This window comes from Haemaphysalis longicornis, unplaced genomic scaffold (assembly GCF_048455015.1).
Source record: "Haemaphysalis longicornis isolate Haplotype H1 unplaced genomic scaffold, Haemaphysalis longicornis Haplotype H1 scaffold_1, whole genome shotgun sequence".
Taxonomy (NCBI): Eukaryota; Metazoa; Arthropoda; class Arachnida; order Ixodida; family Ixodidae; genus Haemaphysalis; species Haemaphysalis longicornis.
The window spans coordinates 356008851-356110477 of record NW_027526203.1 but is presented as its reverse complement, the minus strand read 5'-3'; the positions used below and the strand labels follow the sequence as shown (position 1 = coordinate 356110477).

The 101627-nt window shown below is 46.3% G+C and overlaps 1 protein-coding gene across 6 annotated transcripts; it reads right to left on the bottom strand.

Annotated features, from left to right (window-relative positions):
• Positions 1-12706: 12706 nt before the first annotated feature.
• Positions 12707-82655, bottom strand: LOC144154952 (uncharacterized). 6 transcript variants are annotated; one of them, XM_077686097.1, is made up of 14 exons: positions 82460-82655; positions 75244-76210; positions 71563-71821; positions 67782-68036; positions 61481-61699; positions 51827-52043; positions 46029-46174; positions 34935-35120; positions 34416-34630; positions 32827-32895; positions 32411-32556; positions 28106-28200; positions 20745-20938; positions 12707-15712 (listed from the first exon to the last, which is right to left on the bottom strand). In XM_077686097.1, exons 1-14 carry the CDS (start codon positions 82476-82478, stop codon positions 15385-15387), a joined length of 3315 nt encoding a protein of 1104 aa, XP_077542223.1. In that variant the 5' UTR covers positions 82479-82655; the 3' UTR covers positions 12707-15384. The 6 variants fall into 6 exon arrangements, with proteins under 6 accessions (XP_077542223.1, XP_077542224.1, XP_077542226.1 ...); XM_077686098.1 differs by having other exon boundaries at positions 82398-82547; XM_077686100.1 differs by lacking the exon at positions 82460-82655 and adding an exon at positions 82013-82280.
• Positions 82656-101627: the final 18972 nt, after the last annotated feature.

Genomic DNA, 101627 nt, shown 5'->3' with positions numbered 1-101627 from the left:
AGGCCGGTGTGAGGAGTTGGCCTACGACGAGTTCTCCGGTGACAAGCGGGCTTGTAACGAGTGGGCTCGTTCCCGGCTCCATAAAGGTTAAATAATGACAAGTCTAGATGTGCAATGATCACACCTCGTAATTGATCAAATAATACCACTACATATTTTCCTCCACGAACTGAATGTCAGATTTTTGCACACAGCTTCAGGTTTTTGTTGTGGACATTTCATTCTTGTCTGACTGTACATTCTTAAACTATGTATTAATAGTGCAGAACACTTTGTGTATGTACATGAAGTGGGTATAGTGCTTGATGGCATAAAAAATTCGGTTGACGCCTTCTGTTACGTGGAAACTTGTGCACAGGTGCATAAAACAAGTTACTGTAATGCAATGTTGACAGCATCTCTTATTGATAGGAGCTTCAGGGCAGCCTTCACTGCATTCAAGTAGACCCAGGCGGCCTGTAACGTGAAGCAGGTAGTGTCCTGCTGTGAAAGAATGTAGCTCTCTTTGTGCTAAGTGGGGAATAGCGTGGTGTGTGGTAGAGAAACAAGGCTATGATGAGAGACAATGAAATGCTGCAAGAACCTTCCTCACTGCTACAGGGCTCATCTGCTTTGAAACAAATGCACTCGGAACATTAGCAGTAGTAATGCGTGCTACCAAACGTTTTGAAATACTGTGGCATGCATTAGTCACTTTTATTTGTTTATTTACAGTACCTTACAGGCTCCTGAGAGCATTGAGTAAGGGTGGTAACACTGGAACAAAAAGAAAGTTGGAAAGCAGGAACTTGTGAAGTCAATTTTGTGAACAGTAGCTACTGACAATTGTTGCTTCATAAAATGACAACACGAAAGCACAAGAGCCAGCGGAAAAAAACAACCTCAGAGCACGAAAGCTACACATCACATAAGCTGGACACACTGTTTTCAGCATTAATGTGTTTATGGAACATGACGCTATATATTTGGCAGGCAACACCATAAAAAGGCCTTTAAAAACAAGAACCACCTTTGCACAAAAACTGACAAACTGAAATAAGATTTGAACAAAATAAGGGGAGCATATAAACTATGGTTGCACTCTACAGGGGGAACACAGTTTAAATGATTAGGAGGAACAGTGCAGCAAGACATTGGAACCAGCTAGATTTTACCTCGGTGGCACCCTAATGTTTGAAATATCAGTAATCACTCCTTTTCCCTCCCCACTGTGTACAAGTGTGCAGCAAAAATACCTCGATAAGGTTGAAAAACAGTGCACTTTTCTAAAATGACTCCGCACCAGTGCAGTATGGCATGTTAATGCATTACACACACATGTCCACCCAATAAATGTGGAAGTAGATACATCATTTTCTCCATTTCAAAGCGTGCATAGTTAATTACCTTTTTCATTGGCTGTCTTTTTTAGTCTTTCTCGCTAGTGGTGGTTAAAGCATGTCGATCAGGTCTTCTAGTGCTAACTTAGTGGGCAGAAACTTGAGCTCCTACTCGGCACCTTACAAGAAAACGCAAGTCAACTGAATGATCCCTAGAAGGAAAGATGATAAGAAGTAATGCTTTCAAGCATAGGAAGCGAGCACCATGGATTAGGGAACAAACAAGTGTAAAAGACATTCTAGCTCCCGTTGAAAGAAGTGGAGTTGGTCTGGGCATGTAATTAGGAGGACTGACAGCAGAGGATGTGGTGCAAAGTGGGAGAAGGCGGAATATTCTGTGGAGAAAGATAAGCCGAGGGCAAAGAAGGGACCTGGTTGGCCTAGGGTAGAAGCATCCAGCAGTGTGCATAGGTGAGTTGCTGATAGTGACTAAATGCCTGTTGCGGAAAAGGAAAGGACCGCTTGCCAATGTACAGATCATCATCATGAGCCAGTAGAGCAGGAAGATAAAACGGGTGTTCTCAGCAGAGCCATGGCGTAGGTCTAGTTCCTCAACATATTTGTTGCCGTGAAACCTGGGAGAAACGGCCTGGTAGACACCAGGGGCGGTATTCTCGTAACAGCCCCTTTTGAAAACGTCCCTTTTGAGTCCCTTTCAACGTGACGTACTTCCGGTTAAGCAATGTGTGTTGGCAGTAGGTTTGTTTCGCTCGCGTTACGTCACTTCCGGTTGTTTGCTTTTAGCCAATCAGGGCTCGCCAAAAGGGACATTTTTGAAAGGGACGCAAAAGGGACAAAAATCGAGAATACCGCCCCAGATGACAGCGCACAGCGACTTCGAGGCACGTGAATCCCGGGAAACCGTTTGATGTCCTGATCCCGTGGGCCTTGCCCTCGAACGGCGCCCCCCGAGGCTGGCTGCTCGACGCACCGCACTGACCACTGGGAACCCGGAAGCGTCCAGGAGCAGCACCGTATCCAGGACACCCTCCCCGTGTACGCTCGGCCTGCTGAGGACAGGGAGGGAGGCTGTGGTGTGAGTCAACTGAAGCGGCTGAGGGATACTCGCTGGGCAAAGATATCAGAACTCGTCAGAACAACAGGCCGCCTTGTGGAATCACCAACTTCGACATTAAGTATGCTTAAAATCCTCCTCGAATCTCTTACCGAAGTGCTGGACGACATAAATAATCTTGACATACAGATATGAGATCTCCTAGATATCGAAGATTACGAAGAATCTGACAAATACTTATATATGATTTTCAGCACGAAGTGGCTGCTTACTGATAAGATAGGTATCAAAGATGAGCTTGATGCGGAAAAAGATAATCATGCAGCACGTCACGAATTTGGAAACCACTCAAGTCGCACCAGACCAAACATCATGGAGCACGTTGGTTACCTCTACAGCTGCCCGTAATGACGTATCAGAGTGCACAGACCCATTACTCAATGGCGGAAACAACCCCACTGCCAGTAGGCGACTTGAGAACTTTCACAAATGCTAGTTCCTCAACAGTGCCTTTACCCCTCCGCACAGTTTGCGTGATGGTAACGTGAAAACATGCTGGCTCCATCTCCATATTTCACTGTGTACGCTCTTGGAACAGGCTAGTGTGCTGGAAATGTTTGACCATCCTATACAGGGTGTTCCACATAACGTAGCTCTAGGATTAAAATGCAAAATGTTTAATTCTCGAGCAAAAAAGTAAATATTACTCATTCTTGATGGCATAGGCCATCTCACAGTATTTTTCAATTGTCATTAATTATGAAATGAGCTTATATAAAATAATTAGCTTTTCATGAAGTGGGTCTATTCAAAATATTTCAATTACAAAGTTGCAGGGCTTTGAAAAAAACAGTGAATGCCGAAATTGCTGATGGAGCGGAATTAGCGTACATTTATTAGAGCTGTAAAAAAAAAGTGCCAAACTCAAATGAGTGACAGGTGGGGCAGTGGGGTGTGCCATTCAAATGTTGCATGGCTTAGACCAGTTTGAACTGAAGCAATACCGCAAGTTGGGCTAGTTGGTGCATGACATCGAAAAAAGTTCAAAGTGCACAAATAGACGGGGACAAAGAGGAGGGGCACACACAGGCGCTTTGTGTGAAGCACGTGTGCGTGTCCCTCCTCTTTGTCCCCGTCTATTTGTGCGCTTTGAACTTTCTTCGATATTAGACCAGTTTCTCACTGGACATGGCCGTGCTGTGTCGCGCATGTGTGGATGCCGTTCTTATTTTCAAAAGCAGCACCTACATTTTTCTACATATCTCTGAAGTGTCATAGCTTACCCGCACTTGTGGTGCTTCCCAACTTAACTGAGCATTTTTGGCTAGGTTCACACATTAAGAAATTATTTTATCTAATTTCTCAATAAGGAAAGTGTAAGATCCAGTGATGCAATAAACTCTTCAGAAACGACAACAAATGTCTAACACAATGAATCAAAGTGCTCGAGCAACATGGTAGGCGTAATGATATGAGATAAAAGGTGTGAAATCTCATGATGTTGGCACTGTAATTGGAAAAACCATCGACGAGCCATTTTCAGACATTGACACACGCCCCAAAATACTGATGAAGAAGCCGGACAACATGAACATTAAATGCACTTTGTACACCATGATAAATGACAGGCGTTCCTTGCAAGGAAAGAAATTGATGCTAAGCTACACAGAAGAAGCACCAATCTACTTGAATGAGCATCCCATTCAGGCATACAAACATATGCTGGGTGCTGCAATTGTGGGAAAAAGATGGTAGCTTGGAAATTTGTTTGGACTGGTAGAGGTGGATTTTTCGCATGCAAAGGTGAGGACACAGATGTTATCAAAATCCTTGAACATGCCAATGTCACCAAAATTATGTAAAGGAAGTCATTATGCGTATGCCCATTTTTAATAGGTTCCATCAACATGTGATCTCGAACAACAGACTGTCTTTAAGACCCTAATTCCTTTTATGTTGAGTTTTGTACAGCAAAGGAAATGAAATTATTAATTTCATTTCCTTAATAATGTTCAGTTATGAAATGAAGTGCACTGAACATTTGTTCAGTGCAATTTATTTAAATGTATGCCACATAAAAAAAGAGTGAAAACCTTGACACATTACTTGCATTACTTTTTGTTCTTGTCCTTTCTTATTAAACAATTTATTTTTGTTTTTTGTTGTCTAATTTTTTTTTGGGGGGGGGGGGGGGGGGGGGGGGGCTCGGCAATGGTGACCAGAGGCCACCTGCTACAAAGAGAAAAACCCAGTTCCATCTATTCATTAGGAGGAATTCAATGTTACTTTGTTTTCAAAGGCCCAGTTGAACGCACCGGCAGATCACATCCAGATCATTATGAATAAAATGCTCTTATTAGTTCAAATGGCAGGAGTTGGTGGCCTTGCTGTGTATGTCAAAAATCGCTATGGACGTACTGTTCAGGATGAGTTCACTGTTATCGACCAGAATTTTTAGGGGCTTGCTGCATCGTTTCCTAACAAGGTTGTAGTGGTATACATTTGCAGGCGTCCCACTGGTGAAAAAGTGACACTTTTTTAAATTTAAAGAAATGTTCTTGGGTACTTGGTCTTTTGTAAACTACCTGCAACAGTATTATTGTTCCAATACTGCTGCTCCAGATATCAACAGGGTAACCTTAAACACTGCCACCCTGCTAGACATTTGCATAATGAACACCTTGTCTGATAACGTTGAATCTGGTCGACTTTGCTCAGGTTTAAGTGACCACTTCCCAATTTCTTGTTTTCTTTGTTATGAAGACAAATCCACACAGCACAAGGATACATATATGTACTGAAATATTTATGAACTCAGTGAATCAGTTCAAAGCTTTGATTTACAAAATAATGTTGAATAGTATATATAATTTATCATTAGTAAACAAGGCCCAGTGCCAGTTCTTTACAGGTTTTAATGCATGTTATATTACTGTTTTCCCTATAGAAAAAAATCCAAACGAAAATTCCAGAAGTCGTGGATGACTAATGAGATTTGCACAAAAAACCGAGGTGTGTCCCGACTCCTAAATTCCCCAAGACCCTCAATGTTAACTTATTTTCAGAGTTTTAGGAATACAGAATTCATCTGCGTAAAAACCTAAAGGCAATTATAATTAGTAGTAACCACACGGAGCGATTATCAAATATTAAAGGCAGCCCAAGAAGAATCTGGAATGAATTAAGTAATCTAACTGGAAAGAACAACTCGCTGACACAAAGAATTTCCATAACCCAATAGAAATAGCACATAGTGGTACACTTACTGGTTCTGTGAAATAACGTAGAAAGCACGATACCCATTTCAGGAGTTCACCCATGTAACTTCATTGACTCCTCAGTTAGCTCCATAATTTTTGCCCCAACTACCTACTCCCCCAGAAGTTGCTCTAATGATAAATAATGTGAAAAATAATATGCCATTGGGACATAATGAAGTATGATCAATACCACCAAAATGTTTCCACATCCACAAGTGAAGTAGTGTGTTTTATGAACCTAATGTTTGAAACTGGCAAATAAATGACTTCGTTTGGGTTGTTTAAGTAGTTCTGGTGTGCACCGCTTATAAGCGGAAATTAGCCAACTATAGCCCATCTTTGCACTGCATATGCCACGTGTCAGAATTGCTGAAATGTGCAATAAAGCGCAGGCTAGAAAATTTAAAAAATAAATTCAATGTTGTATCTAATTCACACTATAAATATATGTGCAGGACAGGAACATGCAAAGTATACTTTAGGGCTCAATTCAAGGTATCGCTTTGAATTGATTGTCTAGTTATCTGTTACTGAACACAGCATGTATCTAGAGTCAATAATGCTTTTTCAGAGAATTCAGTTATCCCTCAGTGTTCTTCAAGGTTCCCGTTTGGGGTCACTTCAATTCAGTATGTATATTTCAAACGTATCTGAGTCACAAAACCTCATCATGTATGTAGGTAATACGAATGCTTTCCTCACTGCCATGTTTGCTACGGAGCTTGAATGAGTTATATTGTTATTCAGAAAAGCTCGCTGTGTGGCTAAGAAATACGAAATGGCGTCAAACCTTGTCAAAAACTTAATTTATTACTTTTAGGCCTATTAAGGGGACGTGCTCCTCCAAACAACTTTTTTTTTAATAATGAAGTTAGGAGGCTGAAATTTCCACAGCTTATAGAGATTGAGCTCCTCTGGTCATATATGTAATCAGATTTTGAATAGCTGCTCCGGATAAAATGTTACGCAGCATGACTTTCAGAAAAATGGCTTTTTTGTGCACACTTTTTTTTATAGTAAAAATTTTTTCTGAAACTTTTAAAATAGCCTAGGTGGTTCCTTATGAACTGCAGAGTGCACAAATCTACCTGAAAAAGCCTCATCATCATTTTCCTCACCACGAAAAAAAAATTACTGGTAGTGTGCCTTTTTTTGTTCTGTATATTTTTGTTTTACGACCGTCAAGAATATCTAAGGACACAAATTGCATAATGAACAAGATTTGTGCACTCTACGTGTTATAATGAACATCTGTGCAAAATTTCATCCTGATACGACAACTTTAAGTGGGAAAATAAGTGTGCACAAACTCAGAAAACGGACAAAAACAACAAGCTGAGAAAAACGCAATTGAAAGTTTATTTCTTTGGCAGACTCAGAAATTCTTGCTCGAAAAACATGAAATTTGGTGGGGATACAGTCTGAAATGTCCACATTGAGGTACTAAAACTAGAATGCTCCTGCTGCATAAGTTGCACCCTCACGGTTTTTGCTGGGGTAGTCGTTGGTATGGGATTGTTTCACCAGGCTGCGGCAATGGGGCTAGCCTTAGCAGTCACATTTGCACACATCTGCCTGATCCTCCGCTGATCACTTGCATTGCTTAGTCTGACCAGTTCTTCTGAAGGGAAGATCTGACCAGTTCTTCTGAAGGGAAGATTCCCAGTTCTTGGAGAACTTGCTCAAAACTAGTGTGGCCTCTGTTGAACCACAACCCTGCGAGGGCAGTGGCAGTCTCCACTACAGTGAACTGCAGGTTGTACGATAGCGTCCTGTGCCAGATGCGCAGTGCTGCTTCCGTCTCCATGGCATGGGATGAGCAGTCAACATTTTTTTCACACACAAGAGGCACGAAAGGCTTGCCACGCTTCCTCCTCTTGCTCATCAAGCTTTTGGTGGCGGCTACAAGTACAAGTTGTTTGACAGCACCTCAAAATCCAGGCAGAGACCAGTGTCAAGAGAAATGTCAGTGCCAACACTGTTGTGGCTCGTGTCTTTGCTTCTGCCAAGTACCATCAAAAATCACACTGAGGTCAGTCTGACCAGCTTGCAACGCAGTTACTTGCCTTGCTTCAGCAAGGTTGTCTGAGACGCCTTTTGTGGCCGCAACATGAACGCTTGGCAGTGTTGTAGAACGTCTTTTGATGCAGTGGTTTTGGTAGACCAAGAATGGCACAAAACCTGCACAGCTGATCGTGTCCGATGCCAACCGCACGTGCAGCGAGTACCGCTTTCACATTGACGGCGAAACTGCAGAGTTCCGGTTTGCGGCCTCCGCGACCGACGGCGGCAGCGCGCTGCGACGAGTAAACAGAAGAAATCACTCCCGCAGCCACTCCCGCAGGGCACTTCTCGTTTTTGCACTTCAGTTCCAGTACCGATGCGAGGCCCTTCCGCTTGTTCGCAACCTCAACTACGACGAGTTAGCACTTCCCGCACGTCGCGCACACGGCGGCACTCAAGGTCAGTCAGAGCGCCGACTCCACAGATAACTGCACCGCTCCCGTGGCTGGCTGTCTCCTCACCTTGGAAGGCTGCCGACTTCTCCTCCGATGCGCTTATAAAGCCGATATCTTCGCTGATAAAATCAGCCCCGCCTGGTAGAGCCGCGCTTGCAACGCTTGAAGGCCCGGCGCCGTTAGGCCTCACGGTGCCGGTCGTGCCGGCATTGGCCGTGGTCGTCACAATGCTGCGCCGCTTGCGCTTTCCTTTGTACCGGCATGAAGTACGCTGCTTCCGGCGACAAAGGTCACGCTTCTCCTCACCGTTCACGATTAAAAACACACGATAAGGAAATAGAAAAGATAGCGCGAAGTAGCGAACGGAACGATGCGGGCAATGGCGGCTCACAAGCGGCAAGAGCCAATGGCGGTCCCGCTTTCGCGTCACGTGATTTAAATGCCCAGTGGGAGCTCGCAAAACAAGCGGGAAGAAACATTTTTTTTATTTTTTTTACGCGGAGATACGAAGCTGGCGAGCGGCTCAATCGAGAGAAGGCTTGATCTACCTCTCTCAAGTGACCAAAATGGCGGCGAGCCACGCTGCCGTGCGGAATAAATTCTCAAACCTGGCCGAAATTTGGCTTGATTGCGCGATTTCTTGGGTCACCGCGAGTCATTCAGACACATTTTTCACTAAGTTCTCGTTCGTATTTCGTTTTCATTTTTTTACCCATGAAAGAAGGATAGTCAAAGATGCTAATGCAAGGGAAAACAAAAAATCGGTATATTTCGAAAAAATCGCGTTTTTTCGACCCGCGTGTCCCCTTAATGTTGTCACTTTCAGCAAGCTGTCAATGCTCAGTTCCGAAACACAAAATTACAAAAGATTGCAGAAATCCACTTTATTGGCACCTGGTGAAATAGAAACCTCTCATGGAATGTTCACATTTTGAAGTTCATTACTGAATTAAGTAGGACTTACAGAATTGCAACGTTAGTACAACTCACGTTAAAGCTAACCATGTTTGCACACTTTTTCTTCTAAACTCTCGTATTGTTTATTCGTGCGGGGTGAAAAACTAAACGCAAACTGTTTATGCAATCACTCTAGAAATAAAAAGCTTTACATGTAGTATAAGGCACAAATATGGTAGACCTAACTATTTGCAAACACATCCTTTATTTGAGAAATACATTCTGCCAAAACTGAAATAAATCTAAAATTATTCACCTCTGTTGCAGTATCTACACAACAAATTAAACGACTCCCTTCCTGAAAAACTGGAGACAAAACAGTACTGCATACACTGAAAAAGAATAGTAGCTAGATCTTGAACAAATTATGGGCAATAGTATTCAGTTCCAAGTGTCAACAGCTTTCAGCTGTTTTTCTTTCAGGAATGAACATGGTAAGCCTAAAAAATTTCTTCACAAAACGTTAGGAAACACCTGACTGAATGTGATTGAGAACTCCCCCGAGGTTTCTCTGTACCTGTGGTTTTAGTTTTTCTGATCCGACTAGTCGTGCTCGCGTTTATTTAACTCCCTCATGTAGGCATGCCGCTACACTAATGCTCACCAGTCTACAATGTGTATCGCAGAACTTGTTGTCTGGTGTTCACTTGTGTATGGGTTGTATGTAAAAAGCACTTCCGTTGTGTCTGTCAGCTAAGTAAGTTTTTTTTTCTTTGTATGCATCTATGCCTCCAGACTGCACAGGGTACTGAGGACGTTTTTTTTTTTTTGTTTTGTTTTTTGTTTCCACCCCGCTGTTATTCTGACTCTGTGAAGGATGTAGGGCTTGTCAAGTTGCCGAGTGCAACTTTTTACCCTATTTTCCGCCATAACGTGTGTACGTTTATGGAAACAAATAAACAAACAAACAAACATGTCAGGAATCCTGGCCCTTCTGTCATGGCTTCTTGTAGTTCAGAAAATTCACTTCACTTCACAAAATAGATTGTTCATTGTAAAGTTTTATAATTTTAATTTTTGGTCGAAGTTACATGAAACATTCTGTATTAACATGCAAGTGCCTAAGCGGGCTCAGTGTCGAAGGCCACTTCATTGAAATTTGTGTCAAGAGGCAAGCAGCTGCCCATCCTTACAAGCATGAGAGTTCACTGCAGGTCTGGGCTTCCACACAGGGCACAGGGCTTTACACAGTGATCCGATTTTACTGCCCCAAACGAGCTGAAGCGAGGTTACTCCGAGCGATGTTCAGTTCAGAGTCGTATCTCACCGATGCTGTCCGTTGCCCACGGCGTTCATTTTGCTCTGACCATCGTTTGCTTGCCCAAGCATTGCTGAAAAAGACCAGGCCATGTGGGATGGGCACGCCCGAACTGCTGCAGTTTCACTTCATATCTGCAAACAAGGTTCCAGGTTGTAGGTTCGTATTGCCCGACACACACCGGAGGCTTGCAAAACTGTAGCGTACGAGAGCTGGTGCTGACATCTGTCTTGTTTTTCAAGTAGAAGAGCTCATTACGGAGACAGTAGCGTTACCTGTTGTCATTGAATTATAATGTGAAGAGCATAAAGTCAGTAGTTGGCAAAGGCACGATACCATTTGCTACAGCGACAACCAAGCCGTAAAGTTGTCAAGTTCACAGCTACATGCACACCTGCCTCCAGCATAATGTTACGACAAATAACTGGGATTTGTGCCGGTACGCTGCACCAGAACGGTGTACTGGGACGTCTAAGACAGTGAGCTGAAAAAACTTGGCTCCTCCAGCATCTCTACAAGGCAGCAGCCGGTAAAACACACCTGCGGGCACTTTTGCATTCACTGTGTTTGATCTCGGGATCTCCGTACGCTCAAAGGCATACTGGGCAGTAATCTAGGACCGGTTTGACTTAGCGCCCAGCAGGTTTTCCTTGTTTACCTACCGGGACAGGCGTAGGGAGTGAAGCTAAAGCAGCACAAAACACCGCAGGCACACGTCATTCATGCAGCAGAGATGTGCCATAAAGACAATCATTTATTTACACTTTACTTTTATTTTGGCGTTGTACACAGAATACCATAACAAATGTGTCTCGACATTCTTGAGAAACAAAGAGAATGCCGCTTAGAGAAGCTACACATTGTAAAAGTGCATGTACTATTCACCACTAAAGCTCTTTTCAAAGAGGCCACGAAGACAAAATAAAATATAGATAAAAACAAAACAAGACAAAAAAGCTTGGCTCATTGAAAAGACTGCTCCCTCTTGATAACAACGATACCAGTTTTATCGCTAACTACAAACAAATAATCGTGATATTAAGGAATACATATGAGTGCACCCTCAGCTCCATTCCAGCGATTTCTTTACGTCGTCACAGAATCCTGCTTGTGCGATTGGTGGCTGCCGACCTGAGTCACCGCCAAGAAACATGACTGGGCAATAGTAGAAGGGCCTCTAGTTCCGTTGCATCGCATCAATGCGCAGTTAACACCCTGTGCTCGTAGTCCTGGCCCATATTATGTCACTGTAGCGCGAAATTTTGAAGGTTTTTCAATATTTCCAGCTGCTTCTCGATTAAAAACATCTTTTCTGGCTGAAATGGAGCTGAGTGAGTTACCAAAGGCCACTTCTTATAAATAAAAAAAAAGCTGTATTTAGTCTTCATGGCCCCTTTAAGGGACGTAGGGAAGCAGCTAGGAAAACCAACGCACCTCTTGACGCCCTAATGCATGCATTGTACACAAAGGCGATTCTTAACACCCAACACCTGTGCCTGAGTGAGCCAAATGCCTAGTAACCAGACAGCGAGGCAATTTACCCTGGAGGCTGTTCTTGGTGTCGTCTGATTTTCTCTGACACACGGCAAGTTTGAGTTGTAGGCTGACAAGTCCCTTCTAAGCCAATGCACATGGTTGCCAGTTGATGTAGAAGAAAAAAGAAGACATGAAAACGCATGAATAAAGACAGGTCACTCTTCAGTCTCATCCCCCATGTAAAATTTTCCTAAAACAGTCCATTTGCTATTCAGGGTTCCCACCTGCTATGTGTGCATAGTATAGTGCAATAATCATTGACAAATTTCTCTTGAGGTGTGAAGCTTCTCAATTATGGGCTGTATAGGTAGTTTTCATTTGTCGCCAAGTATTTGCAGTGGAGTGGATGACAATTTTTTATTTGAAAAGAAACTCACTCATCTAGGGGTTGTGCTGAGAAACATTTCACTAACACCTAGTGCACTAAAGGCCGCATCCATAACTAGAAAGTTTGCACAAAACACAATACCACTACAACCACTTATTTATTTTTCGTTTGTACTGAAAATGCAGACAGCTAGCGTGCATTAACGCAGTACTTTTGTGCCAACATGCGAGTGACATCTGCAGTTCCTGCTGTTAAGGTCCACTTTGAGGCTGAACGAATGTCCTGGTCGGCACTTTTTGGCGCAGCTAAAAAAACAAATCTCTTTGCACTAGTGGGCTTGGTCAATGCTCGCTAAAGAGCACAATACTTGAAGTGAGCACAAACTGGCCCCAAACAAGAGACTGTTTTTGTGGAAGGACTTATGCATTCTAGTTAGCTGGCCACGAGACATGCACAAAAAGCAAAAATTACTGGCACGAGGACCCCCCAAAAAAATCAAGGTTTAGGCAAATGGTAAATCCACACAAAATGTCTTTAATTGATCAAACTATGCAAGCTTTGTGAACATGCACTGTACTGTTCACAATAATGGAAGCATGGAAAAAGACGCAGCCATTTCACCCATCTTAACAGTGCACAGGTTGAGCACACGTGCGCACTTTACCAAGACAGACTGTGGCCACTTACAAAGAATGCACTTCATAAAAACGCGGTGTCTAGAGTGCCGTCCAACGGCGCTCGTGCTCAGCACTAAAGGCGCAGTAGCTAGAGTGCCATCCGATGACACTCGAATTTATAAGACTAGGTTGGCATATGGCACAGCGTCTGCTGTCATGGCGTCTTAGCTTAGTGATAACAAAGGAACTGCTTCATCAAGTCTGGCTGCTGCCTCTTTCACAGACGACAGTTTTCTTGGGCTAAACGCAAAAATTTTGGTCTGCCTATATATCTACCTGTCCGTCGATTCAGCCACCCGGCCAAAAGTTAAACGGAATTCCTGAGTGAAATGTTTACACAGGCTAAACTTTCCAATCCCCTAAGTCTGGAAACACACTTCCTGCTTGCCAACATGGTTCAGCAAAAAGAAAACATTAGGCATATTTGTGGCATAACATCGATACGTAAATGATGCTTGTGCGTTCTTTTAAAGAAACAAGCTGCTTGATTTTTGAGATAGCAATTAGAAAAATACGTGCTGAAAACAATGTTTTGACCCAAAAATACAGAGAGCACTCGTGCGTGACCTTAGCCCCCGTAACGACATTCCAAGAAGGCCAACAGTGACGAAAGCCTCCGGCAGATTGCATGCGAGCAGTGCAACGCGGTAAAATTGATTCGATTTGCACAAACCTCCTCCGTGTTCACCGTGGGAGGAGGAAGACGGCCGGGGCAAAGCACAAGAAGTGAGTGGAAAGACAAGAGAAGATTTGCATGGCACGAGCGGCAGACGACTATCGTCTTTTGACGACATTTGCAGCAAAAAGAGCAGATATGCGGCCAATTTTTTTTCTGGCATCTTCAGTTTCAATTATATAAATTTGATGGCTTGGGTTAGTTCTTCGTGTTTAAAATGATCACCTTCTGTAAGTCAGGTTATGTTAGGTTACGTCTGGTTGTGTTACGTCGCATTACGTCAGGGAGCGCAAAATAGCGCAAATCAAAGTGGACGTCGCTTTAGTGGAGCTCTTATCGTGCTGTCGGATGGCACTCTAGACACAGCCTTATAAAAACAAGCTATGTGCGAGACAGTTTTTGATCTACAGGTAAAAAAAATTCATCTGTCTCAATATTAATATAAGCAATGACAACTTTGAGATATACCAGCAAAATTAATGCATTGATGTCCTGCCCACTGCACGCACTTTATATTGAAATTCCATTTTTTTAACAATAGAAATCTGCGCGAAAAGCATGCAAACGAATGGACTTTTTACAAGGGAAACTGCTTTGAGCAGTTGCCCGCAAAGTCTCAGGAGCACATTCTGGACACACATTACAGTTTGCCCATGAAAGCCTTGTGCATCACTGATGCCCCTAACCACATCAGAAGCTTCAGGCACTCTCAAAGCAGTGCATGTATTTACATCGCATATTTACAGAATCACGCGTGTCGAAATGCAGGCAAGAACTTGATGATATTTACAAGCTGTACAACCCCACCCCACTTTATTTCTACAGAACAGCTGGCCACTACAACCACTGTTGGGCAAAAACAGTCAAAGGCAGGGGAACGACAGAGGACGCAGACATTCAGCAGCACCACCCAGAGTACACAGGTTACCCATGCTCTGCAGCAAACACCCTAATTTAACAGTAAAAGCATGAAAACACGAAGAGAAACGACATTGAATGAATCATAATGGACACAGCCTACTAAAACTTCCCAAGGAATAAAAGTGAAAAAGTAAAATGAACCCACGTGAGAATGCGTAAAATGCTGACTAGTACATGGCATAACTTAGTTGATGATGTGTGGTTCGTATTTACAAACAGCACTGACGGAATTGACAATGGGGGTGGAATAAACACCTGCAGCTTAAGCTGCCAGCCACAGTAACCTTCAAATTGAAAGAGGCCCATGCAAACCAACACACACACATTTGTCAATTACGAGGACACACCTAGTTGTTTGCAGTAGCCCAAAGAGTTGAGATCAAATGAAAAAAAAAAAAAAAAAAACGATGCCATTGCAAGCCAAGCTGTTACTGTTTTGCTTATTTATTTATCAGTTATGCTCCACTATAAAATCATCAAGGGAAGGTAAACAATCAAATCAAATATAGTCCATCCAGGTATGAAACAAAATAAACCAATCAGTTACGCCCCACTATAAAATCGTCAAAGGAAGGCAAACAATGCATCAAATATAGTTCACCTAGGTATGAAACAAAATAAGAAACTAACAACACAAGGAAAACAGTGCCCGGGAAATGAATCGCTCTTGCTCAATGTCAGAAAATGACTCTCGCACTGTGTCACACAGGGCACCACCCTCTCCCAAGACAGCCAATAACCAGCACCTGCACACCCACCTACCCAGCAACACAGGAGCAACAAAAGCAAGGCGCCACTTGTAAAGGGGTGGCCAAAGTAGTGGATGTCTGGGGGGCAAAACAGGCTCGGACAGCATTCCATTCCCGAGCCCGACTGAGGCGTAACCGGGTGAGCCCCCCCGCCTCTCGGCCCGGGAGGCTAGAGGTTGAGCATGCGGCGGGCAGTCTTGGTCCTGCGCGAGGCAGTGCGTTCCGGCGGCGGTGGCGGCGGTGGCGGTGGCGGGGCACACACCACAGGCGTGGCCTTCTTCTCCACGGTGTCGGCGGCGGCAGCGGTGGCGGTGGGCTTTCCCCGGGTCCGGTGGGCACTGTCGATGATCGCCTCGAGGCAGCGGCCAAACTCTTCCAGCACAGAGCGCTCCACATCGCCATAGGGCTTCTTCAGGCGGTCAGACTCGTCGGCACGGGCCAGGAGGCACTGGCAGGTGGCCTCCACCACCTCCTGGGTGATGAAGGCGAACGGCAGCCTGCACCAGCGAAAGGACAGCCGTTGGCACACTCTGCTAACCTCCTCCTTCGGCTACGACGGAGCCCCATGAAATCACCAGTGTGCTCTGTTGTCGTGTGTATTACTGCCACTTAGACACACAGTGAAGTGACATGCTTTCAGGAAAAGAAAGCAGCTGCACTTTTCAGTGACAGTTGACTATATATGCAATGAAACTGATTATTGCATTTATGGGTAAAAATAGGTAAGAACCATTTTTTGAGGAAAGGTTCTCCCAGCCTTCTGAAGCCTTGTTCTATGCTGCTTCCCAATAGTTTACATTAAAAGTAACTGTAGAGAACCCTTGACAGCGCAGAAGGCAAAGAAATAAGCTGTTTGCAAAAGTTAACGCGTCTATTTTTTTTGTCTATTTTTTTTTTTCAGAGCATGCCTTCAGCTAACAGCCCAACATGCACAGCCCAGACACTAACATGCACAGCCCAGATACAAATACACAAATAAATTATCCTGTTTGCTTTTATTGCAACCTTCCAGAATGTACTTGCACAGTGAGACAGCCTTAAAGGAGCCATGAAGACAAAACACAAGTTTGGTTGATTCAAAAGATTGCCTCGTTAGAATCATACTGACACCACTTTTAACGTAAACTTCACTCAAATAATCTGTATAATTTGGAAAAAATGGAAAGGCCATGCGACCCACACGCTCATTTCCCGCAACAGAACCTATGATGTCATACCAGCCAGCTCTGAGATTGGCAGAGGCCGGCAAAAGCAAACACAAATTAATTAGGCAGAGCTTATAAGCTTGACAAGCGAGCTATTTGCGCTTAAATTTAGGCCACATTCTTTTTAAAGCAGTTAGAACGGTGGGACCGACAGTGAAAGTTACAAAAGCACACGTAAACATAGAAGTACCGATGCGTACTGCTGTTGGTACTGTGCGAACTATGCTTGGTTTAGCTGCACAGGACTGCGGGGCTTTGGGGTTGTCTCAGACGACACTGGCCGATTGACAAAGGCAACGGTGTCTTACGTGACCATATTTGTCGAGTGAGCACTCTGTTTTCTCGAAACGATTATTTTCCCCCTGAACAAAAACCAACCCAGGTTCAAATACGGTCAAAAACAAACCAAAGGCAGAGAACGGCTTGCCACGGTATGGTGGTGCCATCTAAGTTCAACAACGGTAAACAAGGCGTCCCCATTCGGCTGCAGAGCGGTCGCTTCCTGTGATGTCATTGCAGACCACGAAAACACACGATTCAGCAGGAAAATCAAAATTTTAATGTAAATTGATTAATTTCTCAGTGAACAAAACATTGTTTGCATCCGGACAAGCGCTGGGGACACTATTAAACACGAAATCTTTCGAATGAAACAAACTTGTATTTTGTCTTCATGGCTCCTTTAAATGTTGTGACTTAGCCACATATACTTATTACATGAACAGTACACCACAAGCTTTGGCACATAAAGTGCACCCAATGTTTCATATAAAATACCAAATCAATTCACAAAAAATTAGTAGTCTTTATATGCACTAAGGCCACGAGTACTATAAATAATAAACACATCGCAAGTCAATAGTCCATTTCATTGCCGTGCTAAGCACGAAATGTGCACAAATGTAGGCCTCGAATCACAGTGGAATTTTTTATTTCCTTTTTTTTTATGCATTTATCCTTGCCATTAGGTTGCATCTAGAAATAAAAATGAAGGAAGCTCACACTAATACGTAAGACTGGAAGGTAGCGAAGCTGTACGCAACAGTAGCGGTTTTCCTCTTTTTTGCATCACGGCGTTGTTTAAGCCTCGCCGCTGTACGAGGGACAACAGCTGGATGTTCGTCTTCCCCTATCGCACACAGTTCTGCGCCGCACGTGGCCTCGTGGCCTTCCTCCGTGGAGTGCGCTTATCGTTTCGGCGGCGGCCTCCTCGCCCACCTCCGCCACGTCCCGCGCACTGGTCCCGCACACGTCTCCTTTCCCTCCTCTCCTATCTCTCCCCTGCCGCCTATCTCTCCCCGCCATCGGGCCCGTGGTCCGTGCTGGGCGCTTGTGGAAAAGGGTGTGGTTTGACCTCTAGCGGTCACCTCGCGAAGACTGCTCGAGGGAGCGCAGTGCAGCTTGCGCTACAAAAAAACATTAACCGACGGTTTGGCTGTGCCAACCGTGGAGTACCGTGCGAAAGCAGAACAAACAAATTACGCCTTCTCAAGCATCGCACAATACCCCCCAGAGAGCATAAGCTACGCTTATGTACATAACACTTGGTAGGCTTCAGAGTGAACATACAGTGTTCACAGCACGGGCATCCATTCCTTGTGGTTGACTCTCTTACCACTCGCACTCCAAGTTCCCCAAGCTCGCACTGAGCGATGAATTGATTGCTTGGTGCGTGCCTCAGCATGCACCGAGCTTATAATACATTTGCCAATCACATGCTGTGGGTGTGTGCTACTCTGTGGGTATGTATCCCTTTGCTAGGGCAGCAGCAGCTGTCAGGTATAGGCCGGCCTAGGCATAGCATTTGGGTTTGAGGTCTTCTACAATGTCAATCGGTATCCACAGCTTGGCGTATAATGAGTACATTTTCCTAGGTGTACCGGATCATGGCATCTAACCTCAAGGTGTGACGTCACGGCTAATGTCTTATGTTTAGGCCTAAGACTGGGTAACCTTCCAAATTGAGCCTGGTGATACGCCAAGCAACATGCACCTCAGGATGTGATGCTAGGCCAAATGTTAAGCCATTCCATTCCGGCATCACCCCCTCCTTCAGCTATGCATAAACCTTAGTGCAAGCGAGTTATAAGCTGAAAATATGGGGGGCTTCACAAAAGGGGCTTCGCAAATTTCACAGTAAAATTGGCAGAGATAGGGTAATAATGCTTTCACACTAAAAAAATCTGCTAGATCCCTGCTACCCCCTTAAAACCCAGTGTCAATGGTGGGCAAAACTTCAGCGAGACCACTGATCTGAAAATTTTTTCTGAAAATCTCTTGAAGTTGAGAAACTTCCAACTGCTAAACTGCAACAAGCTGCATGTTTGTTACACACACATGCATTCCCACACCAATAGGGAACAGAGATTTAGTAAAAGTATAATATTAAGCCGTGACAGTAGACATGACGGGCTTCCTCGACTATTACTCCCCGACCGTACCCGTAGTGCCCAGGACGAACAGTGGTGCTTGATTAGTCCATTCATTTTTATGGGGCGCCCAGTCCAAGGTCAGCTCTCAGACTGCCCGCATGCTGTCCAGCATGAGTGAATCAAGATGCCCAATGTGTCGATCTGCTTCTTGCCAAAAGCAAGCACTCTTAACCCTTTGAGGGTACGGCCGTACATGTACGGCATCGCTTGTATCTTTAAAAAGCGCGCCTTTTTCGCCAACTTCTCTTGCATGGCAGTGCTGCCACACTTCGGAAATACGTTAAATTTTTTTCTTGCGCCCATGGCTCTTCTTTTTATTTTTTTTTTTATGATTTACGTCAGCAGCGCGCCGGCAATCGCTTGCGCATCCACTAACGAGGGGGTGTGCTGGGTATCGCCTACCGGGTACCCGGGCGCCTCTCGCTTCTTGCGCCTGCCACAGACCAAGGTCGCCTGTGAAACTGATGAGGCTCTTTTCTCGTTTTCTTTTTGTATTTTATGAGCGGTGCGCTGTCTACCGCTCCCGCATCCGGCCGCGCGCGCCCGCATGTGCCGGCGGGCGCGCAGCGGCTGGTTTCGTTATCGTCCTTCGGGCGCTTCCCGCTTTTTGCACCCGCGAAACTAATGTCTATCTGATTTTGATTCGCTCAAAAGGTGCCGGCTTGTTACTCTCTCGTTTTTATTTAGAATTTTTCTTGAGTAACGCCACAATAAACCACATGTATGTAACAACACAAATGATTTTTTTGTCCCTTTACAGTCACCCAAAAAAAATTTTTATTATTTTTTCTCGATATAGATTCGTCTGTAGAATTTAAATCAGCAAAAAAAAAAAAAAAAAAAAAAAAAAACGTCCCTGGGGCGACGCATTTCGCGAAAAAATTCGACCCTTAAAGGGTTAATGCAAAACAGACATTTCCCCAGCTTGGTATTTTGGCCATAACTCGAAACTCAACCTCAATTCCCAATTCCTCAATTGTAATCTCTTTTGCAACAGAATATTGTTTGACTCAATCCAGCACATATTCTCACTCTAAAGTGTTTCTGAAGGACCTCTTGTAAAACTAGTGCATGCTCTCAGCCCATGCTACAAGTTGTGTTGATGTTATCTCACCTAAAAGAATATTTATCAAACCAGAGATTCATTCACACTCAAATTACAGGATCCACAGTTAAGTTTTGGGCCCGAATGACACCCCATTAAACATCAGTACTTGTGTTGTTTATCAGCTGAAGGTGCCGCATCTACATAAGAATCACTACTAATGTTTAAACTCTGTGGCTACTTGTGACAGCTCTTTGCTGACAACAGCACCCTTCGCATAATGTAAGCACTGTTGCCAAACATTGAAGCCTTGCGCTGAAAATTGCAATTTTATAATTTGTGAATTAATTGGCCAGCAGCACGAACAAAGTTGTTCTTCACAAGGTGCACTCAAAACTAAACCCATAAAAAAAAAAACGGTAAAAAGCGCTTCAGCAGCGCCAAAAAGATGCTGCCTCCCTGCCTCAACATCAACCATATTGAGCATCAACTGCTCATGAAGACTTTACCAAGGATTGTTCGATTGGTTGGTTATTTCTTTGTGCATCCATTTCCCTCACTCTGCTCCACAAATGTGCCCTGGCTCGTAACATCGAGCCCTCCCAACCCAGAGAGACCCCTACAGAAAAGCCATATATCGGCTCCTCTTTTGCCCCACAGCTCCTTTGGCCAAGGGCATAAAGAGCACCTTGTTTTGGACATCACCCCGAAGTGATCTTCACACTGAACATCACCCTCTTCTGTTCCAGCCGCACGCTATGGCGAAGCTTCCAAAGGTTGCCGCCTGCACGCTTATCCAGTCCAGCGTTCAAGCGGAAAACAAGGGACGAGGCAGAAACGCACTCACCTTTCTCCCGTCTCCGATATTGGTGGCGGCCGCAAGGGCAGGTCACAGGCGGACATCTTGGTGCGCGCAGCAGCTTGCTGTTGTACACGCACTTCTGCAGCATCTGCCAACTGCATCAGTGTCTTGCGTTCGGAGCTGTCTTCGAAGTTCTTGCAGCCCACACATTTGCACATGCTGCTGCACAGGATCTTGGCCTGAAATGAGGTGAAGCAGGCGCTTGACTGTAACAACTGTGCCTGGACTGGTGCACCGGCGATGGCTGAAGAACATACAGCGGAACCCCTATACTGATTCAAAATATGTTTTTCTGCAATTGTGGATAACTTTCACGGACCGACAATTTACTTTGTGGCAGTGTTTTTCAAGATAATTTGAAAAATCGCTGGTTACAAATACATTTTTCAGGGTCTGGCAGATTTCTATCAACGTGGTTCAGCTGTAATGCAGAGATGGCAAGTTACTCCCGAAGGCCATCATAAAAGAGAACGTAAATTCCTGCGGCATTATAAAGCTACAAAAATATTGAAAGCATTATACAGCTAAAAAAATATTGAAGCTGTAGCTTCATAAGCAATGTACTGCTTGCCACAAATAATGCCTCTTCGAAAAACTTAGCTGACAACCTTCTGTGCTGTCAAGAGTTTGCTGAAGCAATTTAACGTTGAACATTACTGCATGGACTCTGTGTCAGCAATAAACAGTGTGAGGCAACTTTAAATCAGGAACGGCACTATGCATGCTAGGATTTATAAGAAACTGCAGTATCTGGCAGGAGCCAGGCCATAAGAACAGTAAACTTAATTACTTAAAAATTCCTTCGACCTCCCCACCACTCAAACTGCGAAACTCTTACTTTCCCCAATACCAAGTGATAAGGTTCAATTAAAAAAAAAAAAAAATCCTAATCTCACAGTTATTTTACGAGCTCCGTTACCCCACGATGTTATGCATTGCAGCATAACACCACAGCGGCGTATCTCCCGCCACCACCACCAGGTGCCAAATATTTAAATCTATGCACCAGTTATTTGAATCGCATGCGATTCCCTTCTATTTTAATCAAGGCTCATTGCTGAGTAGTTCTTTTTTTACCTACAAAATACCTTCACTTCAGTAAAACCTCATAAAAAAAGACACTGTTACAAGAGACAATTGGTTATAAGAGACATTTGAATGAAAACGGTTTGGTTGGCTTTCAAATGATCATCGTGTTAGCAACTTCGCATACAAGAGACCTTGGTTACAAGGGACATGTTTCCTGGGTCCCTTGAGTGTCTCGTGTAACGAGGTTTCACTGCATCACAACCCCTGCAGGAGAGACATTTCAATAAATTATAGGAAAGAATGGAGATAAAACTATGAGAGCAGGATTGACCACTTGAAAAAGTAATTTTGTAAAATAGGTGTGTAACTATTTTCACCTGTTTAACTATGTGTAACTAATTAAACAACCTTAAATTGATATAAGCTAGATGCAACGAAAATCTTAAGCTCCACTCTGTATAGTTTTAAATTTCAAAGGGGGCCAGCCCTGAAACCTGACCATCAAAAAAGCAACAGCTTGCAACACTAGCACTCGAAATTGGCAACCTAACAAACCTGGCCTGGTAATGTAAATATAGGCATTCATGCTTGGCACTCTCCCTAAAACACGCTAGGCCACCCGAAGGCGGCTGGTGCAATCGCGGCAACGGAAAGTCTTGTCGTGCAACGTCTCTTAATGCTACACAATTGTACCAGGGCCTAGGCTTGCATGTCATTGTGCTCATCCTCTTAACCCTTTAACTGTCACTACCGAGATAACTCATGAAACCACACATGCTCACCCCCTGCTACTCCCGAGTATACTCGTGTTGCTTTTTAAACTCGCTCCCTGCCACCCTTGAGACAACTCGCGCGGAAAAAAAAAAATTGCATTCATGTCCCGCCACCTATGGAGAGGTCACCCGAACACATAGAACTTGTAAATTAAATTTTAGACAACAGATGGAGCTCACGTTTTTACACCCGCGAACCAACTTCCACTGAACCAACGTGAAAAAAATACCCAGCAGGGAATGAGGAGCAGTCAGGAAAAAAAAAAACCGGCAGTGAAAGGGTTAATTAGATCCCAATGTTTCACACAACCTTGAACATATGCAAATATTGTGTATTGGGGTTCATACTTTCATGCTGGTGCTTCACTGGTTTTTGACTCTATATAACTGCATAGACTATATGATGTACTCAACCAGTGGCACGCTTAATTACCTCAGCCATTTTAGTGCAATTCTGAATCCCCTGAGCACACATGTGCCTGCAAAAAAAAATGGTGCCCCCGCTAACACAATATACTTATTGTAGTGGCTCCCAACCCAACACACTGCGCCACTGAGCATGACGTTTCACTCCCGGACACAAAGGCCATCTTAATGATGGAGGTGAGATTTCTGCACACGTTAAAGATCCTCAGCAGCCTAGATTAGTAACCTGTAGCCCTCCACTACACCACACCTGGTAGCCTAGGTGTTGCTAATTGCAAGCAAGTCCCAGCTTGAACCTTTGAACCTAGTAAGAATAAGCCAGATGCTGTGGGCAAGGCAAGAATCCCTGCGTGCAAAACTGACACAGAAGCACACTTAGTGTACTCCAAGATGGGCCCGTTTCCGCAAATTTTTTCTTGCTGTTGCGGCCAATTCTGTTTTACAACGGCACATTGTCAAGCAACAATTGAATGAAAAGTAAGATTTGATCCCCACAGGTAGTTATGCTGACAAACATTAATTGAATGAAAAACAATTTCTTCCCGGCTGGTAGGAAAGAACACTTGCCTGTCTGAGCAAGACAATCTGTACAGAAAGTAGATATTTCCTGTGTATGCATTGGTGTTTTTAACTTTTAATGTGCTTTTAAACAATAAGCAAAGAGGCTAACAGGGTTGCCCAATTGAAGTTCCTTTGTATGAAGGTATGCATGCTTGACTTGCATCCTGTAGACTGCAGGTTTGAATCCCAGACCCAAATTCACTCACTTTTATTGCCTTTATTTTATTCTCTTTGCGCTGTCAGCCATTTCTGAAACCTTCACTTTGTCACACTGACACCATATTTTTGCATAATCATGCATTTAATGCTAGCACATTAAAACTCTGACAATATACACGGTCGAATTGTCTCCAGTTTTCAACCTCTCATGTGCGTCTTATACCCCTGCCACACGGCAGATCTAATAACATTCACAGAAAATGTCATTCGCTCTAAATGGCATTAGTTCGGCGCTACACGAGAATACCGAATGACGTTTGAGGCAAATGACATTTAGCGGCTAATTGAGGTCCCGGACCTCAGTTAGTGGCCAAATGAGTAGCCTCGACAGCGATAGCGCGTGCCTAGACAGGAAAATTCAGTAACAAACCCAAGAATACTATTTCTAAAAACTCTCAGTAAACTTATGCTTTCTTTTTTGTATTTTTGTTCTAATAAAGAAAGACCAGCAAGTACTAACAAAAAAGAAAATATCGTCCCCAGTGCGCGCGCTACCCTAATCCGGATTTTTTGCAGACTTGTCTCAGCTTGTGATGTCTACTAATGTCACCAAAATCGGTGGTTTTCTTGTTTTTATTTTAAAAAATATTCCTTTGTTACTTAAAAAAAGATATTGTGTGAAAACATTTTAGATGCGCTTGAAATGTAATTTTGCGGTTTTGCGAGCTCGCTAATCGTCACCGCTATCACAATCAAATGACATTTGTTCCGCCGTGTAGACCCGCACGGCCGAGCCGAATGACATTTACAGCTAATGTCATTCAGTTTGAATGACATTAGATTTGTTGTGTGACAGGGGTATTAGCAGCTCTAATTTTTTTTTTTTTAACAGAAAGAACTTTTCCAATTTATATTAGATCAACAATAGTGATTTCACTACTTCATAACTGCACCATGCAAAAAAAAAGGGGGGGTGAGGGGAACAATAAATGTACCATCATAATTACAAATACCGTTTCACCGCATATCAAATAAATTTAAAAATTTTAAAGCTACCACGCAAAAGCACTGACTATTTTCAAACCATGAACAGTGCGGCCCTCTGTCAAAGGGAACAAAGAAGTGCGTGGTCTGGATTCAGCAAAATGCCTGTTAGCCCCAATGTGTAGGAGCACAGAGAGCTAGAGGCCATGCCTTGAAAACTGGCTCTTCGTCAGGACTGGAGGCACTGAACGGCCTGGGGCCCATTTGCTCCAGTGTACCATTAAAGGAGCCATGAAGAGAAAACACAAGTTTGGTTCATTCAAAAGATTGTCTCGTTAGAATCATACTGACACCACTTTTAACGTAAACTTCGCTCAAATAAGCTACATAATTAGGAAAAACGGGAATGGTCATGCGACCCACCAGCTCATTTCCCGCAACAGAACCTATGTCGTCACATGAGCTAAGCTCTGCGATTGGCGGAGGCTGGCAGAAGCAGACGCAAATTAGGTAGAGCTTACAAACTAGACGAACGAGCGATTTGCGGTTAAATTTAGGGCACATTCTTTACAAAGCAATAAGAATGATGGGACAAACAGTGGAAGTTACGAAAGCACATGTAAACATAGAAGTACTGATGCGTTCTGCTGTTCGTACTGCGCACAGCATGCTTGGTTTCGCTGCACAGCACTACGGGGCTTGGGGTTGTCTCAGACGACACTGGCCGATTGACGCAAGCAACGGTGTCTTACGTGACCCCATTTGTCGAGCGAGCACTGTTTCAGGGAACGAATATTTTCTCCCAGAACAAAAACAAGCCAGGTTTAAATGCGGGCAAAAACAAACCAAACGCTTGCCACGGTATGGTGGCGCCATCTAGGTTACGGAACGTAAAGAAACGCGGGAACAAACCAACACCGCTATACAGGATGGAGACAACCTTTGAACGGTCCCGTGCCGCCGCAATTGGGCCAACGGGCTCAACGTGTTATTCTTTTCGTTTCCCACGAGACCTAGCAACGCGAAACAGACAATATGATTCAAACTTCTTCAGTAAACCGCGTTGCGGCGATAATTTTAGCGCGGTTTTGACACAATGACTTGCTTCGGCGGCGAGCGAGCAACCGAAAATGGCGGCGCCAGCGTATACGTGTCTCTACCCTGTACGGCGGATGCGTGAATGAAGGTACTCTAGGCTGCAGAGCGGTCGGTTTCAGTGATGTCACTTGGGACCACGAAAACGCACGATTGAGCGGGAAAATCAAAATTTTAACCTAAATTGTTTAATTTCTCAGTGAATAAAGCACCGTTTGTATCCGGGCAAGCGCTGGGGGCACTATAAAACACGAAATGTTTCGAATAAAACCAACTTGCATTTTCTCTTCATGGCTCCTTTAAAGGGACACTAAAGGCTGAATGAAATGTTTTAATTGAAAGACCATACGTTTTGTAGCACTCTCAGCTTTTGTACGACGAGCAATGATGCGTTATTTCCTGAGAAATCCGCAAAGAAAGCTGGCATTTCTCTTTCTCGCTTCCCTTTCATTTTTTCGTGATAGAGACATTGCATCACAAAATCAGTATCAGTATCTTTTACGTCACCAAGCCATGGCCGACCATTGAGAACGTTTCTTTGACTGAGGAGGCTGGCTTTCACTTTTATGATTTGTCACCGACTGAACGAAAAATGTTTGTCACCGCTCCAGCGGCCGCATACCCAGACTTCACACCGGCCGTGAAAAAAGTGTGACAAGCCATTTCAAATATCACGCAAGAGCGCCTGCTGCAATAGGCATAGCTTAAGCGGCACCCTTCATCTAAGCTCGCCCGGTGATCATGTCTACCTCATATTCTCTCCTCTCCCGCGCACCCCAACCCAGCGTAAAATACCATATTTTTGTGCGTATAACCCGCACCAAAAGTGTGAAAATTTCAGTGGCAAAGTAGGGGTGCAGGTAATACGCGGGGTATTCCTTTTAGTGCAGCTTCACGGCTCTTATGCAGTAACACTGGCAACGATTGCGGAGAGCATACAAGGACAAGGAAGGAAAAACAAGGACGAGTGCACTCTAACAACTGAATTTTATTTGTGAATTGTGACTTTCGCCCTGTAGTCGGTGTATTCAACTTGCTAAATATACACTTTTTCTGTCTACATAGTATGTCATGTGTTGCTTGATCAGTAGCGTTGGTGCAGCCCTTCCTGTATCAGATGTGCCGGTAATACACGAGGATTCTTTTTTTTCTTTTCCGGCGGTCTGAAAGTGGGGGTGCGGATTATTAGCAGGCGTGAGCTATATGCGCAAAAATACGGTACACACTCGCTTCCTGCAGTTGTCTCGAGTAGTCTTCGCCGCCGAATGGCCGAACTTCGGAGTGGCTCTGCCCGACTTAAACATAACGAGGATAGAGCTATGTGCGCATGATGAACGGATTATTTATGAACGCCAGCTCGCAGCGAGTGCAGAGCACAAGTTCGGATCAGTCAGATAACCCCCTAAAGTAAGTAGCCTAACCTTTCATTGGCGATAAGGTTCGGACCGGGCGCGGGCACGCCTCACCGATAGCAACATCCGCGCACAGAGAACAGTTTAGATCAGGCAGGTCGGGTCGCTTAAACCCCTGCAGTGCATCTTGTCCCTGTGCCGCTTCCTGCCGGAGATATTGCTTGCAGAAGCTCGGGCGTTCACCGTTGGTTCGCTAATTGCGAACCAATGCTTTTTTAAAACGAAACTGAAAGCATGATGAAACTGTACTGTGACCGACTGTGTGATATGATTGTTGATTTATTTTTATTTTTGCATATTTCCTGCACACAGATTCCAGCTAGAATTCATCCTAGGGACCCACAGTGTTTTACAACCCTCATGGTACCCCATTTGATTGTAAAGTCATGTTTAATAGACCTTTTTCCGGTACTGGTCCTCTTGACGGCCACCAAGAAGAACTAAGCAAACAGGGCAAGTAAGACCTTCCTGTCAAAAAACTCGTGCATAAAACCTCCTCGTTGCTCAATTCCTCTTGCACCCACCCGTCACCCACACCTTTCACATGAAAGCCATGGAAGCAAGTGCACGGAAGCAGGTGCCCAAGACTAGTCTGCAGTGGGCGAGTGCCGTTTTGCGACTCCCTCACTGCAGCCATGTGCGCACCTTTCTTTTCTAAGCTTTGTCCCTTTCCTTCGTAAGCTGTGTTGTGTGCCCGTATGACCTCAGTGTGAGCTGTCGAAAAAGAGGGGATAAAAAAGTGCAGCACTAAAGAGGAGTAGCTGCTCTCCAGGTAGCAAGGTGAGAATGCGCCCAGTTGTTCATATTTCCCAGGGAACCCTGACAGAATGGCAAAATGGCAGCATGTGCGTGCACATATTGCTACTGCAAAAACATCCACCCACTTCAATCCAGTTTGCAAACTCACCTCGTAGCATTCACAGTAGTTCTTGAGACAGCCTGACCGCTTGCAGTTGCAGCCTTTTGTATGACGCCGCTCAAGGTCCCCTTCCTTGCCCTTACCTGCAATTGACATGCCCAAAAAGGAACACAAAGATTACACAGCAGGATTACATCTGGCCCCTGCCAAGCACGAAGGTGAGAAGCACCAACAATGCAGGCAGGCACTTTGAGCGCAATTTAAAGTTAGAATGTTAAAGCTAAGCACCCTAAGGCAACAACCAATGCTGCACTATTTTTCTCTAATGGCACAGTCACAAGCCGCCAAGAAGGAAACCACAGCCCAACATTCAAGTGACGATACTAAACATTTGTCCCCGTGTAAGTGCACCCCCCCCCCCCTTTGGCAAAGCTTTATATAGCTAGGCAAAAGGGAAATCTGGCTGTCACGTTTATGCAGAAAACTCCTTCGGCGCAATTCCATGCGCATATGCGGAAAAACCAGGTTAGAGGAAAGTCAGTTAGTAAGAAGAAAGGGACTGGTTTGGTTTATAGGTTGTATTCACTGGCGTGGTGCACATGCCAGCAACCATGTGTGTCACCTCGGCAACGAGGACACACAAGCTCTGGCATGACGGCGCATGCATGAGGCCGTAACACCGAGCTCAAAAGCATTACCTCAATGTTAACTACTGATTCGTGCAGAGTCCTACAGCCTACTATTGCAAGACACGAGTGAAGTTGTCGGCACAGATCAGCTGATTGCCAGCTGCCGTGTTTTCGTATCAGCCACTGATTGCTCATCTGTCGACAAATGCCTTGCCTTTCGGCCGCTTGCCGATAGATGTCGTCACAAGTCTCGCAGCTAACAATTCGCACAATGTTACACATGGGTAAACATTCAAGTCAGGGGCGAAAACTACAAAAAGAAAGTGGCCGCCAGCACTGCCAACCAAAACTGAGGAGATATCAAGAAAAAATACGAGATGGGCGCACTTTCGGGTAGTGCGGAAAGGACAAATTAGTAACCGCATCAGCACACGAATAGATGATTTGTGTTTATTTTGTTCACTCGTTGGCACTAAAGTCATCGATTTTAAGGGGTGGGCGATCTTTGCGGTCTTTTAGTAAATTGAGTACATATTTCCCCTTAGCCTAATGGGGGTGGGCGATGTTCCGGGGGAGGACGTTCTCTCGAAACTTTACAGTACTTGATTTCGAATGAACCAAGTAATGTTGGTTGCCTATTTTAGTGTTAGAAAAAAAGTAGGCCCCAAAAAGCGAGCTTGACGCAAATTTTCAGTATGAATGAGCAAGTGGTCTGGACAGAATCATTTTTCAAAGCATGCACAAGACAGCACTGCAACACCCTGCACATGTCGGATGCAGATGACGGCTTGTGACTCAATTTTACTGCACCCGCATATGACAACCCTGCCCACACACACAAGCCACAGATGTTAAAGTGGGCAACAGTATGAGCATATTTATCAATAACATCGCTTGCCCCTGTTCCCTGTGCCCTTCAAAGACTGCCTGCACACCTCGCAGCTCGGTAAGTGATCACCAAGCGCAGGAATGTGCAGAAGGCAACCACTGCATCCACACCCCACTTTCTTCTTGCTCATGAGCAATCCGTGAAATGGCCCATTATCTACTTAGACCTGCGAGAGCTCTTATGACTTTTGCTCTGGGCAAAGGTGCACGTGTGTGAGTGGACCTTCACACCAATTTTAACATAGAGCTTCGAAAACCTGGCAGGCACAATCCCACCTGCCTTCTAGACTTAAGTGGGCGCACAGCTTGGGCAGCAATGCTGTGCGGTGGCTTCCCTCCATGTGGCTCGAAATGCGGTGGCGCCTTTGCCTGGAGGCAAACGGTTCCTGGCTCACACTGGCCGATGCAACCATCAAGTGTTACATGGGCCCGCTAAGAGGCAAGCATGGCTCAGACATGGCAGTTTTTACAGAGGCAGTTGGTACAATCCAGTTTGACTTGAATAGAGCACATTAGGCCCACAGGCCTGCACCAGAGTGGGTGAGATACGGATATTCTAGATTTCGAATTATTTGCTAATCCGAACCCTACAAATCTTAACTTAAATCAAGTTATTCAATCACTATTTGATACAGATTAAAACTCATATATTTGCGCATCCTACAGATTACAGAACCACAAAAATATCTTCAGGCACAGAAACTCCTGTTATAAAGCTGCCTTGACAACACGAATGCAAAAGTTGGTTTTTAGGGATCGATATTATCCACCAGTCCACTTCCTTTAGCCGCATGAGTACCCTGGCTCAAGCATGCATGGCCTGCATCACCTCCAGCATAGTTTGATTCCGTTTATCGGAGGTAGAAACTGTGCTGAGGCAGAAGGGGTGGGGCTGCCAAAACAACATGTGCACAGTGTATTACCATCCGTGCCAAAACGGAGACAATAGACAATGATGTGCCTCTTATTGTTTACTGCTGTCACTAACTTGCGCCGAGTGCCCTTTAGGCTCAATGAAAACCAAAGCTTACAATTATCATTACGTTACGTTTAATTATTTATTGTGCGCTGTGGAAACCCGCGATCCCGACCCTGTATGTGGTCAGCAGACAAGGCCCCTCAGGCACTTCTGGACAGCAACGTGAGCTACTTCGACAGCAGCGACGGTGACGGCGGGGTCCGCTTGTACCCTGAGAGATGGCGCCACTGCTTCGGTACGAGGACAGAACTCGAGGGATGCGCTGGCAGTCAGCCACGCCGAGCGGGGAGATCACGGCATGCAACGGGTGGGGGCCGTGTATGCGCACCACGTATTCGCTTGCACGAACCACTTCACCCTTACTTTTTAACCGCAAATTTCAATGTAGCGAAATTTCAATGTAACGAAGTAAATTACGAATTCTACAGGCTTAATTGCATCGAAGTTTGACTGTACGCGGTGACATTTTCCAGGTGCAAAAATTCAAATGATTAACGTAATTACTTGATTGTAACACACACCCGTTTTTCGGGGTAAATGCATCCCAAAATCGCAAGCGTGTTAGAATGAGTACCAGCCGAAACAGCACTCGCAATTGCTTATCAATATCGGTAAGGCAAGGCAACTATAATTGCACGTTTGCATGAGGGTAGCATCAAAAATTGCGCAGCCTGCAATAATGCCAAAATGACATAAAAAATGCCACTGAGGTTTATCTTGTCATGCACACTACAGCAACGCGGCACAAGCGTGCGCGCCCCTTTACCGCTCGATTCTCGGCCGTAGCATCAACAGACATGAACAATAGCAGTGACATTGTGTCACTGCTATTATAATTGTGTGGTGATGTTCTGCTTGCCCTTGAGAACTCCGCATCAACACTGGAGAATGGAGCCGCGGCTGCAAAAGCAAGCGGCTCCATTCGGGATGGTTTTGGCTGGTGCCAGCTGCGCACCCCCCTGTATTCAAGTGACCATGCAATCTGCTTTCTTGTACAGATAAAAGGATTCCTGCTCCATGACAGGCTCTCAATAAACATTTTTTAAATTTTTTCTAAGTTTTTGTGACTTGAGTTTGGAGGTGTGGCTGTACATGGTTTGCCATGCAGTATGCTGCAACTTGAAGGTGACGAGAGCCATCCTAGCAGGATAACATATGTTCTTACACCCATCAACCGCTTGTCCTACAATGAACACTTTTGACCTTTTTTTTTTTCCTTTTTCCAGTCGCGAAAATCAGGTGCAGGTCAGAGTCAAGGGCTTGTTAGATTCGAGTAAATGTGGTAGCAAGATAATGCAGAACACGACAAATACACGCTAATTTATTTTTTAAGTTTACTTTGACCCTAAAATATACTGTTCTGCATTGATTTCAACTGCGCAAGTTTCACGTGAGATTTTTCCCTGGTCTCCAAGAGTTCATTCAACTGAATGGCTACACTTGGTCAAGTTTGTGTGTGTGCGCTGGGGGTGTGTCCATGTGCATGAGTGAGCCAGCATGCAAGAGAGAGAGATGCACGAAAATGGGTATCGCTGCCTCACACATTTTTCGGCAAGACATATTGGATCCCAAAATGTGAAGGCTGAAAGAGGACTGGCGGGGCACATAAAGTGTTCTTTATTTTTTAATGCCAATAAGAAAGGCACCAGAGAATTCTAAATAAACATACCAGCCATTTTTGTTGTCTGTGCATTTTCAAAAAGACACAAATTACACCTTCTAAGGTTTACCCAAGATAGTGCCTCACTACCACCAGTATTTACAAATTCTTCAGTTGCAATTACAACCGTGTGTTTGGCCAAATCTGTGAGCGGGGGCTGAACCCTACCCAGTGCTATGCTAGCAGGTGGCGCTCACCAATTTTTGGCCGAAATGCATTGGGATTCCTTTCGAGGCAGGCCCCTATGGCCTTCTGCCGTTCTTCCTCATGCTCCAGGTTGTTGAAACAGTTGTTGCAGTTGCAGCTGTGGCAGAACTCCCCATTGGCAAAGCAGTCACAGTACCTGCACACAGGCATTGCAAAAGACCGTGAGCAATCTACTCGGCTCTACCGCAATCAAGAGCCTGAACTTGGTGCTTTGACTTACCGGCTGCAGCTGCCAATAACTAACAAAAGAAAGACATACGTATGACCTTACTCATTAAAAGGTGTTAGAAAAGTAGGAAGAACATAAACCAAGTCTACTAACAAGTAATTGCCAACAGGAGCTGCAAAAAAAAAAAAAAAAGCATGTGGGTGAGGAAAAAGAAACAATACAACAGGGATCACTTACAACTTCAGGCACTGGGATTTCGTACAGTTGCAGGGCTTTCGGGGTCGCGAGTTGTCCTCAAAGGACGTCCTGAAACAAGTAATGCCACGTTCACTCAGTTGCAGCACAGGGGTATCAATCAAAATGAGCTCTCATCTTTCATAAACTAAGGGCGTGAAAAAATTCTGTAGCAAGGCAGCTAAAATGCCACAAGGACAAACTGTGTGAGGTGCTGATTACTGATCCAGTGCAAGTGCAAGTAGCTATCAAGCCACACATTTGCAGCTTTTTTTGGCAGGCTACAGTGAACTAGAATAGGGGGAGTGAAGCGAGCGGTGTGGGCCGTGCCTTGAGAGAGCTGTCACAACCGAAGGAGTCAGTAGCGCCGGTGCTGCTGTCGCCCACTCTTCCAGCGGCATGTCTGCTCAAGTGGCTCTGTTGGTGAGCTGGTGAGATTGGACTGCGTTCCTAGATAGATTTTATACCAGGCTGAAGTTCACAGAAAAGGGACTCGGTAAACACAGGACAGAAGAAAACGACGGGACAAGCTGGTCCCGTCGGGACCAGCTAGTCCCGTCATTTTCTTTTTAGTCATGTGTTTACCACTGGTTTTTATTCCATTCAAACATGTACCAACTAGCCCAGTCCAACGCCTGGGTGACTAATTTTGTTGGACGTAACTCAAAGAATTTTGGTAACGTTATGTCGAACAGAAGTTTAATTTTTGACTATGGGTTACCTCGGATGCAACTCAAAACAGTTGATAAAAGTTCAGTTAGACGCAACTTTAATTTTCATTTTTTTGGGTTCCGTTGCACATATTACGTAGCTCTAATTTCCATTTTAGGTTACACCAGACGTAACTCAAGACACTGGGTTAAAGTTCCATCAAGACACTGGGTTAAAGTTATTTTCATTTTGGGTTCTGTCAGACGTAACTCTAGTTTCGATTTCAGGTCACGCTGAACGTAACTCTAATTTCAATTTCACGTCACGTCGGACGTAACTCAAGACATTCATCGGTCTATCGGATGTATATTAGACACTAAGTTTCTGTTTAGCCATTTGTTCCCTGTGCCTCTTGTTCTGTTTTTGTGAACAACCAGTTTTGAAGCTAATTTCATCACGAAACAAGGTCTCTTTCAATGCATGCCTGTACACGGTTATCTTGGATTATCTGAAATTGAAACCAGTTTCTTTCATTCAGCGGAGAGCTGATGGTGCACGTCCGTGAGTTCGAAGCCAAGTTTAAACCACTGCTACGATCTGGACCACAAACAAAAAAAGCCTTGAAACATTGCCGGAACTCAATGATTAAACTGCACGGCATTGTCAATCGACATATCAATACTAGATCGGTTAAACCCTAAGAGCACCGGCGTAGGGCCTTCACGGCGGCTGCGTAGGGCCCTGCCTGGCACGGGCAGGTACTGTGTTGCGACCGCATACCTGCCACAGCTGGAAGAGCTGTCGACTGCAGCGCCGCCGCTACTGGCTGCACGGCGTGCGTCAGCCGGAGAGGCCCAGTCGTTTCACGGTCCATATTCTAGTTCACTGTAACCAGACTACACGCGGCAAGTAGTGCAGACAATCTATGAAAATGCACACACCCGTTGATGTGGTGGGCCTTGGGCGGCGGAGGAGCCAGCGGTGGCTCCCGGTGGTCAGGCCCAGCCGAGACACTAGCCGTGGTGGGTGCGGTGGAAGCGGCAGAAGTAGCAGCAGCTATGGGCACGAAGCCTCCAGAGGGGCCCAGCAAGTTTCCCGTCTGGAACACCACTCGTGATGTGCCCGTCGAAGGGGATGGCTGCGTGCTCTGCTGAAACTGGACAAAACAAGACACCAGCCTCCTCAGGCACTCAACACCTACGTTCTAAAGTCTCAATGACTCGAAAGAAAGGAGAAGAATCAACCACCCTAACTCTGCTAGAGAGGCCTCCAAGTGCGCAGTAGTTGGCAAGTCCACCGTGAATGGCGCATAGCGTGTTCTCTTTAGCTGCTTATTTCACATAAACTAAGGCTCTAGACTTGTTGAATGGTCAAGTGGTCTAGCATCCACACGCTACCACAGGGTCAGCCAAGTGGTCCTGCTTCACCAAGAGGCCTGCAACCTGCCTGCAGATGTTTACCTGGGCAACATACTGGGCGGGCACCACGACAAAGGCATTTTGCATGGGCCCTCCTCCAGCAGAAATGAGCGTAGCGGTGGGAAGGCTGCCCAGCTGACCAGTCGGCAGCGATGGCCGCACCGACGCAGATGCCGCTGGAATCAGGACGCGGTGTGCTGACGACACGGGCACCGCTGCTGTGGCTCCCTGCACAACATCAGGGGTCCAGTTTGCACCCAAAACCAACACGGGACACTGCTACCATGCTGAAACATTTGGAACGCAGCCGCAGGCAGAGAAAGCGACATGCCAGCTCAGGCATGGCTTTGCACCCATCCAATTATCAGTACACAATGGCACAGGAACTGGTGACAACGTTGATTATTCTGCGGAAAAAGGCTTTTTATCTCCGGCATTTTGAGGACTTTAACGTTGAGATTTCGGTGCATGTTAAAGATCCCCAGGTGGTCAAAATTAATCCGGAGCCCTCCACTACGGCGCACCCCATCGACTGTGTAGTGTCGGTGCATTAAACTCTACAATCAATCAATCAGGACCAAAGACTGAACAAAAAATGAAACATTGTTTCTGCAGAACTGCTCTTGGGCATGGTCTCAGCCAACAGTACCAAGAAATGATCATTATCAACGCGGTAAGATTGCCACAACTTAACACCTTAACAATTTTGAACGCACTCCACTGACAAATGCAGTGGGCCTCAAAGGGTGAGACAGCCCAAACAGATCTGGGAACAGTTTTTCGAGCAGCGAAATTTGGATTCTGGAGGAGAATAACCTAGATTTGGAGTAGTTCATGGCATTGAATACGTCATCTTAGGAGCCTACAAAAATAAATTTGCAGCAACTTTAGGGGAGAAGTACCCTTTTGAATCAGTTTGGAATATACATAACACTGAAATAAAATTTAGAGAAAGTGTTTTTAACAGAGTACCACAAGGTACAAACTGCATGCCCTTCTTGCAAACTTCTTCGACTGTACTGAGGCTGTATGCATAGACAAAGTGAAATGCCGCAAAAAATTTAACTGAAAAATGCGGTATTCATAACATGTGTGTTTTTACCATTTGAATGCTGAAATTATTATTTTGCATTGCACGAACGAGTGTAGAGCCTAGGCAAAAATTGGACAAAGCTAGGTGGCGGTCGTAGCACCCATAGAGTTTCTTAGTAGGTATACTAGAGAGGAAAACTGCACCTGGGAATCAATGCCGTCGAGGGGGGCTTCTGCTTGGCACGAAAATCGGATTCTTAAGTGGTTTTTGGGATTTGCTTTCTTCACTATGCATTGAAACGTCTACGAGCTAAGAGGTAGCCGAAATCCCCCCTCTTCTGCGGTAGCTGTGAGCTGTGGCAACGGTGTGTTCGGTGAAAGAGCAGGCAGTGCGTGATCGCACTTAAGGGGAGACACTGCTCTTAAAAAAACTTTTTTAATTTTTAAGTAAACTCGGTGAAACTTGTCAGTCTTGCTGCTTTTCCTCCACTAATTTCAAATATGGCATTATTTTTTTTGTTGGTCAATTAGGTCCCGAGATAATTAGAGGTAATTACCCATTTTTGGAGGAACAATAGACAAAACTGTGTTGGTAAGAAAACTGTAATCTTTACATTTTCTAATACTATGAACACTGGTGAGTGCAATAAGACGATTAGTTTTTTGATGCGTCGCTTGGAACTAATTTTACAGCTCGTTAAACCTTGGTGGCAACACTGGCAAGGAGCCATTTTGAGTGCCAACTTCAAACACTGAAGTTTAATGAGCGGCAAAATCAGTTCCAAGCAATGAATAAAAAAACTGATTGTCTTATTGCACTCACCAGGGTTCATAGTGTTGGAAAATTTAAAGATTACAGTTTTCTGACCAACACAGTTTTGTCTATTGTTCCTCCAAAAATGGTTAATTACCACTAATTATTTCAGGACCTAATTGACCAACTAAGAAAATAATGCCATATTTGAAATCAGTGGGGGGAAAGCAGCAAGACTGACAAGTTTCACAGAGTTTACTTAAAAATTAAAAGAAATAGTTTTAAGAGGGGTGTCCCCCCTTAATGTTGGTAATGCCGGAGTCAAAGGACAGTATGACTAAGTGGATAATGCCGCTGCAAAAGCTGTAGCTGACAAAAAACCAAATACACTAAAACCAAATACAATAAAACAAGAAGACAAATACGACAGATATGGACGCCTGTATCCGTCCTACCTCGTCTTCGTCCACAACTGTTTAACGCCACATTTTCTTTTTTCTTCAAGTATGAACCAACTTTTTCAGCAACAAGTTTTGTTAAACTGTGGCTGACGGTCGGTGTACCGGTTCACCACGAAGGCGCCGTTTTCATAGGTAGGCTCAAAACATTTCCAAGCTCTCCAAACAACCTAGTATTTGAAATATTTGTTAACTTAATAAAATAAGTCTCTAATGAGTTTCCCCCAAAATATTAACATTTTTGTTAACTACAAGCTTGGCCTGCAGAATAGTAGGCACAACCGTTCTGGCAAAAATACGCTTTACTGCCATTTTCTTCAGCTTTAAAACAGCCTGCTTTATTTTCCACTCACATAATAAAACACCATTCTTTGCGATTTTGTGGCACTGTGTTCGAATATACGGCCACTAAAAACGTTTCAATCCAAGCCAATGACGAAACTAAGGTGAGCGCACGGTATAATGGTGGCCCATGATGACACAGACAGCCTTGACATGAGCCGCATAGATGCTAGCACCAGATTCCTCTCTAGTGTATATAGTAAGAAACTTCATGGTAGCACCATTTACCCAATCATAATTTCAGTAACATTGCTTATGTTTAGCCACCTCACCTTTAGCATCAAATTTCACTCCACATATATTAACTATTATTGCTTGCGTAATCAGTCTTGCTGTAAATTGCACATGCCCAAACATGTCGCAGTGATGCAGTGCGCACCGCATAATTGGGCGTGTCGATTCTTCAATTCCCGAGACTCGCGAGCTCACTGTCGAACAAACCAATAGCTGAACGTTTTATAATATCGCAATGAGTCAGTCCAAAAGTTCACTTCACGAACCGCGACCGGAGACGCATGCACCGTATTTCACGCTGAAATACGAGCCACGGCGAAGTCATTGGCACCATGTTGTTCCCAATGGACAACATCTTTGGACAACAGATAAAACGACCATGCGGAAATCCAACTGACTGCGCAACCCTAAACCAGGGAAAATGTTGGCGAAGCGCACTGAGCGCTTATACAGTGTTCTAGAAGGTTTTCTAGTTCACTGTACTTAACTATGCAGCAGCCGCTTCGCCCAGTGGCCATGGTTTTTGTTGCCGTAGCGACGCCCAGTCAGGACAGCCGTTTTAGCAAACGCAGTCGGAGAGCCAAGCATGCTTCAGAAGCTATCATTTGCTTCGTTTCAGTCCTTTCTTTTCTGTTGTTTATGCGGTAGCGAGTAAGTGACGATAAGAGCGGCGACCAGAAGGCAGAAGACGAGGGTTCAGTTGACCTAGCAATAATGGCAATACCAAGATGATCACCCAGTCCTCGCAAAGAACAGCACCACTTGGGATGCTTGCGATGCTGTCAACTCGACTTTTTCCCCTACCGAATCTGATAGGAGCGTCGAACTGCTTCCCTTTGAGGCTGTTTCGGAGCAGTTTGGCGCAATTTTTGCAATTTTCATGTTTTTGGAGCAGCCTTGTGCAGGAATACGGCATTGTATTAAAACTGCGCAATGTATGCAGCTGTCTCACCCCTGGGCCTCTAGACCTCTCACGAGTGTTCCGTTACAGCCTCCACATTTCACTACACAGAGCAAGTCGGGCTTGTTCACGAATTGGGTCCTCAATAGCGCACTTTGTACGGAACAGTATTGGGGCAGCTCTGCAATAGTGATATCAGTTGGTTGAAAATGGCTAAAGATGCAAAACGCAAGAACTGCTAACATTCCCACAAGTTTCCACATTGCCCCACAGCTTCAAGTTAGTCTCCAACATTCATTTCATGGTATGGCAAAGAAAGTGACACTCAAGCTAGCCAGTAATGCTCAAATATCTTGGCACAGCAGTGCAGTTTGCTTTGTTATTGCCAGGCGGCAATGCATCTGATTTTTTTCTGAAGGGCCGTGGTATCTAAAGTAAGCAAACACGGCGTCATGCTCACGCGATGAGAACTCGGCATCCATCTCACATATCTTCAGCTTCCACTGTTGATTTTGTTGATAAAAGCGGCAGTACAGAGTCGGAATGCGACTTTACAAGCTCGGATTTCAGCTCGAGTGAGTATTCACGTGATGATCAGCCTGGAACATCAAGTGGGGCTCGAAGGCGAGTATTGGTTTGGGTTTCAATTGGCTCTCAATTCAATTACGCTCGATATATGTGCTTGCTGGTTTATATCTGTTCGCTAGGGTGTCAACCCCCCATGGTGGTGATCTCCAGCCACCAGCACAGAAGCGGATCGAGTTTTCGCTGAGACGAGAGCCTGGCATGTACCTGGGCGACGACGTAGCCATGGCCTTGAGAAGTAGGACAAAGAAGTTTTTGACTTCCGTGGACTTCTTTCTTCTGTTCTTTTACAGAAGTTATTGCAACGATTTCCGATAACTCAAACAAGTACGCGTGGACACGCATTCTGGAAAAAGCGATGCATGCTCATTCAAATGGGTCATGGGAAGAAGTCACCCCCAGTGAACTGCCGAAGTTCACTGGGCTGGTGATTAACAAGGGGATCGTGAAGGTACCATGACTCAAACTGTACTGGAACGTAGGAAGTCTCTATAGCGGTCTCCTCCCATAACGCATCATGCCCCGAAAGCAATTCATAGCTTTGCTAGCACTCCTCCAAGTTGCGAACTTGGATGACCAGAACCAACAGTCAAAAGGAAAGCTGCGGTACCTGTGGTGGCTTCTTGAGCACATCAACCAAGTGTCAGCAAAGCCCTTCCAGCCCGATTGAGCTCTTTCTGTGGATGAGCGCATGGTAAAATCAAAAGGCAGGTCTGGCATTCGGCAATACCTAAAAGATAAGGTGACAAAATGGGGATACAAGCTGTGGGTGCTAGCTGACCCTGACACGGGATACACTGCGCAGTTCAGTGTCTACACTGGCCGCCGTCAGCAGCCAGGGCTTCATGGCTTGGCTTTTGATGTAGTGTGCGAGCTGTGTTCCATATAGCTTGATCACGGATATAAAATTTTTATGGACAATTTTTGCACTTCAACACACCTGTTTGGTTACCTCATTGGCCGTAAAACATTGGCTTGTGAAACAACGCACAAAGATCGCCAAGGATTTCCTAAAGAACTGAAGGAGGTACATTGGGAAAAAAAAAAAAAAAAAAAAGCTAAACGTGGGGACATTAGATGGATGAAAGATGGCAAAATCCTTAACCTTTAAAGGCCAACTGCATTCAAATTTCACCTTGACCTAATTTATTTTTAATGCGTAGTAAGTACCCCCAAATCAGCTGGGACACGAGTGGTAGCCCCGTGAAATGCCTCATTAATCAGTCAGAAGCATTTAAAAAAGCTCCGCGGCAGACCACGCTGCACCTGCCGGCGGATCGTGTAAACAGCTGTGACACACCTGTGACGTTCCAGCCGACAGGGGCGTTATTCCTCTGGCCAGCCACGCACCTGGAGAACTGGTCGAGCTATGCTGCGCACGCTTCACCCATTTGCTGCCCCGTGTTCGCGTAGAGCTTGCACACAGACTTTCCCCTGAGTGGCTGACCGTTCGCCCGCTCACTGGACGGCTGCAACGTCACTGCATGGCCACGCTCTCCTTGGTTTCAGTTTCAAAATCGCTGATTTTTGCTGACTGCTTGCGGCATCCACGCGCGTATTTCAGTTGTTGTATTTTGCATGTTGCTTTCTTTTTAAGCACACTATACGGATATGGGGTTTTAAAGAGGTCGAAATTTTTAGTGCAGTTGGCCTTTAACCCTTTGAGGGTCGAATTTTTTTTGAAAAAAACTTTCCCTGGTGGTTAAATTAGTTTATTGCGGATTTGGAACGTACAAAATGTCTAAAGTCTAGAATAAATGGTAAAAAATTATCAGGAACGGTATTTTGGGGTCAGCATCACTTAGAACTGAAAAATGTTCAATAGTATTTCAGAGTGTGGTATTCCTTGAAACACGGGTCTACGCACAGTGCCTTATCGCAGTCTGCACGCATAAAACACGTGTCCGAAAATGAGCTGTCTTCTTCCGAAGAAAGACTGTCTTCCGATTCAGACTCGGTGAAAGGAGAGAGTCAGAAGAGTCATCGCGGTCGGTGTCATCCGAACGGGCAGTTCGTTGGGCCATATCGCCGCTTTGCCGTGCATCTGAAGAACTCAAAGGCAACTCAGTAAACGAGGAGAGCGAGAATAACTCGTGCGCGCCGGTGATAAACAAGCTAATAGCAGCACCAATATAGATAGAAATCAACTTCCGCAGCCCCCGCAACGGAGTCTCCGAGTAGGTTACTTCAGTTCCAAGCAAGGAGGGGCAAGAATACCTAGTGAACGTGGGTAATAAACAAGATAAGAGCAGCGCCAATATAGATCGAAATCAACTTCCGCCGCCCCTGATAGCGAGCGCCGATCAAGTTTCGCGCGCCTCCGATGCGATCACGTGGCGAAACTGAAACCACGAAACGCGTTGACACGTACAGAAGCCGTAACGCGCCGAAGCCAGAGAGTTCTGTTTTTCACCGCAAGAAGGTAGCGCAATCAAATTTCAAACACTTCTTGTAAGTCCCAGGAGGTGGCAGCACCTCCCAGGGAGCATGCATCGTTAATATGGCGCGAAATTTCAAACGGATGCTCAAAATCGTACCCATACGGCAAAGACCTTGCGGGACGGAAAACCACCGTAGTACACGTACGGCGAAAACCCTCAAAGGGTTAATGGAAAGATCGGTGCGTTGTAAATTTGATCAGCCCCATCCCCACTGCCAACGAGAAAGTGGTTGCAAAAAGATGAGTGAGGAGTGGAAACACTTAGGCTCAGGTATCTGTGTCCAAGCCTTTGCTTATTGACGAATACAACACCGGAATGCTGGGAAGATATAAGTCGGATCAAATGGTTGGTTATTACGATGTCCTGATGCAAAGTGTGCAGGGATGGAAGACCCTACTTTTTCATTGAATAGACACTGACTGTGTTTTGTTCTTTTCAAAGCACATTGTCCATCACACCCGGAGATCCTTGAGCTCGCTCAAAAAGTCAGGTATGATCATCTGGCTTTTACAGAAGAGATTTTTTACTTAGATGGCAAACAAGCTCGCCCTCCTCCACCACCCACTGGAAAATGCGCGGACCACGAACCACAAAAAGTCGAAAAATGTAAGAACTGCAAGCTGTGCTATGAACGTGTTTTGCGATACTTGCAAAGTGCACCTGTGTCTCACCTCCGTACAGAACTGCTTCGCCGAGCAGCACACACAGCCAACCTAGACAAGTTCTAGGCAAGGGACCAAGTTCTGGTCCCTAGTGCCAAGGAGCTCACACACACACACAAAAAAATATGTTTATGCCTAGCCACACCAAACTTTCATGATCAAGAAACAAAGCATTGTGACACATTTTGTATATCCTGAAATAATTTTATTGTTTCTGAATATTTATGTTAACGCTTTTAACTTTTTCTGCAGTTTCTGTTCCGAAATTATTATTTTGTGTTTTTTCATGGTGTTATGTGCTATGTTAAAGTAAAACATTGTATTGTATGTCCAAGAACATATAATTACCTGCATTTTGGTATATGCTAAAGCAGGATGGTGCTTTTGCTTTATGTGATAAAAAATTTGTACCGGCACCTCTCTTTTTCATCACTTTTTCCGGTGGTCCCGAAAGAGTGAAGTTAAGAAGGTTCGAATAACAACAGACTTATCCTTCCCCTCAAACAAAAAATGTTCACTTACATAAAAAACAATGCAAGGACCCAACAAACACGCAAGGTGAGGACACAACAAACAGGCACTGTCTTCAAAAAACTCCACTCACCGTGTGTGTGTGTTCAAGAATGCATATGCACGTGCCTTTTGTGTTTAGGGGAAATAGACTATTCGCGGAAACTCACACTATAGTGCATCATTGAGGCATAGGAACATATTGGGTGAGGAACATGTATAGACACCCATGGAGCCAGAAACACCCCCCCCCCCCCCCCCCCCACACACACACACAATATATTGTGTGCATGTGTGCACATGTTGTGTGACTTGAACCAAGCATTAAAATCACGAGCTTCACAGCATGAAAGCTCATGAATTACCAACTAGCTGGAACCCTCACGCCATTAAAATAGGAAAACTTATAGCAGCAACAAAGTAAATAACAATTACTAATAGTGGCAAAAACCAGCTCACCATTTTTACAGTTAGGTCGATTGGTTAATTGGTTAAGTAATTGGCTAAGTGAAAACAATCAAGCAAGTTACTTGAGGCAAAAGTGTTAATCGGAGAGTTGTGACTGTCCACAAATATGCATAACATCTCTTGTGAGAATTCCTCGAACAGGAGGAACTTATGGATTTATGGTGCTCAAAAGAAACTGCAAAGAATGGTGCATATCCTTCAAAGCAATAAAAACTTTTCACAAGAAGAAAATATCACAGGGGATTCTGCATTCATTGGTTTTGTTGTTTTACAGACTACATTCAGAATTGAACCATTTTTGCTGGAATCACTCATTAAAAAGTTTGCTATTTTATCTTAGATAATCAAAGTATAAAAAATATGATGAGATGGTCCACTACACTGAGAATGATTCATGTACTTTGATGACGGAATCTTTTTGTAATCGTAATGCTCGATTCTAATTACATGAAGGTGCCTATATATACACACGCATATGCTCTAAAGCCTTATGCCAAAAGACAAGAGGAATTTCCCCACAAACCTCTTTGCAGTATACTTCTAGCACTGCACAACCACATTGCTTGGATGAATGCAAAAGACTGCCTTTTTATTTCTAAATTTTTGGGACCTGAGTAAAGTGCAGCCATAAAGAAAACTGTGCCCAGTACATCTCACACCGTGGCAAAGTGCAAGGAAATGTGAAGCACTTCTCTCGCGGAAATCTTCACCATGAAAAAAGCAGAAGCTATCTGCACTATGCCAAACCCTCTTTTTTTCACTGGCTGGCTCAATGAATGATAGACCTGGAGTCATACTCTAGGGGGAAGTTTTGAGCTCCACAGATCTCAGAAACACAGCTCGCAGTGCCAGATATTGGGCCCTTCAGAAATAGAGGGGGACAGGGAAGGAGGAGAGAACACATGCTTTCAAACTGTTAGGGTCCCATCCTGCACACATCCCGTTATGAAAGAAGGAACTGTGCTCAAGGTCACACCGAGAAAATAAACAAAAAAAAAAAGAGCTTGACCGGTGAGCTGTCATAGCAGCTGTGTGTCCCATAGGCCCGAAAAAATCCCACTGAAGTGGCAGCTATTCCTGAGAAGGTACTCACGGCAATCAACAGCGCCTAACCGAACGGTGCATTGTACAACTACCAGATGAAGACCAGGGTCAAAAAGCTTTGCGACATAATCGATATCAAGAAAATAACTGGCACGCCAGTCAAGGTTACAGTGCTTTCTAACTGTACATACATCCCATTCATTATCGGTTTCCACAGGCCTCTCTGAACTGTTTTACAGTAATCCCTCGTTAACTCGAACTCGGATATCTCAAAATATTGGTGAAGTCGAAACTTCTTTTCGCTGTGCATTTATCTCCCACAGGCGCCATTATTTGCTCCCCTTTATCTCGAAACGCTTCTTCGGGGGACCGCAGATACCTTGAAATGTTGATAGAGGGGACACAAAGCAAAGTCCGCTACAGACAGCTAATAAGGTCTCGTTCTAACGCTTAGCTCACCTACGTACTGAACGCGGTCGTGAACAGCACATTTCTGCTGTATGAGGCCGATGTTCCTGTTACCGGAATGCTGTCCGATGCCTACATTGTTGATAGAGCTGTGGACGATGCAGCTGATCATGAAGACGAACAGGATCCCCGAGAAGGGCCTACAATGACCGAAACTTTCTGTCATTGTAGGTACTTCTCGAGGCTACATTCTACCTTGTTGCAAAGCAGGTGCAGCAACTTTGTTGGCAACAAAGATGCTGCGCCTGCTTCGCAACAAGTTAGAATTTAGTTGTGGCGACCAACAGTTGATGCAATCCATGGAGCAGCTATGGAACGCTTTTCAGGGACCAGATGCTAGCGTGAAAGACGCAAGCACTACGAAGCTCTTTCATCCTAAATTCAAATGTTTTTCCTGCAAAGTGTTTTGCCTTTATTACAAAAGCTCCCCTGTGCAGTGGAGCGGTTATTACCAGCATTAGCTCTTATTTCAGTGACCTGGCCACACATTTTCGGTATTTCGCATAACTCGAAACTCCGCTAATCTCGAAATTTTCAGCGGAATTTACGACTTCGAGAAATGGCGGATTACTGTACTTGCAGCCACTACATTGTCACTCGCTCCCCTAGTGGCTCCAATCACTCGGGCAAGCGCCAACTCAATCCTGCGGAGCTGCTAAACAGGAACCGTGAAAGACTGGGAGAGAAACAATGGGAGCTGGTGAGGTCGTCCAGCCCACACTGCACCCACTGGCTAACGAAGCACTGGTTGGCGTCCACGGCACAGGTCGCAGCTGCTAATTGCCGTTACTCCTGACAATGCCTCTTTGCCCGCTCTCCTCTTGGATTCTCCTGGAGCTGTCACCCCCATCATCTGTGCACAGGGTTCATCTACAATCTCGCTGGAATTGTGAGCTTGCACGCATCAAAACAAGTACATGTGCAGCATGCGCACAACGTCTGTTTCATGTCCAAAACGTTCAAAATGTATGCACTCTAGATCTATTTCCATTGCCACAGCACTACCCATTCACAGCTCTGAGCACTATTATTTTCCCACCTGTGATGGCACCGCACCCCGCAGGGTGGACGGAGTTCTGAAAAATGCTGCCCTGTTTTTTTTCCTCATCTTTTCATTTTTTTTGTTTCGGTGACAATGGGCATAAAAACACTGCCCCCACCAATAGACGGTGCAAGACAAATTGAAGTGAATGCCTGGCTTTGGCAGATGCTGCCACTCTTGGGTGCAGGGACACACCTGGTGGGATGAAATGGCCGGGGCAATGGGCACCGTCAGTCGCACACCAGCAGGCAAAGTTCCACCAGCTGTGCTCGATGGAACAGATGTTGCTGGTGCAAGGGGCCTTGCTGTGGAAACGGGCACCAGGGTCGATGGCTTGGCCGCTGCAATAACCGGCACACTCAATAGGCAAGCACAGATGGGAGACCCGACAAGGTCACTCGACACGCTTATGCCAACAATGCCCCAAAGAACACAGGCACCTGAAACACGATTATGGAGCATCTCCTCTCGCAAAGCTGCCTTTTCTAGGGGGGCTAACTCCCCCAGCAATCCTGAACACAGGTGCCTGCACATTCCCACAGGCATCATGAAGAAGTGCCTGCTACCCGCCGTGGTGGCTCAGTGGCTAAGGCGCTGTGCTGCCGAGCATGAGGTCGCGGGTTCAATTCTCGGCCGCGGAGGCCGGTTTGCTGATGGAGGCGAGAAGAAAAAACGCCCGTGTGTACCAGACTTTGGCGCACGTTAAAGATCCCCAGGTGGTCAAGATTAATCCGTAGCCCTCCACTACGGCGCGCCTCACCGCCTGCATTGCGTCGGCACGTTAAACCCTACAATCAATCAAAAAGTGCCTGCTAGGCAAGCCCCATCATATGAACCATATCAAACCATACCTACAGGGGTGAGACAGCCCAAACAGATTTGGGAGCAGTTTTCGGAGCAGCAAAATTTCGATTTTGGAGCAGAAGAATCTTGCTTTGGAGCAGTTAGGGACATTTAATACATCGTCTTGTGAGCTTAAAAAATCATTATTTCAGCAATTTGCAAGGTCAAGTGCACATTTCAATCAGTTTGGAATACACAGAACACTCAAACGGCCTTACCTGAAAGAGTTTTTAAGAGTATCACAAAGTACTAACTGCACTACCTTTTTCCTAACTGGTGATATTGTGTTGTGCCTGCACGCAACACTGACAACAAAACTGCCGTTAACATTAGAGAGTTTTAGCAGTCCGTCTGTTCTGTTGGTCACTTTGTTACCGGGTTGACCGGACTGGTCTGCGCCTGCGCGCGCGGAAGGGCGAGGAGGCGCGGACAAGGCGAAGGCAGGTCCACGGAACTAATCCCCCTACGGCTACGAATGCCCAAGTGCTCAGACGAGTCCCGGTGAGCACGGTAACTACGTACACGACGGAACAGACGGACTGCTAAAACTCTTATCAAATTTAAGGGCTCCGCAATTGTGGCTTTTTTGCTGTTTTAATGCTAAAGTTATTATTTTTGTAATCCCAGGCTGCGTTGTACAAACGACTGTAGTCACGGCAACAGTTGAGCAGCTTCGAGCTAACGGTCGCATAGCCCAACCAGCCTACCCGTTTCAGTCCCCGGGGCACAGGTTAACCTTATGGTCATTTGAGTAGCGTTATTGTTTAGCCACCTAGATTTTGGCATAAAATTTCACTTTGCATACATCAAGTGTTATAGTTGCGTGCTATGGCAACCGTGTAGTCCTGCAGCTATTGGGCGCTGCCTCAACAGGTCGCGGCGCCGCAGCAAAGCCCGCAACTTTCGTGTCAACCGTTCCATCCCCGAGGCTCGCGATCGCGCTTCGAAGCAAAGCAACACCTCAGCATTTTACAACACCACAACCAGCCAAAAAATTCACTTCACGAACCCGATTATAGACGCGCACCGCGTTTCGCACTCAAGGACAAACCACGCCGAAGTCGTAGGCCCCACATTTCAATGAACTTTTTTTCGAGCCGCCCAACTTCCCGTAATCTGGCACCAACCTCAAACCATATCCCCGCGTTAACGTCACTGTTCAGAGCCACAACAGATAGAATGAATAGACTGGAACCCAGCTGATAGCGTAAAATAAACCAGGGAAAATATCATCGGCGATACGCACTGAGCGCGTTAATAGCAGCCAGATCAGGCGGCGGCCATGTTTGTTGCCACAGCGATGCCTAATCGAGAAGGCCGTTTTAGCGAACCCGGACGGAAAGCGAATCGAGTTTTAGAAGCTATCGCTTGCTTCGTTTCAGTCTTTCTATTTGTGCCATTTCTGTGTTTGCGATTGACCGACGATAAAAGCGGTGACCGGGATGCGGGAGGCTTTCGTCCCCGCCGAAACTGACATGAGCATCAAAATCTGTGCCGTTGAGGCTCTTCTGGAGCAGTTTGGTGCAATTTTCGCCATTTTCGTGCTTTTGGAGCAGCTTGGCGCAGGAAAATGGAATGGTATCAGAAAGGCGCAATATGCGCAGCTGTCTCACCCCTGTACCTATCAAACCATACCTACTGGCACGATGACAGAACTCTCCTTAGCAGATTTTTGAGCATGGGCATTGGCATATTGTATTGTATTTGTATTTGAAAGTCTTTCAACAGTACACAAAAGTTCTGCAATCCTCATTTAGACCCATAGCCACAATGGCTAGTATCAGGTCCAGTAATGAAACACACTCTCTAAAGAAGTTCCAATGCACTTTTTTTTTTTTTTTTGCTGCTTTGGGTGCCTACCAGCCTAGTAATCATAGAATAGCACATTGGATGGTCAACTGCAGCGTAATTATTTTCAGCCTGATTTATTTGTGTCAGTTTCAGTTTCGACTAAACGAAAACTGAGCGGGCCACCATGACAGAAGGGTGCTCATGACAGTACTGTTCTCGTCGCACCACGGACAGGCTGGATGCATGCACGCATGCGCCCTGACCGGTTGTGGTCGCCCGCACCCAGTCAACATGACATCAGTCCCAAAACTGTGACGTGATGCACATGGCATAGCAGTGCGCGCCAACAGCAGCCAGTGCATTGGCTACGCCATGGGAGCCCTGACGTTGGCAGTTTGTGGACCAGGCGCTCGTCGGCTCATGCTGATGCCAATGCCAACAAGCCATCTGTTCTGAGACTTCTGGTGCGTGCAAAGATTAAAATATGTTGTACTGAACGCTTACGGTTGAAACTTCCGGAGAGAGATTTCTATATACAAAGGGAGCTTTTTACATTATCAGCATTGAAATTTTGTGTCAGTACTTTAAGCAGCACACAGTAACTTCTCATAGTGTCACAGAAGTAGGAACTCTGAAGATTTAATTCTTCTAAGTGCAATAACTACAGGCAATTACTGAAGTACGGTGAAAGTAGTCCATCATTTCAAGAGTAAAAATGGTTCTGCAAAGTTTTTGTCTACAAGGTGTTGACCAGGTCTTCTGTGCAACCAAATTATCAGTCAGCCTTGTTGGTCCAAAGCCAGGAGATAACGCCATTCCACTCACGGCCCCCATTCCTTTCGCCCTCCAGCCCCACAAGCAACCCCTGAAACTGTTAATTACCGTCACCTGTCATCCTTGGTGCACTGCAGAAAAGCCTGCCACTACCACTAAAGGCAGCCAAGGGGTTTTGGTGGGGACAGCACGAGCTGTGAAGTGTGACATAACTAGTGCCTCATTCAATGTGAAGAACACATTTTTCACATCTTTTTAGTGCAGTATTTCCCACATAGGGAAAATTTAAATTAATATAGGGGAAATTTCCCATACCCGAGTTTCTTACAACAAGGTTTAACTGGGAGCCATCAGACCATAGTATTTGCATTTGCATTTGCATTTTCAAAAATACTTCGAAATTACTCAAATGCTACGAATGCTGCTATTCAAACACAAAGCAAATATGTATTATTCCTTTCAATTTTTAAAATCTCGGTATATTCACACCCATAATACATATTTCTCGCAACTTTCTCAATGCATTCCTTGCCTACCACTAGCTGGAGGCGACATGAGCTTTCATGTAAAGGTTGCAGAACTTAGAACAGATTTCGTTTTAATTAAGACTACTGGGGTAAGTGCATTTATGAAAAGTTCCCTGCCTCATCCTTACACGTGTAGAAAATAAAGATGTCCTACTGGTTTTGTAAGAGAAAATTTAGTGGATATGCTTCTGCACCACACGCCTTAATGGAGAACCGTGGACCACGGTCATTTAATCACGATCACTTTTGCAGCAGCAAACTTCCACCCAAAGCTGCTCAAAAGCAACACACCCCCATCCACCAAAACAATGGGTGCATGCATCATCTTCACCCTATCATGCTTATGGAAGAAAGGGGACACTGAGCACTGGGGAGGCAGCCTAGGGAATTAGACTTACGATAAGCTCACTGAAGGCAATGAGGCCAGTCTTGCATTCAGTGATGCTCTGGACAAGTAATTTGAAAGTGCTGCCTCCCTAACACTGTCCAGGACTCATTGTTGCACGATTCAATTTGAAAGGTACCTTTTTCATGTACTAATCTAGCAAAGGTAATGGTAACAAGGCACGTGTTGTGCATGGTTCCTCTATTATATTTTGAAGGGCACTATAACACACTTCCTTTCCCTCTACGAGGCAATGTCACCCCTGGAACACAGCAGAATGCCTACAGTAAAAAGAAATATAATCACAGGCCACACTGGTTTTGAACCCCCAAAGATGCAACATTGATAACGAAAACTGCGCATAAAACGAGGGCACAAGAGGAGACGACCAGACACACAGGGCGCAGTCCTCGTTTTAGGCGCAGTTTTCGTTTTCGTAATGTACCAACCAGCCCAAGTTTGCATTCTACTCAACATCGATAATTCTGCCCCAATGTGTTCACCACTAAGCTACGAAGCTGCTACTTTAACAGACTAGTCCTGGCTGCAAGCAGCAGCTCGTCAGCAAATTAGTAGACGCTGGCAGCCAGTTCACCCAGCGCAGTAATTATGTTCGGCATCGTTTAGTTCTGCAGCTTGGTTCACTTACTGCCTAAATTGCACAAAGCTCACAAGCTCTGCTGTTCCGAAACTGCATTACTCGGTGAACCTAAGCCCGTTTGCCTTCAGTTATCTGAATGGAAATGCATCAGTTCTTTTTATCAGTTGTGGGCTAACGTATGGGATAAAGAGAACCCCGGCTTGCTTAGTTAGAAAAAGTACTAGCAGCCGTACACTAGCCCCAACGAAATCCGAGGGCTCACGCACGGGTTCAAGTACTCATGCGCAGTAGACACTCTGGCAATCCAAGTAAGGCTTTATTACCTGGCAAATACAGGGTACATGCCAGGAAACATGACTGTCGCTCGCTCAAGCCACAGGGACCCAGATATCTGTCAGCGCAGCCGTGGGAAGAGTCTTCCCGACATCCGGTCAAGACGGAATCTCCAAGCAGAGTCACCGTGGAGCCAACTGGGTTCTCAGTTAGCCTGGCCGCGAGAGTAAGCACGCCTCCACCAACCAACGCCAACTGAATCGCCCAGTCGACTCCCGCAGAAAAGGATCGGATGCGCCCGAACAAGGCTCGGTGGAAAGGGGTTCCTCCGGGAAAGACGGTGCCGGTAGGAGACCAATGAGGGTCCGTCCTCCGGTATCCTTGTTCACAAGTCACGTGGTATCGTGGGTATGGCACGCCACGCACGGCCAGCAAGGACACTAGCACGCATGCAACCACGCCGCAGGCCAAGATGGCCGCCCTATGATTTGCGAAGCCTAACCTGCAAACGAGCCATGGGGGCCACACGGGTCCCCACACAGTTAACAAAAGGAAACAATGGAACGCATATATTTATGTTGCTTCCCAACCACTGCATTTACTGAGAAATGAAACAACTTCCCTTACATCTATGATTCAACCCCCCGCTCCTGACTGGTGGAAAACATGCACCGTGTAAAAGAGTTCTAGTGTGAGGGCATTTGATATCCCATTGCCGAAAAAGGTACAATTATGAAGCTTCCCAAGCGAACGAATGCCACACCAGCAAGAAAGAGAAGGGCTCCCTGTGCTCCCTTACCAGCCAGGACCGTTGAGCTCGCCTGAGTGGTGGCTGCCGGCGCAGTGACAAGACGCACATAGTGAAACTTGCCACCTGGCACTTGCACAGTGCTTGAGCTGCTGCTGCTCGCAGCGGTCACAAGGGTGGTTGTACCGGTAGTGGCAGCTACGGCAGTGGAGATGGAAGACTGGACAACTGCAGCCACAGTGGCAGGCCTGGGCACCGGTTGACCAACCTGTACGTGGAAAAGCAGAGCAGCAGTCAACCCACAACGAAAGCCCGCCTTCAATCAGTGTTGCTTGCGGCAATGCAATCATCACTAACATGCTTTAAAAATGTTCCACTTTTTTTCTCTGGACTACAGCAGCCTCGAGTGTTCAGCAGAGTACAGCAAAACATGATGCAGGTAAACGCAATTCAAATGAGTGTGAAGTGTGCTGCCTAGGCACTAGTTTGAACAGACCAATTAATTATATTACTGCTCGGTGAACTGTATCACAACCATTTCCATTCTATGGACACGCTTGTAGTTTTCGTTTTCCTATCATACAGAATGAGTTGTGTAAATGCTTTGGCAGTAGTTAAATGCCGAAGATGAACATACAAGGCTTCCATCTGTTTCACCAAAAACCTGTTTTGCATTGTCTAGCAATGAGTTCTTGCATTTCACCTGTTACGAGAAAGCACAAGTGCCTTATTCGTCTTACAGGAGTACTAACACCAAAAGATTTCCAAAGACTTGTATGGTTCACTTCGTGAAAGCAACGAAACTGCCAAGCCCACGCACAGCAAAAATAACACCACCAAGTAAACACTTTGGTGGGGTAGCGGAGTGTTCTGCCCCTTTTCTTCCCACTACTGGACAATTTCAGACCTGCTGAATGCGGTGGGACCAATCTTAAATCGAGCTAGAAAGAAGTGGGTGGTAGTCATGTGACGTCAACTAGGTTCCAGAGCACTCCACACCTGCTCCCTAACTCACAGCAGCCAAAGCCAAATCTGATGCCACGAATGAAGCTGCGATACATGATCAGCAGCACATTGGCCAGCCTTGATTTGTCTCTCAGTTTATGGGCTAGCAGAAGCTCATGAGAAGAAGAAAAATGAAAACCCAGAAAACACTCATTTGATGCCAGTAATCCTTGAACGATTATTTTAGCTCAAGTATACTGCATTTCACATATTGATTAGCAAGAGCAAGTATGCCAGAAGCAACTAAGTATCATGCACCACTAGAGTATTCAAGTACATTTGGATCACAGCACCCCCTCCTTTTTTTTTTTTCATGACCCCATTTTTCCCACGCTTTAAGATCTGTACATTCAAGGGCACATAAAAATTTTGTGGCCCGGATGTGTATGAAGCAAGCCTGAAATCTCAAAGTTTACTAACCGCACATATGTCAAAGTCCATGATTCACAAGCAATTGGAGGCAGCGAAATAATAAACTTTTAGAATATTTACGCAATTACACTCACCTTGCAATTTTTTTTCTTACATTATATACAATGCCCAAAGCACAAGCACTTTTATGCTGTTTTACAGTGTTTAGAGCAGCATGTGTGCACGTAAAAAACTGCAAAACACCAATGTGCTAGCTGTGTACTTACCTGAAGCACCTGGAATGCTAATTTTCTGAATTTCAATGCAGGCCCGGTGCAGGATACTCTGCCTTCTTCTCGGAACAACTTTATTTAAGCTTTTTTTCTCCCCTTTAGCTTGGACACACAGCCCCAGCCTTCCAAGCCAGAGAAAGCACTCCAGTGGTATAAAACAGTGCCACACACAAACGTGGATTTTATTCAATGCTGCACAACTAGACAGGGTTGTAACATAGCTTACCTCTCCACGCTTGGTATTAAAAAAAAGGAGGAGGGGGGCCACACCACGCCATTGTGGTGCAATTCATGTTCAGTGTGTGACCATGAAAAAGCCACCATCGATAGGTGTGGGAAAAAGCCACTAGAATACGCACATCCCACAGCAAGCTCCTACGTTGAAAGAGGCAATGGGACGTTAATACGCTATATCCTCAGTAGACCAGCCTCCTTCCTCCAGCATTTGCCTCTCCCAAGACTGCTTCGCAGCAAGAAAAAGATCAGAGTCCACAGCACTGGACTGAACATCTCTGACATCATTACTTGTCTTCAGCAGAGCCATCAAACAACTGATGCCCAATCTTGCCGCTGTGCTCGTCTATCCTCAACATGCAGGCATTTTCAGTTTTTGCCTCCATCAACGACACTACTTCCAACCACAAGGTGGTAAGGTAAACTCTGGCCACTACAGTCGTCTTGCCTGGTACTCCTGGTCGCATTTCTATTCGCAATGAGCATAGCTAGACGTTGCAGGAGTGAAGTGGCAAACAGTCCAGTCGGTGAAAGCAACTTCTTGTACAGACGGAAGGTTTGCCCTCGCTGAGGACAGCTACCAATATTAGGCGTCCTGTGGTGATGCGACCTCGGCACCGAGGTGCTCATTCTGTCTGGGGGTACACTGTGTTCATGAGCTTCATTCTTGAGGAGACATGACTAAAGCTGCTTCAGAAATGGAGCATGCATCCTGCTCCTCAAAGCAGTAGTTTGTGTTTACATGCCCAGAGTAGAACTACTGAAGTACTAAGGCTCCCATAACACTAATGCTGCCTAATTCTGGAGTATGGTACAGTCAGGTCAACACTCTTGGTGGTAAATTTTTGCTAACAAGTTTCACAGGATTTGCACCAGGAGGCACAAGATATATCTTGTCAGGGTGAAGTCTTGCCTCTTAGCGATGCTGGGATTTTCAGGTAACTGTTGAAATGAGGAACGTAACGTACAGTCTTCCTTGTACTTCAGCTGCTTTAAATGTTGTCATTTCCCCATACCAAACTGGCCTTAAAATGCAAACAGAAACTTTATTAGGTTGCTTAAAAGTGATTTAAATAGCAGGACAGCTTCAATGCCGTACACGCACGCAGCGAGTGTGGCAGCATGCTTCTTCAACCATTCCCTCAATGCCCATGTCGATACAGTTTATACAATGGCATTTTCAAATGCAGTTAGGGCTTGCTCCTTTTTCTCTTGTCAGGGGAAGTTGTCGGCAGTTCTCAAGCTTACGGAGGGCAGCAGTTGAATCGCACTGGGGCGAATAAGAAGGTCCCGCAGCATTAACAAAGTAAGCAAGTTCATCAGCCTAGTTCTGCGCAATGGTTGTGTCAATTTTCGATATAGTGTACAGACCATCAGGTGGGGCCTTGTCTCCCCACTATGTTCAATGCCCTCGAACCTGTATGAAGGTCTTCCCGCCGTAGTCGATCTCCACAGCCAAATGGGAGAATAGCTTCCCCCTACTCGTCAGCCATGCTATTGGTGAGCTTAGGAAAAAGTTGCCACCTCTAGCGATAATGAAAGGTCCAAGCACTGGGAGCCCTGATTAATGGCACTGTTGCAGAGTAGTCCTCCCAAAGTTTCATGACTCCAGAAAATGTTGCAGATGGAGGCAGAGCGAAGCAGCAGCCCCAAGGTCGACAAGTGGGCCACACAAACACGTCCCCATCTTCCGCAGAACCGATGATAATTGGTTCTCCGTTTTGCTTTCATCCTCTTCCATTCTCAACAAGCGCCAGAAGAGCCAAACAATGGGGCCCTGGTACAGAGTGGTTTCTTGCTCAAGGGACCACTTCACCCATCGCTTAGTCTTTTATACAACTAAACTAAACCTGGCGAGTTGACCGCACTGCTCTGTTCCTGACAACACCGCAAAAAGCAACAGATACCATCTCTCCTGAATGCATTTTAACTAAGGCAACATATGCCCCTGGGACGCTAAATATGGAGAGCAAAATCTCAAACATTTCAGTGTTAAGGCTATGCTTTTGTTGATTTCAATATTAGGTTTACAGCATTTTTCTAATCACTTGAGCTTGGCCCGATTAAAGCTCGAAAGCAAGGCCCCGTGATAGCACTTGCAGCATTTACAGCAATATCAACTGGAACAATATAACGGACGTAACACTAAACAACTGTGGCAACGTCAACTTTAATGTTGGGTTAATGTTCGTTATATGGCACAAAGAAAAAAAAGAAGGAAATGCTCATTACAATGCTCCAGGGACCCCTTTTTATTACAGCAAATGAATACGCCCCAACTTTGAAGAGAAACGATAAAGATGTACAGTGGTGTCAAAAATATGGCGCCACTGTTTGCTTGGATGCTCGTTATCTCCTATGTTATTTTCTCGTTTTTCCTCCAGTTTGGCCAAGTCTCTTTGTACCTAGGTGGCCGGCTTAGCCCAATGCCTCCTTGATAAGAAGAAAGCCTTTGCCTTGCATCATTATTGCGGAGTGAAGGACAAATTCTTAAAAACCAGAGTTGTCACCTCAACCACATGGCAGCCCCACTAGAAATAGAGCTGTGCAGAGGCTCGCTTCTTGTTTCCAAGGCATTGACCACCCCCGATAAGGAGACGCCTAGACACACCCAAGTGCATGCAGCACAGCCGCGTAACTTTGTTTCAGGCAACTGTGGCCGCTCCTATGAAATCACTGGATCGCTGAATGTTGCTGTGGGTTTCTCAACTTAGAAAGCCAATCGTGTAACCTTTGTTCCCTTCTGCACCCTCAAAAAACATTTTGAAACTTTGTTGGCATGCCAATATTGTTTATAAGTGGGTTTGACGGTACAGTGGTCAAAAGAGATAAAGCATTTACAGAGGCTACCAATTGCTCTGCTGCATCACACGACACACTGTGAACAATGTTTAAGCGAAACATAAGATGGAGCACATTTTTTGGCAGTTGGCACAGGTTGCTGTCCATGCACAAGCTGTCAATCCTTCAGAACATCCACATACAAGTTCTTCCTGAAAATAATTTGCACTCAACAAGTGAAAATGCCAAATAGTGTGGGCTGCAAACAAATGAGAAAGAACAAAAAACAAAGCATGCACGGCAATGTGCACTACAGAAGAAACACAAGGATAAAAGCCTGCATACAAGCATGGCAACATGCACACATACACGGCAGGAACACATGCACACAGAAAGCACACCCTCTACGTTCAAAAAGAGCTTGTACTGATGGGTTAAAAGGCCAAAGGCATAGAAACAATTCTTGCTCTTGCATGCAACAGCTCCACTGAAAGGGTGCATGCTCAGAGCAAAACAGGCACAGAAGCATGCAAATGCTACACAACAGCCGTGCAAAAAGTGCGCACATGAAGAGAGGGCACTCCTGACAGGACAGTCTGTGCGACATGTATTGAAGAATAGAAGCAGTGCAGTGAAATAGGCTTGCCTAAGAAGCAAAAATAGCAACACAACAAGCAAGGGACATATCAGCAGAGATAACTTGCAACTGATGCTATGTACTGTTGGAGCTCTGTTTGTTCTTTCATGAGGGGGAGGTGAACATCACTGTCTACTCGCTTAAAGGAGCCATGAAGACAAAATCAAAGTTGGGTTTATTAGAAAGCCTGCTTAATCCCGATAACAATGATGCCGATATCATCGCAATCTTCGAACAAATAACGGAGATATTAAAGAAAACGTGTAAAGCAGTCGCGACCCCCTTGCCAATTTCCCGCAACTTTTCTATGACGTCACGGAACCTTGTTTGTGCGATTGGCGGCAACCTAACTGACCTGTCGCGACGACGCGTGACTGGACGTCTGTAATGGGGCCTCTAGTTCCAATTGACCGCATTACTTGAATGCTAACGTGCAGTTAAACGCACTGAAAATTATGTTTTATTGTTGGCCCGTATGACGTCCTTCTTGCTCATAACACGTCACTGTGGCGCAAAATATGAAAGTTTTTAAATACATTTTGCTTTTTTTTCGTTAAGAAACATCTTTTGGGGCTGTAATGGAGCAAAGTGTGATACTGAATCCGAGTTCTTTCAAACTGTACGAAGTTGCATTTTCTCTTCATGGCTCCTTTAAGTGTAAACCCACAGAAGATTTGAGGCCATCGTGGGTTTTAGGTCCCAAGCCAGTGCGCAGAGCAGTAACATTTTCTGTACCCTATAGCGTGCAGAAGGGTGGCTGAGAAACAAGGAACCACCCTAGTGTCCTGTGTCCGGGGGTCCCAGAGGACAAGTTGAGATGTTTTGTGAAAATTTTAATAGGTACTACATGACAGTCACATGCACCTGATCAGTATTGACAGCTTGAAGTTAGGGCTTTCTCAATGCTTGAAATTCTATCCCATGATTGATCACGTGGTTGAAATTCCAAGATGTGCCATTTGAAGTACGTGACAGTCCAATTGTCCTGCCATTTTCCTCGAAGGATTATTGTTTTGCTGTTAGAGGCTATTTTGTGGCAACGCAACGCATAAAAGTGAATTCTTCCTTACGCAAGGCTTGGTACTTGGATCTGCTGAATCATTTCACTGCACTACTACAATAGGCACTCGTGATGCACTTTCAGTAAAGGTTGTATTCCCCACCAGACTTGGTAGACATGACTCCGCCACAGCACACATGCTGGCAACCAGAGCTTCGCTTGCCCTCCCAATGACATGGCCAACTAGGTCATTTCATGTGTCTACAATTATTGCTCACCATATGGCAATCTGCGTGCTTCGCAAATGATCAATTTCCAGCCACCACCCGTCTCCCAGTGACAACTACCTGCCTCTGCATTACCCCCCCCACCCTTTTGACACATTGCTTTCGTCATCCTGCTGGCACTACCAAATGCGGATATCACTGGAGCTTACCATCCCCATCTGCTTACTCCTTTAGTTAAAGGGACACTGAAGTCAAAATCGAAGTTGGTCTAATTGATTAATTGTGGAGGTTTAACGTGCCGACGCAACGCAGGCGATGAGGCGCGTTGTAGTGGAGGGCTCCGGATTAATTTTGACCACCTGGGGATCTTTAACGTGCGCCGAAATCTCGTACACACGGGCGTTTTCGCTTTTCACCTCCATCAGAAAAGCGGCTACCGCGGCCGGGAATCAAACCTGCGACCTCGTGCTCAGCAGCACAGCACCTTAACCACTGAGCCACCGCAGCGAATCCCGAAGTTGGTCTAAATAGATAGATTGGCATCCCCAGAAAATGAATATACCACTCCCTGGGACAGTACCTTGAAAATAATCACATAAATAATAAAAAAGTGAAGCTATCAGTCGCCCAGCAGAAATGACGTAAACGGCGACTAAGCGGATGTGTCAAGAGTCGCATGACGAACAGAACGAGAACCACACACACGAGCTCTCAAAGAAACACATAAAATATTTCTTTGCACGTTAACCTTCATCAGTCACACAATTATAAATGTACAGGTATAATTCAAGGTGTGCCGACATTTGCAAGCTGCCAAGCCGCAGTGCCAGTGCCAGTTGCTATGTTTATTGCAGGTTCGGCGTAGTCACGTGCCTGTTATCTCCTTGTTTACATTTTGGCAGCAAGTAGCGCGCTGGCCTGTTCCGCTCTCTTGTGGACAGTAATTTGCGTCTGATAGAACAGCCGTTTTGCTCCCTTAGACAGCCCTGTCTGCGGGAACAAAGTTTTGCACCCAGGCCGTTGGCCGAAACTGTGTGCGTGTTGCACTGTATTTTACTTGTGCAAAAAAGACAACTCGTGTTGCCTCACTTGCCTTTGCCTCCTTTTTTAGCACAAGTGAAATACAGCATGGATTACCAACTCGCCCAAACCTACAGTATGTGTGTTTTGGTCGCGTTCACTTCACGATAAAATTCGACAGTGAGCTCCCGCGGTTGGACTGTGTTTACTGTGTTGGAATTATCACTAGCAATGATTCAGTCCGCACCGGGTATGTAGAGTAAGTGCGATTTTCTTTAAAACCTCCTCGGCTTGCGCCGGAGTGAATTGACTTGTTCGCCCCCGTAAATCACAATAACCGAGTGCTACCCTTATGATAACCAAAAAGCAATAAATCACAATAACCGAGTGCTACCCTTATGATAACCAAAAAGCAATCGGTCGCCTGTTAGTTTTGCACTAAGTCTCAAAGCGCATGCCGTGACGATGTGTTTGTTCGAAACCATTTCTTGATTGTCTTGAAGTTGAATAAAATGTGCATTTCAAACCGGGTCTGTCGATTCAGGGCATTGTGTGCTGCTATGCTTCCACTACGGTGCATACTTGGGTAAAGTGATATTTGTATCGTGTTATGCAGGTTTTTCATTACGTTGGCGCCAAGAGGTTTGTTAGTAGTGGTTTGGGTGTTTGTAAAAGTTCTAGCCACACATTTGGCAGATGGGCTAATAGGCAACTCGCTTTGCAAAAAATTCAACAGATACCGCAATAAGTGTTGCCATATCGCGACGGAAAGCTGACGAAACGTTCTACTAAAACTCGCGTCGTGGTGCCGACATAACGGACGGCACAAATCTAGCGTTGCACGCTGTTACAAGTTAAAATAACAGATGGCTCCACACTGTTTTGCGAAGTGCATCGAAACGACTAAAACCCGACTATCCATAACGAGAATGCAAATCAAAAGAGCACCCCTGTTGTTCACGCTGCGGTTGCGCTGTCCGTTAGACGTTTTGTAGGTAAAGTAAAAGGCCGTGCAGCACATTCACATTGCTTAACCACCATCTCACGTCCCATGCGACATCAAGATTGATGCACAGAGAGTGGCAGGTAACAAGTGTAGGCAGGCAAGTTGTTTTGTCGTATGCACCGAGTGCATGACCAGTGGCTCCTGTGGCTGCGAAGGTTCGCTCGGTAGGTTTTAGTTTTCCTGCTAGACCACACCGCTGTCTCACTTGTTTCTGGCAACTGTTTACGTCACGCAAAACGTCATGAAATGTCGGGAGGAATGAAATGCGTTTTTTAATAGCTAATTTCTCGGCAATTAAAGCATCTTTCACCACCAAATAAATGCTGAAAGGGCTGCTGTGCAGTTGAACTCTCGTCTGAGCCCAACTTGCCATTTGCCTTCAGTGTCCCTTTAAGTGGCCCTCTTCTTAGAAGACACCTCCTCATCTTTGTGGTGCCCAGGCTTTTGGTTTTGTACCAGCAGCAGCCAGAAAATTTGTCAGGCATATTACTGCGCGGCTGACAATGCCATGGTTGCCCAAATGTGTGCCGTCCAAATGATGACGCGCAAGTACTATCCACATATCATAGAGCGTCCGCCGCAGCTGTTTAATTGCATGCAATACCTCTGAATGATATGAGGTACGAATGTTTAAACAGCAGCATAACTGCCAAGTATCGCGAAACCGAATATGGAAGATCTCAAGACCTAGAAAAGGGGAGAAAACGCACTCTGAAACACATTCCTCACCAGGTCTTGTTTTTCCGTAAAATACGCCTCGCCTCATGCAAAAAATTTGCCCCTATCCAAGTACATATGCCCGAATGCACACTCGTTGCCATCATGATCCCCTAATAGGGAGATGACAGCCAACGATGAGAATACGATGAATACGAGGATACGATTAGCAATGAGAATACCATCACAATGCCACTCTGAACGATTTCAGGAAACATTTTTGCAACCACATTTTGTACGTAATAATTTCCACAGCTACACCTCCCTAATAATGAGACTTGGCAGTTATGCAGGCTGCTCAGCGACTGCACTTTAATGCAGCATCTGCACGCCATCCTGCATCCTGTTCCCTGGAGTGGCGCTTCCTCCCATGCAGGACAATCACGTCCCATAGCATCCGCCAACACAGGGCAGGCATCCAGTCGGCCGCCTACCTCCGGAGTGAAGACGACACGAGGAATAGCAGGGGCAATAGGAGCGAGCCTTGGAGGATGAGGCGCAATCGGTCTGTGGTGGGTGGATCGGCCAGCACTTGTGTGCTTGCTCCGCCTGCCTCGAGTCGGGTAGGGCGTCTTCCTCACAGACGGAGCAGTCGATATCACTAAGACGTGTCTCATGGCAGAGTTCCCCATGGGCGGAATGTTCCCTGGACCCTGTAGCGCAACCGCTCCCTGGTCAGCGCTGTCCCATAACTGTGCACCGTTAGTAGTACTCAAAGCTCCACAGAGGGAGAGAAAAAACTACCAAGCAGGTGCTTATTGCTTGCCTCCCTATCTTGTACCCTAAAGCAAAACTATGCATGTGCAAGGTGAAGAGTGCGGTGCAAACAAAAAAGTATCACCTGTGCACCTGGCAGGATGCTGTTGCATGCTTTAGTAGCTGCCAAGCAGGGGCAAAAAGGACAGCAAACAAATAGCAAGGAGCACACTTCAATACTGTTGCACACCACAGCCATGCCCTGTAAAGAACCGCCAGGGGTACCTGGCACTGGCAATCTTTGACAGCACGGCTGTAGCCGCCTCTCTCCCTGCCGTGGAAAAGAGAACCAGGGATTGAATAGCTCAGTGCCTAAGCTTACAAAACACCACAGACTGCCGCTGCTCAAATGATGATGGTGGCAAAGATGAAGTGAACTGGCACGCTCTCTGTGTTCCCTGTAAAAAGACAGCTCCTGTGTGAGGACACAGAGGGAGCCCATTCCCTACTTTCTCTGGCAAGTTACACACGGCCACGGTCCAAAGTAAACTGCGTACAAGAACAATGGCCAAACTGCTCCGCTGCACCATACAGCAGTGGTGGGGGGAACTCACACATGCCAGGCCCAGGCACTACTGCTGTCTTGGCTGCACTGAACACGTTTGCCTGTCTGCGAACAGTGCTAGTGGCTCCACTAGTGGCGCTAGCACTCCCCCCTTCCCCCAAAACTCTGCTGGCGTGTCTGCTCCCAGACTGTGTGGCTAATGCAGAGCCACTGTTACCGAGCCTGAATACGGCTTCTGATGTCACGCACGTTTGCGAAAACCTGCCTCACCAATGGCCCTGTGCCACTGTGCTGTCGAGCGTACCCAACTGGATTGCCAAGGGCCATTTGAGAAGCACGGAATGCGTAATGCATACACTTTTACGTACAGCATGACTGCAAACACAGAATAGCAATTTTAAAGCGAAGCTTTGCTGTTCTCACTAATGGCATCTGTAATGCAAAAACGGGTGAAGTGAAAGAAAAAAACGCTTCCAGTGGCCGGAATTGAACCTGAGTCCCTCGCATTATGAAGCCGGCGTCTATCCGATTTCTCCATTTCGGCATGGTTGAAGCGGTTTGGATTTGGAGAGGGGTGCATGGATGTGCAAAATTAAACAGAAAAATCCTGCACTGCACCCTGTAAAGAGGACAATAGGTAGTTTTAGCATATCGTTACCGTGTTTGCATTACCGTTTACCGTGTTACCGGAAGCATGAGTTTCCTTTTACCGCTGAAAACGGTAGGGCACGTTTTAGCACGCTGTTCGCGGTTTGCGTATTCCGGCCGCCGAGGCGCAGGTAGCGACATCTGATGAATTAGTCTCAAAGCAAATCACTCATAATTTTCTTGCTCATATCTATTTGCATTCGTTTAAAGTAACTTGAACATTTCACTTTTGATGTAAAGCATTCACACTAACTGTAGTTGTTTTGAGAATAGTGTAGCCATCCCCTGTAGAGCTTTAAAAAGAAAACGAGTTGGTGGCGCCATCTACTGAGGAGAGTTAGAATCAAGGTGAAATAGAATTTGCCCCCGCGCTAATTATTTAGGCAAGAAATGAGTAAAATATGTCGTAGCAATTACTCAATAACCTACACTACCTTGCCTAGCACAAGTTTGGGGGCCTAAAAGGACTTAGCGAGCTCAGAAACCTATCTTGACTATTTGAAGCGGGCAAGGCTTAGAACCAGTAAGGACGGCCATTTTGCTCACCCATCTGAGAAAAATGGTCGATTGTTGCTTTCCTGAGCATTATTTAGCAAGAAACACGTAATAAACAGCATCAAGTAAGAATACATTATTCGGCCGTACCAAGCATAAAGCGCCGACCGCACTGCATTTGCTGTAATCAATACGCGAAGGTAAACTTCGTCTGCTCGAGAAGCTCGCTGGCGACGGTAAAGCCTGTGCCGGTAAGTTACCGTTCACGGTAACCCTCGCGCATGCGCAGTCGACTCCCGCAAACCCGGTAAACGATAACGCAAACGCGGTAACGATACGCTAAAACTCTGTAATGATCCATTACGAGAAAGCTTTGTATTCAACCATCGTCGTCGTTAGACGGAGGGGTGCCTGATTTTTTTTTAACATTATGGATTCCCAACTAGCCTGAACATGACAGCCCCCTCTTTTAAGTCAAAGGAAGTCCACTGTAGAAAGTAGAAGGTTTCATTAAAGGAATAAAGCTTTCAGATGAAATTTTTGTTCCTTAAAATGAAAGCAATGAATTCTATCTGTCAGAGATGCTTTTAAACAGACAAGAAAAAATAAAACTGAAAAAGCACCCAACAGCAAGAAGTGCTTCAGTGCTCTGCACTTTTGAACGGCTCAAATGCATGTTGGAGAAAGTCTTCCTCAGGACAGCACCTGACATTAACTACCCAAACAATGCAGGCAGTCCAAAACAAAATGTGAGTGCGGTCATTATGCAATTAAATCCAGTAGCAAATGGTCTGGTTCCGAGATGTTAACTCTGATTCCACTTTCTACATGATCTTCTTTTCCAGACACGTTATTACAGCTCTGTGGCGAGATCATTTTCGGGCTACAGCATAACATTTATGTGGGACTGAAAATAGTTCACATGGGTGAAAAAACAAGTTCGGAGGCGTCATCACTTGTCTCAATTTGCAAGCTGCAAAGCCAGTCTCTGAACAGAGCTTGAATAATCTTGTCAGTGAAATGTGAATTCGTTTTGGGCTTGCTTTAAGAAGAACAAACACGTTTTACCTCACCAAAAAATGCAAAAATAACCCAATATTTCCCTGACTATTTCCAAAAACGCTGAATTCTCTGCGAATTCGTGGTTTCACAGTTGACAGACATCCTGCAAAATTGGGACGAGAACTTGCAACAGAAGCTATCTCAAAACCTGTGGCAATGTAGAACTTGCTACAGTCACAGTAAAGATGGAAAGCCAATACACAGCACCATTACCACCACCACCACCACCTCGAACATCATCAGAGTAGAATTGACAATATTGTTATGCTCCACCTTATAACAGAATGAGCATGCTACTGATTCGTTAGCCTTTGTCCCTACTAAGTTAATCCTAAGCTACAGTGGGCTTTCAGTTTGTCAGCAGTACTGTAAGCGCTATAGTGAAAACAACAAGGGCTTTCATATTTTGTGTCACCTCTTTCTCAATTCAAAAGGCTCTCTCAGATGCACGGTCCTATCCCCAACAACCAGCACAGGATAAATTGCTGAAACAAAATAACAATAATGCAGACAAAAAGCACATATACAGACAAAAACTGGGACAAGCTGTTCTTGGTTTATGTGGCCAAGGAGGAATTAATTAGTAGAAATTAGCTTCATTTAGTTTCCAAATTATTACGCGTTGAAGTTGCACCTGGGCTGTAGTGGAGGGCTCCGGAATAATTTTGACCACTGGGGAATCTTTAATGTGCACCGAAATCTCGAAGTACGGACGTTTTTGCTTTTCGCCTCTATCTGAAAAGCGGCTACTGCGGTCGGGAACAAACCCGCATCCTTGGGCTCAGCAGCACACCTTAGCCACTGAGCCACTGCAACAGGTCTTAATTTAGTTTCCCTAGATGCTTCATCATTATTACTATAGAGGCCCACAGATGAAAACATTCAACTTCGGGGAAATTGGGTAGGCTGGAGCATCTTGGACCACAGGAAAACAACAGTGCTGATGTGGTACAGAGAACAGACTGTAAGTACCCATAGCAGTAACAACTGATGCTTTATTTGTAAAATGACTGCCTACACAGAACAAACAAGAGAATGGCCAATGGTGGGCAACATACCCTTCACTCATGTTATCTTTTTGCTATTAAACTATGTGATACTGTCCAAACGTTAACGTGTAGCCACAATGGACAGTTGGCTACACGTGCACTTTGTTGCCATTGATTTGTTGGCCAGTTTGGCCAAGCATCTTTTTAGGTGTGGTCCTAGACACGAGCCAGTCCTTGTGCGGCCCTCTTGGTTGACTCCGCTGCAAGGAGTGCCAAGCTCGCTGGGTGTTGTGAAAACCAATTGCAACCTTGCCTTGCTGACGCTGTTCCAGAGGGTGTGCATCTCTCAAAGCAAGCATAGAATTAAAGATATGGCAATGTGATGATAAAGTGGGCCCTTCACTCGCTTTCCCTTCTTCACTTGCCACACCAAGAATTCTGAAGCACAGCAGAAAAAAGCTGCTTGGCTGGTCCACCTCTTCCGGTTATTGTTAGTCCCTTAGGCGTGGTGCTGCTAAAGCTTGTCTGGGTGCCCCTCTTTAAGGACCTCAAAATCAAAGTGCAAAGCACGTTCAATGCAAAGGAAAAACTTAAATGAGAAACGCGGGCTACTCACATCAGCCACTTTGTGTACTAAAGAAAAGGCTGTTCTTTCGAGGGCTCTTTAGGCAACCATCTTTCAGCCCACTGTCCCAAATGTTGCTTAGTTTGAACAGTGAGGTCGCGGGTTCGATTCCCGGCCGCGACGGCTGCTTTTCTGATGGAGGCGAAAAGAAAAACGCCCGTGTGTACAAGATTTCGGCGCACGTTAAAGATCCCCAGGTGGTCAGAATTAATCCTGAGCCCTCCACTATGGCGCGCCTCATCGCCTGCGTTGCGTCGGCGCGTTAAACCCTACAATCAATCAGTTTGAGCAGTGTAGTTGAACAGTAAAAAGAAAACATGAGCAAAGGGTACCATAAAGATTAGTGAAGCATAACAACGGTTCACTACACCGTTAAGCATGTTGGCGCTCTGCCACTATCTCAAAATTACAAACGAATGGCCCATTTTTCTTACTGACAAAACCCCTCTCTCCTCTTTACTGTTCTCACGCCTATTTTATATAGTACAGTGTAGGCCATTTAACAACGTAACCGCTTATAGTGTGGGACCGATATAACGTGGGTTTTTGTGGCCACCACCGGTTTGCCTCTCATAGAACTCAATACATAACCATACCGCTTAAAACGCGGTTGCCCAAAGCACAATAGTAGTGCGGTTTTTTGGCGGGTCCGGTGTTCAACCGGTGCAGCTGGAGCACCGTTTCATGGTCGCAAGAAAAAATAAATGCAATCAGCCATCTGACACAGTGCCCGCTCCCCACTCTTCTCTAACTTAGAAGCAGGAAACAAATAGGCACCCTTTAGTTCATGTGTTTCGTTTGCAATCAAGTGATAACCACAACTGCTGCACTTTGGAAAATAGTGAGCCACCCTCCCCTCCCGCATGTCTGCGATGAGTTGTTTTTATTAGAACATAGTGCAGATAAGCAACCGCGCTTTCCCTTTACGAACATCTGGAGATAACAAGCGGCGATGCCAAACGTTTCTACTACCTTGTACATTGCGCTGATACCAACTGCTTCAGCATCGCAAGAGCAAGATGGAGTGAAAAAAAAAATCCGGCTTGTGTTCTTATCACATTGTCCTTATGGCATAAACCCGGCTCTCTACTGCCCTGCAGCATCAGTTCTTCTAGACACAACCACAGACGTGCTCCCAAAAAACAAACACTAAAGAAGTTAAAGTCGCACTCGCGGTTCGTAAGACCACGCAGTAGCGTCTCATGAAGAAAAAACAGATGAAATGAAGACCGTGTCCCTGTTTTTAAGTGGCGTTCATTTGAGCAAGAACCAACAAAGAATGATTGAAAGACAGGCTGCGATATCGTTGGATTCGTGCATGTATAGTGCGGTATCGTTCATAATGTGGATTTTCGCGACTACCGCAACATACGTTATAAGCGGTCTTCGCTGTATTTTCATATTACGTAACGTGACCATATTTGAAATATAAAACAAACATTGGTTGGTAGACATCACTGTGCGTACATTTCTTCTTTGTCCTGTGTCAGCACCGTCCTTTCTTTAGTTCCATACAATTCCTTTTTTTCGTCCCCCCCCCCCCCCCCCCCCCCCTTGATAGCTTGCTCTTCCCTCCTCCCTAAATAGCACTACACACAAGGATCCCCAGCACACCCTGCGCTACTACAAAGCACTCCCGAGTGGGGCCAGCTTACCGACGGCTTGAGCAGCACATTCATCTTGCCCGGCACGGGCACAATGGTGGTGGTGGGGGCTGCCGGCCGCACCGGGGTGGCCCCACTGGCCGAGCTGGTGGCCGCCAGTGTCACGCGGCTGGCCGCCACTGGCAGCCCCGTGGTCACGGTCGAGGTCATGGGGGCAGGTGCAATGCGCTGCGGGGACTTGCCCACATTGATGGGAATCATGGCCACCTTGCCCCCCAGCTTCATGGGGGACACCACGTACATGCCCTGGGACAACACCATAGGAAGGGGGGGGTGTCACCATTACAGCATGCAGCCAGGGTGTCAAACCCAAACTGAACCGGCACTGTTATTTCCCCCCAACCCCTACAACACTTTTAGCACACTAAACCCACACTGAAGCTAAAAAGACATATATATCCCCCACTGCTTTTTAACTAAAAGTTCAGGCTGCTCATACACGTTTATATACGAAGATAATCTAAACTAAATACGCTCACTGCATTCCTCTTTCATGATATCTTATTAGTATCAAATGTACCAGAAATTAGCGTTAGAAATCATCTAATTAAGCTACATATTAATCGTATTGTCATGCGCTATTCAGCAGTTAATTTTGTGAATCAAATAACCCTTTAAATGCCAAATGTTTTTGCCAAATGTGACCCCCCCAGGTTCGATTTTTTTTTATTGCTGATTTATATTCTTCAGACGCATCTATTTCGAGAAAAAATTGTAATTTTTTTTACGGTGACCATAAAGTGACAAAAAAATCATTTGTGTTGTTACATACACGTGGTTTATTCATGAGTAACACAAAAAAAATTCCAAGAAAGTTTTGCGCTTCTCCCCACAAGAATGGGGAGAAGCACAAGAAGCGCATCAGTTTCGCGGGCGCAAGAAGCGGGAAGTGCCCGGAAAACAAAACCGAAACTAGCCGCTGCGTGCCCGCACGTGACCGGATGCGCAAGCGATAGCCGGTGCAGAAAGAAAGAAAAGAGGAGCCATCGGTGCAATAAAGGAATTTCACGTATTTCCGCACTGTGGCAGCACGTGCCAAGCGAGAGAAATTATGGAAAAAGGCACACTTTTCAAGCATACAAGCAATGATGTACATGTATGTCATTGACCATTTCGAAGGTGTTTGCAGGGGACATACATGTACGTCATTGACCCTGAAAAGGTTAACCAGAAAACACAAGTCTTAGAACAGATCCCTATACTATACTCGCACTAAGAGCCAAAGCCTGGGCCATGCAAGAGCAGGCGGGTATCAGAGCACCAGTAAAACAGGGAGGAGGAACCATGACCACTGCCTGACGAGTGCAGTTAAGAAACCTTCACTTGCCCTAAATGTTTCGTCGCACCTGCCACAGCATTCCTCTTGCCAAAATCTTACGATGCCAAACAGCTTTGAGTGTCTGCACAGCAAACTGCCATGCTTTTACACTCACATTGGTCATTGCCCATGCACAGGGTAGCAGGCAGCAAGCTTTCTTCAGCATGTACACAGACTGCTTGGCAAAGTTGTGACGAGCTTCCCCATTTCTCGCACAAATGAGGCAACGCTTATGGAAAGTTCAGAGAAACTATTTTCTGGCATGTCACATGTCTGAAACTTCCACACATGGTAGCGGTGTAAAAAAAAATCAAAAACTTAAAAAAAAAACTTACAATTTCTTTTGTTCTCATTTTTTATTTTTGCATCAGTGCACCACATTCCAACTACCCTGTACACACTAATAAACAAATGGTAAAATAAAACGCAGTAAAAAAGCCCTCAGAAGGCCTAAACTGAAACAATATGGCCTTTCTGTATTCAGTCACTATGGTATGAATAATTTTTTTAACAGCAGTCACAATGAACCAGCTAACTGGTCAATTATTTGCAACCGAATGATTGGCACAATCAATACTTGAGAAACAACTGCTTTGCACTAATTTCTACATACTTTTCATGGGCACCAATTATGAACACACACATCGCAAGTTGAGAGTCGCAATGTGTAAATTCTGTCCTCATTTTGGGAAAGCAAATAGAAAAAGTCATTGCGAAGAACAATGCTTGCAAAGATGCATTTCTAATTTTTTTTTTTTTTCCCCGGTTTTGTCACTTGTCAAATAGAGCCACAGAACTACCGGGTGCACAAGGTATTTGAGAACACTTTCACTTATCGTCATAAACACCAGCAGCCTCATCATATATATCTAGGCGCACGGCTTCTTGTTCGTCTACCCCTTATCATTCATACTGTGCAGTTTGTTCAAAGATGGAAGCTACGAGTTGAAGCACGAAATAAAACGCCATGTAGTCCTTGTCGCAATGGCCGCGCACCCCAGCGACTTGGGAATGGCCACCTTTCTGAAAGTAGCGAAGTCTTTCGTTTACAAGGTATGGACAGAACTGATGTGTTTTGGCGGTCACGTGGCATCCGCGGTGAAAAGGAAAAAGCACAGTCAGCGGTCAGACATCGCCACAACCCCTTAATTTCCCCAGTGATGGTGTTATCCGTTGACCGCAATGAAGGTGACGTCATGCCGCCACACTTTCTTAGCAGGACTCCGGGTTAACGCTGCCGGTTACATGGATGTGCTTGCCCCCATTGTAAAGCCATGGACAGAGAGTGCTTCTAAAGGAAGACCATTGGCCTTTCAGCAAGATTCACCTCCTGTCCGCACTGCCTGCATCACCCAATAGTGGCATAGCTGACAACTCCTGCGACCCCGTCACTCCGAACTTGTGGCCTCCTAGTTCTCCAGATCCGCTCGACTATTATGTCTGGGGCGTCATTGAGGGAGAGGCCACCGAAGGCCCACATAATACAAAAGACTCGTTGAAGGCCGCCATTTTTCACTAAATGGCCAACATCTCTAAGTAGCACCTGATCCGTGCATGCAGCCATTTGTGAAACCGAATCGAATCACTTATTGCGACCAATGGCGGATTAATTTAGGAGAAGTACTTTGCACAGTTGGTTGAAAATATGTCTGATTTTGCTGGAGATATTCTGTTGTGCCTGACGCAAGCGTTCTGTTCTCAAATACCTCGCACACCCGGTATACTTTGTTCTAAATCTCATGAGCTGAAATTAAAACATCCCAAAAAAACTACATGGGGGGCAGGAATGGGCTAGCGACGTAACATTTCATCATTTTGATGGTTCCCGTGCTTGTAAAGCTCGGGAAACAATGGCTGTGAAGAACACTGGTGACCATAAAAAATCTATTCACAGCACAACGTGTAGAACGAGCAAGCAAACCGAGAACTGATGTGGGCTATATCATTGTCTTTTTTTTTTGTTGTAGGTCTTTACCCTTGCTACTGTGTGCTAAAAAAGCTGCTTCGTAGGTGCACATAAACACTGGTCTTTCGTCAAATAAAGTTATCATAAAATGTACCATTATGAACAAGGCTGAAACATTTGCACCGGCAACTCTGACGTACGTCACCCTCCCTGTGTACTTCAGCTGCTGCAGCGAAGCATCACAGGCAGATTTTCATCCCCAAATCAAACACCCATGAAAACTCGGATTAGTTTTGTTCAAGTAAACAGACAAAGGCTACAACACGGATGTCACTCTTCATCTACGTGACATCAAGCTTGCATTAACCATAACAGCGGCTTCTACATGCACGCTCGCTTCGCTGAAACGGCAAATATTTGATTTTGTTTCCCGAGGCTCGTCTCTTATCACGAAGTCTCATTTTCAAAAACAAAAGAAAATCATACTCTTTCTTGTCCCATTATGTCCGGGAGTCTGCAAAGGCAGTCACAAGGGCATGCCGACCCACCTTGGGCCCCGAGACGGAAGTGGTGCCCGGTGCAGCCACCCGCACCAGCTGCGTGCCTGGTGCCCGGACGGGGGTCGCCCGGTTGGGGCTCGAGAGAACCAGGGTGGGCTGGGCGGTCTGGCCCCCACTACCAGACACGGCACCCACTAGCTGGAAGGTGGTGCCGCCCACCAGCTGCCCCGCCGGCTGCAGGATCACCTTGGTCAGGCCGCCCGCAGTGGAGGTGGCCACCGAGGTGGGCACGCCCATCTGCAGCTGCCTGCGCAGCAGATTGGCCCCCACGCCCTCCTTCAGCAATGAAGAGCAACTGGGGGGACAGAGGTGGACGCACACGCAAGGGAAAATGTCCAATACTAACTAGCCGAAAAAAAGCAGCAACTTCCACTTGGTGGATACACCGGGTGTTTCACCTAATTTTAGCCATACTTTAAAAATATGTCGATGATGCACTCTGAGACAACGGAACCAAATGCATGTTGCTCACTTTTGTATGTAGTTTCTCATGCTATTTTTTGTATTTTGCTTAATTATATAATTAGCCAATTTTAATCAGCCAACTTTTGAACTACCGAAGCTAGACAAAAATCCCAATTAGAAAGTTGCGGAGCAGCTTTCAAAATGTCCGAATAAACCGTTTCTGTCTTTTTATCCATTAAGTATTAGTGTTTTTCAACTTATTGAAGATGCCCGCGAAATACAAAAAAAAAAAAAAAAAAAAAAACACCACGTGATGTGCCGGCTTGTGCGTCTTGATTGCAGTGCTCCCAAACGTTCCGCGCACAAAGCGCGCTGCCGCTTAAAAGGCGACAGGGCAGCAACGTAGGCATTGGCTGTGCCATTTATGCCAGCGATGTGCTTCTCTCCCGACAAATAGTCAATAGCGATAAGCAGACGCAGCGGTTATTGTTTGTCCTGCCGGAATCAACAGGTTCGTCATCTGCCCTGTCACTTTTTAGGTGGCAGCGCGCCTATGGCAGTTTGTGCGCGGAACGTTTGGGAGCACTGCAATCAAGACGCGCAAGCCGGCACATCACATGGTGTTTTTTTGTATTTCACGGGCATCTTCAATAAGCTGAAAAACACTAATACTTGATGGATAGAAAGACAGAAACGGTTTATTCGGACGTTTTGAAAGCTGCTCCGCAACTTTCTAATTGGGATTTTTGTCTAGCTTCGGTAGTTCAAAAGTTGGCTGATTAAAATTGGCTAATTATATAATTAAGCAAAATACAAAAAATAGCATGAGAAACTACATACAAAAGTGAGCAACATGCATTTGGTTCCGTTGTCTCAGAGTGCATCATCGACATATTTTTAAAGTATGGCTAAAATTAGGTGAAACACCCGGTATATCCACCAAGTGATAGTTGCTGCTTTTTACACTACAGTGCAAGGCAAAACTGCACGAGGCGCATGGTCAGCCTGCTGCACACGGCTGGCCGTGCAGCTTCCAATTGGTGCAATGCCTTTTCTGTCCACATCCATGATCCCGAATGAAATCCCAAGAAAAGGTCCCCAAGCAGATTTCCTGTGAACAAATTCTGTTCGCAAATGAAACATAGGGGGTTGGCAGGCCAACAACTGATGCTTGACAACCTGTGTAATAAAGGGGCACAAGAGGTTGCAATGGCTCGTTACTAAAAAATTAGCAGAACTAAAAAAAACAAACACCACATTGCCTCAGTCCCTGCTAAGTCAACAAACAATTTTGGCCACTAACATCCAGCACATGTAGTCAAAAATTAAAAAGCGAGCTGAGCTCAGTGCATCTCTCTCCTGTTTTGACAATTTCTTGCCTCTATGCACAAAAACAAAAGATATACAAAGAAAAATACGCAGAATAAATTTGAGCAACAAAGCTTGATAAGTACATGCTGACGTGATACACATTGCTGGCTCACCTTAATAACTTGCTTTCCTGCATACAAAACTAACATAACGTTAAAGGCAGAAGCATATGTACCAACTGTGGATACCGTTTGGTTTAGATGTTCTGCTACTACATGCAAGGTGATGGGTTTGATTCCTGGAAACAAAGGCTGTACTTCTGGTTGGCAGAAAATACAAAAACACCTCTGCATACGAGCATTCAGCTTGTGCAAAATAGTCCAGGTGGTCAAAAGTAATGCTCAAGCCTCAGCTATAGCTGATCTCTAAGCCTAAGTATAGCTCTGGAACGTAGAACCACACATCTGAGTTTTAGAAGCTCCAACGCCACTGCTGGCGTAACTACCACCACAGTTCACATATCATAAACCATGCCAAATATCCCTAAACCCATTAAAACCCAATGCGACATACATGAAATACACCATATGTAAAGTGACTGAACAAAAGATGTACAGCACTCCTGCCCCTGAAGGCCCTCAAGATGAGACGGTTTAACAACGCCAGTTTTGGCTCTGCTTTCCCCCCCCCTGCTGATGAATGACGAGACACTGTACACGCTACACGCCACACAAATGTGGAAGGTAGATGATCTACACACACTGGGAAAAATCAACCAGGTTGTTTTGCAGCAGCTTAACAATCATTAATGGCCACATCTCTCGGATGTGACGATAAAGTTGCACTATTACGTGTTTTCTGCCGCCCAGGCACCATTGCCAATACGTAATCCCTAGCCCAGCTAAAACGACATGCTGCTACACGTTAACAGTACTCCTTGTTTTACGAATTAAATAGCTCTCACGGGCTTTTCACTGCCTCAGCAGCAAAAAGTCCATGCCAACCATTTTTCAAAGCCCCAAGATGCTGAAATTGTAACAAAAAAAGGTGGGCACCGTGAAACGAATGCTACAAAGGGCCTGCGTAATTCTGAAAAAAAAGAATGGTGAAAAATCCCACCCGCAGTATTCACACAAACGGCTGCTGCCCTGCTTCCATAATATGAAGTGCACTGCATAAAGGCACTGGCAGCATCATCTTGCACTTACTTTGCTCAAGAAACCATTTAAAATGTATATAGCAAATTAAAAATTACGTGCCTTTGTACCGGTATAAGCAACATGGCTGTGCACTGCTGGAAGTCTTACACGGATTTTTGGAGAAAAAGAAATGGCAGCTTTTGTGGGGGACGTGTTAGCTCCTCACTGGAACAAGGACACTGAGCCCAATCCTACTCCTCATGACTGACAGGGTGCTTCATCCTGTCTTCCCTACAATCAGTTAGATCACAACCCCACCTCTTATTTGCTATGCGCAGGCAGTTGTAAAAATGTTTAATAAGTAGCCCAACCATGCCTCCAGTGCTAAAGGAAGTTGGCAGGGCTTTGCATCCTGCTTTCCATAACACAAAATGGAATGATTCCCTTTGGCGTGAGGGACAGCAGCCTTTCGTCAGCAGCATAGAGATGCACATACCACATCCTTTGCGTGTGGCTAGGTAATGATTAACCTGTACAAAAGACACAAGCACAGAGGCAGATTGGCAGACACATTTCGATCGGACCACGCCAAATAAACAATGCAACTTTCTTCCCCCAACCAGCGCTGGGTCAAGGAATTCACCATTTCATGCCATATGATGCGGTTACAACTGAAGCCCATTAATTCTGAAGCGAAGATGCAGCAGGTCCGACTGCCCTCGGGGCTCACAAAGGGTTTCGTCACACCGGTGATTCTGCTGGAACGGGACGCCCAACGCTACGAGAGGTCTGCCACTCCCCTGCAGCCTCCTACCTGCGCACTGTGATGCCCGGTGGGTGGATGACCCGGATGTCGGCCTTCTTCGGGGAGGCCCCTGGCGACGGCTTCTGCACCACCAGCAGCTGGGGCGCCTGTGTGGAGAGCCCCTTCTGCGGGCTCGCTAGCTCGGCCCGAATCACGATGGGGCTGCCGGGGCCCCGCGGCGGCACGCCCCCAGCCTTGCGCACGTTCAGTTCATCCTGCAGCTTGCGCAGGCTCTCCAGGTCCCGGTTGTTGAAGCGCACAAAGCGCCGGTCCCCTGGGGAGCCCGTTGCTGACGTTGCCACAGATGCCGACGGGGACGCAACGGGCGGCAAGTCAGTCGAGATCACCGTCTCCACCGCGGCAGGCTCACTGTCAACAACAGCTGCGAGCGCATCCGAAGTGTCTGGAATGGCCACGTTATCACCGCCGCTGGGCAGAGGCCCCACGGTGACATCCTCTCCGAGCACGGTAGTGACGGCTTCAGACAGGGCGACATCGCCGGGTGAGGAGCCGGCAACACAGTTGGAAGTGCTCACGACAACGGTTTCGACACTGTCCGGAACATCGAGGCTGACTTCACAAAGGTCACTAGCCAAGGCATCCGTAGCAGTCGTGTCAGGTGCGGTCATGGTTTCAGTTCCCGGGACGTCAATCACGGAAGTGTCCACTATGGACATGTCTGTCATCGGCACGTCGTCATCAGCCATGGACAAATCTGTCGCGGGCACGTCAGTCATGGGAACATCAGTCACGAGCGCGTCAGCCACCGGTGCATCGGTTCTGCACACATCAGTCGCAAGCAGATCAGACGTGCGCACGTCGATCGTGGGCACAACCGTCATGGCTGCATCAGCCATGGTTATGTCGACAGGCACGCTGTCAAGGCTGGACACAGCGGTCACTTCCTTTTCCTCGTCTACAGCTGCAGGCATCTCGCTAGCATTAGCAGGCAGCCCACACTGCTGTACCTTTGCCACTGAAAGAAACAAGAGTAAACATTAGCTGGGCACACACTTCTTTAAAAAAGCTAAATTTAGACACGCCAATGCTAAAGCGAGTGTACCATTTTGTTCACCTGCGTTCACCTGGAGTTGCTGCTTTTGAGGGACATTCAGATTCAAGGCTAAGTCACAATAGGTGTCTGCTCACCATCACTGTGACAAAACACTCAACCCCTGTTCTGGTAATGATACAGAAACCACGACAAATCACACGTAGAATAATACAATGCAATCATCTGTGCAAATGTCTCCCAACTTCGCCCTGCACCCGGTAGACTTTCGGTACAGAAAACACAATTGGCAAAATCAATCTGCTACCCTAAATACAAGCAGCATGGAAGCACGTCAGCATGCAAATGCTACATTTTTTTCAGCTTTCACTCCAAGTCCTGAATACGCTTGCTTGGAATCTCTCAGTGTGCGAGTATATGACATTTTTGTTCTTTGCACTTAAATTAGCACAAGGGCCTACGTCCTATTAAGGTTGATTTTGAATTGAACGGATATTTTGGCCACAATGGTGAGGCTTTGCAGAAGTGCCGCACATGATAAAAAAACAATTACAATTTTTCGTACACAATAAATTTGCGAGGGGGTTGCTCACAGACCCAGAGCTAAGCAGCATCAAGGACATTAAAGGCCAACTGCACTCAAATTTCACCCTTGCTAAATGCCTTCGAAATGTGTAGTAGGTACTATGAGAACTACTTCGACGTGACCGGTAGCTCTGTGCAATGCGTGGTTATTCAGTTTCAGGCACTCAAAAGAACGCCCTTGCAGACGACAAAGCACCTGCCGGCGTGTCGCGCAAACAGCCATTTAGCGGAAGTGACATGCCAGCCGTCGAGGCCGATCGGCCTGCCTCGCAACGGGAGAATCCAGGAAACTCGTATTTCGCGCCCGTGGCCTCCGCGATTTGCTGCCGGCGGCGCGCCGCCGGTAGCCGATCGCGGAGGCCACATTCGCGCCGGTACGCCTGGCTTTCATGGCTCCGAAGAGGCTTTGTTAACCGTACGGTTCTCTCCTTTTCGAGTGTCATCGCGGCATCATGCCTACGCGGTGTTCTGCTAGCTGGCGTGCTTGCGGGACAAGCGCTCGCTTTTCCGCGCGCTTCCCACACCCCCGCTCGCGCGCGCTCACACCCTCCTCCTGGCTGGCCGAGCCGGCCGCGTCGGCCGGTCCGCAGAGCTCGCGCCGTCAGGCCAGGCCGTCTGGCCGCTTGCGCCGACGGCTGATACGTCACTTCTGCCTGCCCGTAATGGCCGCGTTTTGCCCAGTTTCGTTTTCAAAATCGTCGATTTTTGCTGGTCGCTTGCGGCGTAATTACGCACATTTTAGGCGTCATACTTCGTACATCGCGGTCTTTTTAGTCAAACAATGTAGGAACAGTGATTTCGTGCGGTCGAAATTTTGAGTGCAGTTGGCCTTTGACATTAAGCACATGACGGGCACAATATAGGGCTTCTCAAAGCGAAGTGGCAAATTTATGTTACAAAAATATATTACAAAAATCAAGAACATTAACTTATGTAGGCAAGAGCAAACTTGTTAATGATCAAAAAACAATAACAAGTTATAGCATTGAGCTTCTCCCCCCAATGTCTGTATGCTATTGTTAACTAGAGGAACCATATATAATAATACCAATACTGTGAACGACTTTGCACGAGAGCTTAAAACTAAATCCACAGTTCCTGAGTATTTAGCAGATGCTAAATTTAGCGAAATAGGAGAAACAAAAAATATCCTAGAAAGCTCTCATTTTTGCACTGTTTCACCTAGTTTCCCGATATTTCGTTGTGAGCTTTCTTGAGGGCTTAAGTGGGCTATGAAAAACTGCGCAATCTAGTAATATGCACCCATGTGCACAAGAAGGGATGAGGAACCGCTTTTGGGGGAAGACGTGAGCTACCATGCCAGTACTGAACCCTACACACCCATCATGAAAGACGCAATACAAAGTTGGAGGAAGGATATATGACAGTGAGAATCAAATGCCCACTTTACAAGGGTGCTTTTCTACAACTCAGCCTGCCTTTATAGGAAACTTGATGTGGTTTCAACTAAGCACAGTAATCACATCGAGAGCTCTAAATGAAAGTTCTTTGTTTACAGATCTTGAAGTGGAAAGTACCATCCAATATTTTTTTGTTCTAATTGTTTCAAGGGATTTGATATTTAGCTGAAATTTTTTGCGACACCCACTTTGCAGGAATCGAAAGTGACTTCCAGATACCGTAGAGTCCGGTCACTTGCAGTATTACTATTATCACCATTACATTTTCAAGCGCATGGTAAGAAAATTTTTTTTTTAAATGAATGGATTTCCAGATGACAAAGTTCTTGCCGATTGTACAGCAGCTTAGCGACAAGTTACATGACCTGTACTATTATGAAATGATTAAGCTCACTTGAGAACCTAATGCTGCAGCAAATGATAGCAGGCACCGAACTGCCCCGTTTCTTACCCTCGGGTTGCACAGAGATCCCAACTACTAACTTACACTGCCCCATATTTCAAGGTCAGCACAATTAATGTTCTGCAACAGAGCAAATATTCTGCAACCTGGACAAAGAGACTTTCAGGAGCTGGCTATAAATAGCTTGCAAGGATGTCACTGTGGCTTCCTCCATGTTGGTGCACTGCGTACACAGTGGAAGCCTGTGAACTTATTTACCGCTCTTATCTCAAGCAGAGCTGAGAAAGCTCAGAAGCACTGCACCAGGAAGGGCGCTGGCGACATCATGTGTAAGATACAAATATTTCACTTGTACATGAAATAAAATTATTGTGCCTAAAACCAGCAGAGGTATCTCGTTTTTAAGTGTAGCCTGCTTTTCGAGGGTACCCAGTGAAGTACTAGTTCACCGTGGGAACAGCACAGAGCAGCAAGTCCACAACTCCACCAAATTTTCACGAAATTGTCACAACACAACCATGTGGAAATAACACGCTAGGTTCCCTATAGCATTCCACGTAACCTTCGCATTAATTTTGAATGCAAAAGCGTTAACGCATAAAATCTAAAATCCCTTGTTCCCAGCACACAAAATCGCCAACAGCCCAAAGCATAAAAATCCGGGTCATTGCGTCGAAAAGTTGAGTTTAAAACATGTACAGAGGCCTGCACGCTAATTACGAAAGTACCAATTAGAGAAGTAGCAAAGTACGCGCCCACTAAATGTCCTCTTTTTACCTGCCGATGCAAACACGGGTATTTGTTGAGTCATAGTAACTGAGAGAAGAAAATGACATGAAATGTAAAGGATGATAATATCGAGCGGACACATTGAGCAATTAAACACGCTTTCACAATCGCTGCACCATAAGGAGTGCTTAAATGTCCCCATGACTTTTTAAACGTTACTTTCATGAGCTTCAATACTGGACGCATCACACTGCCCTTCTTTTCAACAAGTCTGCCTAATGATGCATTTAAACACAGGAAACAAACTAGCAGCAACGGCATTTTTTCTATTTGTTTTGTTACATTTTTTTTCAACACAGGGGCATTCGGATTTTGAAATACTGGGCATCCTCGATTTACCAGTCCCGGACGGTCCGCGGGCAGTACGAGGACTGCGTTCGGACCAGAAGCCCCATAGGAATACATGGGAAAATCGAGTGCCGGATCGCGTCACAGGCAGTCCGCGGACGATCTGGGACTGATAATCGAGGAGGCCCACTATTTTCATGTATCTCAGTATGCAACAGCTGGTGAAATATTCATATTCACGTCAAAGGAGAAAAAGGCAGCTTGTTCAATAAAACAACAAAAGCCTTCTGTTCAGAGTAACAGTGCATGCAGCAACCCAAGAAAGTTTCTTGCTTCAAAATAAATCTGACCAGCTCGGCTTCATGCATAGCCAATTTGTACTCGACATGAATAACTAACACCCTCCGCGGTGGCTCAGTGGCTAAGGCATTGTGTTGCTGAGCCCAAGGACAAGGGTTCGATTCCCGGCCACAGCTTTTCTGAAGGAGGCAAAAAGCGAAAACGCCTGTGTGTTCAAAATTTCGGCGCACGTTAAAGATTCCCAGGTGGTAAGAATTAATCCGGAGCCCTCCACTACGGTGCGCCTCATCGCCTGTGTAGCATCGGCGCGTTAAACCGCATAATCAATCAATCAATCATGAATAACTGACAATACTGCTAGAGCAACTCGATGAATTTTACAAACTCTTCAAAGGTACCACTGTCGCTGCACTGTTATGCAGATTGAACAATCGAAACTTTGAACTTCACAGCGTTTGCCTCAACATTATCCCACTGCGGCTATGGCACACCTCTTGGTCCTCGTGAAGCTCCGGCAAGTAAAATTCCAATCCGTGAAAGTTCAGTCTGGAGAAATCGTGGAGCTGTTACTTTTCTGGCAGCACTCGACAGCCCCAAAACATACACGATAGCCCTGAACTTCCAGAAGTTTCCATGACACAAAGTGGAAACAAATATACTATAACTAATACCTGCTGCACAACGAAAAAGTACTCTTAGAATCAAGCAGACTTCCAAAATGGGCATATTGGTGCTGAAATCACAGCCCGCGCACAAGGTAGCGTCACAAAAGTAACTTAAACGCATGTTAGCAAGCCCCTAGTCCCGCGCTAAATCGCAGGATTGGCGTCCAGTCCAACAACAAACGACCCCCCCCCCACACTACTAAGATCATACCACTCAACCACACTCGGTCGAGTTTGAAATCTACCGCGACAGAGGCACCTGCACGGTCGAATCCTGTCGGTCCGCTCACCTGTGTCCCCCTGGAATTCGCACGGCTTCCACCAAGCACCCGCTCACACGGATGAAATGAAACATTACAGCACTCAAGCACGAATCAACCTGAAGTTCAGATTAAAGTTAGAAACGCGCGAAACCGCACGCCTCAAAACGCACTACGGTGTCCGCATTGCACGCTGCCTGGGCATGGGAATTAAGGATGCCGCATCAGATCATTCGCTCATTTATGCAAAAAGTTGCGCCATTTAATCATTACACAAAGCATACGCTGAACACGGAAGCGAGCGAACTACATAGTACTAAGAGATTCAGTGCACATACATATACCAACAATGGGCTGCCGAGGCAGCGCCAGGCAATAGATTACCCACTTGGACACCCAATAGGTGCTACCAAGCGGGTAATCGAAATCGCCAAAGGAATTCGCGCGTGCGACGGAATGCGTGATAGCGACATAAAGTAGAAAAAACAGGAAGTTAGCCAAATGATCTACCTCTAACCAAGCTTCCTAGTTCGCGGCGCTGAACCGAAGCACAAGTTGGTCGAAAACGCGAGACGAGATGCCGCACGGTGCACTAAACGTGAACACAAGCTCAGGAAAACAAAATAAAAGGCCCCGATTGTTGGCTCGTTGACCACACGCGCGCGTGTAAAACACGCGCTGCTGAGTAAAAAAGAACATCACAGGAAGTGTAGCATGCATATCTACTTGCTACCTTCGCCCCCGTTTGCCGCTGCGAACGGCACGCGCCACGGCCGCGAAAAATATCGCCAGCGTCACCGCAACAACAATGAAGTGTTTAACTTTCTATTTCATTACCAGCGCGGCTTACCAACACGGAACACCAAGTTCATAGAGCACTACAAAAATGCAGCATGCGCCGATTTCAGCAGCAAACGCCTAGGCCTAAAACGCGACGCCAGCAATGACCTCGGCCTAGCCTTGCCCGATTTCGCAAAAAAAATGGGGCAAAGCGGTGGTCAAGGGGTTACCAAAACCGACAACACATAACAAACGGTCACAGCAGTCAATCTAACCTGGTAAACAATTGAGCGCGAAGCGATTTCACACACTAGCTACAAATACGCAACGCCGCGGCAGACTGCCACGAAGACGCAAATCGCTAGTTATTCTTGAATGACGCGCCATTTGCAGGCTTTGAAGACAGGGAAATTTGAAACTCCGAAACGTGCCTCATTATATTATCTGCAACCACTCATATAAATTTTTGTGACGCAAATACGAAACATGAAATGCGTCACCAGTACATGCGTGGTACAAAGCAGTAGCATTTCTTGAAGCAAAATGCTCGCGTCTATTTCAGCGCGAAGGGCAGCCCACCTTAACTTCGTGCTGTTTGGCTCGCTATAAGTAAAAAGTTTGCTAATATCATGGATCGAATTTAATCAGCAAATATGTTACCTTAGGTTCGGCTGCTTCCATATACACCAAACACACTTGGTCATGCAGTGATTGCGATTTACCTGATTTTTGAGAAAGCATCCCGCTAGCTTCAAAATCACGCGCCCTCCATTACCATCCCAGAATCCACTTCGCGCCTGCTGCTGCCTGCTACACCCCCTCGAGCTCTGCTAAATACATGTAAGGCAAAATAGGCGGGGCAGGCGGCGTCTTCGAAGCACGCACACTCCAAACTTCAATTTTTCAGGCTTATTGGGCTTTAGCGCTAGAAGTTCCGCTGTGAATATAACACGCCAAATATTTTCGAGAGGTTGTCACAGAGTTAAAACGTAACATCACTTAGCGTAACACGTTTTATTTCCGGGTGAACGAAACAAGAAAATACAAGCAATAAAAAATTACATTACTTGATTTATGCATCACATGCACAAACTCTGAATACAGGATTAAATTCCTGAGCTAATTGTTAAACAAACAGTTCAAGTGCTTTATTCTCGCCATAGTCTATGATTCTCGCTGCCTTTGCGTCTACCAATGCTACAGTGCCGCCGCTCCCCGCGTGACTCCCACAACGCGACAACGCCGCCAGTAGCGGCGGCGCTGCGGTCAACTAATCTTCCAAGTTCCAAGCGGACGGGGGGAGAGTTCGCGCTTCAGGGAGCAGCGCGCGCGTGCGATGCTGTCGCGCGCTTCAAAATGTCCGTGTATAACAGTTTTTATTCATGTACTCCGGTTACGACGAAAAAAACATATGCTCCTACCGCAGGGAAAAGCGTCTGCTGAAAAAACACAGCGCGCTAAAATGCGCCCGACGTAATAGGCACAGTAAAACGGGCAGTAAATTTAAACGAAGTATAGTAGCGCTGCAATTTTAATTCTTCCTTTTTCAAATTGAGTTTATGACGCAAACTTCGCAGTTTGTTTTTTGTGGCATTTTTTTAAAGCAGCCTGGAGAACACAAACATTGGACAAATAGTAAAGAACTCTTGGTGGTACGAAAGAAGAAGGTCAATTACGCACATAAGGGGAAAAATTCATGCAGTCTCACATGGGCCCACGGAATCAACCACTCTGGAGCTTAATAGACCAAAGGAGTCAACACAAACACAGAAGCAGAAAGCGTACTGGGAAACTTGAAACAAATGCCAAAACGATCCATTCTAAAAAGCATGATTAGACGGGCTGTTTACAATGTCACACCGCAAAAAAATCCGGGCATGCGGTTCGTGCATACTGCATAATTGCTCACAACAATCTATAGTAAAAAGGTCCAGCCATGTAGTATTACACATTACAGAAAAAATTGATACGAGACGAGTTCATTGCCATCACGCCAAGGCTACCGCACTGCAGTTACAAGCTCTTTATGTAATGAAAACACAGAATTTACAGCTGTATACGCTGCGCTTCAGCAGGACAGCACGATTAGGAGGCACAATGAGCACGTCACGCAAAGCATGCAAAAGAATGATGCCAGGAGGGCAACCAAGAACCCTACGAATGTAAACAGCAAAAGGAAAAATAAGATGCAAAGAAATGTAAGGTAAGGAGGGGGTAGGGGGACGAATCGTTCGCCTACAATACAGTCGCCTATCGTTACTTCGAAATGCCGAGCGCTCGAGCGCGCATATACCTCGCGGCGACGGTCGAGCGTCCTCGGCACGCGCAGTGTATACTTGGACAAAAAAACTGGCAAAATCCCCGAGGAGCGAGAAAATGGCGACCGCTCGTGAGCGCGTGCCTCGCGGCGACCGCCGAGTTCCCGTCTCGCGCAGAGGCTTTAGCAAAAAAGAAGAAAAAACACCGTCGCTGTCGTCAAGCGCTACCTCATGTAAAAAAAAAAAAAAACTCCAGCACTAATGCTAAAGATTAAAAGTCTTTGGGAGGGGTCACCATGGCCGCCGCATTCTCTAGAAGCCACTATGGATAATTGGAGCTAGACATGGCTACGAGTGTGCCAATCCTTCCCGAGACGACTTGCAGATCTCGCCACCGCTGCCTGGAGTCGATGACGAAGAGCTGGTTGAAGTCTAGAATGCTGAGGATGACTTTGCATCCACCACTCGCCGCGAAGAAGACGACGACCCCTTCGATGCATATGACGACGATTACTAGCACCGCAAATATGCAAAAATTAATAATAATACTGAAACTCAACTATGTGTCCGGCAATGATCACCTACAACAGCTTCGTCATTCGACTTGCGCGTTCGTGCAAGCTTCCCTGAATTTTCATGAGATTTAATTTGCGTAGGCTTTGTACAAAAAATGCAGCCTCATGACAGCGTAAAAGTGCGTGGTGTTAGGCTAGCGGCGTGTTCACTACATCCCATACAGTGTAGATACCTAATGAATCATCTGTGTGACATTCATTATGCTGCAACAAGAGGGAAATCTGGGCCAGCTGGTTTACATTAACAGCGCGCAAGGACGAGGCAGAGAACACACAGCTGTGTGTTCTCTGTCTCGTCTCGTCCTTGCGCGCTGTTAGTACTGTTCCATAATGCTCTCACAGCGCAGTTAGCGTGCGCTAAAGCAGTACTAAACGCGTAATGAACCTGAAAAATTGGAGTGCAGCAGGTCACCTCGGTCATGTTGTTTTACATATTCTGCCAGTCGTTTCTGTGAAGGTTGCGTTCCCATACGCTTAATCAACGGGCGCTTTGAACCACAAAAGTTCAGGCGCTTGCTTTATATGGGAGTATATGCTAGGGTTGTTTGTTTTCGGTGTTTATATTTTTCTAAAATCGGGAGGTAAAAATCGGGTGCTATTTTTTAAACGGATAATCGGGGACAAATCGAGTTTTTTTGCAAAATCCATTAATTCTGGTTTCTTCGGGTTATAAATGTACAGATATACTAAGTAATATACTTCGTTTATTTTGTATCAGGCGCTTCTGAAATGAGTACTGACATGAAATTTCAAAGCTCAGATAACTATGTAAAAAGCTTCCTTTGTATATAGAGTAACCCCCTCGAGTAGTATTTAACTCTGTGCCCCCTCGGAAGTTTAAATTGTAACCGTTCAGAAGAACATATTTTAAACCAATTTTAATCCTTGCGGGCACGGGAAAGATCATTCGCGCCATTCAGCAAGCTCATGGAGTCATGCGCTTCGACGCAAACGGCGACGTCAGGGCTCCCGTGACGTATCGAGGCGGCCGCGGTGCTGTTTGCGCGCGCTTTTCCGTCTTGTGCATCCCGTCACAGTTTTCGGGACTGACGTTACGCGCGACAACGGGCGGTCGGGCCGTTCAGGCGCGAGCACTCGCGCCCAGACCGGCGTCGGCTGTGGTGCGACGAGAACAGTGACGTCAAATGCGCCTTCCCGTAGCGGCTGCCTCGGTGTTCGCTTCACCGAAACCGAAACGGACACTAACGGAGCTGTAAGTAATTATCTATGCTGCGTTTGGCAATCTAATGTGCCATTATATTATTAGTGAGCTCGCAGGAACCTATAGCTACGAAAAGGACGTAACACAAAAATTTCGTATCAGTACTCCTTTAACTCATAACGCAATCGGAGTGATATGAGGGTTTTCTAGCGAATACTCTCCGAAATTTGGCGTTTGTTTGGAAACGGGTCAGTAATGATAACAGTAAAAAGCATTCATAACTTGCATAAATGAAACATTTCATTCACAAAAAGCTGGTCATCGATTTTTTGCTTATCCTTGTTTCCCCGACAACGGTCGGATCGTTGAACGGGTCTCCGCTTGGAGAAAGTTCTCTCGACCTCACAGCTTCCACTAGCTAGGCACAACAACGTCGGTGCAGCATTTTCCAGCCTGGAGTACAGATGGGGTAGAGTCATGCCAATACTCGATGAGTTCGAAAGCGGCGTTTGTGGGGCATGTTCCCAGAAAGTATACTGTTTGAGAGCGGCGGAGCGTCAGTCCGCGATCATGGAGATCGCTACTTTGAAAAGGTCCATTCGGGGAGCAATTGGGTTTAACCTGATTCTCCTGAAATGTGTTCAGGGGGTAAATATAGGATAAAATCGGGTTTTACCCGAAAACGAACAACCCTGAGTATACCATATGTGTTGCATCCAGGTGCAAAGCAAGGATTCGGGCGTTGCTTATGCCGCAAAACACATCGAAACGCCGCCTCACAAGCCGAACGGACGCCCATTCCCCTGAACCTTGGGCGACTGGGACACTGGGAAAACGTTTATATTTTTAACTATACCTGGGTCTTGGGTTACGTGCTACAATTCCCGACGGGGTCGGCAGGGGTGGTATACCCTTGGTCCAGGGCTCCAACGGCCTCTGCTGTTTTGCGTGCCCGCTGGATCGTCTTCACAGCAGTCGCTAGCCAGCAGATTTGGGGGACAGCCGTTGTCCCTTGACATTCCCATGTGGTGTGGTAGAGGGCGGTTTTTTGATGGCACAATGGACACGCGTCTGCATTTCGAGTGGGATAAATTTTGCTCAGCACGTTTAAGTTTGAGAACGTGCCTGTCTGCACGCAGCTGTCTCCAGTAGGTCACGGCTTCTGCCCTCGTCAGGGATTCGTGTGGCGGCGGGTGCAGCGCCTCCGGTCCGTTCGCCACCAGCGGGCGTCCGTATGCGCCGCCTCCTCCGCTCGCTGCACTGCCCCTTCTAGCTCACTGTACCAATGCTTCGCACGCCCACCCACTACCCGTTCGCCCTGGCGTTCCAAGCTATGGGTACAAGTGCAAGTGGCGTGCCATCCTTCGTTCTCTCTCTTTCTACTGCGCGGCTGAGCCTTGGAGCCTTCATACCGCGCAGTGGAGCTGTCTTGCCGCTCATATTTAGAGCGCGGGAAGACTGGCTCTTATGTCCAAATATTTGCTACAAAGCCCTTCCACTTTTGTCTTCGTGCTGTGAACTAATGGCAGTAGCTCTTTGCTGCGTGCCATTCTGGTTAGTTAATGATTATTTTCCGAATGGAGTCTGTCGACCACAACAGCTGAAAATAATTTGCTTTGCTTCAACTCGGGAAGTGCGACATCCGAAGTGCAGTATTTTCGAATTTAACGTTCTCAAAGGTTGAATTAGTCTCTACGCGGAATGCAGTACACCGAAACGCGTAGCGCGGTCTATGAAACTAGGCCTCTGAAGATTACAGCTTTACTGGAAAACTCGCTTAAAAACTTCTCAACTGTTTGTGCAACCAAGAGCGAGGGGCCCCTTTGGGGAATCAGGACTGCGCTAGAGAGCTGCGAGGAAGGAAACTACTCAGTCCGGAACTGGTAGAATTTCAAATATTATTAAGCAGCTGAATTTCCGCCGGGCCATCTCTACACGGTGAATCAAGACTGATTACCTGCATCGAATTCCCCTCGATTTCAGAAACGAAAAACGGCGGCGGGCTCTCTTACTTTCTCGCGCAACTGCTGATAATCAGAGCGACAATTCTCAATCGTGGAAACGTGAGGTGAAATTTTGATTTCCTAGTACAGGTCTCCCGGGACTTACAAACAAAGTACATACTCTTTCACCAATGCATGGTTAGAAGTGGCTTTTCCACTGTCGCGATATGCGGCACACGGCATATATATGCGGCATGAATGAAGGATATAGGAACTAAACCTCTCCGATGATCCCTATCAATGCCCATACCAGCCCGTGTAAGAGCAACAAATCCGCCTGGTCTGACGTGGCAGCAGGCGTGGCACTGTGGCCGGTGCTGTTCGTCCGGTAGCCAGCTAGGTTTCCGAGACGCATTTCCCGAAAGCTTGACTGCCCTGATATAGAGCACCTCGGGTACTGGTGGAAGTATGACCCAGCTGTGCGCGTCGTCGATCAGCTTTCGCTACACTGGTGCTCAATTTAAATGTATGTATATTACCGTGCAAGCATAGCGACGTCGGTCAAGTGCGGCTTATTTTGCATTCCGACCGTTTATCTCACTCCGCAAACGATATCTGGAGGCTACCCTTCGCCGTTTAGGCAGCCATGGTTTTGGCCACGGGATGTTTGTCGCGCCCTTCATTCTAGCATTTCTGTGTAGGGTCGTTCGTCGTGTTAGTAAAACCATCGCCTCCGAGGCGATGGTAAAACGCATCGGCATGTGCGACATTATTTTCCCGGAACGATCAATTCAATGCTCGTTATTCATTTTCGAATCAGTATTTCCCTTTTCTAAATTTTTACAATCATTCCCTAAATGCTAAAGCGAAGTTTGCTGTGGCTTTTCAGCCAGGTTTGGAGGGGGCTGCCTGGCATCGAGCCCCACGTGGTTTTATTGGTTTTATCTTACGCCCGATAACGCTATAGCTAGCCTCTTAAGCCCTCGAGGGAGCCGGTGCGCCGGTATAAGGGTTGGAAGAATGGAGAGGGGGGATAACGGTTACATGGGATAATGGTCGCTTCCTCGAGCCGCGCGCGAAAGCTGGGCTGGGGCAGCGACTTGAGGGGAAGGCGCCTGGAGTAACAGCTAGTGTAACACGTTCTCTGGGCTTGGCGATGATGGCGTCTTCACCAGGGAGATTGAAACTGTCAACGTCCTTACGTCTCGTATTTCTCAACGCACTCGCCACGGCTCATCGTTCTCAGTAATCTGCAACTACGCCAATCACAACACACACACACACACACACACACACACACACCCATCCACCCACACACACCCACACAGATTCCCACTCACCCCCCCCCCCCCCCCGATACACACACGCACGCACACGCACACGCCGGTTCGTTCCCGCAATGAAAGCCTCGCGAAAGGCACGATGAAAGGCATGCCACGATGAAATCCTCGCGTTATGTTGATTCCCACTTCTGCGTGGGACCCGCCTTTTTTCTTTTCTTTTATCACTGATTTTCGTCTAGTTTTACTTCTTCCTCATACTTCAGCATGATATGTTAGCTTAGCACCACCTTGAGTGGGTGCGCGCGCCATTTTTAGATGCGAAGCAGCTTATGGTCGAGCCTGTTCCCTCCGCCGTTGTGTGGGCGCCGTTGTGCGGCGTCCACACCCCCACTGCGCATGCCTGGCCAGGCACCGCTGATGATGATTGTGGCAGGATGCCCCTAGGGATTGGCCAACCAAAGAATCCATCACGAGATAGCTTCGCGTTCAACCACCGTCGTCATCTTCCCGTAGGGGAACCCTGAGTACCACACCCCCACTGCGCATGCCTGGCCAGGCACCGATGATGATGTTTGTGACAGGATGCCCCTAGGGATTGGCCAACCGAAGAATCCATCACGGGATAGCTTCGCGTTCAACCACCGTCGTCATCTTCCCGTTGGGGAACCCTGAGTAGTATGCGAGGCATTCCTCCTCTCCTCTCCGACGCTCCTCTCCTCTCCTGGATTGCGCAATGAATGGCAACACCTGCGGCTCCACGCACGATAATGCGAAGCTGCTTAGGTTTAGAGACGCGACGGTAGCCGCTGCCTACTCCGCTGGGGCACCACTGTATATATATAGCTCCGCGGTATACATGACGCGCGCGCGCTCGCTCCGCTCCCATCATTCTCCTCCTGCAACGCCGCGATCGAACTGAAAATGCAATTGCACCTGAATTGCACCTTAATGCAATTAAACGACATTTCTACTTCAGAAGCTCGAAGAAAGTTCAGTCGTCTTTTCTTTCTTTACAATTGTTTGTGTGGTAATGTAAAAATTGATCTCCCTGACTGTGTTAAACCGCTATCAGCACGACGTACTCGTCATGGTCATGAACATGCTCTAACCCCAATTTTTGCCCGATCAAATGCTTTTAAATATAGTTTTTTGCCTAGAACTGTGGAGGACTGGAATTGTTTGCCGTGTGACATCTTTCATTCTAATAGGTTTCTTGGTGACCTTGAGCGTCACCTTCTTTCTTAACTTTTGTTTCTTTTGTATTGTTGTCTGTTGTTTTTTTACAATTAAGTTTTGATGTATCCACTCCTGCTTGGGCCAGCACATTGGCCTGCAGTATTGTGAAATAAATAAATAAATAAAATAAAACTAACACGAACTTGAGTTGACCCCATGACTGCTTCGCATACTACTCAGGGTTCCCCTACGGGAAGATGGTGAAATTTTTATTATGGCATCAACCAACCAATTTTACTGCTCCATTTCGTGGAGGAAATAAAAGGTTAGGATAGGCCATGACGTCACCTCTACTGAAGCCGGAAAAGCCATTTTTGAAGGTCGCCTCTTTTTGCGTGTGTTTTGCGCGCACACGCTACCTTCTCCGCCATCGCTCGCTCCACTGATGATGATGATTAGAGGCCCTCTCTTTGTATCGGGACGTCGGTTGTCACCAACCGACTTGCCTGCGTTATTCTACTTGTTTGCCTTACCCTAACCCAATGGGTTACCTCCCCTCCCCTCCCCCGGTTTTAAACTCCCATCGCTTCCGCCCCTTCTGATTCTATTTCGGTACATTACTCATCCCACGTCTTACTCCCTTCCCTACTTCTCTTCCACCACCACTCCAGCCGCCTCTTCGTCACCTCTATGGCCCTGAAGTTGAGGCTTCCCCTGACACCAAATCTCAAAGCCTCCGTCAACGCAACACCACCTATAGTTCATACCATAAGCTAGGTGCAGCACTGTAGAGGCTACATTGTTGTCAACAGTACGCCCACTGAGGGCGCCTAACGCACCATGGAGTGGGCCCTGAAAGGACATTTCCCTCTCCCCTCTCGGCAGGGATAACCGCAAGGCTCCGGCGCCTTTTGTCGCTTCCTTCGCGGTGAGTTAGGCGCCTTGAGAGGGTGGACTGTTGACAACGATGTACCCTCCACAGTGCTGCACCTAGCTTGTGGTATGAACTATAGACTGTCAACGTCGCTTCCCCATCGCCTTGTCGTCTGCTTCGTCCCCGCTTGCCGACCATTGGCTACCGGCTGGGCCGCGCAGTGACGTAGGGCCTCGGTGGGCCGGCCTTCGGCGCCGTTGCTGGGACACCCGATGAGCGCAAAAAAACCATGTGACATCCTCCACATTCTCCCAATGCGCCGGTCACCGCCGGGGTAGCCGGGGCCTCTCTTAACCTTCTCTTTCCTCCATGTACTGTAACGTAGAAAACCGGGTTAGTTGGTGAAGGTTAATCTCCGCAGCGCAAAAACGGACGGGACACAGAGGAAAAAAAAAAAAAAAAACACTGGACAGGTGCTCCGGTGTTTTATTTTCCTATATGTCCCGTCCGTTTTTGCGCTGGGAAGATTAACCTTATCCATTGTGAAACTTCTGTTACGACATAGAATCAATTGAACATTTTTTTTATGTCACCGTTTCTCAAATCTACGAAGGAGACTGCTTCAGACTCCCCTGACACGCCGGTAGGGCTGTGATTGACTCACCCCTGTGCGGGCGCCACGCCTGCCGCGTCAACTGCGCTCGGCCGTCCTGCGCCTCCCGCGTGGGGGACGCGTGGACGGCAGAGCGGAAACAATGACTGGGGCGGGTGGTCAGCCCCGCTTGCACTAACTGCCGAGCGCCCGTCCAGTCCCTGCCGCACGTACTGCACGAGTGCCGTAAGCTTAATTGCGGCGGAGCGGGCAGAGCTGCTGGCCGTGCTTCGAGAAGCGCGGCCACTTCAGGAACTGCTTTGGCCCCCGGTGTTACGAATCAGCCCTCCGCAGTGCTTTTTGCAATACTCCTCGGCTGTGTGGCGAAGCCTCCACTACGTGCGCCTTTCAAGCAGGCCCCCCTGTCGGTGACTCACGCTTGCAGCCGACGGATTCAAACATGTCGCTACATGTCTGGATCGTTGGCGCCTCGCTATCGGCGCGATCAAACTTCGGTGGCGGTCGACGCAACATGCGTCAACTTGTCCGAAGGACGCGGAAGCCGCTGCGGAGACCTCATCTCTCCTCTCTCTCAGACTCAGCGTGGGCCGCTACTACCGACCGCTCACGAACTCTGGAAAGAGTGTTGTGTGTGTCTGTGCCGTTCGTGTCGTGTGCACAATCTAGAGGGAACGCTTGTTTTGACCGTTAGCGCTTTGGGTATAAACAAGACCCCCGAAGCGCTGTACATTCCTGTTTGAGTAGTGAATCAATGATGTCACTCTGCTCGAGTCCTGTACTGTAACCTCGCCCGTCGGGGCATTGTTCTTGTCTGGCTTCGGCCATCGCTCGCCATGAAGTAAACAAGTTAAGTTGCCCTTCGGATTCTGTTCTTCTTCAAGGCAGCAACATTGGCTGGCCGCTCGCTTCACCACGCTACCACACGTATGTCGGAGGCGACGGAGCTCGGCTCGGGCATGCCCTCCGGTATGCAGCAACGGGTTGTCAGCGGTGGGATGACAACGTACGTCGCAACACCGGGCAGTGTCAGGGAGCGGGACCAAGTTCTCGAAGCCCTGGGGGCATACCTGAGTGCCTCGGGGCTGCACAGTGCACTCCGCTACAACGCCAGCTAACCGTCCAAAATGTAGTGGAGTGCTGCTGTTGATGCAGCTTGTATCGGGCGTTTGTGAGTGCGTGTGCGCGCATGTGTGCGTGCGTGTGTGTGTGTGTGTTCTGTATCTTCACGTTTAGTTTAAATGCGTAGTGGTCCTACTTTTCCCAACTGTTCAAATCATTTTTCCCTATGTGATTTCTATATGTTCCCTGTTAACCTTCCCTATGTGTTTTATATATGTTCCATGTTAACGTTCTCTGCTATCCACCTATTCCTGTCACCATGTACTCTTTCCCCCCATCTCACCTCCCCTACATTAGCAGGCGTTCCGGTTGAAAATTGCTTGAAAATTGCAAAAATTGCGCCAAACTGCTCCAAAACAGTCTAGAGCCAAGGATTTTAATGCTCTCGTCAGTTTCAGAGGGGGGAAATGCTAACTGACAGCATACTTTTCCAGCATCTCCAAGGTGATGCTGTTTGTGAAGGTTTAATTGATTGATCATTCAATAAAAAACCCACATAAAATTGTCTCCAAGATTGTTTTTCCGAAATTCACAATGTCGGGTTGCACGTGTATTCTGTGTGAGTTTTTAAAGTTTTTCCATCGGAAGCCATTGCAAAGTCCTGTAGAAAAAATACTTGTGTACTGAGGCGACAAACAGCTTGTGCATGTTGATGAGAAACGCCAATTTTCGGAGCGCCGTATCTCCGAAACGACATGAGTGGGCGCCGCCATCTTGGTGTGGTGCAGATTGGAAAACAAGGCCGCCGGGCAAAGCAGTTGCTCGGTGTTCAGGCAGAGCACTCTTCGCCGCTTTCTACCGTGGTTTTGGTTATGGGGGTGACTGGGTTTCGGTTGATCTGTTCCGGAAGGTTGCGCGACTCGAAATATGGGAGGTTATTAAAAACAGCGTTGTGCCCGCGAATCCCCTGTGTTTTGGCCTTGAGTGTGAGGCGGGGTGCGTGCTTGAAGTGAAATTTCGGACTAAATTGCGGTGTTATAAAACGCCGAGGTATTGCGTCCTTTAACAGCGAGCTTGCGAGCGGCGGGAATGGGACGATGGACACTGCAGAAGTGGCGGCGCAGGGTACATCGCCACAAATTGTTCAAGCAGTGTCCGATAGCGGGACGGGATATTATTTCGCGCTAGTAATAATGGTTCATCTGTCTGAAGGAAAATTTAATGCCAAAAGGGAGGTGGATAAATATACCAACTTTACTCAAATAACGATCGTAGTGAATGTGCTAATCGGGGATTGAAATAAGAGGGATGGTGGGGTGCGGCGGCTGTCACCTCGCTTTGCGCAACTTTTGCCGTGGCTCCACACTGTGCGTAAAGCGGAGTCTGGGATTACAAAAATAATAATTTCGGCATTCACATGACAATAAAAATGCCTTGCGATTGCTGAGTTTTTCAATTTGATATTTTCAACGGCCCTCCACACTATCTGTGCATTGAGCCTGAGAATTTAAAAATGGTTTGTAAAAAGGTAGTGCAGTTCGTAGCTTGTGATAATGTGGAAGAAAAAAACATTATTGAAAGGCTGTTTAAGTCTTATGTACGTTCAAACCCAATTAAAAAGTGCACTTCCCGGGACCCAGAGTTGCCAAAAATTTGATTTTTTAGGCTCCTAAGGTGACATCATCAAATTCATTCTTCTGCTCCAAAATCGAGATTTTGCTGCTCCAGAAACTGCTCCCAAATTTGATTCGGCTGTCTCACCCCTGCAAGGGAATAAGTAGGTGATCCCTTAGTGCTTCAACGTGAAACAAAACGCACCAGCACTGGGCTAAGAGATCTACGCTATTGCGTCGACATCACCGGTATAGTTTTCAAGGGAAGAGAAAATAAATGAAGTGGTAGTTCAAAGTGTAGGCGACCTATTGGCGGTGAGATATGTTTGAGTGGCCGGCGCCCCCTGGCTCTGACGAGGGGCTCGCGCCGCTGACATTTGCTACACTCCGCTTGTGAGGGGCAGTAGTGCCTGTGCTAGAAATCGCCCGTTACGATCCTTCAGTGCATTAAAAATCGTGTTTCTAGTGATTCAGTTATTTTTTCCAGCTTCTGGCACATCTGCATAATTTCAAGCTGTATCCCCCACAAGTTTGCAACACACTAGGAGAGAGAGAGAGAACAACTTTCTTCCTAGCATCGGGTAGGATATCGTGTGTAACTCGTCCTTTCTAGCTTATTCGCGAGGTTCAGCGCTCTGAGCTCCTCGATGAGCATTCAAAATGCGTAGGCTTCCCTACAGCATTTTTGAGATGCTCTTATGAACTCAACAGTCTAGTGCTACGTATGAAGCAGCGGGGCCCTACACGCGCATCGCAAAGCAGGAAATAAAGCGTCTGTCTTCTATTTCTTTCATGGTTGTCGACTTGTATCAGATGAATGTTTTTTTTTTTTCTGTGCCCAACACATCAATTTTTCTTCACCGTTACAAAACGTCTTATTAGTAGATTTGGGGATGTTTCGGAGGCTCACAAAGATCGTGTGGATATTTTCTTCACGCATACCTGCCCTTCTCCACAAATTTGCTTTGTTATGCGCGCGTGCAAGAAACTATGCATATCCGCAGCGTGCATTGTTTATTCACATGCAAATACAATGGGAAGATTTGTGGTACGCCACCGCGATCGCGCCCCAGACAACGTTGTCCAGAGTACTTGAATGCAGCTTTTGTACTTCGAATTTCTATCGAAACCATCGTTATCATAGCGAACTGACTCTCAACCCAAACAATTATGACATGATTACAGTGTTGAAGGTGTGATATACTCGCTAACGAACGCAATAAATAGTATACGTGCATATATTACAAGAATCGAAACCGATGAATATTTCCAAGCAGCTCTTCATTGTTTTCCAACCCTTCCAGGGGTAAAGAACAAATGCTGGTCAACTCGGGATAGCGTTCTATGAATGAAAGAAAATTACTCTTACTTTCATGTCCTGGACCGGGGAGCCGGCCCACTAATCAGCTAGAGCTTACTGTTAAATACAGTTTTCTCCTCCTCCTCCTTCTCCTCCACCTCTTGAGTGCAGTTTTGCTATAACGCATATCTGAATAAGGTATGGCTGTGGGAAATGTACCGAAATATCCCCCCATATCTAAACAAACATAGTGTTACTGTATCTTTACCGTAGACGCGACTCGTTCTGCTCAATAAACCTCCATACTGGTTAGAAGCCTGGTATAAAACCAACACGCGCCTATACACACAGTGGGTTATTTGGAACTCACCCTACAGTTTTTGCAGTGCACGTCGACATACTTTCATGCCGTTTCAACCTAAAGTGATGTGATACAATACTTTCGATCGTTCGGCAAGGCTGCAAAAACTGTTTTACCTTACATATGATTACCGGGAATCGTAATGTCTTCTGCCAAAGCCGACAGCCCCGAAGGCCTGGAATTTGTTTTGGTCTTGCATTTTCGGTGTTGTCGGTTATTAACAGCTGTCGGTTATTAGCATCTTTGTTGTAAATATTGCTGAACACAGAACCTGACGCCTAGCTCCGACTCTTCGCGCTCCGCACAGGACCGGCTTCGCAAGGAATGGGGCGACTCCAGCAATGTTTCTTCCTGAGCGGAATCAAAAATTATAGTTTAAACAACGGCTTGAGCTGGTGTACGCGATTTTAAGTGTTTTATTATGATATAAAGTTACGCACACGCAAAATCTGGTGCGGACAAGCATCAGGCGTCAACCAAGTGCGAAGAAACAGCAGGGAGAGCAAGCCCGAGTGAAGCAGACGACAAATGCGTGAGTCCCTAAGCCGACGTCACGGAGGCGCGCTTCGCAGCGCCGCCCGTGGTCGCGGTCACCGCCAATATTGTAGCCAACATATGTAGCACGACGGCACTGAAAACTGCACTTACGCTGCTGTGACAACAAAAAGAAAAATCATGTGCTGCAGCACACACAAGAAGCCGTATGAAGCACAAGTTTGAGCCATTAAAAAGGCTGCTTTGCCTGATAATAATGCCAATATTAAGGAAAACATGACTCATGGTTATCCAGCCATTTTCTGGCCGGGTTTGTGCGATTGGCGCCCGCCCAGCAAAGTGACTGCCAAGAATTCTCGAGTGTGTAATTGTAGTTGGGCATCCGATTCCGTTTAATTGTATCTATGGAATGCCAATGTGCAGGTAAAGTTTTCAGTTTTTTCTGTATTTTGTCACTTCGTGTAATGAAAAATTTGAAAATTTCTCAGTTTTTCTTGTGTTGTTTTTTTCTCAGTTAAACAACGTTTCGTGCCTGGAATGGGGCTGAGTGGGTTAACAAAGGCTAGTTCTTTCAATTTAAACAAGATGTATTTTAAATAAACGTGAAGCGAAATTGCGCAGCTGCTGTTTACATGGAACGCCCGCTAGTTTTTCTGTGGAGTTAATTAAATTATCTCTAAATAAATTACCCAGTTAATTACAAAGTACCGTGTACGCCTGCCCCCGTGAATGACCACGAATTCGGTCTTATCTGGTGCAATAGTGAGGCCGACATCGCACATGTGATCATGTGTGATGTCCAGAGCCTGTTGGAGCGTGGCCTCTTGTGCACCATCCACTGCATATATCAAAAAAGTTGTGTTGGCCTAATTCATTTGTCGTTGGTCCTTCATAAAAAAAAAAAAATGCTGGCCATCACATTCTTTGAAGGTGGTTGTCCAGCGAAGCAGCTGCGTGCGGGAAGGGGAAGGGGGGGGGAGAGGGGGGGGGGGGGGGTCCTGGCGAGTGTGAAACGCTGAATCCTGGAAAGTACGTCGGCGAGTACGTGTGTGTCGGACTTTCGTGTCTGCGGTCCGGTCGTTATCGAACCAGTCTGTCGTACACGTTAGAGCTAGTGTAGAAATAACGACCGAGAAAGTCTCTAAGTTGGCACCTTGGCGCCAGAGGTGCCTTGCGGCATTTCCTGAACCACGATATGCATCGCCGGTTCTCGCTCGTCATCTTGCGGGTACGCTCGTCGAACTCCGAACGCCATCGACGATTACGCTCGCGTCGCTGTTGTTGGCCACCATTGTGCATTTTTCTTTATGAGTAGGCTTCACTGTGCAACACGTCATGTGAGAAAGCCAGCCACCACCAGCAACCACCACCGGCCAGGACGGAGCGGCCGTCACGCTGACAGTGCTTTATCGCCGCAACAGTCGCTACAGCCTTTAACTCAGGCAGGAGTTAGAGAAGTCGGCTCGGCTCTACGCAGTGGTACCGAGACGAACCGGCATTTCGGGGAGAGTAGAGTGCATCGATGTGCGCGCACGAGCATCAAGGTACATTAGGGGAGAGTAAGAGGGTAAAAGCGCTGCGCAATGGCACAAACCTAGCGACCGCGCTGTGACTCGGAAGCCAGGATTCCCACAGCGATTAACACGTGGAATAGTTCCCGCGAACGAAGTAGTTGAATACCTCCGATAAAAGTGGAACAATATGTAACCAAAAGTTGTCCGATGCATTGACCCCCCACCCTCCCCCTCCCGTGCCCTCGGAATGCCCAGAGAGCGAAAAGCGCGCAGCAAAACCGACTGGAAACCCGTCAGGGCACAGCCGGCTCGAGCTCCCTCCCGCGTTCGGCTCTTTGTGTTTTCTTCATGGGCTAACCATGGATAAAGTGCTCTTCGGCTATTAGATGCGACTGCATCTCATTCACTCGCCTTGTCCCTGCATCCGGCGTCGGCGTTGTTGTCGGCGTCCGCCCCTCCCCATTCTCCTCGCCGCGTGAGCTGCGCTCTCCACCGCTCACCCCCTCTCCTCTCCGATAGCGAACACCTCGCGAGGGGCATTGGATTGGATTCGAATGGATTGGCTTGGCTTGACTTGACTTGGATTGCATTGGATTGGATTGGATTTGGATTGGATTGGATTGGATTAAAGTGGATTGTGTTGGATTGTGTTGCGTCATAGCCGCGGCAGACGCACTGGCGCCGGCGCGTCCCCCCACCGTTATGCGCGCTATAAAACGCAGTGCCTGCTCCGCTCCGCTCCATCGTTCCAGCGCCGTTCCTCCGCTGTCCAACGCTGCAACGTGAACCCTCTATGCGTCGCATCTACACAGGGGTTCCCGCGAGGGGAGGTGGGAGTTTTTTAGTTGTTCTACTCTTTACTTCCGCGATTTTCATTCTCGAAAAATGTGCACTGATACTGATTTGAACTTATACGCACCGGGGTTCTCAGCGTGATTCTCATCATGCCGGGATGCGGCATAGCGCACGACGGCGAAGGCCATGGTGGCTGGGCAAACATTGTTTGCATGCGTGCAGCACGTTTCTCTGCATTTTCTTGACAGTGATGACTATCAAACTATCAATGTTTTTGTATTATGCGAGAGAAAAAAAGGGCGTGGGCCCTTTTTTTTGTTGTTTTTACTTTTATCACGAAGGCACTGCGCATAGCATCGAGAAGCTATGCACTGCGGTAAGGTGTTTTTTTTATGCGCCCTTCTGCAGCGGTGGGTTCGCTTTGGCATTTTGTTTGATGCCCGAGTTTCTGTCAACGTAGCCGCTGTGGACAGTGCTTACACGATTGTCAAGGGACGCTCTTAACGGCCACCAACAGATCGAGGTCGTGACGCCACAGCCAAAAGTCACGTGATAAAGATATTTTTCGTCACTTCCTGGGCCGTGGGCCTTTTTTTGTTGTTTTTACTTTTATCACGAATGCACTGCGCATCAACGTTACTGCGCATAGCATCGAGAAGCTATGCACTGCAGTAAGGTGTTTTTTTTATGCGCCCTTCTGCAGCGGTGGGTTCGCTTTGGCGTTTTGTTTGATGCCCGAGTTTCTGTCAACGTAGCCGCTGTGGACAGTGCTTACACGATTGTCAAGTGTTGCGTCGAGCTGTTGGTTGATGAACGCGTCGCGTATCTGCTGTAAGCGTGTTGCTCATGTTGCCTGTTCGGCAGTCACTGACTCCACCATAGCTTCGTTGTAGTACCAGTACCAGGCCCATAAAATGTTGGGATGACCGATATCGTACTGCACCAAAACAAAACAAAACGAAACAAAACAAAACAAAAGTGTCGCGGCAGGGCGGTGAACTCGAGCATTCGTGTGTGCTAGAGTCATCAGACCTTGGGTACAGTCTTTGCCAGTAACGTTGCGAGAGGGGGGGGGGGGGGGGGGTTGTGAGTTCGAACCTCCTCCAAAAGTTTTCCGGGCAGCGCTTAAGCGAGAATTCGTGTTCCCTTGGGCAAAACTCCTGCCTTCCGATAGCCCATAACCCCTTCCGAAAAAAAAAAATCTATGGCTACGGCCCTGGTCTTTGCTGATGCTTGCTTGCCACTGCGTGCTTTAATTTTTATTGGTCTAAACGAACAGGCACGTGCGGAAGCGAGCCAATTTTTGCTTTCCACAGCACGAAGTCCTAGCTAGGCTAGGTGCAGTGAGGTGCCAAAGACATTGTGGACACTGCGGACGAACGAAAAATGTTTTAATGTTGACTTCATGCTTTTCAGTACTTGGTTGGGGATTATGAGTGCTTCATTTTAATCACTCTCTTCCGTGAAGATTGCTGTACTAGCATTCATGCCTAGCACTTGAACTGAATGTCTGCATTGGCGAGAAGGAGTGGGCATGAGCAAGCAATTTACCACACACGCGAGTGCTGGGTGGGTCACGTCTTACATATCTGTCATTGTAGCTACGTAGTTTTTTTCTCTTGTGTCCAACCAATGCACCCAAATAGCCAGTACATAGATTGTGTTTGGCGTCTGCATCCTACAAAACATTTCTCCATTCATGCATCGTATGTCATAAAATTCTTCCGTTAAATGCACACTCTATGGTGGTGGAGCTGCCCAAAAGCAGGGCAAACCGTTAGAAAGTTCACCTGGTGCCTTGCGAATTTCATCTGATTGATCGATTGTAGGGTTTAACGCGCCGACGCAACGCAGGCGATGAGGCGCGCCGTAGTGGAGGGCTCCGGATTATTTTGACAACCTGGGGATCTTTAACGTGGGCCGAAACCTCGTACCCACGGACGTTTTTGCTTTTCGCCTCCATCAGAAAAGCGGCCGCCGCGGTCGGGAATCGAACCCGCGACCTCGTGCTGAGCAGCGTAACTCCTTAGCCACTGAGCCACCACGGCGGGTGCGAATTTCATCTACGCCACTTGTGCGCATACTCATTCCTGAAAAGGGGGAATTATATCGTAACCATCAAGTTCTTTCCAAAGAGGACGTAGCTGTGAATTGCACCAGAACTTGCACTTTTCTTGAGCATGGTGTGGCATTCTCGCCTTTCGCAAAGATTGAAATTGCTTTACTAATGTTCAAACCTCTTAAGATGAGGTTTGAACAAACAGGAGGAAGGAGCTGAAAAAATATGAGCTCTACAAGAACAACGGATGACAAAGGCAAGCAGCTGGTGTATTTGTCGTCCGTTCTTTTCGTGTGCTGTTCTTGTAGCGCTCATATTTTTTTATTTATTCTGTCAATATCGCAGACAAACTCAACCAAAAACGCGTTTTGAAGAGAATGGTGCTTTAGGAGAGCACTTTAACTTCAAAATATTTGTTCCTATTAAAAGCTATTCCAATAAAACAGCTTCAAAAGCAGAATTTCATATTTTCGCACCGCTGGTGTGGTTGGTCTCTACAAAAACTTCTATAAGAAATATAACTAGGAAGGTTGCGGGCTTAAATTTTAGTACAGACATTTTGGTCCTACTTAAGACCGCATTTCTTTAGTGGTAGCAAATATGATTTCATTTCATACCCAATGCCTCTAGCATGGCAGAAAAAAAAGGAAGCAGCAGCAGCAACTCGGACAAGCTGTTTTGATACCACAGAAGTGGCAGGCTTCATCCATCTTGCACAAGAACTGAACCGATGGCTGTTTAATAAGTGGATGCCCTCCCCTGGTTTACTTGGCTTCCCTTGCATTCTGACTGCCTGTTTGTGGAATTTAT

Coding starts and splice junctions, on each gene's coding strand:
- LOC144154952 (XM_077686097.1), bottom strand. Junction 71,822..75,243: donor CCGGGCATCACAGTGCGCAG/GTAGGAGGCTGC, acceptor TCTGCTGCGCAG/GCAGCTGCAGATGGGCGTGC. Junction 34,631..34,934: donor CCGCCCAGTATGTTGCCCAG/GTAAACATCTGC, acceptor TGTTTTGTCCAG/TTTCAGCAGAGCACGCAGCC.